The 144,179-nt window shown below is 44.5% G+C and overlaps 1 protein-coding gene across 4 annotated transcripts; it reads right to left on the reverse strand.

The window, feature by feature from the left end:
* Positions 1–23,218: 23,218 nt before the first annotated feature.
* On the reverse strand, positions 23,219–115,556 carry CACNA1I (calcium voltage-gated channel subunit alpha1 I). 4 transcript variants are annotated; one of them, XM_027680196.1, is made up of 35 exons: positions 115,450–115,556; positions 114,341–114,474; positions 97,490–97,587; positions 82,270–82,429; positions 79,748–80,063; positions 78,960–79,052; positions 72,771–73,077; positions 70,982–71,382; positions 62,809–62,960; positions 62,034–62,219; positions 61,235–61,352; positions 60,604–60,759; positions 60,067–60,157; positions 57,957–58,159; positions 56,279–56,695; positions 55,263–55,363; positions 54,148–54,271; positions 53,234–53,302; positions 52,125–52,309; positions 51,671–51,797; positions 50,450–50,575; positions 49,895–49,984; positions 49,261–49,453; positions 48,005–48,156; positions 46,223–46,332; positions 45,483–45,616; positions 44,670–44,740; positions 41,018–41,096; positions 40,348–40,469; positions 39,256–39,594; positions 38,484–38,630; positions 34,247–34,363; positions 33,697–33,865; positions 32,675–32,871; positions 23,219–30,886 (listed from the first exon to the last, which is right to left on the reverse strand). In XM_027680196.1, the coding sequence occupies exons 1-35, from the start codon at positions 115,540–115,542 to the stop codon at positions 30,185–30,187; spliced, it is 6,279 nt and encodes a 2,092-aa protein (XP_027535997.1). In that variant the 5' UTR covers positions 115,543–115,556; the 3' UTR covers positions 23,219–30,184. The 4 variants fall into 4 exon arrangements, with proteins under 4 accessions (XP_027535997.1, XP_027535996.1, XP_027535995.1 ...); XM_027680195.1 differs by having other exon boundaries at positions 33,697–33,862; positions 49,234–49,453; XM_027680194.1 differs by having other exon boundaries at positions 49,234–49,453.
* Between the last annotated feature and the right edge of the window lie 28,623 nt (positions 115,557–144,179).

The following is a 144,179-nucleotide window of genomic DNA, read 5'->3' on the forward strand; positions in this document are numbered from 1 at the left end:
ACCTCCAACTGCTGCCTACATTGTACCTCTGTACACTGAGAATGTGCCCAAGTTATAATCCTCAGCTGTATCAGTACCAATGCAAGCAGTAAGCATGGGACCACTCCAGGTGCTGCCTGGGATGGTGCCAAATTTACAGTATAATTAAGTTACACTTATGATAATTCCTGATTTGAAATGACTTTACTGCTCTCTCAAGGTATTTGATCCCTGAGGCCTGAAATCCTCAGTGTGGGTGCCGCTGCCTGCAAAATCAATTGTTCCTGTCACATATGATATTGATTCCTGCGGTGCAGTGCCCACAAGCAGCAGATGCAAAAATGCCAATTTCAGTTACTAAGCAAACCAGAAGATTTGTGATTAGATGACAAGAGGAAGATTACAACTAGCTACATTCTGGGGAAGGAAAAAAAAATCCAACGCCCTTGCTTTGCAAAAGATGCAGAAATCGACACAGATACTAGATATGTCCAGCTACATTGTTTCTTTTCCCACATTGTTGAAGTAATTGATAAATGTATGTATAAATATACAAAAATATATATGTATAAATACATTAAAAATATAATATATATACACACAGAGTTATGCCAAAACATAACCCTCTGAACGTAGTCCAGACTAAAGAGAAAAGTGTAACAAGGTAATTTTCCTGTACATTCTCTGGAACTCTCCTGTGCTACACAAATTTTGATGAATTTTAATCACATTCTTTTAATGCCCTTCATAATCTCTGTGCCATCACTGGTATCGTTGAATTTAGCCTGACAAAATACTTCCATGTGGGAAGTATACCTCATTGTAAACCTGGGGTGTTGAGTGGAGCTGAAAGAATAGGTTCAACAACAAGAGGGTTGGGTGTCCCTTTGGCAAAGAGAAGAACCACGTCTAAATTGTCAGGCCCCTGATGTCACCCTCTCTCAAAGAGCAACACACCCTAGAAGAACCACATCGTCTCCTGGCAAAGAACTGAAGAATGATTTCTCTTCTTTTCATGTTTTGGCCACTTCTCCCACTGATATTTTTTCAGTATTTTTCACTGATATTTTTAGCTGTGCCAAGGATGATGACCTTCCCTTCAGAGCCCTGTTTCCCAATATCTGGGCTCAAAGGTCTATGTTGCACCATGCGACACTCTGAGTGCTGCAATGAGAGAGCAGCAATCAGCCAACCCTCTGGTGACAATGTCATCCCCAGAGAAGGGGACAGCAGCAGCACAGGCTGGAATGAAACCTTTGGCCCAGCCAACTCTCTTTTCATGGATATCTGCAGATGTGGCACAGGGTTGTTTGCCTCCCTATTTTTCTATGTCTGCCTGGCCTGCAGCCGGAGGTGTGACTGCAGCCCATGGGCTGGTTCCCAGAGGTAACTGTCATGGGCAGGAAGGCACCCAGGCACCGTTAAGTGCAGCCAGCTGACGGTACGACACCTGCGGAGATGGCGGCGCCTCCGTGTTCTCATCGCAGACACTTCCTATCTGTGGTTTGATCTACCTAGTGTATGTCTGTACAGGGTGCAGCTTGGCTTCCTCCCACTGCACAGAGAAATCTCAGTTAAGTTACACTGAGCAAATTGACATGCTGTGAGTCACCAGCGACTTACTGACCACAGCACACCAACCACTTCCACCAGCAGCAATGTGTTGGGCAAGAAGCATTAAGCACAGGTACTGCCAGTGGGGATGTCCTCTTGGTTCTTGAAGTGGTGACATCTGCAGTCCCTGTCTTTGGCTCACATGTCATACCACAAGCTTTTTCGATCATCCCCTGTTTCCTGGGGGGAGGGGTGACTGTTCCTGCATCTACAGCACGATCCAAGGAAGGCTGCAGGGCATTATTCAGGGAAGCAGACCCACTCAATTTCATATTTTCTCTTCTGCTGGGAAGGGGGGAGGTAGGGAAAGCAAGAGAAAAGCAGGCTACATATGCTTCAGCTCTTATTAAGAGAAACAGTACTCCAGGCTGCTTTCATACAGCTTCTGATTCAGCTCAGAGCACAGCTGTAGGGGATGCAATGCAGTGCTGTGAAGGGCAACATCTGAGGCACAAGAGATAGAGAATACAATCTGTACACTCTCATACTTTGCCTTCCTCTATACTCATCCAACCATCTTTCTCCAATTTAGTCAATATATTCCTGGTTAGAAGCTGGTGCACGAAAGGAAAAGGAAATTTTTTTTCCCCCTGCAATATGGTTGTTTTTGAAAATAACATTGCTTTTGGTCTAGCAACATCAACAGGGTACACTGTCAATAACATAGCAAAAGACAATATTTTCATGCCATTGCAGACCCTTATGCTGCTCCTTGCACTGCAATGTGAGCTGAAGTTATTTCTAAGACTGTTAAAGCACAAGGATTATTTCCCTGAGTCCATTTTGCAGAAAAATTATGTGCAGGACATTAGTTTAGAGATCTAGAGAGATCAGCATTTAGACATTTAAACATTTTTCCTTTGAAAACATCATTGATATTAATTAAGACAATCTTTTGTGCAGAAGGGATGTCATTTGCAATTAGAATAGGCCAGGTGCTGTTCCCAGTGTCACCATCAAAAACAGTCCAGCTCCAGCTTTGGCACAATGGACAGAGCAAACCTTTGACATGTTTTGTGTCACTCCCACAGGTCCAGCTCTACAAGAGATAACTAATCTTGCTTTTAGAAGGGTAATTCCCACTTTTCCATAGCTTGAAGTGACTTCAGTGGGCAGAAAAAAAAGAAGAGCTAAATTGCATTTGCTTGTTTTGTTTTACTTCATAAGAGTGTCACATTCCCAGATTAGCTGACAACATTGCAAAGATGCACAGAGCAGGTTAAGAAGGGGTGCAATCTCTTCACAGAAGGTCCAGATCTGTGGTTCATGGAGTGTGACAAACAAGTCCTCATGGACTTCAAGCAGCTTTTACTCAGGCCCAAGGGTCAAGCCCTGGGTCAGATTTCAGCAAAGTAACATTCTGGTGGGACCCCATGTCATCATTAATGCTCTTCCTCTGCATCCCTGTGAAAACTGAAGCTTCTAACTCATTTTACTCAGAAGAAAGGGCAGGTTGAGTTTGCCCTTCTGGAATTACTTGTACCTCAGATCACAAAGAACACTTATTGCCATCAGATCAGAATATCGAAGCCAAGCAGTCTGACAGAGAAGAGAGTAGACTCCTTGATTTTGCAGAAATCAGCAAAAGAAGCCCCAGCTGTTGCCTGAGCGAGTTCTAGCCTCTGTAAGGCAATAAGTGAGTCCTATGAGGTGCCTAAAATATGCACCAGAAGTTTAAGAAATTCCATAGCAAAAGCTTCTTAAATAAACACCTCATTTTGCCAGGACTGTTTTGGCATGTTGTGATCAGCAAGAGCACAGGCTGAGTCTGAAATATAACTGTCGTTATGTATAATGAATGTAAAACTTGTCTAAGGTTGTTTACAAACTCCACTTGCTTCTTGGACGCAGAGCAGCAGTCCCCTATCAAGGGAGAAGGGTTCAGCCAGAGCTCACCAAATTTACAGGCAGTGCTATGAGAGCATATAACCAATTCGGACATGAGTGGTTCAGCTAGTGGAATTTAACATTAACTATCTGCAAAAGTGTAGTTCAAACAACTACCAGCTCTGTTAACCAAGAGGCAGGGCTTATGCAGTTTGGGAACCTCAGTCCCTCTTCCACAGCCCAGCACCACCAGCCTAGTGTACACTTTTGGATAGGGTTCAAGGAGGCATTGCTGTTTTCCAGCCTTTACTCTGTGGAGATCTGAGCAGGTGTGAATCAGAAAAGTTAGGTAAGTGCTGGATGTTCTGGAAAATTATATCTTTACAGTCTGCAGCCAGTGAGTACTGCATTTCCTAAGTTGATCTGAAGTCATGCTTTATGTCACCATCTTGTCAAGGATTCTTGCAAAACAGAGCTTCTAGGCCAAGTCACTTTTAGATACAGCCTGACAAAGAAGCGTTTGCAAAAAGCAAGCAGCACAGTTAATATTAGGGTTTCCTTTCATCAAAACAGCTTTTGATTGCCAGAAATATGGTTTATTGGCCACATATCACACAAATAAACAATCAAGAGAATGGACTTTGTTACTGAAGGGATTTAGAAGGCTTCAAAATTGGATGCAAAGCTAGTTAAAATCATTACCACATAGGCATTGCCAATTCTCCATGCTGTATGCACATGCACACCAGCTGTGTAGTCATAAGGGCTAACTGGCTGAAAGAAGGTATAAGACAGTATTCCACTTTGCAGAATTGTTTACTTCAGAGGCACAATATGTTCTCCTGACAAGGAGAGATTATACTACACATGATTAGGAGTCTCTCATTACACCAAAATTTGGATATTGCAGCTCTTATAAAAATTGGTCTCTGACAACACCCGAGTTGTTTAATAGCACTTGGCATATTAGTAGCACACACAGTATTAGCAGAAGTGTAACAGTCATTGCTAAATAATCTGAGTAGCTTTATCAATGAGCAAACACTGCAGATGCACGGCAGCAAAATCTTTGTACAATGTGCTTCACACATGTGAGTCAATAATATTTTCAAATCTTCTTTCTCTCAGCTGTGACAATTCCTCGGAAGATGGACGTGCCTAATATTGGTGGAAAATGCTTTTGCTAAGGAAAAAGGCTTCTTTTCTGATAAGTCTGACTTTTAACAGAGTGAGCAGTCCTCATTCAAAGCATAGTCTGCATTTGTCCCCATCTGTATGAGTTTAACAATTAGACATTAAGCAGTATGTTTTAAGGGGCTCCCACTTTCAAGGTCATATTGCTTCAAGCAAAGTCCATTAGGGAGCCGTTTGCAAGGCTGAGTCAATCAGGATTCTTGCCTAAAGAACTGCTCAATATCTGTTTGACATACATGCTTTGGTAGGTTCAAGACATACATGATATAAAGGCAAAGTAGTCCACTTTTTGCTTTCTGAATATCGCCAGGAAATGCTCTTCATTTAGCAAGACTTAAACCTACTTCCTTTAGCCTAAAGACAGCCTGAAGCCTGGGTCTACCCTAAAAGAGGAGGATTTATTTTGTGGGACCACATAGCAAGTATCTTCAGTTCACAGAGTCTTCCTTGTGATGACCAGACTTGCTGTAGACTGTAGCACTTCATATTGATAAAATTGATGTCTGCATTGGGAGCCTTGAAGAAATGCTAACAAGCAAATCTACTCACATGACCTACAGCCAGCCAAAAATTAAAATACACTGAAAGAGTGTAAACACAATACCATTCAGTGAAAGACGCAGCTTTTCAACACAAAGGCTCACTCAGTAATAATATTTTTGGGTGAATATCATGGATTGGAGTTCAGACTGGAGAAAGAAGATAAAATAAATAAAAAAAAAATCAAATGTATCTTTTTTAAACTTAAGACATTACAGAGATGACTGAGAGCATTCTGGAATGGGTTAAGAGGTGCCCTAATCTGAGCTTTGCAACCTGCCAATTGATTGAACTGCATCAAAATGGAGACATAGTATTTTCAAACTGAAGCTCTCAGTGACTGTTTCATAGCACCAGCCATGGATCATCACAGATGTATTGGCCCATCATTGGCCTGGACAATGGTACCTTAAGGTGCACCAAAGGTTTATACCTGATCTCCCTGGGCAAGTCAGCCAATGCCTTTACATAGAATATCATTAGCCCTCGGAAATATGACTTCGCACATTGGAAGACACACCGATATTGTTGTGTGCAGTCAGATGAGCTCATTCAGGGCTGGAGTATGAAAGGAAAATCTTTCACCATGACGGTTGGGTGTGTGCCTGAGCCCACTCCTACCAAGCCAAGCTGGGAGCCCCAGCTCTGTGCTCCCTGGTGCTACCAGTGAGCGGAAGCCTTTCTAGTTCAGATCCCAAAATTATAAGGAAAGACACTGTCTGTTCGAGTCCAGACAGGGGAACACTTCTGTACTTGTGGGAATCATCATCCCCACAAAGAACAACCTGCCTACCAGGTGACAGAGCACTGCCTGTGCAGTGTCACAGGAAGAAGGGCAACAATATATTCCTCTCCATGTCCACCAGCTGAGCAGCACTATGGCCCTTGCATTCAGCTACTCCAGTCCTAGGGGCATATTGAGTGCTATCCTACCAATGAGTCCTCCAAGTGAAATGAAAAATCCAGTGTCTCCTTTGCCTTGCCCTGCCAGCCTTCTCTCTCTCCCTCAGTAATGTGGCAGGACACTGTTTGAAGGCCAGGTGCTCCTTGACAGCCAGTGACATGATTTACATTTCCATGGCACATTTCACACTAATGGATACCAAAGGACACTTCAGTCTTTCATAGAGAAAGTCTTATACCTGAGTTATGATAAAGCACTGCAGCACATAAGTATCACAAAGTAGCCTTATGACAAACAGCAGAGATGAGTATTAAAAGTATCTCCAAAAGGAATTTTGTTAGGTGAATACAGTTTCTTACAATGGTTCTGGCCAGAACATCAGAACCAATATTATCCCCATTCTTACAAAGGGTGGCACAGAAGTCTCCATAGCTACAAAATTTTCTGTCTCAGAAGATAAAGTGTCCTGAGACAAAAATCATACAGAGAAACTGGAATTAGTAATAAATCAAAAATAAATGACTTCCATTTACTGGGTCAGTCTTCACCACAACCTATCATAACCCTATGTCTTCCCTTCAGCACTGTCTCATCAGGCTCATAATGACTTGTGATGAGATCCCAGCCCAGCTCAAGGCAGCATGTCTGGATGCAGAGGGCTAATCCTTTGCTGATGTACACTGACTAGATGTCACTGAAGTTGATGAAGTGGTAGCAATTTACAGCAGCTGAGAATATATCACATAAGGTAATCAGACTTAAAAGAAATGTGATGGCAAGGGTCCTAAACATTTTCAAAACACTACTGTCAGAACAAATCTCAGCATACAAAACCCTTCTTTGAGAAGTTGTTAGAGACTCAGATGGGTTACTAGCTTATTTTATCTTTCCTGGAAGGAAGCTGGTGCCTTGTGCTCCTTTTCAGTCATTATTATTCCTGTACCCTACACCCCAACTCCGAGGAGTCTTTGGTATCACATCAGCCCCAAAACTGAGCTTAAAATTAGCCAGATATTTTGCCAAGCTTTTTTTCCCCTCCCTGCCTTGGTAGCTAAAACTTTAGCTTAAAATATTTATTTTTCATTCAGTCTGTGAAACAAGGAGTTTCTAAACAGATCAAAAAGCAACCTGTAAAAGGCAATTAATAAAATGTGCCAGCGGTCCCCAAAATATTCAGAACACTTCATTCAATAATGCATTGAGACAGAACAGCAGCAAAGCTACTAAATAGCATATGACAAAGCAAAACCCAGGAAAAAGCAAAATAATAACTTGGATTTCTTACCATCTTTTATCCAAAGTGCTTTGCAGACATATCTGCATATTATATAGGACCATTCATCTAACTGAAATATAGCTGGCTTCACATCGGAACTAAGTTGTATAACAGCACATAATAAAACTATATAGCAGAGTCAGAGAGAGGAAAATGAAGAGTAACTGTTCTAGTCGAATTACAGAACAAATGCCAAGTCAGCAGAATACTACTTTCTCTGGGTGAAATTTAGAGGAACATTGAGGATTGCACTCAAACTTGTGTGGAAGACATTGCAGCATCACTAACAACTAAGCATTTGGGTTTACCTCTAAATGAAAATATACTACCTCTGGCAGCAAAATGTGTCTACTAGTGTTAGAGAGGGCTCAAGTGATACCCAATGAGTGATCAACATTCATTTCTGAATCACCTGCATTTAGTCAAAGGTCTCCCAACTGAGCATCAATCACTGAAGCCTGATGAAGACTAATATTTCTCAAGAGCCAGTAGAAGCATAAACCCAGCACAAAACTGTTTCTAACACTTCTGTTAGGCCAGGAGCACTCAGTGGGGTTTCTGAGAGAGACCAGTCAGGCTACAGGACATGGTTTGCTTTTACTCTAAATACTGTGGTTAACAGTATTTATGAGAATTAAGTCCCTCATATACCAGTGTGATTGCATGGGGAAGGTAGGACTATATTTCGAGCTGTAAACCACATTAGCTAGTTAAGGTGCATTATCCCCTCTAGCTACTGGAGCTTGGAGATCTGCACAAAGGTTGCTGACAGGTCACTGCATTTATGCAAAACTACAATGCTAATTGTTGTTATTCATATAGAAACTTGCTGTTGTATTCTTCATCACAAAATGCATGTCAGAGGCAGGAGCCTTGCTCTTAGGTGGCTCTTCGTTTTCCTCATGGACTGCAAATGCCCAGCTCTCACATATCTGCATCATAACAAATTTCACATATTCAAGTGATCAGAATTTTATTCCAAAATCTCTAATGATGGATATCTGGGGGAGTCAGCTCTGCTCAAAAGCCTTAATTCTGGTAATTTGTCATATCAAGCCTCAAAGTGCATTGAGTTGTAATTGGTTCCCACATAGAAGTTTTCCTTTGCAAATAAAGGCAGAACCTAATACTGCAGAACCTAATCTACTTCACAGACTAAGGGTAGTAGCCCTGCACTGGGGATTTCCTTTCTTTACTTTACAATACACAGCACTTCTCAGTGGCCTGTCACAGCACTGGAACCAAAACTCCTCTTACAGGTAGACCCATACCTCTTTACACTTTCAGCAGGCTCAAAAGATTGCAGAAACATAGGACAGTAGAAACACAAAGCATAATCCATCCCTCCTTCCAACCAGAGGCAAACTAGTCTGCATGTCTTTTTCCCAGAGAAAGTTGCATATTTGGTGGTGAGAAGCGAATGGGATACCTGGGCTGGTGTTTCATCACCACACTCCTGCCTCTGGAGTAACTTCTGCTGACTCGTAGTGAGGTGCATCCCCTGCTGAAGCAATATCACTTTTTGCCACCTTCATCCCTGTCCTTGCCTCCTCCATGCTCACAGCACAATTACAAGATGGTTGCAGGTATACTTGCCCTCTTTTCTTTACAGTCTGTTTCTCTTCCTTATTCACAGATATATCAATAAAGTGACTGTTTTCTGTGGTTAAAGTTATATCCCTAGACATTTTAGACCTGTAATCAAAGTAGATTTGACTAGTCTGAATTCACCTTTGAAGAATAAATAGGAACATGGAAAAGTGCTGGAATCAAAGCTATACCAATCAAAGATTGGAGATCTCCAGCTATGTCTTGAGAGATTTGCTCTGGATAGAAAATAGCCCTTCCAATTTAAGGAAGAGCAATTACTGTGTGACTCTTTTACCTCCAGGTCCTCATATAATTTCTCATCTCCATGTAGCTTTTTTTGTTCCTGAAAGCGATCCCTTTCCAAGCTATGGCATACCATCCTGAACACAGAAAATACTTCCCCAAACCAGGGAGCTTACTGGGACAGACAAGTCAGTCAGCATCAACTGATAAGGAATAATTCAATACAGTTTATTCTGCAGTCTCTGGCCCTGGGACACTAATCCAGAGGCTAATAAAGCAGTAATCCCTTGCTGATCCACAGGCTGTGTTTCCCATGCTCAGCCTGACATCGTTACTCCAGGTTATGTCTGTTCTCATCACCCTCCATCTCCTTCCCTCCCTTCTCCCCCACCTTGTACCGTCCTCACTGGTGTGAGATCGTTACAGATACTTTTCAGGACCCACCTGATGAGACATTGATATTTAGTTATTTCAGCCTTCCCTCCTGAATTTTTGCTATTCCAAAATACAGGCTATTTTGTTTACTTTTTGAGCTGGTGGGGTCAAGATTGCCTAAGAAATGTCTCTGGTGCCCTAGCATGGAAGCTGTTTTCTGGTTTCCAGGGAGCTGCTGAGAGTCAGTATGGGGAGCACCATCACCTCTGAAAAGGGTTCCCCACTTCCCCAGGCCCTTCGACCTGCCCCTGAGGGGGAGATGTACAAATTGGACAACCAGGGGTCCTGGATACAACTTTACAATCTCTGTTTACTCTGTCAGCTGCTCACTCATCTGTAACAGGAAGCTCTAAGTATGTAATGAATCAGCCAACCCTCCAGTTCACTTAATCTTCCTGTAAACATCACTAGCAGGCACAAGTAAGGAGGGAGCAAGGGAAAGACTTGTGCAACTCCCTGGCAAAGTGTGGGGCTACAGCGCCAGGTCAAGTTCTTTATACAGCTTGGTCTCCCTGTGGCCACTTGCAGATGGTACAGAAAAGGTAAGTGATGCAGAAGCATCGATCTTCTGTGTTAGTCTTATCATGCTCCTAATAAACAGAATTGCCCGAGGAACTGAAGCACAGGGTTTAGTGTAAGATCAGTAAATATTATTTATTTATTCTGAGACCTCCGGATTTTCTCAGTCAGCTCTCACATGTCCAGCACAAATGGATCTTGCAGAGATCTTGCTTTCAGAGGTGAGCTGTGACGGGGAGTTAGCTTTACAGCATGCTTTTACTTAGCAATGATCTGGAGCTTAGTTCCAAGCTCGCAATCTTTTAATTTAATCAGATGTCCTTTGAATAAGATGCTGTATTTTATGCATGCCAAAGAGGCTGATATAGGGAGACCTGAAGTGCTGTTCCTCTCTCACCTTCGGAAAAGCTCACCACTAGAGTTTATCCTGAGACAAAAGAGCCAAAGAGAAAAGAAAAAAGGACCTTTAAAAGGATACAGGAAAACAGATACCAAATGCTCCCAACACCCATTAATGTACAAGCACAAATTATTTGCTTTCAGCAAACAATTTCAGTCTCAGGATGTCAAATGCTTTTACTAGCAGTGAGTATAAGGGTTGGAGGGTACATTACTGGGTAGGCTGTTGTGAGCTCTCTCCCTTGATTTTGGAGATAAGAAGGGCTCCCCATCTTTCATGTGGATTTAACTTTACTCCAATGTTTAAAAACAAAGCAGCATTTAAAGTCATCTGTGTGCTTCAAATCACAAACAAATTCATGAAACACAATAGAGCCACAGCAGTTGCTGTGGTTGGTAAGGTACTATTGAAAGAGAACTGAAGCTGACTATATTTTTCATCTGTCTCTCCTGCATCCCTTTCTTCTTCTCCACTCTCCAAATGACAAGGAAAATGGATGCACTACAAAAATCAACAAATTGAGGTGTTGCAGCTGCTTGTTTCCTGCCAACTAAGAAGGAACAGAAATTCAAAAGCAAGTACACAAGTCATCAGCAACAGGACTGCCTTAAAGATGCGCAAGATGTTTCTTATGCCACAACCACAATAGCCATGTATAAAAATTACCTATGTAACAATAAAATCTCATGTCTGAAGGGCCTCCCTCCCTTGGTGAAGCTTTTCAGAGCTGCCCATTAGAGGTCACCATCACCCAGTCACAGCAGGAGCCCCCACAGATGAAATCCCTAGCAGCAGACCTCCAGCCGCAAAACTACCCCCAATCAAAAAGGACAACCACACAGAAAACACACTCTTCTTCACTCTATTGTATGTGAAAGGAAAAGCTTAGTGGGAAAAACTGAGGTTAGGAAAATAGGTGCATATGACTTTGCCACAGGTTTGAGGGAGAATGCCTCTGGACCCCATCAGCTGCAGAGATGAGCAAACTTTCCCTTGTAGTGTTCAGAGCAGCCTCATCCAGCACTCTCAGCAGCAAGTTCAGAGAAGTCATGACTTCTTGGACAAAGCCAAAGATTTAGGCAGGTAATCTATGCCCTAGGTATTAAAACTGCCAGGCCATTCTGGGTTTGATTTCAGCTGCCAAGAGTCAAACTGCAGAAGAGCAGCAGACTGACAGCCGGGACATGGGAACTGGACACTGCCTCTGTTCCCCGTGGAAAGCCATGTCCCTGCTGTGTCCCCCTGCCCTCCATCCCTCCCATGCACAAGGGAGCACAGCCTGTCAGGAGAGAATAACCATGCTGTGACTGTGAGACATAATGCAGCAGCATCTGTCTGTCCTGCCTGAGAACCTACTGCATCTCTCAACCAAAACCCATCCCCCACCATCCCATGGGGGTAAGGACACAACACATCCCTGACGGCCCAGAGCTGAGTCTAAGAGAAAGCTTGGTGACCTGGGACAGTGTGGGAGCACAGGCAAAGGGACATCACAGAATCTCATGGCTCTTGAGATAAACAGAATAAAAATGTCAAAATATCCCCAGACCCCAAGTTGTCACCTATTTGATAGGCTCTGTGTCTAATAACCTGCCTATAAACACTGCAGTTACATTGGATCCCAAAGCAGGTGGGCAATTCATCAGCCAGCTGCATCCCTCCCACATGCCACTGTTTTCTGTCCTGCAATGAGGAGAATTTTCCACTTCTCTCATTTCTCTGCCAAGCACACGGGACCCTCATGGCTCCATCCACAGAGCTGCTGGCTCTGTTGGCCCTCAATGTGACACATCTGTGTTTGATGGCGCTCATGGGACTGAACACAAGGACTGCGATGCTGCTGCATCGATGTCTGAAGATGTAAAAGTCAGGCTGAAACCTCTTCTTGACCCCATTGCCCACTCCTCCCTCTGACAGGCCAAGCCTGTGATGGCAATGCAATCCCTCCCCATGAACACCTTGCATCAGTCCAACTGCTCCTAACCTGGTAGTAGCTCGTCCTTAAGCACCTGACTAGCTCATTTGAGATTACAAGCATGTTTGCCACATCCCTGTCTATAAGCCCTTTATGAACTTCCAGCAGCATGGAGGTGGAAGGGGGCCTGAGAGAGGGGAAGGATATTTGAGTGCTGACTAGGCTGTCCTCCTGACCAAGGACAATGATAACTCAGGATTCATCCTCTGCAGCTGCTCCTTTCTAACTTCTTATGATGAATATTTATGGGGGAGGGGGGAAATAGGAAAGATCTGTTAGGATTTTTTTTTTCAGCAGTTTTTTTCTTTCAGAGAAGAGGCCAGTCTGACAGCACCTAGGCTGCCTCCAGCCAACTGGCAGAGGCACTGCAAGTTTGTGTGAACACACATCTAACCCACCTCAGCACTGACCTGTAGAAGGCTAAGGGAGGAGATCAGAAAAGTCAGGGGTTGATGAAGATACATCTTAATACTGTATTGATTTTTCTGACCTGACACCGGCAGATATAACCCGAAGCCCAAAGCTGTTAGACCACTCCCAAATCTCAGCCCAGTGTTTGTGACTTGTTATACTGCTGACCTGGACTGGACCCACAGCACAACTAAGCCTGAGAGGCTTAATAACTCCCCTCTAAGGATTGCTATCATCTGACACATCGCTACTAGAAGGCAACCTGATTCACTAACCAGAATCCCCAGGGGTCATAAAATAAACCTGCCTTTGTCGGGCATTCACCTTCACCTCAGGCATTGGCTGCCAGAGGACCATGGCTTGGCAAGCTTCATCTCATAGGTAAGATCATAGAATCGATTAGGTTGGAAAAGACTTCTAAGATCATCAAGTCCAACCATTAACCCAGCACTGCCAAGTCAATTACTAAGCCATATTCCCAAGTGCCACTACCTCCACCACTTCTTTGGGTACGCCTGTTCCAATGATTGACAACCCTTTCGGTGAAGAATTTTTTCCTAATATCCAATCTACACCTCCCCTGGCACAACTTGAGACCATTTCCTCTTGTCCTGTTTCTTGTTACATGGGAGAAGAGACCGACCCCCACTTCGCTACAACCTCCTTTCACACAGCTGTAGAGAGCTATCACTCTTCTCAGGTCTCCTCTGAGCCTCCTTTTCTCCAGTCTGTCCAGATCCCTCTGTAGAACCCTTCTTCCCTCAAGTAGATCAACAGTCCTGTCCAAATTGGAGTTGATGAGGGAACACTCAACCTCCTCAACCAGACCATTGAAGAAGATTTTAAACAGGACTAACCCCTGCTGAATGTAGCTCTATTCACCACCACTCTTTGGGATTGGCCATCCAGCAAGTTTTTTACCCAGCAAAGTGTACACTCATCCAAGCCATGAGCAGCCAGCTGCTCGACTTCTGGGCCTTCTACTTGATTCTACCCATAAACACCCAATCCTATTGTTAACATCATTAAGCTAGTTTAAATCTCTTTCAATAAGTCTAGTTAACTCTTGTGCAAAGATCTTTTTTCCCCCCCTTTAAGTCAGGTGTACTGCATCTGTCACCAGCAAGCCTGATGTCATGTAAACTGATCCATGATCAAAACCCCAAAATTCTGCCAGCAACAGTAGGCTTCAAGACAGGTATTAATCCGCTGGCTTTTCTTGTTTCTTCCCTCATCATTCCCTGCAACTGAAAGGCTAGACGAGAACACTACTTGTGCTCCTGATCCCTTAACCAGTCATCCCAAGGCCCCAAAGTCTCTCTTGATTGCCTGTGGACTTGTAACTTCATCACTGTCTACCTGAAAAATCAATAATGGATGATCATCTGAGGACCAGGGTAGGAAGCTTTCTCTTCACATCTTTAACCTGGGCCCCACAAAGGCAGCAGATTTCCCTAAGAAGAAGGGTCCAATCTTCATGTGGGGCCTTCTGTTCCCCTTAGAAGGGAGTCTTCCTTAACAATGACCAAGATTTTTTTCCTATGGAAACAGTTTTGACGGAGGGTGTAGGCTGACTAAATCTCACCAACATCTCCTAACTAGATGAACCATCCTTCCTCATTATTACTTGGTTCCACTAGCAGAGGCTTGTACCTATTATGCAAGGGCATCTCGAGATACATCCCAGCTGAAGCAGGACTTAACCAGGAGGGATTCCCAGGAGAAAGAGCTGTTTCTTTTCCTACCTTGCTGCTTTCCCCACCTCAGGAAGGGAAATCAAAAATGTGAGAGAGCTTGTTTTGCTCCTTCTTTCTCTGTCTTAGCTGCACATTCCCTTTTAGAGATCTTTATTCTTTCTTGCTGTTTCAGATTTTGCACACATAAGCATGTTCTTGATCTCCAGGCTACGTTTAACAACACTTTGAAACAGTCCTCAAGGGGAAAGCTGGGCAGCCTGCTCTACTGAGCCCTGTGGTTTGGAGAAGATGCAAGTTTATTTTGCTGAGTAGTCCCGTGGGAGCAGTGGGAAGCAGCCCACAGGTTTGTTCTGCCCTCAGAATCTGCCATGATATTTGGGGTTTGGAAAGCAGACAGTCCTGCTGGAGGAGCACATAAGCAGCTTCTCCCCAGCTTCTGAGCTACAAAAGCCTTAGCCCCATGAGAAGGTGGGAACAATTCTCCAACAGGCTGAAATACAGATCCTTCAAGCTCCCACTCTTACCTTGAGACTGCCAAGCAACTCCCCCTGCTCTCTAGGCATCACTGAACATTGACCAGCAGGTTTTTCCACCTTCTCTCCCAACTGTGGAGTCCTCTGTGAGCACAGGCATTTTGTGCAGCCACTGATGGATGCTGATGACTGTGGACGGGTGACTGAGCACAAAGAGAACCCCTTCTCAGAGGTTCAGTGGCTTGGAAGAGTTTTCCTCAAGGGGAGAGAACACTACAAGCACAGGATTGTCTCTGTCAGATGGCTCATTTTCCTTATCCCTGTCCAAGTGAGCAGGAGAGTGTTGTCTGCTTGCATTATAGCGATTGCATTGTCGATAAGTTGCAAACAGGCAAAGAGTTCACTTGAGGGAAAATGCAAAGCACAGCAGGAGAGGAGAGACTTTTTTAAAACATTTTTGTCTTTTTCTAATCACAGTTATAAGACCTCTGGTGGAAAATCTATACCTAATTAAAAGTTTAGCAAGCCCAAGGAGATATTCAGGGCTACTGAAACCAACTGGTGGGAGCCTGAGACTTACTCACCAGCCCTTAGTATGTTAATTCACAATGTGCTTGAGAGAACAACACGACCCAGAGCTTCACAGAGTAGCAAAAGCATTGCTGCTGGGAGGATCAGATGAAAAGTTTTTAAGTTGTTAGCGATAGCAACCATTGGAGGAAAGAGAGAAAAAAGCCATTTTAGATTAGAAAATTACAAAAAAAGTCTGCCTGAATCAGTCTTGCAATCACCAAGGCTGGTCAGTCTGAGTTTCTGTCGTAAGCATTTCCATCATGAGCTTAAAGCAAATGGTGAGGGCAGTTTTGATGGAGGGGTGTAGAGAAAGATGGGGCAGCAGGTTGGGAGAGGCAAGTAGGAAGCCACCACACACAGGGTTAGCTAAGGCAAAACTTTGGCTGCATAACGCAGGCTAGAAGAGATACTTGGAGCTTTGGGCAGCTGTGTTCAGGGGAACATGACTTTGTGTATGTTCCTTCTCAATAAAGAAAGCTGCACGAAAGGCAGACTATCCACTATCAATTTCTTATTAAAACAACCCTTGCACTCTTGAGTCTGTTGCTCAGGTCTGGAGGTGGCACTGGCTACTGAAAGGGTTTCAAGGGATGCCACCTCTTCTGCAGCAAGCACCATGAAGCAAACCCCAGCAGAAGGGCTGCTAGTGTAACTCAGGGTGCAGGGGAGACAGAGGTGCCACTCAGAGTCATTGAATCACTTGAGTTGGAAAAGACCTTTAAGATCACTGAGTCCAACTATTAACCCAGCACTGCCAAGTCCACCACAACTACGCATCTTTTAAATACACTTAGCATCTCCAGTTCCAAGCCCAGAGCACACAGGATCACAAATGCAGGTCAACAAATACAGAAGAGTAGTCAGAGGATTTAACTCTGGACCTCACTAGTCCAGACATTCCCACCTCTAAGTCTTTCTGAGGCCATTGGCAGAGGTGCACGCAGGTGATCGGCTCCTCTCACCCCCTAAAAAAACCAGTCCCAGCACAGCAATCCCATGGTCTAGTCATGCACATATATCGTTGGGGAAAAAAAACCCAAACTTGGTACCACTTAAGCACCCATCCCTGAGTTACTGAGGAAATACCATAGCCTGAGCAGCAGTGCTTTTCATTCCCAGCAATAGCAGGAGGCAGATAGAGCATGGGGGAAGGAGACTGCCAACCCCCTCCCCTGCCACCCCCACAGCACACAAACTTACCTTTCACTCCTTCCTTCACTAACTGTCTTATCACCATAGCAACTGTAATCCTAGGTCATACAGCTAGGAAAAAAGAATAAATATAGCACAAATGAAGATATACACTATCGCCAAACACAGCCTCAGTGGTAGAATCTAATTTTCATTACAGGCATAACAGTGGTTTTGCATAATTATACATATATTAATGCTAAACATGCCCATCTTCAGTTAAAATTCATTAATTCAGTTCTAAATAAAAAGGATTGCTCATTGCAGGTTAATTTCTTTTTTTAATTATTATTTTAAAGCAGAAAATATTTCTAAAAGCTCAAGTCATACTTCTACAGCTTTTTCTTAATCCTGAGATTAACAGGGAAAGGAAAACACAAAGATTAAGCCAGCTCTCAAGTAGAAACATGGCATAAAATGTAACAGGAAACTTTGCTGCTTTTGCATTGTGAGAAATGAGAACAAGCAATAAAAAATTTGGCCAGATGCTGCACTGTACCTGGAATTGAGTCCCAAAGGAAAAGCATCTCACAGCCTTTGGCGCTTGTGGTGAAAGCAATACAGCAGCATCATACGGAGAAGGAACATACCGCTGCAAGTGACTGAGTGCAGGTTTGGCTGGCACCAGAATTTGCTACACAGCTTGAGGTCAGCCTTTACAAGAGGAGGCTTATTTACTCTGACAGCACAGGTGCAAGATACCAGCACCAAAGGACAGCCCCAGCCAAGAATATCCTGTAGAGTGAAGAAGCCTTTCCTCTACATCCTTCCTTCTTTAAGTTGCTCCTACTACCTTCAGGTTCCTTCATTACCCACTAAATACAAACACCCGGAGGATGGTATTCCATACCCCTCCTTTATTACTGTTTTCAGGTGGGCCTCATCTGAGTGATGGGGAGCCCTTGGTGCTGGTCAGACCCTGCCTTCCTCGGTTCAGTGTGTGGGGCAGTGCCTGGAGGGTGCTTATTGTGGTTATTCAGGTGGCAGGTACCTGGGTGTGCAGGTGCTCTGAGACCTAACAGTGAGCTCTTGCATTGCAAGCATGCATGTGGCTCTAAGGAAGCTTCCAAACCCTGACCTGCTGCATGCTGGACTAGATATAAAAGTAAATGCGGCAGCCTTAGGAGGTGTCTCTTCTTTAACTGCATTGATATCCAAGGAAATCAAAGGAGAAGCTACTACCTGGGTTTGTCTCCACAGAGGCTTATTTAATTCCTCACTTACTGAAAAGGCAAGGAGAATGAGCACAAAAGGGAGAGGAGGACTTGGATTTGTAGGTGGAGGAAGGACAAAGAGAGAGATGGTAAAAAAAATGGAAAGACAAAAGAAGAGATGGGGAGAGGTCTGCCCTAAACAGCAACAGAAATCTCCAATGGCTGTCGATCTCTAGTTCCTCTCCCCTTGTGTTGTTTTTAGCGCACAGCGGGAGGAAGAGAGGCTGAGCTCCAAGCTCAGACAATCAGAAGGAGAAATCTCCCTTCTCACCCATGCCTCTGAAGGAGGGAGACGGATCTCACTGCTTATCTGTCCAAGCCTGTGTCTGCCCCAGCCAGGGTCTTGCTCCCCCTCTGCAGCAGGGACCCCTTGCTGACACAGACTTATTGGGATGTGCAGCGGATCCAAATGTGGCCCCTTCACCCTGCGAGCATCTCCTGCCCCTGCCCACGTATCTGAGCCCTGGAAGCCCATCTGTCCATAATAAAAAGCTTGCTTCAGATGCTGCTCGTCACAATTTTTTTTTTTTTTAAATAATGAACAGACACCTCTGGCCCAGTTATACTTGCTCTGTCTGTCCTCCTTTCTTGAGTGCTGGCCCAGACAGAAGAGGTGCTTTTTAGGGAGGTCAGATAGGGTCTGACAGAGAGTCCTGCTGGGCACGAGCTGTGAGTTCAGTGGAGGGAAGAACCCACCTCCCTTCTAACTATTTTATCCTCCATGTTGTCCTTCAGGCTGGCCCATGTCTGGGAAGCAGAAGGTCATAAGGATGTGTATGCACATCTTGTAGCCCATTGCTGGGCAAAGCCTGCTCTTCTGTAACTGTGATGTACAGTTGTCCTGAACACACAAGGCAACTCTGAGCTGCCCAGCTGCCACCCAGCTGCCATGCTGGAGGTGTGTGTGGGCTGTTTGCTCTGGATTGCCCATACTTACCAAGGCTACCCAGCCTCCTGCATGACCAGAGAGAAGTGGCACTGCTAAAACCTCCAGAAAAAACAGGGTGAGTGTTCAAATGCCTGAGACAAAATTCACTGGTAGGGACAGGACAGGCATTGAGGTCTTCTCTGACCTGGTGAAGAGAACCAAGCCAGCTGCTCCTCTGATATTTGTGTTGTCTGTAATTACTACCTCTGACTGCCGCAAAAACTGGGTGAGCCATGAAACAGGGAAACAAGACAGACAGGGACTTGCCCCATCCCCAGAAGGGGCCATGTTGGACACGGCTTTCAGCAACCTGATCTAAGTGGAAGGTGTCCCTGCCCGTGGCAAGGGGGCTGGAACTAGATGATCTTAAAGGCCCCTTCCAATCCAGGCCATTCTATGATTCTATTAAATGATCAGATAGAGAAATGGGGAGTCAAGGAGTAAGACAGATATGAGACGTACCTCTGTGGTCTCCAGTGTAGACCTGCAGCAAGTAAAGTCATCCCAGGCTAGTTTTTTTTCATGCTAGCCTGGGTACACAGAGCAGGGAAACTACACTGGCACAGATCGATGCGGTCCCACATGCAGGTGGCGAGCTCATGCTCAAGCCTTCTCCTTCCACTCTTTCACAATTAAGTGCCCAGACTACCTACGCTAAAGCAAGCTTAGGTTTGTCTTTGCAATCTCCTGTGGCCCACAGCCCTGTGGGCTGAGTGCATCCCTGTCTGACACCTGGCACTGCCTCCTCACCCTCTGTTCCTGACCTTGGACACTGGTGTGTCCTGAGTTTGGCATGCCCTGAGTCTGGTTCCTGGGTGCGTACCACACACCCAGAATAGGTTACCTAACTTCTCCTTTTCACTTCCCAGGTCTCAGAGACACCATGAACAGAAAGTTTCCTTCTCAGGACAGTTGCAAGAATGCTCAGAACTACTGGGAGTAGCTGTAGAAGGAGTATGTTTTTCCCACACCCGTTCCTGCCTTTTAGCACTTGCAATGTGAGATGGGCTGTGAGGAGACATGGGGTCCTTCCTATGGGTGGGACAGCATTGGGACCCTGAAAGTGACTGGGGCAGTTCCTGAAGGGGACATGCGTCAGTCCCTTTGACAGAGGATGTGGCAGAAGTGATGCTGAAAGATGGGGGTAGGACTGGGGGAATTGGCTCAGCATAGACGTTCATCTCAGGCATGGAGGATTAACACAGTGGTGACTCCTAAACTTGAAAGGGGCCTAAAAAACATGATTGCCCATACTGAGGAACACGATGGTCTTAAGGTGTGGAAGGAGACCAACCTGCACTAGCAGCCCCCACATCAGATGACTGATCTCCATGGAACCGAACACCTGAACTTAGGAGAGAAAGGCATTAAAAGAGGAGAAGGGAGCTTAGGAAGGAGTTGGGGTACATTTAAGGAGGAGCTGAAATGATGACCTAGGAAGCTTGTCTCTGCTCCCACTGGCTCCTGCAGTTTTGATGTGAGTTTGATCTCTCCCTAGATGTAGCTTTCCCGAAGATGATCCTGCACATAGAAATCCCCTGACATGAGACACAAAGTGAGGGGAGCCCCAGTCCCCCTCTCCACTCCACCTATCAGTGGGTTTTTGCCCATGTCAGCTGCTGTGACTCCTCCAGTGCTGTGGCAGCAGCAGGGAGAGGTACAATTCTGCTGGGGACCCCAGCAGGGTGATCCCCTCCCCACAAACATGGTCACTGAGCCACATGGAGGGAAAGCAAAGCAGTAAGGATTCAAGTGTCACAGCCTGTGTTCCCCTTAGGAGGGACATTTAAGCCACCTGGAGAGGCAGAGGGGATTTGTGAGCACATCCAGCAGCACAAGTTTTATGATTTAGGCAAACAGTGTAAATACTTAAGTACTTATATGGTGATATCTGAGCAACCTCAGATGCTGTCTCATAGCAGGGACCTATGTAATTTCCTCCTTCTGCCTATAGGCACACCTGGGAATCTTACCTGTGCAGTGTGGCCCTCTCCCTTTGCCCTGCCTCCCCATTGGAGGGGACAGGCAAATCTCAAAATCAGTTGGGGGCCTTGGTGCTGTGCATGGCACCTTTGAGGGTGGTATCACAGGGTATAAATATGAGGCAGGGGAGCAGGTGATTTGTTCCAATGTTTTGCTGAAGTCATACAACAATTCCCGACCACATGGAGACATGGAAGATGTGGCAAACCTGCACTCCTCCGTCCAGCGCTGGGCTGGAGCTGATGTACCAGGGAAGGGTCTCTCCTGCCCATCATGGGCTCTCACATGTTCCCACAGCAACAACAGCAAGGCAATCACATTCCTCCTCTCCCGTGCACACTGATTAAAATCACGCTCATCGCAAGTGCATCAGCTTGAGCACCCAGCCCTTTAATTGCTGCAATGAAGGATACGAACGTAGGTGATTCTGAGGCCATCAAAGCAGAAAATTAGCATTTAGAGTGAAAATGATACCACTGCATCATCACCAGTGCAAAGCAAACAACACAACCAGCCAGGTTTCCTCTTTTCCTCCCTATGTACATGTTTGGACTCATCCAGTCTTGCAACAGCCCTATAGCTTCCTGCACACGTGGGGCCTGTCCCTCTGAGGGCTGCCACCAGGAGATCCTGGACAGGCAGGGTCTGCAAGGTGGCATCTGCTTTTCAACTCTGGTCTTTTGATGAAGCAGATTTATACACTCACTTCTAAGATAATCCTCCCTCAAACGTCAAAAGTGCCACATTATCTACTGCACTGATTCCTAAGGTATTTACAGAGCATGAGCAAGCGAGGGTGAGGCTGGAGGGAAGAAATCTGCACCCTCAGGGTGTCCCTCAAGGTGAATCATCTGTCTCAAGTTTCAAGCCAGCAGTCAGATCTTCTCTTCCAGGTACCCTTAACTGTCTTTCTCCATCATTAGGGCAAGTTCCTCTCAGACCTTCTCACCTCTTTGTTACCTAGGCTGCTTGGACCCAAATAAACATTAAAATGCTGTGTCCACACAAGCCCAAAAGGAAAGGCTGTTGGTTTACCAGTCAGGTTAGGAAGGAGTCAGTGCCCCCAGCCCCACGGATTAGCCTGCCACTGGTCCCATCAGATTAGGGTGTTGGAGTTAGCTGGGTTGGAGGTGAATGGCTCAGCCTCTGTAGTGGTCACTGAGTAGAAGTATGGATGAGGCTCAGAGGGATCACTCTGGAGCAGGATTCAAAGCCCTGGGCTTGACTCCAGTCACAGAACCAGCAGTTGCACAGGTACCCTTCCTTTGTTAAGAGATTTTGGGCTATTCAGACATGCCCACATCAGAGGTGGCCAGAACTGAAAGCAAAATTCCAAGTCAGACTTTAAACAGGCTCCAGGATGTTGGGACTCCTGGTTCCTTCTGGCTGCCAGCACTGTCTCCATCTCATGTGCAAATCCCACGTATGAGCAATGTTCAGGTAGGTGATAACTAACCTTGCAAAAATGTGATCAGTGCAGGGGTGACTGCCATGCTTGCCCACCCCAGCCAGGACCGTGCATGCTGGTGGTTTCTACTGCAGAGAGAGCTGCTGTTTCCCTGGCATCCCTCGTGTAGGTGCCAGAACATCCTTTCCAAAAAGGGGAGTATTTCAACATGTTTTGATATGGACCTGTGACCTCTTTGGGTTCCTGAGCAAATCATTGATGTTGAAGTGCCACAGTTCAAATTCTGAATTGCAGATGCAGTAGCAATGTACATGGTGTGAGGAGGGTCCCGGTGGTCCCCAACAATGCAAGTACATGCACATATGCACACTTGTGATGGTTCCAACAGCCCTAGGTCCCTGCGTGCCCCACCGTGTGATCTGCTCCAGCTCCCCACCAGCCCCAACACCCCTATTTCCCCTGCCCACGGACAATGGCTCCCTGAGTGATGGCTAGCATGGGTTGCAGCTAAGTTGTGCCCCTCAGGCTGCAACACTTTGAGGTTGCTCCTTGCTCCGGGCCCATGGTGTACGGCTGGAGGGGGCTTACTGTCCTGGAGCAAGCAGAGACCTCTGCAACTTGTTACAGATAGTGTTGCCCAGACATTGACTGCATCAATGCTGTGGAGACTGCTGGTGAGCAGTGTCCCATGTCAGCAGTTTGGGCCGTTTACTGCTTTAATATATTCTTGAAAAAAGAGACCAGTGGGAGGTCTGGTTATAAGCCATAGGCACCCTGAAACAGGTATATGCCTACGCCCACACACACAAAGAAAGCATCAGTGACTATGGAAGCATAAGAATAAATATTGAGCATACACTGAAGGATTTTCAGAATAGTCTCTCTTTTTTTTAATTTAATGCCATGTTGTTTGTTGTAAGTTTCCTTTTTATTCTCCTCCTTCTTTTTTTCTTCCTGATTTATTTCCTATGCCTGGGTTTACAATAACAACAGAAACTAATCAGTGGCCAATGATTAACAGTCTCTCATGTGTTATTAACTCTACATTCAATGGAAGATAATCTCAAAAATTTGTGTCAAGAAATATAAACATACAGGGGGACGGGTCAGTTGTATGTATATAGAGGGACTATACACACAAAAGCAGATATTTTATCCACATCACCCCATTTACATTGCACACAGCTTTTTTCTTAGAAATATCTATTGTTATCTAGAATGTGTGTACTATTTCTGTGCGTAGAACAAATCTTGAAACAAACCCTAAATACGGTTCAGATAAGGAGGTGGGAGAAGTGTGTGAGAACATAAATTAACTGTGTTGGTGAAGTTGTAATTGAAAGAAGAAATGGGGTTATCTGCTTTCATTGTTATCAGCCCAACAATTATTAGATGCAGCTAAGGGTGACAGTGGTAGTTTTAGAGGAAAGCTTACCTGATACAGCCTGCCCCATTTGTCCCTTTTTTTGGAGATGAGGAGCATCTGGGGGATTCCTCTGATACTTCATCTCCAAAGCTGTGATAGTTTGATAGCAAGGCTTATGCCAAGAATTTGCAGGGTAATAGAAATACCTGCCAGTGCATGGACCACATACCTTGGGTTCTTGAATGACACTTCTGCTTGTGTGTGGGTGGCTCTCTCCCTAAGAAGGCACTTTTCAATGTAAGAACAAAAGCTCAGATTAAAGATGTTTCACTGAAAAATATTTTCTCTTCAGACTGTCATCCTCACATCCCATGGTATTGCTGACAATTTGTTCTGAAGCAGCGTCTTAGCTCATATGTGTGTTTCTGACTGAAGGAGGGATGGTTACCCTGCTTGCTTGTGCTGGGTGGTTGCTAGCCCTCTTTTTGGAGATACTCTGACAGTCTCTGACAGACTCCAGTGAAGGAACATTCAGTGCTATTCCCTTAGCAGCAGTCATAAGAAAGTGAAGAAGAGAAAGAAAGTGGTGGCAGCAGGGCAATGACAAATCCCACTACACTGTGGTCAGCACAAGCAGGTAGCCTGCAGTGCAAAAAATTCATCCAGGATGAGTAAGCTGGAGGAAAGAGTGGGGAAGAGCTGCAGAAGGAGCTTCTTTTTTTTTTGCATGGTGCACTGTGTGCACCAACACTGCTGCAGCAACCAGAAGCAAAAAAAACCTCTCAACAAACCAAAATAAAGCTACAGCACCTTTCACAGTTTTCCAAACTAATACAGATAATTAAAGCAGTATAAGACAGAGGGTTAAAGTGCTCTGGTCTCCAGGAAAATGTCTTGGAAAGACACTGCCTCTTACTCCTATCATTCTGCTCCGTGGACCATGAGACGAAGGGATAGCTGTATCTTCTGACTTTGGCAACTACAGACAACCCTGCTAAGGAAAAAGATTTGTATTCCTCTGTGCCCACAGCACTGCACAGCAAAGAGGCAGTGTGAGCTGGAGCCTGCTGTTCTTTACATGGCAACAGCCCAGCTGTTCACTGGAGCAACTTCATGAGGTGCTGAGTCCCCCCTGCTCTTACTCATGTCATGAGCATGAAAGATACTCAGCAGTTGTGCTGACATGCAAAGTGAGAATGAACCCAGTAATAAGGTTCATCTGTGCAATCCCATCGCTGGCATAAGGGGAAGGGCAGAGCCCTTATTGCCACAGCTGATGCTGGAGCAAAAGCAGAGGCATGCTGCAACACAGAGTCTGGTTGGCTGGTTTTGGTGGGGGTGAGTGCTCCTTACTTGCAAATTGAGCACATCTGCTCTAGAAGTGGCTGGGAGGCATAAATATTGAATAGAAGATTGCCAGTTCCTGCTCAAAGCGTGGCAGGATCTTAGTGGATGCAAACAGGGGGCTTAGAAATATGCAGAAGAAGGAAAAATTGCTAGAGAAGAAATATATATGTCTAAATGAGGTGAAAAAATGAGTGGTAACTCAAAGATACGGAGGTAGTGAGTTCCTACTGGAAACCAGTCCCTAGCAAGGAACAAAAATAACATGGGGAAAAAAAAAGACAGAAGCAAGGCCGATCTCATAAGATAAAGCATTCATGACGACCAGGGAAGGAGGTATTTGGAAAGTCAGGTTAAACTGGGTGGCACACATCCAGGTGCCTGACTTTGCAAAGTACCAAGCTCTTCCTACAAGTGTTTTGTATCTTGGCTAGTTAAGAAAATCAGTGGGGTTTAGTTTTTTTCTTCTCTGTGAAATTCTTGTGATAAAAACAAGTGAACCAAAGCTGCTTACCTCCTTATCTTCCATAAGAAATGTTAAGTTTTTAGTTATATTGGCTAAAATTAAGTCTCTGCTCCTGAACTGGTGTTACAAAGACTTTTGCCCTCATTGCACGGTGTGTGTGCAGGGCACATCTCCTGTGGACACCTCACTGCCTGGGGACCAATCTTCAGTGCCCTGTGGGTGAATGACTGGCCTGATGTCTCGAGGATTCAGTCACCACGGCCCAACCAGAACACAATACCTCTGTGATGCCCTGTGGAAGCATTTTGAACATGAGAACCATTTTGGTGGGAATCCTTTCATTTTCAGCTAAAAGGAAAAATAAAAAATTCAATTCCTTGAACACTTCAAGGATTTCTGCTTTATGTTTCTTCTGTCTGAAAACTTATTTTCCTGGTCAGTAATGTTTTCAACCTTTGCCCTCCCCTTCCCCCAGTCCTGCTCAACTCATTACTTTCACAGAGGGTTGGTGGTCCTTTACAGGACCTGGCCTCACAAAAATCCCCAAAATGAAACAAAAAAACCCAACCCCCCAAAAAACCCCCAGAAACCCAAATGCACCACACTGCCAACTTTCCATGAAAGAAAAGAGTGGTCGCACTGGCAATTGATTCCTATATACCTAATTTCATAAGGAACTTCTGGTAGTAGTAAGGAAGACAGATGAAGACTGAGAAGCCATGAGAAGCACATCTAGTGGTATACTTCACTCATTTGGCTGTGCTGAGTCAGAGTCTCTGGGTGCAGAAGGAAATACTAAATACTGGTGTGTTTTCCACGGGCAGATTGGAGCAGTTGTGGATTCCATGTGCAAGAGAAGGTGGGAAGCACTAGGGATGGGCTCTGCTCTGCAGCTGCAATAAAAAACACTAACAGGCCCAGAGGTCATGGTAGAGGAGGAAAATTTACAGGGAGGGTTTAGAAAAAAAGACTCAGAAAACCACCTGTTGAGCCAAGATGAAAAGAGCAGCAGCAGCGAGAGCAGGACATGGCAGCAATGTGCGAGCTCAAGGAGGAGCTCAGTATCGAGCAGGGAGAGGGACTTCTTTCAGTGGCAGACGTGGGGGAGAGCTGGGCACAAGGGTAGTGTGGCAGCTGGACAAAACTGAGTGATATCGGGCTGATGACAGCAAAGAGCGTCCTGGCAGGAACTGCCTGCGATAGTCCCCAGTAGGAAGTGGGGAGTACAGGAGGCTGAAAAGATGCCTGGGCAAATCCTGGGCTACCCTCAGGTGTTGCCTGGGAGGTGGGTGGGTGATGACAGAGGTTTTTGTGTGTGCCAACAGCCAAGCATTGCTGAGAAAGGCAGCTCTTGCCAGGAGAAATTGTACAACCTGCCCTGCCACAGAAATCCCCAGCAAAAAACCAAAGTGTTTGCTGGGGTTTAGTATTCTGCTTCCTTTTCAGGAAGGATAGATGTTTCCTCCTTCTTCTTCAAACTGTTAGTAAATAATTAAAAGAGAGAGACAAAATATTCTCTAAAGATAACCTAGTCTTCTGTTTCCATGGCAACCTCCTTCCTAAGCCAGAAGCCTTTTGCTCAAGTTATATGGCAGAGAGTGAATGCCCTTTTGCAGGGAGATGGGAGAGCTGGCATGACCCTGATGGGAGGCAACGGGGAGACAACTCTCAGAGCAAAACGACTGCCATGAACCCCAAACCACAGAAGAAACAAAGATGTTTTTCCTTGCAAGTCACTTCCACGGACAACCAAGAATAAGCTGAGAGAGCATCCATCCTAGGGGCTGTAGTCCCCCTGTGAGGTCATCACCACAATCTTCCCCACTATCTTTTGATAGTTCTTTCCTCTCAGCCATCTCAAGTGCAGGTCATGTTTCTCTCATGATCAAAGATTGGGGTATTTTCTAGCACTGCACTGATCTCTCACCTTTCTCCCATTCCTCCACTGAAACGTTTCATGGCCCACACAACTACCAGGACAGCTTGGAGTCCCACCTCCATTCTCCTTATGGCCATCTTCCAGGAAACACTCTGCCTTGAATTGTCCTGGGTTTGGATAGGTTTCAACTGTTTGGGGTTTTTTTGTAAGCCTTATCTCTGGCTTCAAAGCAGCTCTGAGTTTGGGTCTAAGCCTTGTGCAACACAAGTTTATTGTTCAGCCATTTGGGGAGTGACTTCCCTCCTTCCCTGAGGAACCATGTGTCTCCTCCCTCCTCAGGACAGCAAGCATGGGCAACTCACCCAAAGAACCATCAGTGCAAAACAAGCATTTAAAGACCCTTATTATTGCTTTAATAAAACTAGATTTGCATCCTTTCTGCAAGGACAAGGACCCAGGCTCTCCTGTTCTCTCCTTACAGGTCTGACCTCCCTGCAGTCAGCATGCACACTTGCAACACAGTAAACACTCCTTCCAGCAAATAAATTAAGTTCACACAGTAATAATTATCCTTTTCCTGGCTGTTGGTCCCATTTGTTGTGCTCACTGTTTACAGCCCCAGTTTGTAAGATGCAGCAGCTGCTTTAAAGTCAGATGGGTCACAATAATACCAGAACATCTGTTTTGTGCCACCCACTTCACAATGCTTCGTACGCCAGCTGGGAGACCTCTCTGAGGGCTGCAGGGGCCCTCTTGTTCTGATGGAAAAAATGGGACAGGAAGCTCTGAGGGAGCCTTGCTCTTTCTCAGTGCACCAGCCTTCAAACCTTCACATCTCCATTGGGTGGCTGTCTTCTCCCTGCTGCCCTTCCCACTCCACATTCTCTGACACACCTTAGTGGAACTTCGCTGGGGTGGCAGATGATGTCTGAAATTCCTTGTCACCCTCAAGTGGCTGGTTTTCCTACCCACCTGCAAATCTGAAAAGGGTACAAAACCTTGACATTGCTGCAGGAGGAGATCCAGGTTGCCCCCACCAGGAAGGAAATTCGTGCAGTTATACCTCTGGAAAAGCAAGGAGGGATGCAGCTTCTAGAGGCCTTGCTCCAACCACGTTGGGAGAAGATTGTGTTCACTGGATTGCATTCTGGATCCTGAGGCAGGTCATGGTTAGAGGCGTTGATCTGCCCTCGCCCTCCACAGTACAGCTCTCTCCACTCACACTGCCCTGCAAGGCGGAGACAAGGAGAGATGCAATTCTCCTTGTCCCTCTCACCCGTCTCTCCGGCTGGTGAGCCAGTCAGCCCAGACAGAACGTACATAAACCCCTTTACAATCGTATACACACACACCCCCACACCCACCAGTATTCCCTGCTCTCCATGTCCACAGTTGGCAGTGAATAGGACTCTGGTCCCAGCTACACTGATGCAAATCAGGAAAACACCAAAGGATGATGCTGGAGAGGAGGCAGAGTCACCACTGAGTTGAGACTGTCCTTGTTGGGTCTTCCCACTAGAACTTGGAACAGGGTTAGCCCTCGGCCAGGAAACTGATGGAGTTTTGTGTTGCTGAAGCCTCCTTTGCTTTTATGTATTTTTTAATATTCTAGTTTTTGTTTGCTTTTAATATATATAGCTATAGATACAAAAATAACAGATAAGTTTTTCTAGGGTTCATTTTTGCACCTTTGGGCTTCTAAAAAAAGAAATCACAATTACTGTAAATGAAAGGAGGAAAAGTTCAATTTTCTCTCCCCTTTTTACCTCCCACCTTCCTTCCATCCTGCCTCTCCCACTTCAAATTTTTCCATGAGTCTTGTAATTTTTTCCCTTAGCAGTTTTCTTTCTTTGGAAAATGAAAAAGACAAACCCAACAAAACAACCACAAAAATACACCATGTAGCCTCCATCCCCTCCTCCCATGATCATGCCTGCTGTGTTCACACATTCCTTTCAAAGTGAGGCTTTTCACCTCAAAATGTTTCCCGTGCTCCATGGCTGTTTGCTTTCCCTGCTGCTGGGGCCAGATTTTCACCTACTGTAAATCAGTGTGAATCCACCTCAAGCCAGAGCTCTGCTGCTTTACACCAAGAGCACACAATCATGTTTTGCCAATTTACGCTTGCATGAAGATGTGGCCCACGATTTTTAACATTTGAAATGGAAGCATGGACAATAAGGAAGTTCCCAGAAAAAAGTCAAGGCAAGCTCTTCCCTTGCTGCTCACCCTGCTTCCCTTTCCCTCCCTTTACCCCCACCCTGCCTGTTTGGTGTAGCAGCTCCTTCAGCCCCCCTTCACTTGTTCCTCCTTAGTACTTTCTGAAATTCTTAATCTCTTGGTAAAAAAAATAAATAAATCAATCTCTCTATATATGTATATGTATATGTATATAACTAAACAGCTGCCACGTGGCAGTCACCTGGCTGGAGGGGCTTGTCCCTACAAGCCCCATGGCCTTTTCTTGTCACTATAGTCTCTGTGATGATGGTCCAGGTCTTGCCCTTAGGCAGGACCATTCCCGTATTGCTTGCACTCTCCCACGCCTCTGAGGTACGGTACCAGAGTATTTATTTTATATATATATATATATATATAAAATATATATATATATTTACGTATATATATATTTATAAATTTTTGTTTGCCTGTTTTTTTTCTTGCAAATCCTTTGGAATTGCTGCTGGGGAGAAGCTAGTGAAACATGCTCCCCATGCCAGAGGCCAAATGCTCCCTCCCTGCACCTCAGGGACCCTCATCTGTTTCTCTTGCTGACACCGTCGCCCAGCTCCAGCTCAGAAGGGAGCGGGGAGCTGCGGTCCCCTGCTCCCAATCTGCCGGGGCCGTCTGACTCCTCTCCTTCCCTGGGCGAGGGGGTGTCCTTGCAGAAGTCCGTCACCCAGGAGGGCATCGAGAGGAAGCCCCGGGGGTCAACGGTGTAGAAGGGTTTGGCGTGGTGGGTGGCGAGGCGGCGGGGCGAGGGGCTGGCGTGGAGGCTGCTGGTGCTGCTGCACTTCTTCACCACGGTCAGCCCTGGTGGTGGGGGCGAGAAGAGGGAGGTCAGCGAGAGGCTGCTGAGGGTCTCCGAGGGCTCGCTGTTATTGCCACCCCCCCGCAGGCTGCTGCCCGCCCCCTCCTCGTCAGAGGGGTCCATGGAGTCATGGTGAGTGCAGCCGGGACTGGTGCTCCCACCGCTGCTGTGGCTGCGCTGATGACGACACATACTTCGCAGGTTGAAGAGCCCCCGGCCCCGCAGGCTCCGGCGGCGGGAGGCAGGGGAGAGGGGAGCTGCCAGGGGTCTTTGGCTGTCCGCAGCTGGCATGGGACACAGAGCCACCGGGAGATCCAGGGTGCACTGGGGAGAGTCGCTGAGATTGAGGCTGTCCTCCAGCGTGGTCTGCAGGCTGCCCGCTGAGCTGCTGCTCCGGCTGTCCAGCGAGGTATCACTGTCAGGCGGCTGGGGAGCAAGAACATGAAAACACAGTTCTCAGGAAGTAGATGGGCAGTAGGCAAGAGACTTTGCCTTGTCTGTTTTAGGAGTACTTTGGGGTGTGAAAATAAACCACAAGAAAGGGGGAAAACTCCAATTCCTCTCTCACTCTCCTCTGCTGGGAGGGGCAGCTATAAACCACAAAGCACTAGCCATGCAGCTTGCCATTGGGATTTCCTCCTGGGTAAGGAGGAGGAAAGGTTTCAATAGTTTGAACTGATTTCATTCTACTCCAGGATGGACCTAGCCCTCCCATGTGAAGTACTCCACCAAAGGGAAGGGAAGCTGGGGAGTTGTGAGCTCTGCAGCCCCTGCCACTACGCTCTCCCTGAGCACTGACGGTCCAGGGGGCAGTGGAGCAGAGGTTCCTCGTGGGTCCTGTCTCATGGCTTCCCTATAAACCTGCCATACAGGCTATGAACACATCAAAACTATCAGCCAGACAGGAATTAGGGGACTTCCGTACATTGAGCTCTGCTCATTAAAAAAATCAGTGATATTTGGGGAGAGAAAAGAGTCCTCATGGTTCTTCTGACCAGCACTAATGGGAATGATGGTATTTAGGACAGAAAGGTGGGCTCCCCTTCCAGCAGGAAGAGGAAACAGCCTTAATTTCCTTGTATCAGGTCTCAGCTAGTTAAGCTGCATTTCAGTTGTTTCTAGGAAATTGGTCCACGCTAAGAGATTATCACTGGGGCACTGCACTGGGAATGATAGATGTAGGATTGGAAGCAGTTTCCTGGGCCACAGTTATTCAACACAGTCTGCATTACATAATCAGAAGTTTACCAATTTCTCCTTTACAACAATTCAGTACTTTTGTCCCAGTGGTATGCCAACTCCAGAGCTCTTCCTCTTTGTGTCTTAACTTATACCAAAAGTTTCAACACTGCAGCAACTCAGTGGTCTCAGATGAAGGCTTAATTTATCCTGGTGAATTTATACACATTTGTATTGAACAAACAGTGTCTGTCACGCGAAGCTGGATAACATCTGATTTTATTTTTTAGTTTGTCTGGAATAGTGTCCCTGTTCATGGAGTACCTTCCAAGAACAGTAACAGGGATCTCTACTGGGCTTTCATCTCTGCCTCCTCTGCTCTTTAGAGACACTTGATCTTCCCCCAATGCTTTTATTTTTCTCTTTCATTAGTGAGAAATGGCTACTTTTTCAGAAAGAGATAGCACCTTCCTGGGATGTGAGAGGTATGTGGGCAGGGGAAAACAGTGAGCTTAGGGACACAGTGTGCGGATGTGGTGCTAAGGGCTGTGGAGGATGTAGGTGGGGTGAAGCCTGTTCCAACCAAGAAGGTGTGTGATCTGGAGTCATGGTGCTAAGAGGACCCAAGGAGGCTGTGCAGCTGTCATCTCCCTGGCTCACACCATGGCTGCTGTGCATGCAGGTCTCTGCAGCACACTCAGTGCCAGGGACCCAGGGGTGAGCTACAAAGTGATGTGATTTCATCTTCATGTGGGGCTCACTGCACCTGTCAAACTATTTTTTTGTCCAAAGCAGCAGAACGTATGACTTGATGAGGTAAGAGCTATACAACACCCCTTTGCTATACTACCCTCTCTTTTCCCCAACCCTCCTGCATTCTGCAGTCCACTGTGCCCCTCCAACACATCCAGGTTACTCAGCCCATAATCACAGCTGCCTCTGTCTTTCCTTTGCCCTCCTTCTCGTTCAGCCCTTTCTGTTTGGGTGTGATGTGAAAACTGAGTTCTCCTAGCAGAGGGAAGAAGGGTTCCTCACCTGATGAAGAAGTGAACAGTTCACACTCGGAGATCTCAGTGATGCCCATGAGCCTTGCAGAGAGATCTTAGGAAGGTCGCATGGACTCGAGGACTTCTCAGGCCCTGTCTGGGTGGCAGACGTGGCTGGGTGGAAAAATTCTGCTGGTACAGGTAACAGAGGGCAAGATGCACCTGGAGGGAAGGGGCTAGGAGGGACTGACAAAGCACCAAAGAAAGGGGAAGAGAACAGAAATAGAAGAAAAAAAAGTGTAAGAGCCCTCTGATTTGATTTGGTGCCTTTACTGCTGTTACACTGAGGGTCCTCAAGTCCAGTGTACAAAGGATATTCAGTGACACACACTCCTGGCCAAGAAGCCTTAGGCTGGTGTTCAGACAAGTCTGGTGTAACATGCCCATGACCATTTGCACAAAAACCTGCACCAGACCCACAAGACCTAACACAGCTCAGAGTCATAAAGTAACAGCCCAGCTTGCCCCTGCTGTTGCTCTTGCGAAGTATGTATCACTGCCATAGGATTTTCATCCCAGGTTCTGCAAGGGTTGAAGGGAGATAAATAAAGTGGTGGTTTGGGATCCTGGGGACCACAGGAGAGTAGAACTGGAGCACTTCCACCAAGGACGGACATGTGTCATGTTCTCTGAAACTGTGCCTGGGGGCAGGGGGTAGCAGTGTTTATTTACTGTGCTGAGTAAGCACAATTCATCCAGCTGACATGACAAGGGAATCTGTCCCTACTCTTCTCTGACCATGCATGGGCACACTACTGTGAATGGGGATCAGCTCTTTTACAATACTTCACACAGTTATGTCTGAGGGAAGATGCAAGATCTGGCAGCTAAAGAAGGAACTGCTCCTCACACCATTCCTGAAGACCAGCAAACTGAAAGCTAATTCCTGGTTAGTGTAACCCCATGTCACATTAACTCCATTTCTGGTAGAGGGGAGGCAGGGGAAAGACAGAAGAGCTGAACCAACCCACACTTTCAGTAGACCTGGAGAATGATGAGAACTGTGCTCACCTTTGGTACTTTCATGCTTTAGCCAAGACTGGACTGAGTTTAAGGGAGTATTCTCCATTTCACACAGGTAACTGTCAGGGTTTGTAGAGCCATCCTCACTGGATATTGGGAGCAGGCATTCCCCAAGATTGTCTGCCCCATTGGAGTCAGGGCTGTCCTGGCCATCCTGCTGGAAAAAATTAGTGAGGGCAAAGCCTTGCGAAATTTAATGGCAGATGGTAGAGCAGACATGTCAAAACCTCAGAAAGAGCTGATTCTGATAATACCTTCAAGCTAGTTAAGAGATGCTCAGTTTTCCCGCCCAAATCCCCTAAATTTAGACTCATTCAGAGGAAGTTATTAACAGTAACGAAGAGAACTTCCAAAAACATATATCCTTTTGTTCTCCTCAAATCCTTCTCCATGGTATGTCTCTATGGAGAAGCTCTTGAAAAATGACCAGAATTATATTCCTCAGCAGGGACACCTGGATGAATATAGAGCACTTGAAATGAGCAGGGGCATAAATACAGTGCATGGTGTAACATGCCCATGACCACCTGGGGCTGACCTTGATCTGCTTAGGACTCAGCTGAGAAGTGTTTCGATTGTCTGACTCATCTCCTAGAAGGATGGAAGAGGACTTGTCTGAGTTGAGGGATAATCCTTCCATTTCAGCCAGCTGGACCTGCAGGAAGGGAAAGGAGCTATCACAGGTCATGCCTGACATTCACATTTCAAGCAGTCACACTGTTTATGGTGGATAAGTGAGAGCCTGTAGACCCGAGATCAATTTTAGGTTATATTCCCTTGGATACATCAGGAACTGCCTAACCCAGACCTGGGCTGGGCAGGAGAATTCATTTTTTAAGGAAGGTCAAAAATATGATGATCTGCAAGCAGCCCACCACCAGTCCATGCTCCTCTAGTGCCAGAATTGGAAGAACGAGTCCTGAATCTGTCACAGCAATACAGTTGGCCCAAGGCCCTGCAAGTAAAGCCAGGCAGGCAGAGGGTTCCCTCAGGCCAGTGACAAGGCAGCCTGATCTGCTGAGGGATGAGGGGTGAACCCCTCTCTCTGAAGGCACCACAGACAGCCCTGCTTAAACATGAAGGAGCTTTCATTCCAGGGATAGTCATGCCTCTTGCAGTTCATGCCAGTATCATGCGTTTCATATTCTCTTACCTTCATTACTGAAACCCTGTTTCCCTCCAGCTGTCCTAGGTCTTCCCTATTCCCTCCCCTCTAACCTACCCAAGACTTCACTTAACACCATCTCCCATTCTGCTCTTCATCCCTAAACTCACCCCTCCCACCCCACTCATACTTGCGCTCTCTTGCTTTCTGAAAGCAAGTCTGACCGCTGCGTCTTTCTTATTCTTGTGCCTCTGCTCCAGACCCATGCCTGACCTTGCTTAATCTTTTGGCCTGCTTCATACCACATGTGCCCTCTCCCATCCTCTTTCCTCCAAGCTTTCAAATCCCCTCTGCCTGACAACTTTCTCACAATGCCTGAAAAGCAACTGCAGTTGCTTTGTCCCTCCTGTGCTTGGATTTCTGTCACTGGTCTCTAGAGTCCCACCAGTTCACACCAACAGCAGCTAACTCTTGAAAGCTATATTCTGGGTTGTCTCAGAGGACAATGAGGACAATGAGGACAGCTTGCTTCCTGGCTGTGTATCTTTCTGGCCATGTGTTTGTGTTTGCAAGAGACAGGTACAGCTTTTATGGCATGACAGCAGGTGAAACATCTGGAGAGAAGACTCTTTAGAGCTGGAAGTTTAGTGGCTTGTGCCAATGCCAGAGAGTGGAAGAGGTCTCCATCTGAGGGATAATGCCTTAGACAAAGGGCACAAATGACACCCTTACTTGAGATATTCTGACAAAGGAACACGGTGCCGTTCCACCATGAAGAGAGTGCAAAACCAACAACTGCTGCTCAGAGCACCAACACACAGAGAGCCCACAGTGAACTTATATCAAGCACGCTACACAACCACCAGTCAGCAACTACTTGTGTAGAGAAACACTTAATGTGTGCACTTATCTATTACTCGCCTAAGAGGTTGTTACACCGGGACAGCCTTACAGCTGTGCTTGTAGAGACATGAGCGTGAAACATGGTAACATCTGTGACTACCTTCTCCATCCATAAAAAACCGATTTCAACAAAAGCCAGAATAGTCTGTTTGTCACTGCTTGAAAATTCTGACCACCTGGGATCTACACAAAAAACATAATCAACAAAGTCTTGAATATATAAACTGCAGGTGTGGAAACACTAGTGCTCACTGACAAACTCCTACCAGTAGTTAAATGCACTTGAGCCACCAATACATAAATGTCTGTCAACCATCCCAAGAATGGAAGGATAGCAATGACAAGAGAAGAGGTTAGCACCATGAAAAAAGGAGATTTTGTTCTTATTGATTCCCTTACTGTAGAATATTTTAAAATCTGCTGACTAAAGATGAGGAACAAAAGAGTTTTAAAAATTGTAGTAGGGGGAGAAGGGGCTGTTCACTAGATCATAATCCATGAAAACTGCCAAGAACATCAACCTGAGACACTGAACCATGCACATAATATCCCTCAGAAAATAACTAGTTGCAGATAAAACTTTAAAAACAGACCTGTGATTACAAAAATTCTTAATTGTATAAATAATTGGTTTGAAAATAAAGTGTCAGGAGCATAACTGGGAAAGGTGCTGAGCTCAATGCCACAAAAAGCTTAGCACATATTAATAAGTTTGAGTATATATTTAAATGTTGTGTCCATCCACTGTGCTCAGCATCTTGGTTAATTAAATCACCAGTGAAATCAGAGTGAACATTTTTGGCTAATAAGTGATTTTTGTCACAAGGGCAGAGTTAAGGGTGATATGGTGGACTGGTTTTTTGAATACATGTGTATTGAAGAGGAGTAGATACAAACTATTTTTCCTACGTAACCTGCTGTCAATTGCTTTGAGACGGTACAGTTCTGTCTGTGTGTACAATACCTATTTGAATATGTTGATGTAGCAGGGTAAACGCTAATTTAATGACTATGTGTATTCCTGATGTTAGCTATATATCCATATAGTGATTTCCTGTTCAAATTTCCTCAATGTTTTTTTACTATGGAATATGAAGAGAAGGTCATGACTTAAAATCCCGAGCTGTAGTTTTGATTCATATAATCAGACATAAAATATCTACATTTTATTACTGAAGTTATTCTTGCATATATAGATAATTTCTTCTTGAATCCATATTTTAGATATATTGAAATGTCAGTTTTGAAAAATAATTTATGGCTCTATAACAACCATTAGAAAATATGATATAAGAATAATTTTTCAGTTGTGATTATTATATCAGATGCTGCTGTGGCTGTGGGTTACACTTGAAGATTTTGCTATCTAGTTCTCTTGATGGAAAGGTAAGAAAACGTGTGGTTGTCTTCATTCCTAAGTGGGATACAGAAGGCTGGAATGTTTTAAAATGTAGCAAAGTAGCTGCAAATGACTTAATTTTGGGGTAATCATTCTGGAATGCCTTAGAAGATCTCATTTGCTGAGAAAGCTGAGCACCAATTGCTGAACATAAGGACTTAAGTAAAGCAGTGGAAATTGCAGTTAATTGAAAACTAGTTATTTGGTTGCACTAATGAAGCATCCATTTGTGAAGTGTTGCAATAATAATAAACTACAGCAATGTTTGCATTTTGATACTTTCAAAGGGAAGCTATGGGGATGAGCAGATAGCTGAAAAACTGAGAAAAAATTAGAACATCAGAACTAGGCATCTGAAGCCAAACAAAATAATGCTTTCTTCAAACATGGATAGAGTAATTTGCCAATAAGAGCTCATTTCCCAAGTTTCCTCGTTTCTTTATAAGCGATAGCAACATATCAAGTTAGTTATGGGGAAGGAGAAAATGAAGATTGCCACTGATGCACCAATTTACTGTTAGATAAGCCACACTACTGCTACAAGTCTGACCACACAAAATTGGAGCACTTAAATCCAATAAAATTACTTCAGATATGAAATTAATTCTACTCCTCACCTAACTCCTCCCAGACTACTTTGTTCCTGAAGTTTCACAACCTGAAAAGACTAATAGCTTAGGAAATAGTTTTCCAAAGCATCTACCAACTTCAGAAGCTCAAGTCTAAGCCATTTGGTGTCCTGCTCTTAACAACAACCCATTTGTCAGCTAACAAACTTTATCAGTGGGCCCATTTTTATTTAGTTTTTGCTCAAACTAATTAACTGGTTTTCACCACAAACCAATCCTTGCTCACGGAGGGTGACTCTACTCAACAAGGCATTTAAACATGTGCTTAATTCGTCGACCTCAACAGGGAATAAGCAAGCATGTGCTTAAAACAAGGAAAAACACATACTTAAATCTCCCACTGAATTGCTTCTGAGTGCTGTCATTGGGGTGAGATCCTTTGAGTCCTCCATACAACATGAGCGTGAACCTAGCCTTTTCTTGCAGAGTTGAACACAACAAGAGCTGCCAGGATGCCTTCATAATCATTTCTCTACAGGTCATTCAGTCCCTCCTGACCTGTAACCGGTCACGTCTCACTTTTCCACCACCTCAAACATCCACCTGTGGCTGAACAGGGCAGGCCTGTACTAGAGGCAGTATCAGCACTTCACGACAAATAACAAACACAGGTCAACAAGGTCTATTGGCTACACAGTCTACAGTCAGGAGCACACATCAGACGACCTGTGGGCATGTGGGTGTGGGTGTGCAGGCCCTGGGGGGAGGGTCCCCTCACACATCCTCGTACGCAGGTTACCTCTTGCTTGTCATGGTTACACTTCTCGCACATGGCCGGCGAGGAGTAATGGTGGAAGACGGAGCCCGATAGGTTATCGATGATCATTAACTCCCCGTCGAAGGAGTCCTTAATAATTAAAGAGACACTGTCCAGCCATAAGTTCTCCTAGGGGACAAGAAAGGGGGGAGGACGGGAGAGATCATTTTAAAAATGTCGAGTTTTTTGCTTTAAAGTTTCATGTGAATTTGGGGCTTGGTTCTCCAGCCTGACTCATCTGGAGCAGCATCTTGTTCTGCAGGTACTTGCACAGGGTCACTGGGGGAACACTTGCTCCATAGGTTGTGTAAAGATGCCAGAGTTCAATGCAAAAAAAGAAAATAAAAAATGAGTGACAGTCTTCACTCACTTTCAGTGCATCACAGCACTGCTCACACCTCCCTTTCAGCTTTTCTGGAGTGCCTCACTCTTCAATCTGCCATTTCCCCTGCACTCATCTCCTGAGCTCCCATCTCACATTTGCTCCTGTCACACCTTTAGCTAATCTGCTCCATCCCTCCTCTGCTGGCCCTTAGGTTCCTACACCATGATGACAATAAACAGGACACACTCTGTCACAGCCTTGTCCCTACGTGATGCTACCAACTCAAAAGTCTACTGCTGAAGGCAAACCTCTCATCCTGAGGTGGAAGACTCTGTCTGCTACTGCTAAGCCCTCAGTCATCTACGCTGCCCAGCTTCTACCCACAGCTACTTGCTGCAGTTTGGTTAGTAAGCTCAAAGGTGTACTCACCTGGGCTGGAGAGTAACATCTCATGCACAGATGTCCTTCAGGATCTGTTCTACCACCATCTCCTCCTGTTCCTGCTCCTTTTCCCTGTCTTGAATTTGGAGAGCCTGACTTGCGGGAGCACAGCCCATGAGCAATTTCCAGCTCAAGCTCAGCATCCATCTCTGCATCCTCCTGGGCTTCTTTGTTGCTGTCGTCGAGATGCTTCATGAGCACGGCTACCACCACATTGATGAGGACAAACTGGGCTGTGAGCACAAAGCTGACAAAGTACAGTGGGGAGATGAACTGCAGGTTGCTGAGGCAGCTCCGATCATCGTGGCTGCAGTCACGCAAAGTATCCTTGAGGGGAAGTTGGGTTTGAGAGGGAACGATGGAAGGAAGGAAAAACTGAAGTAAGAATAAAGTATTGGTTACTCTTCCTGCCAAAAATCACTGATGCCAACGGAAAGAACAAGGAAAACACTTCTATCATGCCATACCCATTGGGATAATGAGGTCCCCAAAGAATCTGGGACACTATCTGTGCATATGCTATCTGCTTCAGAGGGAAAACATCCAAAAGCATATGGAGCAAACTACTTTCAGACCATCACATGCTGCTGCCAGTGTAGCCCCACACATGTGAGCAAGACCAAAAATGAGCAGTCTGGTACTGTCTTCTCCCCTCCAGACTCAAAAACACCAAATGCGATCAAAAAACTTGCCTTTCTCTGTGTCCTCTGAAGGAAGTAAGTATTTATTTTGGATTTTCCTGGTACCTCTGCAGATGGGTGCCATGTACAACACATATGTCCTATGCTCAACTTTGACAACAGACCTTAATACAGTGAATATTTCCTCTTAGCTTGGACAGTCTTCTTGTTCCTCCCAAGGAAAATTGGCACTTTCTCAATCAGATGTCTCTAGGACTAGATGAGCCCAAGGTTTGAAGTTACCATGTTGGGGAGAGAGACTCTAGACCAAGCAGGGATGTTATCTATCAACCCAGCTTCTGTATTCCTTCCCTTTGCTAGCCCAAACAGTGCTGAACAGAGCACGCATCAGAACTTCTCCTCCCCATAACTAGGAGATTATTGTCCTAAAGGCAATTACCTTCATGATCCCATTCCAGTTGTCACCTGTGGACACCTGGAAAAGTGTGAGGAAGGCCATCCCGAAGTTCTCAAAGGTGGCATGGCGGCTCATGCCCTCACAGGGGTTCTCATCATTGCATACTGAAAAAAAGGGGATTGCAGCACTCAGTGGAGGACACATTACCAGCCGTGAGATCAACAACACAAACTCACAGCCTGAAGACCTCAGGTAATGGCATCAGCACCCTGCCCAACAGCTGGCTGTTGGCCATCAATACAGAAAAATCCCTGATGGCCCAGCCCTGGGATATCATGCAGTATACTCTGTTGCTCAGGAGTATCCTCTGAATATGTCATTGTGCTGCCTTTCTTCTTGATCAATGTTCCATGGCAAGAGATGTAAATAAACTTTCCCTAACTTTTTCTTGTAATCTTAAAGGCAACATCAAGGCATACAGTGCAGGAAAAGCAAATGTTTAAGAATATAAGAGAAACTAGAGGCTGCTTTTATTTTGTTAGACTGTTAGGACAACAAAAATTTAGAGGAAATTCCTCTTATATCAATTATGCATAAGAGAGAATAAAGTCCATCAAATAATCCAGTCCCTTTATTGAAGAGTACTGATTTTGAGAAACCTCAACCAGCAGGTCTGTAGCTCACACTGGAGCATGGTCTGTTTTAGACTTACCCAGTTTTCCAAAGAGCTCCACTCCTAAAGCAGCGTAGATGAAAAAGAGGAGCATGAAAAGAAGTCCAAGGTTTCCCACCTGAAAGCAAAGGGCATGGTCAGCCTATCCCAAAACTCATTTCAGCTGTACAGGCAAGTGTTTCTGCCTTTCAAAGCCTGAAGAGAACAGCAGCGAATTCCCAGTGTACAAATGCAACCAAACAATTGTTCAACACTACGGAAATCATCGGTCATGGCTCCAGCTGCAGCTGGACTCTTTATCCAGTTGCCTTCATTCCAGCACAAGTTCTGGCCAGAGCTGACTGAAGTGTGCAGTTTCTGGGACAGGTGGAGACAAGCACATTGGAGCAGGGGCACAGAAGGTAAAGCCAGTTTGGCTGGGTGAAGGACAAGCTGTGAGTCAGAGCATGGAGCCATGTCCTGCAGTGCTACATGCCCCACCAAACTGCCTAAATCCCTTGAAGTTATGATCATGTGAATAGTGCAAGAACAGTGTTCCAAGGAGACAGGGACACAGGTACACCAGCACCAGCTACAAGCGGAGGTTACATCAAGGCTTGTGGGAGGAGTAGGCAGGTGGGAAGGAAGAAGGGTAAAGAAGTACTTTTAAGATGTCTGTAGAGAAGGAGGAGAAGAGAGGGGACTATGAAGGAGTGAAGAGAGTAAGCAGAGCTACCTTTGCATCTCATGAATACTAGGTCAAAGCCTGACTTCTGGACCTTCAGTGGCTGCTGTTGGGAAACATCCTCATGAGAGGATTGCTCCTTCATGGTGCAAAAATGCAGCAGCAATATGGGCACTGCCACTCAGTCCTCACTCTCCCAAATCACAGCTTGCCTCTGAATCTCCTCCCACCCTGGCACATGGGGCAGTCAGATTATATGTCAGGACCTGGAGTGGGTTTTGGAAGAAGCAGGTTGAAGAGTAGCAGAAAATACTAGTAATGGTTAGCATAGTGTTGGTGGAACAAGAGAAGTAATGGAAAAATTAGGTACCTAGCTGGCATATGGGTGTTTCTGAAGAATGGAACAGTTTCTGGTCTGAATGTATGTGGTCACTGGGCCTTTGTTAGAATCATCCACTTCAGGAGTCTAATTTAGTCATTGCAACTGCTGTGCCATCCAAATTCAGGAGAGAAATAAATGATTCAGCCCACCCACTCCCCTGAGCTGCCAAGATTCTGGCTCCCTACATACTCAGTGGAAGAAAATATTTCTGATTACTAAATTGGACACCATAGTTAATGCTGTGAACACACACCACTGGGTCTGTGTCTACAGGGCATTAAGAAAAAGAAGTTAATAAAACTTAACTAAGGACTACATTTCCAAAGGGCTCCTTAAAATTAAAGCTCTTTTCACTATTAAGAATTGCTGCAGTATAACAAAGACAGGAAGGGATTTGAAACAGGACAACTGGAGATGCCTTGTATGCCGTTAGCAAGCCGAAATCCCTGACGTGAGTCTGTGCTCTAGGAACAAAAAGAGAAAGGTCAAGAAGAGGAAAAAGCACAAGGGAAAGGACAGCTTATTTTAAACTGCTTCTTTTGGCAAAACCAATAAATCTTGGAGAATAATATTACAGATAACGCAATTGTCCCCCAAAGACCCAGTGTATAAAATATGGACACTAAATTTATTCTTTTAACAGTGAAACTGGTGGATTTTAGCCCTTTAAGTGTGGATTTTTACATAACTATGGAGTGATTTTTTATCCCTGTTACACAACTTTATTAAAGAAAGCCAAACTGTTACAGGAGGAAGTAAAAGCCAGTCAATAGGAAGTGCATTGATCGTAGGCTTTGATGCTGGAGGGATTAAGTACTGCTTGTTATTACCTCTCAGGAAATACCTAGAGGCCAAACCTTCTGACATCTGCTTGTTTTGGGGCAGATATTAATGACCTCCAAAAGACCTGATCTACCAACTTGGTTAGCAAAGGAGATGTAGGTAAATTGGAGAGAGAAAAGTCAGAATTTACAAAGTATGGAAGAATATGTTTGTGGCTAGGACCAGGAGCAGGGACTCATAGGTCCCAGCCGTGCTCTTTACAAAAGACTTTACTCTCTGATGACTCAGTTTCTCCATCTACATGACAGGGATATGAATATTTCCTAGTCTCTTATTTATTCTCTATATTTTGGGGATAGAAGTTGAGTCTCATCATTTAGGTGCAAATATATTGCAGAGTCCTCTTACCAAGAGTTTATGGATACTATTTCATCCAGCTCTGTGTGCATCTATCTGGGTTGCAGAATAAACATGCCACAGACATGCAGATGCTGGATCTGAAGACCTGCTCCATTCCAGACCCTTGCCTGAGAAAAATCATCTCTTGTGGCTCCTGGAATGGAAAAGAGCAAGGTGCAAAGAAGCTTCACTGAGTCAGCCTAAGGCAGCAGAGACAGAACTAACAAATGTTACTGGTCCAAATCTGCCTGCTATAGGAACATCCTTAATCTCCTGTTCCTTCCATTGTCCAGTGTATCTCAGCCCACAACTGTCCTGAATTATGATATTATATATCCTACATATGAATTATTATTATTGTTATTATTACTATTACTATTACCCAAAAATAATTATTGTTTAATAAAAAGCATGGGAGATCAGACAGAGCTCAAGATCCATAAAAGATCACAGAGTTCCCGTCTCACTTTTGTGCAATCAGATTCCTCTTTTTCAGATTGACATTTGTTGTCACCAACATCAGAAGTAAATTCCTTGGGTAACTACTCATGCTGTTTTCAAACTGAATCTCAGCTCATCATTACTCACCAGCACTGGCACATTAGCTGATAAATCAACTGAAAAATGCCTGTGCATTTTGATATCACGCAATATAGTTGCCTTCTCAGGGCCTGCCAGGGGAATGGCCTGATGTATGATCAGTAGAGCCACTTGGTGCCACCACTTCTTGCGTAACAATTCTCTCTTAACAATCCAAAGGGAAGGGGACCAGACTCCCTGGCTGCTCATCCATCATGGAGGATACTCACAGTGGGTTTGAAGCCTGTGTAAAGCACTGTGTCAGCATCTCATTTGGGAACAGCTGCCGCTCACAGCTCATGAAATCCTTCTGTCTAGCTGTCTTGCAGCAGACACTTAACTGCCGGCTGCGTGAGCCACAACAGAGCATATCACTGCTTCTCATATATGAGAAGCTCAGAAACACAAAGGGATCCAGGAGGAGAAAAGAAGAAAAAGAAGGAAGGGGGAGGCACTTGCTAAGAAAAGAAGTGATGAGAGTGTGAATGAAAGAGAAGGGGGGAAAAGAGGGCACATGCAGGGAAGGGTGAGAGGGGCAGTAATACGAAGACTTCCTTTCCTCCTGAAATGGCTGCCAGTCACTCTTTCCTGCTTATGGAGAGGAGAGAAAGGAGCTGAGGACTAACTGCAAGCAGTTAGACACTAGCTAGACATGATGTGAAGAAATCTCCCTTATCCAGGAGTCGAACCTTATTTCAATCACCCACTAGAGAACAGAGATGTGAGGTGAGCTGTACACCCCTGAATGACATGAAAACTTGGACATGACCTTCAGGCAGTTGCCTGCACAACATAGTAGGCTCTATCTTAGAGATTAAACAAGAATCAGCCCTTTGGAAGAAAGGGACAGCAGAGGAGTCTTTTGGGAAGCTGGTCTGTTTTACCTGTGGCAGGGCTTGAACAACGGTATCCAGCAGCGCTCGCATTCCTGTGGCCATCTTCAGTAGCTTCAGGACTGCCACAACAAGCACAAGAGAAGTGTGGTTCAGACTGAGCTCAGAAACTCTGTCCTTTGTGTGACTTACTAATGACAATAGCACAAGATAGATGTCCTGTCTCCCCTTGCCCTAGAAAAAATGGATTTTTCCCCTCATCCCCCTTTTCCCTTTTGACTGTACAACCACAGTTGTTCCTTCTACTCCAGTCCATATCCTTTTTACTAAATACTCTGCTTCTACCACCCATGCCTATTGGACTTCTGGTTCACCAAGGCACTATAACCAAGTGCTCCTTTTCTCAGTAATGTGTACCCCAATTGTTCCTCTGCTTGGATTTTTCCTTCCATCAGTTTCTCTTCCTCCAGATACCACTGTTAAGCCAGCTTAGCACACTTTGGCCACCATCAGGAAGATTCAGGCCCCTGCCTGTGCAAACTTCAACCTGCTTTGTGGCCTCTTCTTCACATACCATTGCCATGCTTGCCCCATAAATAAGAAACAGAGAAAGTTCAGTTCTCACATGATCTGCCCACCCTCTTAGTCCTTCACCCCCAAGGGAGCCAGAAAGTCTTATCCTCTAGGCCCTCTTTCATCACATCCCAGAAGAATCCCCGCTGGGTTGTGACAAAGGACACCCTAGAGGCTTCTCTAGGGCTGGGGACAGGGTGAGCCTATGACTGTACAGCCACTGCTCAATGAGTCATGGCACCAAGTCCCACTCCATGGCCACATGTACCCTGCCTTCGGCCAGTGTCTCACCCCGGGCGATACGCAGCACCCTCATGATCCGGATGATAGTGGGGTTAATTGGGAGAGCAGCATTGATTTCAATCTCTTCCAGTGTGATGCCCATGACAGACAGCAGCACAATGGCCAGATCTAGCTGGTTCCACCTTAAGAAGAAAAATTGAAGACAATAAAGAAGATAGAGTTTTTCCATTTCCCTGAAAAACAAAGTGAATTGTTTCCACTTCAACCTAAACATTTCTTTATGTATGAGTTCAAGGCCCCACTCTGAGTCAGCCTATATGGGCTTTTGCAGACAAACAGAGATTCACTTTGCACCTAGCCTGAGCAGCCAGAGGCAAGTCAGCCTGATTTGGAAGCATGGAGCTGTGTTACTGTGGCGCTATGCATTGACTAATGGGCTCAGCTTTCTACGGCCTTACTACCTCAAATCAACTTTGTTATGTATGTTCTGTTTCAGAATGCTCACAGTTTGCCTCGAGGGCAGGAAAAAAAGTGTCTCTCTCTAACCTCATCTCCTTTGCTTTCTAGCCTAACCAGCACATGCCAACCAAGAGGCAATTTTTGGACAACTCTCACTATTGCCTAGGCATTGTAGCTCAGGCAGACTGAGGTGAGGTCCATGCTGTGCAGAACTGGGAGGCAGTCAGGGCACTCTGCCACCACCTCACACTCTAGATAGGGAATCGTCCTCAAAATATCTACCCCAAACCCAACTGTTCCACAGCCATGGTTGACAACCCTCTGCTCACCTGTCTTTGAAGAATCGTCGCAGACCAAATGCCACCAGCTTGAGGACTGCCTCAAACACAAAGACAGTGGTGAACAGGTAGTTGCAGTACTTGAGGGCGGTCTCCAGGGACTTCCAGCAGAAAAAGAAGGCAAAGAATTTAGGCAAAAGCAACATCAAGCACAAACCTCCTCTGTGTGGGGACTCTCCTAAGTGCCAGGTATTCATTGTGAGGTGGGGAAGCTACTCCATGCTTCCGACCTACTTGAATGTGGAGGCTGTCTACTAAGGGCAAGCACCAGCTGGCTTCTCTGCCCCATGTTCTTATCAGGATCCTTTCTCCTGTACTGTTCAGCATGATGGGGAGGAGGAGGCTATTGCAAGAAGAATCCACAAAATACCATCAGCCTTCTCTTCTGCCAGTAGCCTGTGCCACCTGGATGACACCTTGTTAGTGGCACTGGCATAGCTATCAACCAGAAGTGAAGAATAAAGGTTACTCCAGTTGTGGACATAGGTCATCTCTGATGGGAGGAAACCCTGCTGTGCCTTGGTCTGGGGCCAGCATATGTCACACCTCTGAGCTGATTGGCTTTTGGTTCTTTTACATGCTGCCCCTTCTCCACCACCAAGGACCAGCATGAGCAATGGGCAGTATTTGATGGCGTTTTGTACTGGAAGGGTTTGAAGAGCTTTAAGAACATTGTTTAACAGAGCCTGACAACAGGCTGACATGGCCAGACCTGTGTTCTAGGGAAAGGAGCTGAGGAGTAAGGAAGAGGAGTGACTTATTCAGGAACAAAGGTCTGATGTGAGGATGTCAACAGGTAAAAGTTGAGAGTTCCTGCAGAGTAAAACTGGGCACTATCAAGGGCAAGATAAAAGCTGGGCAGTTGGGCAAGACAGGCAAGAAACAGAGGAGCCTGGTGGTAGATTTGAATGAGGAACAGACAGATTCATCTGCTGCTCAAAGCCTGAGCTACCTCGGACAACCTGTTCAGACACCAGAGCTGCCAGCCTAAACCAAACTGAAATGCCACTGGGTAGATGTCATGATGAATGTTTTTTCTACATATGGAAGCAGAAGGCTCCTTTGATATGTGCAGCATACATTGTTTCCATCAAAGGTATCTAGAGCTTTGCCAGAACACTGAGGTACGTGGTCTTCCCCAGCCAAAGTGTAAAACTTATTTGACCTCCAAGGTGCTGTATTGGGAATCATCCCCTGCAGCTGAGAGAGGCTCTACTCAGCACTTTGGCCCTGCAGCTTCTCTTACTAAAAAAAGGTGGCTCGGTAAAGACATCCCATCCCATGACGCACAACCAGCCACTCTAGTTTTCTGAGCTCAGGCCATATGGCAGGGGAATTGGACTGATATTTGGAAATCTGATGCAAAGCCTGAAGCTCCCAGGACACTGCTGCTTCCACCACTCCTATTAGGATCCAGGGGAACATAAAAAGCAGAGCAGGGAGCTAAATTTGGGTGACCCACAAATCCACTTACTAATATAAAGGACAGAGACTTAATTGCACCATGCTTTCTAGGGGCCTGACTCTTGCTTAGACGCCTTCTCTCTATTGATTTTAATGGCTAACAAGTGTCTGAGTAGGAACTACCTTTCTGGATACCTGTGAGACTCTTCACCCAACTTTGCCTACTACATTAAATCTTACAAAATTTTAACAGTAATTTTTAGAGACAGTCAAGTGTCCTATTTATGCTGGTGGGCAGTGGTCATCAGAGAGCTGTAGCAAAGTAATATAATGTCTAGAGGCAGTGCTTATCTCCATGATCTCACTCACCACAGGTTGGTTGTAGTGCTCCAAGGACATAGTGACCACGTTGAGGCAGATGATGAAAGTGATGAAGATGTCCAGATAGTGGCTGGTGCAGACCGAATGAATAAGGAGGCGTATGGGGCAGTAGGTAGCATAATACGGCAAACGCTGCGCCTCTTCAGTGGAAAGAGGGATATGGGCAGAGTTAGGAAGAAATTGAAAGAAAGAAAGAAATGGGTAAGAAACACTGAGAAGGGAGAAGGCATAAGACTGGTAACAGGTGTTGAAAGAAAAGGGAATGGAGGTGGGAGAGAGAAAAACCAGAAAAGGATATGTAAAAGATAAGGGACACAGGAAGGGGGGGGGATAAAAAAAAAAAAAAAGAAGAAAGAAGAAGTGGGGAAAAAATAAGTAGAAAAAAGATAAGGAAAGGAATGCTAGAAAGGAAATCTGTTAGTCTATGTTTATAGGAACAGTGCTAAATCAGCATTTCGTATCCTGACAAATTAAGATCACTTTTGATAAAAGGGAGCAGATGGTTCAAGGAGAGGCCCTGGGGTGTCACGGGAGAGAGGGGAAAAATTGGAGCGCAGGAAGGGAAAGCATGCCCACAGGCTGTGAATGTAAGAAAACCATCAGTCTGGGTAGTAGGGATGATTTCCAGGGGCAAGTACGCTTTTGCAATTTTTGTCTAAAGGTAACATAGAAGAGGACAGAAACACCAGGAAAAGAGAGTTTCTTTCACCACAGAGGATTTGGGATCCCAAGGAGTGACAGTGCAACACCGATGGAAAGAACCAGGAACAAAACACAGTGGTCTTCCTCTTTTTTTTTTCCCCTCCTTCTTCTTTAAATTTAGGGTTAAACACAAAGGATGGTCTGTCCAGGTCTTCCTTCAATCACCAGCTGAGTTGCAGAAAGCCCAGGTGGAACTATCCCAAGCCCAGGAGGTGTATTGATGTGTGGATGCTTTATGTCAACAGTGCTCACCAGCATGTGCACAGGGGTATTTTTGGTACATTATCTCCTGAGGAGCAGGGTGCTAAAGCCCCAGTGGCTTCCCTAGAGTGCCAGCAGACTTCATCAGCCACCCCTCTTCCCCAGACTGCCCTAGTGAGGTGTGTAGTGGCACGGTAGTGGTGCAGGGAGGAAGGCTGAGAGCACGGCCATGAGCAATGTATTTTGGAGACCAGTCCATCAGGAAAGAAGAAGAAGAGGAAAAGGTTTTTCTCAGAAAACCTTGGCCTACGAACCAACCAAACACTTAGGCTGTGCCTTACTCCTTCGCTTCTTCTCCAAGCGTCGCAAGCGCTTCTCCTCCCGCCGGCGCGCCTCCTCAGCCTCCTGGTGCTGCCGGCACTTGTGGAAGTTCTCCACCACCACCCCCACGAACATGTTGAGCACAAAGAAGCTGACAATGAGGAGGAAGGAGATGAAGTAGAGTAGCATCCAGGGGTTGTTGTTGGTCACTGGCTGGAGGAAGGGGGAAAACAGAGCTGGTCATGGTCTTAGCAGTAAAGGAATAGGGATGCAGTGGGCAGCAGCCCAACAGTTCCTGCTTTATAAGGCATTAAAATAACCATCTGTGGGCCAGGAGGGAGCCAGCACGCCCAGAAAAGCACAGGGCATGGTTGCTCCATCATTATAAATAAAGGCCCGCTGTAAGATCTAAACTGAGTAGAAGGTAAGAATTACTACAGACACCTACTAAACAGGCACAGCTGCACCTCCCTGCATGAACTAGGCAAGTCCATGGACCTGACCCCTTGCAAACAGGTGAGCAAAGGATTCAGAAGGGCCCTGGAAGGGAATCTTGTTTTGAGGGAGGTATCTGAAGCAGGATGTTAAAGTATACTTCTGCCTTACTAGCCCAAGGAAAGTGAAAAAGGTCCTTTCACAAGGAAATCTTTGTACCTGCTGGTCAACAGCTACAGCATCTAGTCCATTATACATAATATTGACCCAGCCATCCTTGGAAGCCAGAACAAAGAGGGACATCAGAGCCTGCAACATACAAAGCAAAGCAGATGTGGAGCAGGTGCATCTGGCAGGCAGGGAGAAAAAAATCATGTGTTTATGGTCTAACACACACAGCACTAAAATACTCTTCCTGCCTGTGTCTCTGCACACATCAAAACCTGCTCCCTCCCATGTGGAGGACAGGGAGGGGGTAACAGGAAGCCATGTGCAGTCAAACTCAGCAGAGGAGAGAGGTTGTGAAGACCATCTGCTTCATGGCAGGAGAAAAGAGAAAATCAAGCTCTCTGCTGCTACAACTTTTCTTTCCCCTACAACTTCTAAACATCATCCTGATACCAACCCACTAGTGACACAGCTTCTGCATGGATACCCATGCCAAATAATCACTCATTCTGGCCCAGGGATCAGGCTTTCCAGGCACTGTATCTGTGCCCTGGGGAGGAGTATACATATAGGAGGAGATAGAGGCAGGGGCTGTGACACACTCACCTGTCCCAGGTTGTCAAAGTTATACTTGTGGTGCACCCACTTGTAGTTGGCGGCCATGCAGTCGGACCGGTTGGTGATGTTCCTGATGTCGACTCCCAGGCAGTGGTAGAACTTGCCCTTGAAGAGCTGCAGGAGGGGAATGACCCCATCAGCCCCTTTCCCCACAGGGTTCCCCATGCTCCCTGGGACGTGCAAAAACTGTCGAGATGCTGGGTGGGCTGCAAGACCACAAGCCATGTGGAGCATAACAGGGACACCACCACCACAATGTAGAGCATAGGCTCAAACATTGCTAAGGAACCAGGACCACTCTTGTAAACTCACACCTGGCTTTTCAGCCTCCTCCACCCCCCTAGGTCAACAGTGACTGTAAGTCCTTACCATCTGACAGCCCTTAGGAAAGCCTTTTTGGGTACAAAGGGAAAAAGTATCTTCTAATCAGTCCCCTAGAGTAATCTTCTCTCCCTGCTTCCCAGTTACTGAGAGTGCTGATGGGAAAAGATCTCTTCTGAGGGTAAAGAACCAGAAAAAAACATCCTCTTCTTCTCATTTACCTCTTTTTTTTTTTTTTGACAAGACTGCACTGCACTGCTGTGGCTCTCCTGCCCAGGGCTCCTTTCCCCATATGGAAGGTACTGGATTGTGCATTTGTACAGATGCATCAGAGCAGACTAAGTATAGCATATTCCCTGAGATGGAAGTAACGCCCACACCCTTGCTCCTCTGCAATGCAACAGCCAAAAATAAAGAGGATTAAATAAAAAAATTAAAAAGAAGGTTGTGGGTGGATTTAGGGCTCAGAGTGAGGGGGAGAAACAGAGCTAACTGGAGGCAGGGTTCATGCAAGCAGGCACTGAACTGCTTGCCTTTGTGAGCTGACACGGATGTGCCCAGTGAGCCCTGTGCTGTGCCAGCCCTGGGCTCTCCCTATAATGCTGACCCAAACCCTGATCCAGCTCCTGCCAGGTGTGTCTACTTCTTTCTCTCACATCCAACAATCTCTGCCCTTGCTGAGCACCTGTCTGTCCTTCCCAAAGGTTATAGGTTCATTACGTGGGAGACAGCTCGTGAGGGAAAGCTGGTGCAGAAAATTTCCTGGCTTGCCCATCCCTCCTGTTCTGCTTGGTTCCCCACGTCTGTTGTAGGACCTGGGGGTACAGAGGTGCCCACGATAGTAGGCGTGGGGGTACAAGGGCTGTTTGATGGACAGTAACAACATACCTGCACACCCAGGATGCCAAAGATGATGAAGAAAGCACAGCAGATGAGGACAATGTTTCCTATGGGCTTCAGGGAAGAAATGAGTGTCTCTACCACCAGCTTCAGGCCAGGGGCTCGACTGATGACTCTGGAAGGGAAGGAAGGGGAAGAGTGATAGAAGGGCAGGGCAGAGATGTTCGGCCTAAGCTAAGCATTTTCAGCAGCAGCAGGCCCCTACTCTCCTTATGCAGTGACCCATCAGTAGAGATGACCCTCCTGTAACCAAAAAGCCTCTTCTCTCCCAGGGGTTTGTTGTCTGATGAGGTACCTCTAGCATCAGACCCACATGGCTAAGGGGGACTTCTCCATGTCAAAGACAACAGTTTGCCTGGCACAGCTGGATCTGACTCTGGCACCCTTCCTGGGGAGAATCAGTGGGAAGAGGGGGCTGAGCAAGGCTCGGTGGGATTCTGACCGGAGGGGACGTAAGGTGCGCAGCAGCCGGAGAACTCGTAGCACCCCCAGGATTTTGGCACCACCAGCGGAGGCCACTGAGACCACAATGTCAATGAGAGAAACGAAGACCAAGAAGCCATCCAAGATGTTCCAACTGCTGCGGAGATAAGCCTGGTCACCAAAATACAGGCCTAGAGAGACCACCTGCAAGAGAGGGGAGAGGGGAGGGGTTGAAACGGCTCCTCCATGTTACCCAGTAGAGGGCAACTATGGAGAAAGTTGGAAGGTGGGGAATAGTTATCAACTCCTCATGACACTGAAGTGTGATCTCATATATTTTCCTTTCACCTGGATGTCTGTGAAGGAGAATGTCTTTGGGGAAAGTGGTGGCACATAACTCCAGAAATAACAGGGCCATAGCATTTTCTCATCTTTTTTCTACTTCTCTGAGTAACAGGGAACATGCAGGAAACCTTTCCCTGCCATACCACAGACCTGGGGCAAGTGTCCCTGTTCAAAGATCACCTGGGAGGTAAAGTCAGGCACCCAAATCCATACTTTGGCTCTAAGGGAGTAGCTTTTTTTGTCAGCAGTTCTCAAAAACAGCAGGTGCTACAGAAATTGCTGGCAATGGAGAGAGCTTAACACCCTGGAAATAATGGCCAAAATTCAGGTATAAATTTTAGGGGTTTAACTTCAGGTACACACTTTTAGGACTCTTTCCCATTCACAAGAAGGGAATAACAAGGTTTCCTGATTGTTGCAAAGTACTTAGACATCTATTGAATAATTATCTCATTTAAGAACATGTTATTAATATTGTTGTTATTTCCCCATTCTTGCTCCAGAAGAAAGGGAATGGACATTTGACATCATTACAAAATCCATACCTAAAGGCCAGCTACCCCTCACGGATACTAAGATCCAGCTGGATCTAAAGCCTAGGATAAACATCCCCTCTGTGCCTGACAAGATGGGACTCAACCCCAGGCAGTATCTGCCTTTGCCAAGATAGAGGAAAGGCCTGGCACACTGAAAAGAGGGACAGATTTTAAAAGAGTGCTGAGCAAATATGAACCATGTTTGACAGGGAAAAAGGCCCTGAGCTGCCCATCTCCAGTAACTTACCTTCAGTGTCATCTCAGCTACAAAAATTGCTGTGAAAATGTAGTTGGACACAGTGAGAAAGATCCTCTCCTAGAAAAAAAACCAAAACAACAAAACAAAGAAACAGATAAAGACCTTAAATGTATCTTGACTTCTTGTTACTCTGTCAGGCTTCTCTGATAATATCTTTTGCAATCCTGTGAAGGACCTGAAAGTTGATGAAATAAGGGAGGTACTCTTGGCAGAGGTCAGTGCTCGGCAGCTTTCAGCTCATACACCTTGGCTCAGCCCTGTGCCACAGCTGGGACAGGATCCTGTGCATCTCTGCAAGAGCATAGTGGATGGGATTTGCAATGCATCCTGCAAATCTGGTTTCAAGGCACTCTCTGCCCTGTTCTACCAGTGCTGCTCAGTCCTGACCTGCTGCGCTGACCTGGGACTCCTCCCAAAGAGCTGCTGACCACTGACCACAGATTGTATCCAAGTGCAGTGGAGTCTGGGAGTTAGCTAAGGCAGACAAGCAGAAAAAGTAATTTCACTTGCCAGCTTGAGCCATCTCCAAAATAGCTCAAGAGTAGCATACATAAATGATGGCATGCCGTTTGTACAGGATGGAAGCTACTTCTATTTTTCAGTTCCCAGTCCTTGCCCCTTTTGCCATTCAACTCTTCTATGCAGATTCCTGAAGCACTCTCTTACTTTCCAACACAGAAGGAACTAAGATTTCTGTATTATAAAGCGGGTTGCCCCATTATAAGACCCTGCAGGGGAAGCACACGCTATGTTAATTACTAATACTTGGGTATTGAATAAATGAGTGGGAGCTGGTGTTTAATGATGTTCTTCCAGAGGTCATACCACTTAAGTGTTGGGAACACTTAAGAACTACTCTTAGAGGTTATGCTAAAAAGAAGGTGGCAGGTAATTGTGCTCACCGTGCTTCTGTGCTCAATCTGTGGTCTCTCCAGGGCAATCGTGATGCAGTTCAGGAAGATGAAGGCCAGCACGACATGGTCGAAGAGCTTGTGAGCAATGATGGTTTGGCAGAGGAGGCGAAACCTGTAAGAGAGTTCCAGTAGGCACCTGTGCCTCAGGCAGAGCAAGTTTAGGAGCTATGAGGACAGAGAATTAAGAGTTCTGTCCAAAACTGGACTCTGACATAGCAGCTTTCCTATCACTGATACTGATGTCTGTTGATATGGCAATATCCCAGGACGGTCCACAGTCATACAGGGAGTCTGGAACTGCGCAAGGGCATCCTAACCATCATGACTGTGCTCCTATCTTGCCTGTTTCAGTTGTTCTCCTAAACTTCCACTTTGTACCTCCCCATGGCAAAGAGGCCACATGCTGAAAGCTGAGGAGTGGCAGGTAGGTTGTCAGTCATGGGGACCACACTTCTGTCCACTCCAAAAGACACTGTGCACATTAACATAAGTGTCAGAGCAAAAAGCTCTCCCTTATGACCTACAATGAAAGCCCTTTCTTTTCAAGGGGCGATGCACACGGGTGAGAATACTGTTGGTTGGGGTACATGGACATTTTCTCCTGGTAGGAAGACCTCTTTAGTAGGAAGAATTTAACCGAAATTTCTTTTTTTTAGGCAAGAAGAATACTAACTTTACCCTAAAAGGTGTGATATGACTGCTGATAAATTGGTACTGGGCCTGTAAATGAAATGGAGAGACTGTTCTGGTACCAGAAGAGGAAATATCAGTATAATGGAGTCATTAATAATACATTCTTTATCCTTTTTGGGTTAACATTAGTATTCCCTGCCTTGCTTTGCTATAAATATTTATGATTACACAAAATAAAATTGGGATGCTCCAAAGGGAGGGAAGATCATAATAGCTATTTAGAATGCTCAACCTTTGTTTCATCTCCAGAATCTAGGAAAAGTTGTTTGGCTGTAGAAGGGACAGTGGAGGAAAAAATACTTCCCTGTTGGTAAGTTTAAAGTCACAACCTAACATCAGGGGATGTGGCCAGCACAGCAAGAGAATCTGCCCCATCTTTTCAACCTTCTCATGGCAAAAACTGCACAAACCTGTTTTGTGGAGAGAAGAGATATATGGACCAGTCTTCCCGTAACTCACACCAGTCTGGCTTATAGACTTCCATCATCTTCTGGATGCGAAAGCACAGGCTCTGTAGGGGTGCAGAAGAAGCAAGTGCCTCTGGTTACGTTCCCATTTACCTGAGAGACACTTCCTTTCTCATCTGATCCAGAAACATCACTATCTGCAGTCTGCCAGATGCACTACCTGCCTGTAAGCCCCTGAATGAAGAAATCAACTCAAAGGCAACAAGTCATGGAAAAGAAGGTAGAAGCTGCTTTGCCAGGGCCTGTTTACCTCTTGGCATCTGGTTTCTCCTCCAGATCACAACGAATAAAACAGCTGGTGTCCCTTTTAGATCAGGATGTTGTCCAAGACACCTTCTCAGAGCTGTTGGAAGGGCTTTGTTAAATTAGGACAACGTTACCTCCCTACCTCAGCTAAATGAGAAGCCAGGACAAAAAGGCCTTCTGTTGGCACTTGGGCTTGGAATTTCATACAGCATATACGTCTGTCCAAAATTTCTACTGACTTTGGCTCCACTTTTTCCACCCTTTGATTTGCTCACAGATTGGGCGTTGCTGTCTCCCACACTGGCACCACAAAACTCAGTTGCCTTGTCTCTGGCGCCTGTGTTTCCTGCTCTGGTCTGCTGACGTTCCCCATGCAAAGCTCCCACTGGTCACACAGCCCGACTTCTATCCTGTAGAAATCATTACTTGCACTACTCTGAAATAACACCCCCCAAATGACCATGTGCACGTCTCACATCTGCCTTCCTCCTACCATCCACCTGTACAGCTGCCTTGCAGGCAGCCTCACAATGTGCTTTGAGCTTGTCTGTGACAAAAAGGTCCCATCTGCACTCAGCGCTGTCCTCCAGCTTTCCTAAAGCATCTTGGCAAGCTCTCCTATCCACATACAAGGAGAGTGAAACTTGAGGATGGATTTGGAGTTTCCCACAACATTGCGGCATAACCCCAGGTTCCCTCCACCAAATACGCACATAATCTATCTCTTCATCATCCTCTCCCCGCTCCTTGCGATTGTTCATCTTTGGGAAGATCTCCTTGACAATACTGGGCATTTTGCCATTGCAGTCCTGATGCTCGCTGGCTCCAGGCAGTGCTCCCAGCTTATGGGTCACTCTGTGGCCGGATGGGACCGAGGCCAACTCCAGCAGGTCACAGGAGCCTTTATTATCCAGAGAGAGTGTCCGGCGGTGATGAAATACCCTTCCTGTCCCATCCGTCTCCCCATCTGCTGCCCTGTGAGTTTCCCCAGGCAGGAGGGACTCATGCTCGGCTGAGGGATGTTTGTGTTTCAGGCTGTGTCCCCGGGCCAGGCTGTTCCAGCTGGAGCGACGGCTCCCCCAGGCTCCACTGCGGCCCCAGGCACCATAGTGGGAGCTGCGGGAACTGGACTGTAAGAGAGCGGGATGGAGACACAGTGACTCCGGGCACAAGGAGAGAGCATGTGATGCCATTTCAGATCACAGACTTCTCCCTAGGCCCCTAAGCCAGAAGGCTACCATTTATCAGATGTTGAGCAAGTTGCATGGTGGGAATTTAGCAGCAATCTCTGTAAATCTGACAATAAATTGATAATGAATTAGCAATGGTTTTGGCCGTGATTGCTTTATAGCACCATCTGTGTGCAAAGCACTTTTGGGGAAGGTAAGTAATAAAGCCAAAGGCCAGGTGCCTGATGTTGTTACTTACACCATCACAGAGCAAGAATAAAGCTCTCAAAAAATCTGATTGGCAGCTTTTTACACTGCCCTGGGGTAAAGGATAACACAAAGTACAGGGTGATGGATAATGTGACACACTGTCTTTTGAGTACAGTCTTAGTAAAAGGAAGAAATGAGAGAAACAGGCTTGTTGGTTACAGTTTAGTCCAACCACATAAGTAACTTATCATGTAGTACGTGGCTGCTAGCTCTTCCTGTTTAGAAACAACAGGGGCATGAACCCTTTAAGTACTGATGCACCCCCCAGAGCTGTGTACATCAGTGGGTAGAAGCCCAGAAGCTAATGTGACAAGGTTGACAGGCCTGAGATACACTGGTTAGACAGCCTGCAGTGTTTGGGGAAGTGCCATGGGGCAGCAGGATCTGCTATGGGGAGCTCCAAATCAAGATTTTTCTCTTCATTGTTACAAAGTTCACAGAAAACCCACCTGTAATGGGACTAGGCATTACCTAGATGTTTCTGTGCTCTTAACTCACTCAAGGCATCACTTTGCATCCTGCACTCGAACAAAACAAAGAAAGGGGAAGGGGACAAAATGTGTTTCTCTCTGGGAGGGAGATTGTCTTCTTGGTGTTCTCCCTTTCTCACACTTAATGGAATATAGATATATATGTCTACAGATACATAGAGAGAGAGAGAGAATGAGAGAATGAGAGAGAGAGAGGAGAGAGAGAGAGACAGAGACAGAGACTGGAATCCCACACTCAATGGAATATAAGTAAGCAACCTGGAAATAGACTTCAAAAATCTGGAAATTTAGATAAGTAATGTGAACTGATCTGGATTCTAAAGACAGGAAATGCACTTGTGTCAGAAGCCTGCAGCAGCAGTGAAATCCTTCACAGCAATCTCCAGATGATGAAAGAAAGACAACATAGTGCTTGGCCTTCTAAAGAAGGGTATGACACACATTTATACTCAGTCACTCACCAAGGACCGCTGGTCATGGGTCATTCTCCCTAGGGACATCACACTACTCTTCCGGGATCCAACAGCAACAAAGATCTGGTCAAGTTGCAGGGAGTTGCGTGAAGAATTGGTGACCCCCCCAGCAGCCACTGGTGGGTTGGAAGAGGGCAAGGATGGGTCCAAGTGTCCATTAGGTGTTACAGGAATTGCACAGAGCTTGGGATCTGAGTGGAAAGATGCAGAAAGAAGAATGAGAAAAGAAGAAGGTGGGTTCCTCACTACGCAGTGACTGCTTTGATATTTTACCATGTTAACAGCAGCTAACAGAATATTAGCTCTTTAGCATCAATCAACATCAATTCCCCCGATTTAGGGTGTTGTGACAAAAGCAGTGCAAGTTGGGAAGACTTTAAAGTAATATCCTCAGTTTCCAAAACTGACCGCAGCTCTCCCTGGGAGCAGAGTGGTGGTGAGGCAGCCTCAGGTTAACAGACAGAGCAAGAAGTTGAACCCTGGCAACAAGAGGACAAGGGTGCGTTGCATGCCAAGATGAGGTAACAGCATCTTCAAGTCTGAACAAATACCACCAACTGTCACGCTGGCTACTTTAAGCAGTTAGGCTGAAACACTGAGCCCGAGACTAAGATGTAGGGATAACCACAGCCATCCATGTATAGGAGTCACATTAAAATTCCTGCAATCATACTGCACACAAAAACTGCATCCCGTCTATCCTACTACATTGTGCTTCTTCAAGTGACTGATCACTGACCTTGAAGATCCAAGACATTTTTGAGGGATATGTTAGGTGCTGTGGATGACCACTGGCATTTGTTGAGCAGCATGGAGAGGACAGGGTTTGAATTTTAATGCCTGAAAGGACTGGAACAATAATTTTTGCTTGACTACTGTATAATGAAGGTCACCTATGCATATCTGCATCACAGCCATGACTGCACCAACACCTCTGTAACCTCTTCCATTTCAGGAGTTTTTACTGCCTACATTCAACACAAGCTCTGATGTGGTGCAGCCTTGTAACTCAGGACTGGACTGTCTTGAAATGAGCTAAGTTGCAGGAAAAAGCTGGGACAAGTCAATACTGCAGCCACTGCTCCCTGTTGTGGGAGCTGCATTTAAGCTCAGACATGTGCCTGTGGTGCATGTCTGGGTTATGCTGTGAGTACGCTTGTGCCTCCTCTTGCACCTTTCTGATCCTGATCTTGCCTTGCTGACTGGACTTCTTGGCTTGACCTCAGACCTGCCTCACCACTGTGGACTTGCCTGGTAATCGCTGAACCATTAGCTGACCCTTGCTAGTGTCAGAGGACCTGCTCTGCTCACCTTGTGCAAGTATTGTCAGTGTGGTCCCTGCCCTCCTGCCTGGCTCTCTGTCCCCTTCAGCTCCTGGCTCACCATCCATTGCAGAGTAAGCTGCTCCCTGCCACTAAGTCCTGTGTGAAGTATAATACCTCTTGTAGAAAGACTTGCAGTCTGAGGAAAGACTTTGAGGGATGAAGATGTTACTAGGCAGTTTGTAGGCAGACTGTTCCAACTGTTAATTATCTTACCTTGAAAATATACAGCTTTTTTTCAGCCTGAATTTGTCTAGCTTAAGCTTTGAACCTTTACAATCTCATTATGCTTTTTTCTGCTCAATTAAAGAGCTATCTACCATCAGAAATCTCTCCTTATGGTCTACAATTACAGAGCGAGTGATCAAGTCACTTCTCTGGTTTCTCTAAGCTTCATTACTCTCTTGCTGAGGCAAGACTTCCAGACTCACCTGAGTTCTTTTTAATGTCTAGGTATCCCCTCTACAAATGTGGGTCCCATATTTGGACACACTGTTCCTGAAATAATGCCTCTGAAGCTAAGCAGAGACAGTCTCACTTCTGACTTCCAGTTGCCATTCTGGAGGTCATTCAAGAACTGCTCCACTTAGCTACCACATTCCTCAGGATGCCAAAATCTCTCTAGTTTTTCCACAGACAGCAACACAAATTACCATAAAATTCAAAATGAAAACTGGCAAGTTCTTGGAGGGGAGAGTGAATTTTCTGCAGAATCTGTTTTTAGATTTCTCACCAAAAAGCAACAAGACATAAGGAAATTGTTTGAGCTGTTGTACCTGGGCCTTCCTGGACCTCTTGAAACTGATCAAACTCCTCCATGTTCGATGAACTCTGGTCTTCATCTGAGTATGACCGGTTGGCATCACCCTGTAACACACAAATTTAGAATTTGGGAACTCAAACAGAAAAGACCATTTGTTCTTGTCTTTCATTGCTGGAACAACTGCAAAATTGTCCTTGGCAGTCAGGCATCCAGTGTGATCACTGGAAAGAATCTTGTGTGATTTGGGATGGCTGATATACTGCGTTCTTGCTTTTGGAGGGGTAAAGAACTCGTCCTAGGGCAGGGGCTGTTGTGGTACACAGGATAAAAATTGTGAATTCCTTTTCAGAGAGCTTGTCTCTTTCCTTACAAGGGTTAACACTGCCTTTTTTTTTTTTTTTCCAATTAAAGAGCACCCTGACTTCAGAAGTGAAATGACAGAGGTGTGATACTTTGGAAGTCATCCAGTCCAGTATCCTCAAAGTGTCCCAAAGTTTACCTTTTTAGCACCTCTATTCCTCCTCCTGAGGAGGCCTTGGTGGCAACTTACCTCAGCCTGGAACCCCTCCACGAGAATGGCCACCAGCAGATTGAAAAGTACATAATTGCCAAATGTCATGAGAGCCACAAAGTAGAGGGAAGCCCATGGTGAGGTGGAGGCCATGCCATTATAGAGTACGACATTCCAGTCCTCCTGGGTTAGGATCTGCAATCAGAAGCAGAAGTCAGATAAACGTGAAGGAAGAACACAGTGGGGGTTCCCAGAAAAGGACAGTGAATACACATCAGGAGCACATCAGGCCTCTTAACTTTCCCATAAGCACACACCCACTGTCATCATCCAGCTGTGGTTCTGTGCCAAAAACATTAGCTGAGCAAGAGGAAATGAGCAACAATTAGGGCAGTGGCGAGATGATAGTGTTAAACTTGGGAGTTGTCACAACAGGAGTGACCTTTGCAGACTGTCCCCGGGAAAGGAAGGAGCTCCCCTGTTAGACATAAATACCAGTTGTTTGGTTCCAATATGCAATTGTTCTTCCTCCAAATATCACATGACAGAGTGTTTTATGCAGCCTTTTGTGCTGTCAGGAGTGACTGCAGTGCTCTGCAATGAGGAAAAAGCATCTCTTGATCCTCTTCACTTTGCCCTGGCCCACCCATAGAAAGCAAAGTGGGCTCACCTGGAAGACAGTGACGATGGCCCAAAGCAGGGAGTCAAAATTCTTTCGGTCAGGAACTGTATCTCCTGTGTCTGTCCTGAGGCTGAACTTACAACCAAAGATGTGCATTCCCAGGATGCTTTGGGACAAGAAGTGGAGATGGTGTCAAATATAAATATCTCTGGTACCACAATGAGTTCATCAGAGTAATTCTCTTTTTTCTCATGAAAATCTAATGTTACAACACAGCAGCAAGGAGTATGACAACACAGTCAGACTACTAGGACCTACCTGTGAAGAAAGAACTGCATACTGCACCCCTGTAGCTCACAAAAAAATTTGGTTTCCATCTGTGCTCACTCAGAGCTCACATATTACCCCCAACCTGTCATTCACATCTGTTCTCTCTATTGTTCTTGTTTGCTGTCATATTTCTTCATCTTATTATCAGTGCATTGGACGCACAGACAAACTTTCATGGTTGCTTCCTGCTGCCCTTCTGGTAGTCAGCCTCCAGACTGAACTGTTCCCTGTAGCCAGTGTTGATTAGCAAGACACTTGACCTATCCCACAGTGGGACATTATGCTCAACATCCACATTTGGTGACACTATTTTGACACCCCATCCAGGCCAAAATCTTCAGCAACTGAACCCAGTTTAGTGCGGGAGTAAGTTCAGCCCTTACTGACAAATGGTTGTCAGTGCTGCCTTAGCCTATAGAGCAACGGGCAAGATGAGTTACACTGTCATGCTCTGAAGCTCTGTCCCCATGAGCAATGCCACTCCAAAACACTGTGAACCAACTACCTGCCTCCTCACCTGAATATAAAGATGAAGAGCATGAGGAGCATGCAGAATGTGGCTACATTGTCCATAGTCTTCATCAGCACCACAAGCTGGCGGCGCAGCGCAGGCATGAAACGCACCAGCTTCAGGACCCGAAGGAGTCGGAAAGTCCTCAGCACCGAGAGGCCTCCGTCTGACTGGCCGATGATCTCCCAAATGCTGTCCAGAGAGGCACAGGGAGCATGAGGGACAAAATGAAAGACAAGTGAACAAACAGAAAAGAGGGAGGAGTAACAGTGCTGTTTTCACATCTGCACTGGCAGTATAAGGAGGTGAGAGAGAAAATCTGTCTGAGCAAGATAGAAGTATATAGTATAGATTTATACTTATGTGTAGAAAGCTGCATTTATGCCTTAAGAACATGAACGTGGCACTGCATTTTGCAGGAATGAGGAAAGGATTTCAGCATTAAATTCCAGCAAGACAAGTTCTTCTATCATATATTAAACCTTTGTAGCTTCCTCAATTTGTCCATTTTAAAAATATTTCACAAAAATATTTGTGAACTTAAGGCAGCTGCAATTGCCTCCATTCTACAGAGGAGAGAACTGAGGGACAGAAACTCTCTGTAGCTTGTGTTGCACCAACATAGAGTGTTGGGAAAAGACAGCTTTGGTCTCCCAATCCTTGGTCTTGTGCTCAGCTCAGATCCTCCTAGAATAGCTCCTAAATTCTTTTTCAAAAGTGTCCAAGCTCTGTGGTATGCTTTTCTATACCTATTTCAGTTGATCCCCAAGGCCCTGGTCACCTGATGATGACGATGATACTGTCGAAGATGTTGTAGGGGTTGCGAAGGTAATCAAAGAGACCAAAAGCAGCAAGTTTCAGGATCATCTCCAGAGCAAACATGCTTGTAAAGACCACATTGCTGATCTCCAAGATGTTGGTCAGTTCCTCTGGCTGGAGAGAATGCAAATGCAGAGAGTCAGAATTGAAACAGCCCTAAAATTATAGGAAATAAAATGCCACCCTTCCCAGAGTTTAGGGTTTGTTGGGAGCTGCAAAGCTTCCATTGGCAAGATTAAAGTGGAGCTGAATAGAGCCGCTTGCACTCCAATTCCTTTGAACTTCTGCTACCTTCGTCATGGATTATGTCCCTAACAAATTTTTTTACTAGAGGTGGTCAGGAGCCCCACAGCCATTCACATAGACAAGGCTGACAGTGTCTCCCACATTCCCCTTCATATCCCATTACCCCAGCTAAAGCTGATTTATTTTGTGCAAAGGACTTGAGTATATTTTGAAACAGGGCAAAAGTAGCTGACTTGCCATCAACTTTTTTCTTTAAGAATTTTGTACTCTCAGGTTTCCATAGGGAGCTGACACTTTTTTTTTGCAGAAATTCTGAAAATATTTGAATTACAGGAGAACAGTTCCCCATCTTCCTCCAAATCTCACTGCACTTGTTTGGTCCTTTCCTCTCTATTTTTTCACTTCTCCATTTTTCTCTCCCCACCAAATCCTTGGTATGCATTAGTTTCCTGGTCTTGCTCCATCAGTCTTTTCTTATGCCTCTATCCTCAGAGTAGTCTCAATAATTACCTAAGTGAATATTGAACTAAATGAGAAAGAAAACAGTGAGGAGGGGCACAGTGATAAAAACATATCTGCAAGGGACAGGAAGAGGGGCAAAAGATGAAGAAAAGTGAAAAAATGGACAGCAAGAGGAGAAAGACAAGTGCACAAGGTGAAAAATTCCAAGGATGACACAAGATGACTGTTGAAAGAAAAAAAAAGGCAATCTGACCCTGTGGTGGGAATTTTTTTTCTGTTACATCTCTGATACAACTTTCACTCCCTGTCTTCCCCAGCAGAGAGGGGTGTGTTTGTGTGTATGAGAGAAAGTGTTTTAATGATTCCATCAGTGGAACAGGTCTGAACAAATTAAATTACTCTTCCTTTTGTTTTCTGAATTAATGACCTTTTCTTCAGTGTGTGTGCAGCCTTGGAAACTTCTCTGACAAGGTCAGGAAAGGGTCTAGACCATTTCCTCAGGAATGATGAAACGAGCGACACAGAGGCTGTGCTGATATCATTGACGAGGGATGCCAGCAACGTGCCATCCCCTGTGAAATGGAGGCATTTCCTGCACTGATTTTGGGATGGATTTATGGGCTCAAAGCACCTCTCACTCAGGGACTAGGACTGCACCAGACAAAACAGCAAGGGCTCAGATGCACGAGGGGTAAGACATGCAAGCCTGCCTATGTTTGCCCATGCTCAGGCACACACATACATAGCCCAGGAAGACTACCACAGCAATGGCAAGGTACAAAATATTGCCAGAGTGAGAAAAAAATTCCTCCCAGGGTAACGGGTTGCATCTTGGGGCCAGGCTAAACAACCCATAGCCTTCAGACTGCATGAGACTCCTAGGTCAGTCAGTTCCGGTTCTGACCCTCTGCCTGCAGCTGGGGGCTGCTTTAACCCCTGCTCTGAGGCCCCCAGGGGCCCAGATCCTCCCAGGTGTGCGAATGAACTGGAATCTGCTCCTCACATTTATGGCTTCCCGTGCCCTTTGCTAATTTCTTGTACTCCTCGTTGTAGCTTCTTAGTCCATCTCTTTAAAATGAAAAAAGGGGAGATGGCTCAATTTCCATCCATAATTACATCTAAATAACAAAACCATCCTAAAAATTACAGGGAAAGGAGAGGAGATAAAAGTGAAGAGAGAAAGAATGAGCAAGGGCACGTGGGAATGGAGAGATGAAGATTACTTCACAGAGACTCAGATAGTAAATGACACCTGCCGAGAACATGAGATCTATATGCTAAACAGAGATGCCAATTTCAGTCTGAAACAAATGATTATGTTAGTGAAAATGAGCAATGTAAAAAAGCAACAGGTAATGATGGTTGATTTACCCATCACACTTGGAGTGTCATTTGAACAAAACTGTGGGAACTGAATATTGGGGCGAGGAGGGTGGCTTGAAGGGGAGAGAGATCCCAGAGGCAAAGCATGCCCAGAGCCACGTTATGATGGTGGATTATCCTCCTCTTTGCTTTCCATACATTCTCTCTAGTGCTTTGTAGTGAGTAATTGATGTTTGAAAAGCCATGCGTTTTCCTGTGGAAAAGGTCACCTGTTCCTCAGTCTCTCCTTCTCTCCTTAAGGTCTGTTTCTATAGTCAAGCCTCACCTGCAATCTGTTTCTAATGGGCCTCAGAAAAGCATCTTTCCTAGAGAAAGGGGCAGGAAAAACTGGGCAGAGAAAGAAAGAAGAGATGGGCAGAGAGAAAATCAGCAAAAGAGAATGAGAAAACAAAGCTAAAAAAAAAATAAACTCACTGTCATCCACAATAAGTAGAGAAGAAAAGATATGTTTTAAATGGAGTAAGAAAGAAGTAAAGGCTGGGGAAGGAAGAGCAACACAAAACAAATTAACTCAGGAAAAAAAGAGGAGATAAAGAGAGAGGAGCCAGCTGGAGAAGCATGCTCACTGTCTAAGGGCAGATCCAGCATTGCAGTAGTTTCTGGAGATACCAGTAATTTGACAGAGTATAAAGAGCCATCAGCTGGGGGCCAGGGCTGCAGGGTGGGAGCCACCAGGGGTTGTGTCCTGTGTGGGGATGCCCTTGTTCCTGGGTCAGTGTGGCCGTGAAAGACAATGGATGAGGTGGGTGGCTGGAACACTGCTGGTCCAGGGGACTCTTCTCTGGCCAGGGAAGTGCAAACTTGATGAAGAGACAAATGAACAGAGAAAAAGTGGTTCTCTCCTTTTCTTCCTACTGACATACAGTATCTCCAACACAGTGGATGTGTCACCTCACAGTTGTGAGGGCTCCCCAAGCTCCTACACACAACACTCAGGCATTCGTCATCAACACCCTTGGCAAACCTTCCTCCTCCCAGGTTTACCTAGAAACTGTAAATTGAAGCATCCACAAGGAGAGGCCCGAACTCAAGGCTATTTTAGTCCAAGAAAAACCAAAGAACACTGCAATCTCCCCACAAGCATTCTGTTCGAATTGCCAAGACAGCATAGATTGATTTACCCATCACACTTAGAGTATTGGGAACAAAACAGTGGGAGTTGAGTATTGAGGTAAGGAGGGTGGCTTGAAGGGGAGAGAGACCTCAGAGGCAAAGCATACCCAGAGCCAGTGCTTGAACCGGAATGATTCACCAACTCTGTGTACAGATCTCTTTCCCAATCCATGAAACTATCTAATTCACATCTTCAGGGCATGAAGTCTTTCATCTCTAACAATGTAGATCAAATATTGAGAGTGAAATATATGATTCAGATTTACTTCAGAATACTTATCCAGTGATCAGAAACTAGAACTGGGGCAATAGAGGGCAGCAGCTCAGCTTTTTCCTCCTTTTCAGTTTCTTACTAACTTTGGAGTTCTTTTGTCATATTAGACTGAAAATGTAATTAGTTTATTATCTGACAATAGCCAGAAAGTCCCGCACCATAGGAAAGGTTAAGAAGATGCAGATCACCAGGAAGCCCCTGCAGGAAAAGTTTCTCCTAACCAGGAGTAAATTTGCATCTGTCTAGAAACTGAATAGTAATTGATGTGATCTATGCAGACCGACCCTACCAAACTGCACCTGCACATCACCGCCTCTGAGGACACAAGAAAGAAATATTCCATAAAGGTATCTCTCCTGTTCTCGAACAGGCAGCAATTACGAGCATTGAGGCCATGTTACTGAGAACGCAACTGCGATGGGCAGGGCACGTCTCTAGGATGAAGGACCACCGCCTCCCTAAGATCCTGCTCTATGGTGAATTTGCCACTGGCTGCCCCAAGAGAGGAGCTCCAAAGAAAAGATACAAGGACTCCCTGAAGCAACAACTCAGCCTCGGGCATATTGATCACCATAACTGGTCCACTCTGGCCTCTAATCGGGAGGCCTGGAGACAGACCATTTATAACGCTGCTGATGCTTTTGAGAAAGCACGCAGGATCACTCTTGAGGAGAAAAGACAACGCAGAAAGAATCGAACCTTGCAGAATATACCATCTAAGGAGTCTTTCTGCTGTGTCTTTTGCAACCGGACTTGCCTTTCTCGTATTGGCCTTTTTAGCCACCAACGCGCTTGCATGAAAAATGGGTAGAGCCCTTCCCAAATCTTTGTTCGCGAAGCCTAGCCATGAATCTCTCCAGCCTATTTTTACTCACAATTTCAAAGTCACTTGACAATAATTAGAAGAGCCATAGAAATCAGCCATGAAACACACCAACTAGCTTTTACATAGTTTAAACACCACCCCACAACCAATGCAGGATTTCATGATGTCTTGTTATACCCTAGTTTTACAAGACTGAAGTAATGTGGTTTCATCTACTACCCCAGGGAGACTGTTCTATCATTTACTAAATGTCAGTACGATGAGTTGGCTTGGACATTTGCTGAATGTTTCTGACAAGCAGCAAATAGTAAAAAGAGAAGCAATACCTGTAAAATATGAACTAGTGAATGCAATAAATGCTGGTATAAAGGGAAATCACACAAGCTAAAGGACATGAAGATACTGATCCACAGTGCGGGTCTAGTCAGGAAACAAGGGATCATCTTCTGATCCACACAGACAGACCTCATAAAGTATTGATCTGATGTATGAAGGAAAACTGTAAGTAGATACTGGAGAAGATAAACCAAGTCACTCAGCAATTGTCTAAAATGGCTGCTAATGGCAAAGAGGTTTGAGTCGAACAGACCATTCAAAAAATACATGATGTGAAAGGCAACCTGGGACATTCAGCTGGGACCAGCCTTTCATCCTCATGCTGAATAAGGGAGAAGAGTGGGCAGCACCAGATCTACTGTGAATATTTAAAAAAAGTAAGCCTCTTAAAAGTATCCTTCTGGACAGCGACAAGAATCTAATATTTTCTACACTGGATTTTAAAAATAGACACTTCCAAATAGAAGCAGATCTGAAGAACTGCAAAAACTATTTCAAGCAGGACAAAGCAGGGTTTTGGTTTAGGCAATGTCTCAGCAATATCTGAAGGCCTAATACTGAGAATATTACATGGTATATTGCACGCTGATGGATTTGAATAAATTTGTAGATATCTATTTACAAGTGATAACTTGTGATAAGATCATGGATTAAATATGACTCATAGCAATGCAGTTTCTCCCAAAATAAGTTGATTTCCCTCACAAGAAATATATAAGGAGGTGAGAAGCTGCCTTGGCCACACAATCAGGACAGGACAAAGGACTGAATGAATAAGACAAACGAAGCCAAATTCCAAGGTTATCTGAATCCAAGTAAAGTTGTTTGGGTTGTTAAATCTCCTTGAAGAAAAACATTGTGAGTATTAAATCCCTGGATTGTAATAAACAAATAGTTTAATGTTTTTCTGTCTGTTGGTGAAGATTTGGGAATTGAAGGTGAGACTCGCACGTGGGTTCTGTCCTTTGGATTCCTGTGTTTCTGAGCCTGAACCTTGTGCCTCACTCCTGCAGTCCTTCTCACCCCTTGACCTAACAGTTGTGCGTGCTTTGGTGAGCTTGCCTGTGAATAGTCTGTGAAAAAGTGGAGCATCAAGGAGCTGATGCACATGCCATGAGCTGCTCCCAGGTCTGCTCAAACCTGTGACACCTTCACACATCCTTCCCAGCCAGAAATGACCCCAGAGAGTGGCTGGGGTTGTGATCTCCCATGTACCAGAAAATAAAAGCTCAAGAGGTCTCTATATGCCTTAGCTCTGGGCCAGAAGACATATGATGAAGTAGCTGAAGCAATAGAAGCTTTTTCAGTAAAAGGGTGGTGTCACCCAGCAAATCACAGATCTTGGTGGGCAGAGGGGCTTTTCCAAATTTCCTTCCATGAAAGTCTGTGTTTCTGGGAGGAAAAACAACAGGAAAAAGAGAAAGGAAGGAGAGAAAAGGAGGCAATGAAGTACCAGCCTGAGATGTACTGATAGAATGGTTTGAGAAGAATTAAAAGAGAGCAAAGAGAAGGACAAATATCTGTGTGCTTCTGAGTTAACTGCTGACTGAAAAGGACCTGAGTATGGCCTGAATATTCTTGCGCCAAGGAAACAGAATTCAGTACACGTGTTTTAAATAAACAGGCTGCACCACATTTTTCAGTTATGATCAGTTTGACTGACATCTCTTCTAGTAGAAACAGCATGCAGGGTCACAAGCTTTTCCTAGCTACTTATAGATAAAAAGTGATAGCATAATTTTAAGGATGTGTCATTAAGAACCTGCTACTAGAAACCCCAGGGCTGTAGAGGCAGATCCCACTGCTGCAGGCTGTACAAACACAGCAGAGGCATCCTAAAAAGGCTTAAATCTGCACATACAATAGCCAAAACATGAGAGTGAATTCTCTACCTCCAGCTCAAATATTCTGTTAAACTGTTAATTCACGCTGTCTCCAATAAATCAGAATGAACAATGGCTCTCCCTGCTTGGTGCTCACATCTTTAAAACACCAAGGGGCAGTTTTCAAGTTGTCCCGGGCTCCAGCCCATACTCATCTCTCTGCTGTGTGATAAACACATCACTCTTTTTTATCTATTTCCATGAGTCAACCCCTCCAGCCTCTTCTTCATTCTCCTCTCTTCTGAGCTCCTGCCAGTATTTTTCTGGTACTGAAGCATCCAGTGCAATTTTGCATTCTGGGATCAAATTAAGGTTTCCCATCCTTGTATCAGAAACTAGCTGGGCTTTGAAAAATGGTCTAAAGCTTGGCACGTGGGTGGGATCCAGACATCTGAGGCTTCAAATACCAGCTCACACACCGTGTTGCCTCAAACAGGTAATCTAAGAGACAGTAAATTGCAAGATATCTCCATCCTGATACAGCACAGGACAAATCTGGGTCCCTTGCTTGAACCAGGCACACTGCCTGTCTCTGCTGCCTAAGACTGTGTTTGGGACTAGACTTCACCTTGGCTCCAAAGCTTCAATACAGTCAGCAACTCAGTGGTGCAGCAATCTCTTATTTTTGTGTTTTGGGCAGACACGTGGAGCAAACCATGCTCACATTCAGACTAGTAGCATAGATCTAAGACATGGATGTACAGCATGGACTCTTTTAATGAAAAGTGCAGCAGAGCTACCCAACAGCAATGCAGACCAAAGGTCATGGACACACTTAACACCCTCTGAAGTTGGCTCTGCATATCACAAAGTAGACATAGTTTCTGTTTCCCAGCTATAAAATAAGGGCACACAATTATTCTTCATCTCACAAGTCCATCATTAGGATAAAGTGCATGACTGATTCAGAGCTGCCTACAAAATATTGGTGTGAAAGTCAAACCTTTGCCCACACCTGCTGTTCGTGTCTGACCTACCTATTACTTCTTACTCACAGGGCGAAAGAAAGGCTTAAGCTGACTGCGCCCCCAGCATAACTGGAGATGGGAGGTGGTGCTTTCCTAGTTTTCTTGTATAGACAGAATGTGCTCAGGCACCTCTTAATTAAGTTGGGAAGGCTAGCAAGCTAATGGATTTGAACTGAGATGCTGGTGAAGTGTCTGTGACATCCCCAGAGGGCACATTAAATTAACCAAATAGACTAAGGATTCAGTAAGCTCATGAAGAGAGAAATGAGTGAGAGAAATGGGGAAGATGGAAGAGATGAGGGTGAAGGAGAGACAAGCAGATAGAAAGAGAATATAGGGCAAAAAAAAAGAAAAATAGAGGGATGAGTGAGCAGGGAGGAGGAAAACAGAGGGGTTGAAAAGCAGTGAGAGGAAAATACATGGAGACAGTGAAAGTGATTAAGTGCAGGAATAAGGAAATAAGAGACTCTACAAGATTCTGAGGCTTCCTCCAAAGGCATGCTGGGACCATCTGTGCTGCAGTCTGGGGTCCAAATTGCTCAATCTCTGCCTCCGCCGAGTTGCATCAGCTGCTTAGCAAGGCCATAACCCCCAGCAGGACTCACCAGTCCATGTTTCCCACTTTGTGCCCTGAGGTGCCTTACCTGTTCATGGTGCTCAATGCCCATGCTGATAGTGTTCACTAGGATTGCAATCATGATCCCACGGTTGAAATACTTGCTGTCCACAATCACTCGGAGCTTGACCCTCACTTCTCGCCACATGTCACTGCAGAGCTTCAGCCGCCCTCCTTCTTCCACCTCTTCCTCTTTCTCCAGTGCCGAAGCACCCTGGTCCTCTCTGCTGCCCTCTCCTTCCCCTTCACTGGCTCCTCCATCCTCCTGGTCTGAATAAGTACTATCCAGGACAGAGAGCCTTCTGGATGTTTCATGCTCCCCGCAATGGCATCGTGGGCAGTTGGTGGGATCTGAGGTTGCTGTCACAGCAACGGGCTGGACCAAGCCTGGAGGAGGGCAGCCAAGAGAGTTGTGCTGCTGGCAAAGCCCTGGAAAGAGAAATGGTTACACTTAAAGGAGAAGGCATTGAAAAAGACATTGAAATTTGACATGTGTTTGGATTTTGGGTACTTAAACAGGATAACTGGGCTTTTTAGCTGTAAGAATGATTAAACACTGACACATCATCTCAAGATCAGTAATAAAAGTCATTGCTGTTGGAGGCTCTACACTGATGGGCTGTGTCTCCAAAAGGCATGGTACTGTTCAGCTTGCCAGTGATTAGGCTCAACAGGGGTTCATGTCCATCAGAGAAAGAATTGTCTAATGCAGAAATTGCAGCTTGAGGCTCAGTAGTTTGTGTTAAGTGAAAACTGAGGGGAAAAATGATCACAAGAGCTGATTTTGTCCTGAACTGCTACAAGTGGGGTCCAAGAACACCCAGGCTGAGTTGAACTCTCTAAATTAGAGAAACTACATTAGCAAATCACCTCAAAAAGTCAGAAGAGGTAGCACAAGAACACTTCCTCCTGATAGTCTGCGTTCCAAATCAGAACAGAATTCCTGACTTCAGTAAGAAAACTAAATTTGTGTTCCTTGATCCTCCATTTGGACCTAGAAGGTCAAATGGACACTGGAGGAATGAAGCAATTAATTCATTAACACCATACATAAAGCCTGCAGAAACTTTTCTCCCAGCAAGGAAAGGAAATGAAAGTCTGTGTATGCAAGACCAGCCGAAGGAAAATCTGCTTTTTGCTTGTTAATGGGAGTCAGCAGCCAGTTAATACTAACTCTATAAAACCACTTTTACAGTGACTTTTCTGGCAAGGAATCCAATTTAAATGATATCTCATGTGATATTTTGCACAACAGCATGTGCTCCCGTCAAAAGAAATTATCTCTGCTGCCCTTGCATATCAAACAGACTTCTTCAGCATTGCCCCCTTAGGTTCAAGGGACACCCTACTGCAATTCTTCTCTGCCTCTCTCTTGAGGTCCCACAGCAACTCAGTTTGGGAGGATAGCTCTGGGGACCTGCTGTGTCACCAAGTCCAATCCTTTGTCTGATTTTGTCATATCCCTCTAAGTCTTCTCTCCCCCAAACTGCTATCATCACCCGGTTATACCAGACGTGGAGCCCTTTACAAGCCTCAGATGGTGCCTTTAACTTTATCTCTTTGTTGTCTCTGGATTTCAGATCGGGATAACCCACGTTCCCTGCTGGTTGCCCCTGTTTCATTCCCATTCTTGGCTGGTCATCTCCACCTTGCTGGTCTGGTGTGCTGGCGATGGTACCACACTCAATGGCCAATGTTAATTCTAATTCTGTGCTTTGTAGGCACAGGTCCTTTGGCAAGCTGGCACACAAAGACGCTCCCAGTTACTCTCACATTTACACTACTGGCATTTCCAGCTTTACCAGTGCAATCCTTACTGTAATGCCTCTGTTTTTTCCTGTTCACGCCTAGTTTGGCATCACTCGGCTCTACGTTGCCCTGGCGCCAGCTCTGGATGCTGTTGTACAGCCCAAGGGTGCGGCGCTTGGCTTTGCGCACGATGTGGCAGACGTATTGGAAGATCTCCTCGTAGCAGTCTCCCGGCTCCATGTAGCTGGCAACAGTGCTGGAGGAGAGGTACCGGGCCCTCTGCTCCTGCATCAGCTGGTGCTCCCGCTGCTTAGTCTCCGAGAACTGTGTGGCGATGACCACCAGGCACAGGTTAATCATGAAGAAAGAGCCCACCTAATAGCAAAGGAGAAGAAGGGATGGTCAATGTCAGCATGAAGAAGAACATGTGGGAGGGGGAATATAAGAGGAGAAATTCACTGGAGGCAGAGGAATGGGAACGAGTCTGCATGTGGAGAAGGGGTTCAGAGAAAGCCAGGAGTGTGTGAGCTTGGTTTTGAGACCTCACTAGATGCCATTTCCATGCAGAACTTAGAGCTATGAACTGAAATTCAAGAAATACAGGTCCAACCTCTGGCTCTTTTGGTAGGCTTTGGGACCTTTAGCAAGTAATTTTGAAGTTATATACAAAGGGTTTAATGAAAACTGGGCTTTTTCTTTCCCTCTCCTTTGTGTTAAACAGATGGTAGGAAATGGAGAATCAGTTTAGTAGTTTTTTGCTTTCTCCTCTGCTTATTCATTTACTACTGGAAAAATCATGCACTGCCATTTATGATCTTCAGCTCTTGGAGGACATGTCAGTATTCTCAGATCATTTTAAGGATGCATCAGTATACCTGGAGCATATTATTAATTTCTACATTTACATCTTAATTCACCATACAGGGAGATGGCACTTTTCTGAAATGAATGAGCTCATGAAATCCAAGAGGAATTTACAGAAACTAATGACTCTGAGAACACTGAATGGTCTGGAAAAACCATGCTTCCTAGCTCATTTCCTATTCTTCTGATACAAGACCTATTATACTAGCTCTTAGTTCACTTGTCCATCAGCCTAGGTAGGTTTTCCATTTCAAACACAAAAAACCTACACAACTAACTCTCCCAATTTCTTAGGAACAAAACCAAATAAAATGCCTGAGTTCTCCTTGTTCCATACAGAAGCCAAAACATCTACCAAGCTTATTTTACAACTTTGCATGTTCCCTGTAAGCCTCAGTTTTTCTACCTATAAAATGGAGCAAAGATTTCTTGATGCTGAGAAATCTGGGGGTAAAACTATCTCACTTTGTGTTACATATTATAAAATTAGAAATGAAACTCCACTAGCAGATCTATCCATAGGTAGAGAGATTTAGGAAAAAACCTGGACTTCAATACGATGAGAATTTCATACATAAAAGGGCTAGTAACACATTCAAAATCATTTTCAAGAGCTATAATGCCTTGATTGGTGCCTACTCCCCATAGAGCTGTAAGTGTCAATAGGGCATTGATAAAATGCAGAGTCTGAACTCTGAACAAGGACCACACATCTGCCCTGCTCTGAAACAGACTCTGTGGGACAACCTCTGGGAGGAGACAAGGCATGAGGTCAAGATTTCTGCTTCTCCTGGACCAGTGAGTATCCCTGCTAAGGAACGTCCTCGCACCTGTTTCTCCTGTATGAACCCACACAGGACCCAGTCTCACCTCACTATCTCTCCTTTACAAGCAAACAGCCCAGACAGAGCTGGATTCAGTCCTGCCCTTATCTTCACACGTGTCCTCCCCTCTATAACCTTTCCAGCAAATGGGAAAGAGCAAGCAAAGGTGGTGGTAATCTGATCCCAGCCCTCGTGCATGGAAAAGGTGTTTTTTTCAGCAAGTACTCCAGCTTGTTTTACCTATCCAAGCAGCCTTCCCCTCAGTTCATAGCCCTTGCCACCCCCTCACCAGCTTGCTCCCCTGGAAGTCCCTTTCTCTCACACACAGGTACCCAGCAGCTATGTCCAGAGGCTCAATACAGTGGCTGTCAGTATTTCAAAGGGAAGGAGTCCCTGGTAGCATCTCGGTAACCCTTTGAAACAGGAAGCTCTTTCTGACCAGATTCAACATAAGCACAATAAACTATCTCCAAATAAAGGGCTTTTTTTCCCCTCTCCTCCTCTCAGCGCCCTTCAAAGCTGTTCTAATTTGGTCTCCCTTCATCACTGAACCCTCCTCTTCTCTCTCCTTTTCCCCATATTTCAGCCTATTTTCCCTTCAGCTTCTAAATGTGGCCTTGAAAATGAAAAAAATGCCTCATTCAGATTCTTTCACTTTCACCCAAGATTGTCCCTAGTCCCTGATGTCTTGCGTGTTCTAACTGATGAGAATATGACTGCGAATCCAAATTCTCTGATGGACTCTCTTCAGCAACACATGACACTCACACAGGCTTTCCCTTTCAGTTATCTCCCTCTGCTTACACTGAGTGAGGCAGTGTTGGGAGCTGGACACCACCTGCATGAGCATTGCTGAAACACTACTTGTGACACTTTCCTGTACTTTGGAACTTCCTACAACTCCACAAACAACAAGTAATTAAGACTTGGAACACCTTCACTCTAGGCTAGAAGCAGAAGAGCTGAGGCAACATGAGGCAAGATGCCCTCATGAGGATCTCAGCCTGGAGTTGAATCTAGAGTGGGGTTCAGGTTCACATCAACGAGCCCTGTCCTCACAGGCACCATTTGCTCTGATCTCCCACCAGATGATCAAAAAGGGGAGAAGTGAGAGGACTGGATATGGCAACTAATCCTCAATCCTTATCCTTTTATCTAGGAACATAAAATGCAAAACAAATAAGCTTGGTTAATCCTTAAGACCACAGGCAAGTCTATAAGCTCTCAGTCTGCTGAGCTTGACAATGCCTCCCAGCTAGGAGAAGGACAGGAAGAGTCCCAAAAGGCTCCTAATTGAGTGATCCATCTCAGCTAGCTGAGCAGGGAGACAAAAAGTGTCTGACATGGAGTCAGACAAAGCATCTGACAGAAGATGGAGACCCGTAATTCAGAGCCCCAACACAGGAGTCCCAGTCAGTCCTGAGACTGAGCTCTGCTTTGGTTAAGTAGATCCTGGCCTAATTCAGCCCAAGGTTGAATCCCTATCTCTGTAATATCTAATAAAATCTGACTAGTGCTGCAGATGCTGACTTACTAGTCAATTATTTTTATTGTTTATGCCTGGATATCCAGCTTGTCTTCTGAAGCTCACCTGTGTAAGCACAGAGCACTTCAAGGAGGCCTCTGAGTGCTACACAGCAGATGCCACAGTGCTACACAGAGTGCTACACAGCAGTCTGAGAATTCAGAAGAGCTTGCTCTAGTCCAGGAGCCACAGCAGTAGCCAAGTAGCTGGAGAGGTGACAAAGAGACAGCTGGACCTCAAGCAGGAAGACCGAAATGAAACACTGACCCAAGAGCAGAAAGCAGTCCTTCATGTCACCTCCTTGATCTCTGGTCAAGTGGGGACCTATTTAAAATCTGCTGAATACATAAAATTCTTTTACCAGGTTGTTCTACAAGACCACTCTGAGCGCCAGGGTCAGCCAGCACTATTCCCCTCAGAGAAGCACCTCTGTGCAGGATTTCTAACTGTGCTGGGAATGTATCCAGGTGGTGGAGCCTTCTTCCTGCCATATGAGCAGTAGCAGGTAATGCCCTTATGTAGGTGTTTGAAAATATCATTGTGAGGGAAGAAGTCGTGGATGAAAGCACAGCTCTAAAGAGAAGCTGCAGAGATCCAGGCCCAGAAAAACAAGTCTGAGCCAAGGCTAAAATGTATGTGGAAAAGCAAAGAGTCAGGGCTTAAAGTATGACTGTCAGAGCTCTCCTGCTTAGAAACCCGAGCCTTTCAACCATGGAGGAGGAGGGAAGGATAAAGGCTGGAAGGACTGTCCTTCATGAGACTTAAAGAGGGAGTGTCATTTCTATAAGAAGACTTAGACAGAAAATGCAACCAAGTGATAGCAAGTTTGCACTGTTGTGTAGCTATGTGCTACAAAAGATGCATCACACATGCCAAGAAGGTAGCAGAAAGGCTAAATACTTTCTTGGTGTAACTCCACCAAAGGTAAAGGAAATATCCCACCTAACATATGGCTCCTCTGTTCTGAGCAGTCCCCAAAGTAACTTGAGATTCATATTCTCCTGTGTTTGATGGAAATAAACCTATACGGCTTCTGCAAATGAGGAGGGAGTGTCTAGAAATGTCAATGACACTCTGCAGTAAAATCTCAGGTGGAGTGTTTAATTGAGGGTTTTCAGTGCCTGGAAATTCAGAGAAAAAGTTTGAATCGCTGTGAGACCACATGAGGTGAGCCAGTACTAGAAGGATGCTTAGAAACCAAAAATATACTGACAGAATTTATGTAGTTTGAAATGGGGGGTGAGGGGCAGTTTTTGGAACTGACCTACAACAGACTGGGCATGCCTGCTCCAGTGGTTAAATGCTGACCCTGCACAGTCCTTCCTGGCTCTGAGAGAAACTGTGGCTCTGAGATAAGGAATAAATTCTGTGTTGAACTACATATTCTACAAATCTGGGTATCCTCACCATGCTGCTCAAGGTGAAAATGCAAGTGGGTACTAAGTATCTATTGCATTGTGAGATATATGAACAAACTTCATGGGAAATAATTATTTTCTGAACTCACAAAAAGCAGTGGGTGTTCAGTTTGCTTTTGAGAAGAGAGCACGTGGGAACTCCACCCCCCGCGACCCCATCCTGTGCAATCACATCTCAGCACTGTCTCTTTGGAACTCTTCAGGCTCAGAGTAAAAGCAACATTCCTTAAGGTGTATTTCACCGCTGCTGTCAGGGCTCAGAGACACAGAGACAGAGCCCACATAGAGTAGGTCATCCTTCTGTTTTTCTCTCCTTGTCTTTCCCTTGTGATGGTAGAAGGCCATAAGGCAGGCTGAAATCAAGGATATAATATGTTTTTCTTAAGTTCTCTGAACTGAATGGGATTGGTTTTTTGTGCCACTTTCCATATGCACATGCTGCAGAATTTCTCACAGAAACTGGATTAAAGTTTGCTTTCTCTTAAGTCACTACATGTCAACTTGAATTTAAACTAGATGCTGTACTAGGTGAGTCTTTTAATGTTACTGAGTGACTGCTTCTAGAGATCCTATTTCTAGGAGAGCACAGCCCCCCAGGACAAGTATTAGGTGAAGATCAGAGTCTTAGCCAGATCCATTTGTCAGCCCATCCAAATGCATATAGGCCTTGGAGATACACACTGAGGTCCTTACTGACCTAGGTCAGTGACCTAGAACTACACTGCATCTATCCTGTGCAGATTTTATACTTCCCATAATTCATCCTACGTCTTTCCCTTCTATTCTTCACTTTGGTCCCCCTATGAGAAAAGTGCAAGAGTCTTCATAAAAACAAAATCCTTCCTTGTCAGAAACAGTATATTCCCTCAAAGAAAATGCAATTATGTGAGGATTCTTGAGGAATGGAGAGGCAACAGCACCATGTTTCTCACCTTTCTTCCCTGGTACAGACAGCAAACATCCTTACAGAAAACCAACCTTCAAACTTCATTTGTGTAAATCCACAGGGGTTATAAACCGCTTATTAAGTTCTCATCATGGACACACTTCTCTTTTTCCATCCCCACCATCCACAAGGGATCTCACACAGCCAGTTTATTTTGGACTGCTGACACTTTTGGAGCAGCAGCTCCTTTTTGTTCATGGTGAGGAAGTAATTCAGCGTGACAGACCCTGAATCTAACAAAATGTGAATCTGAGACTCTGAACCTGAGAAATCCAGGTGCTGCCAAAAACTGCTGGCTCAACATGGCTCAAAAATTACTCAAGAGCTTAAAATGTATAAAGAGACTGAGTAGAAGGGCAGATAAAGAAATTGTTTTCTGTTCTTTTGAGCCAACTGGTTTGGGGAACTTACTTTGCAAGAAGATCTGCTAACGAGAACATTATCCTACACTGGGTATGTAGAACTTCAGAAATCAATCCTAAGTATATTTTTGGAGTAAAAGATAATAACTTGGCTGACAACTATGTTTGTGATTCTGCCACAGACTCTTGGTGAAAATCAACTAGCTGAATTTCCAAGATTCCTAGAAGTTTGCTTCTCCAGTATGTATTTTGATCTAAGACCTGTTATTTGTAGGCTCTTAGCTTGCATTGCTGACATTCACCAAGTCTTATACTTACGATTATCAACAAGATAAAGTAGATAAAATTGTAGAAGGAATGTGCATCCATCACATAGTACATGATCTCCACCCACCCTTCCAGTGTGATCACCTGCAAAGATAAACAACAACAAGAGAAACAGGAGGGAAGTGGGCTTCCAGAGCTCATTCCTCATTGTATACAGACAAATACTGGCAGAGCTGTTGCAACCCAAGAAAGGTGAGAAACAACAATTCATTTCAACGAAGCCAAATTTCCATTTCGGGAAATCAGCATGGTACTGCTTGGTGACACTGGCATACTGTCAAAGCCTGTGAGATCATTCTAGTCCACAGCAGGAATATTTCATTAAAATAGTTCATTTCCCTGGATCGCAGCGGGGCAGAACCTGCAGCAGGTTTCTGTGCCCCTTGGACTGGACACTGCGTACAGCCAGAGGAAAAGTAAAAAGGCATGGATTTTTAGCTCCCATCTGCAACGCATGCTGGGAATTAAAAAAAAAAAAAAAGGAAAAAAAAAGGACTCCTTTACTATAGCCATTTGCATTGAAGGGGAAACTTGTACAAGTCAGCCTGAAGAGTGTAGATTATTTCAGCAAGGGTCTGTAATTGCTCTATGTCCCTCCCCATCTTCAGGAACACCGTTCATGGTGTGCAGGCTGTCTCCCTTGCTAGGGTAGTTACGAGGCCCTTTAGTCTCTGCATCTATGTCACAGGCTGCAGAAACCACTGCTGGAGCCCAGAACGATTGAGTTTGAAAAAAAGAAAAATAGCTTGAGCGTTGTTAGAAGGCTAACTCGGACTTACTTGAAATATCACAATCCAGGCATACCCAATGTTGTCAAAGTTGATGGCACCCTTGTGCGGGTTGGCGTTGCCAGTACGGCACACATTGTAGTACTGGTTCCAGTTGACACACATGCCACTGATATTGAACTCCTGTCGCACTGAATTGTAGTAATAATAATCGTCCTTGTCCAAACAACACTCATGGCCTCGCTCCTTCAGTGGGGGTATTTCATGACAGCCCATAATTCCATTGTCTCCTGACAGTGAGCAGATAAAGGGCATCTCATCATCTTCCTCAGGTTGGTAATAAGGGGGCAAGACAATGTCACCTTGTCTGCAAGAGTGAAAAAACTCATGGTCATAAATTTCCTGTGACAGACAGTTTTCCATCAGTGACACTGGTGAAGCTGGGAGCTCCCATTCTGACACAGAGACTGCACTGGGTAAGGGATTTCCAGGTTTATTGCCTCAGGAGAAGGGAAAGGAAGACAAGGCTCCTGAAAAACAGGAAATTTCCAGGGTGAGTCCCCAGTTTTCAGCGTTTTGTCTTCTATCAGATCATCCCAAGTCAAATTATACAATCTGCTTGCATGGAGATGAAGAAAAGCTGGAATGCAGAAATTTGCAGTCTGATCACTCTCTCTATTAGCATCAAGCTAAATCAGAGGGAATGATATTAAGGTAGTTCATCAGGCTTTACGGTGATGTGCTCATATATGTAACTGTTGATAGACACGTTTTGTAACATTTGGCAGTGAACCTTCTGTACTTCTAAAAAAAGAAAAAAATCCAGTTCGTGCATAATTAAGGTTGCACAGATAAGCCCTAAAATCTGGAAATGCAAAGTTAAAATTGACTTAACCTTAACTTTGACTCCTCCTTGGCAGCTGGCATTATGAGTGCAATGTTTCATGACAAGTTCACGTGCTTTTTTCCAAATAATGCAAGCATCTTCCAAATGCACGAACAATTAAAATAATCTATGCTTGCCTAGCTGCAGATGAGCTAATGATCAGGAAAGTGAAAGGTGGAGATTAAACTTTTTTTGATTAAACTTTATCTGGTGTATTCCTTGCACTGTTACAATATACAACTTTCACACTTTGTGAACGCAGACTTTTGCACTAAATGTCACTGGAAGAGGACAGCTGTTGATTAAAAAGACAGAAAGTCTTTGATTCTAAACTAAGCAGGACTAAACCACAAAGATCTGTCTTAACTCATCCTCATAATTGGTGAACTAGGTACCTTCAGAATTGATTTCTCTAGTAATGGTCAGCTAAAGATTTTCTAATATCTGTCACTTTGAAGGCTGTGGCACCAATTCACTTCTCAGTTACATTAACTCTGCACAGATTTAATTACACTCATTAAAGTAGTATTACTCCTGATTTACATAAAGGACAATCATCCTAAACATTAGTTTTCCCCCAAGGAATAAATAATCACAGGAAACGCCTGCTTTAAGCAGCTCCTACTCTCCAACTCTACTCTGTTCTACAGATTGTATTTTCATACCTTTTTTTTTTTTCCCCAAGCTTCAGAACTGTTTAATCAGTCTAAACTGATCTACAACTTTAGCTTTTTTTTAAGCAGTCTAAACTGATAGCACATCTGGGATTAGCACAGGATTTTAAGAAAACATTTTAAAGCCCGAGATCTGCTAAAGTCAGAAAGTCAACAGGAGGAGCTGTACCCTGAAACTGGGTAATTGGAGAATTTACAGCAGGCAGGAGCTTTACTACCCCACTGTCTGTGGGGAGGAACAAAGCTGTGCTCTGCAGACTTACCCCTAAAACCCCAGATACCTGTAGTTGATCCTTGTGTGACTTCAGGCTCTGCCCGAACTGTGCCCACATTTCCCCTTGAGTTTTTTGTCCCATTCAAACAGCCATTCTTCGCATTCAGATGTTCTCACTTCTGCTAACCCAGCTGTGGGATACCTCTTCCCCCAGCCCTCCATCCCCTCCACATGGCACCACTCACATGCACTTCTACTCCTGAAGTTTTCCAATAATTTCCCAGTGTCCCTCCAAAGTCTCCAAAGGTAATGTACTACAGTTCAAACAGTGACCTCAGCTCCATCTTGGAGGTGCCAAAGATGATCCTGGAAGCATCAGGCAGTGCTATAGCTTTCTGTAAGATTCCTCTGCGTGTTGTTTTCTGAAGAGGGAGCAAGTTCAGAAGAAAGACAGCATGGCTGGTGTTTCAGAGTTTCAATTCTTTCTGGGTGTAGGAGCAGCATCTTGTATCATTGGACATGGCCGGAGGAGGCAGCCATGCTAACCTGTGCCCTGATTCAACCCAAATGAGCCCAGCCTCATTCTTCTGTGAACCGTGAAGACAGATGAAAACAAGCTGTCTTTGCCTGCCCTCCCTTACCACTGCAAGACATGACCAACACTCTGCACGCTATCACCCCACAGCTGTTTGGAGTAAGTGATACACAGAGAGCCAGGCAGTAGAAGACAAGAGCAGGGAAGGCGAAAGAGAAACATTCCTGGAAGAAAGGAAGGAGACGCTGTCTCCCAGTCACTCACATTGTGAAGTTCTCCTCCATGAAGCAGCGGTTGCGGAGCAGCCCAGCCCACAGCTGCACCCCGATGATGCCAAAGATGAAGAAGACAAAGAAGCAGAGAAGAAGGACGTTCCCCAGCATGGGCAAGGTGTCCAGGAGCAAGTTCACAAGGATGCGCATGCCTGCAAAGGGAGAAGAGAGGCAGAAGGAGCAAGTGTGGGATAGAGAAAGGGAGAGAGGAAGGGAAGGAGAAGAAAAGGAAAGAAGTTTACAAGACATGCAGAAAAAAAAAAAAGCCACATGAAGATAAAGGCAGAGTGTCAGAAATTAGCTATTGTCCAAACCAGGCTAGATTTATGGGTATTGCCCTTTCTTGTCCTAACCTTTACTGACAGGCAGCCAGCAGAGCTGCTGTGATGCCGTGATCTCTTAACCCTAGGCCTCCATCTGCAGCAAAGAGCAGAAAGGGGAATAAGACTTTTGGTGCCATCAGCTATCTGACTGATACTCCCTGCTTCTCCTTTCCCTGCAGAAAAGCAACAGAGTGATGACTGTCGCAAAGACACAGCTCAACGGCCCCATCCTCGGTCTCGGACTGAAAGCCATCCCAGTTCAACAACTGCATGCTGCAACCTGTGAGAATTGTACTGACAGACTAAGGTCAGCCTGCCAGTGGGAGGAACCTCTCCGTCACATATAAACCAGCATATATTTGTTTTCTTAGTGACAGTATTATCAAGAGACAGTTCCCTGGCTAGTCCTCCTGCCCCAACAGGACTGGAACACAAAAGTAGCAGGCACAGCCCGAAATGCTGCCAGGACAGAACCTCTGCCCAATGCAAATGTTTCCAAAAAGCCATTTTTTTTAAATTTCTAATTACCTAATGAATTATTTCTGTGGTTTTATTTTGCCCCTGGCTCTTCAGCTCACACAGCTGCAAGTAGGGGTAAAGATAGGCTCATTTCTCTGTGGAGCTAATGACTTTTCCTCTGCTCTCTGGGGATGGTGAAAGTCTGGAAATTCTTCTGAGCATCACCGTACTGCCTTTACCCCTGCACACACCTCATGAGATTGTCTCGCCTCCATGGAGGTCCCTCCCCCAAGTGCCCAGGGACTTTCTTCACTGAAGATGTTCCATATAGGCCAGAAAATAATTAGCTAATTAGGTATTTATAACCAGTTCATTACTTCAGACAGCAGAAGAAGGGGAAAGAGGAGGGAAAGATAAGATTAGGATTCTCTGACAGCCCTTTGAGGCACAGGATAATCCCCCTTGTGTGCCCAGCATCAAGTAATTACCCACGTGATGCTACACATTATGTTCCACGTCTATTCCCCGGACTGCTCATGCCACAGAGAAGGGAGGGAAGCGGTGCCTGCAGTGGGGTGCGCAGGTGTGGGATGCACACACACTGAAAGGAGGAGATGTGGGACAGATGTGGGATATCAGACTGGTTTATATTAGCAGGGAAAGTTTTGGGGACAAATAGGGATGGAATAGACAGGAGTTGTAGGCGATGTGTAGGAAGAAGATGTTTAATGATGGCTACACGGGATCATGAAGGACAAGGAACAATGGCAATAGTCCTAAGGTCAGGGAATGGAGCAGTAGTTAAGCCCTGCTGCATGACTGCCCAGGTGCATCACTGGTCACCATGAAAGGCAGCTTCCAGACAAGTACATCAGTAACTCAGCAGCTCCAGTCACTCGCTGGGGATCATGAACATGCCATGAGTCACTGACAGCTGTCTGATCTCTCACCACACAAAGTCCAACAGCAGAGTTGCAGCACTCTGCTGCCAGTCGCTGCGACCTGTCAGGCCCTGGAGAAACACTCTGGATAGCACTTTGACTTCAAGATCATGTACCCTCACTGCAGTGCAGCATGTTCCCAGCATTAACATTGCTTCACAGCATGAGCTTTGTAGTTCTCATAAACTGTCCTGGTCAGTACATTAGGGAGAGCCAAGTGACATGGGAAGCTGTGCCAGTAGCACTGCAAGAGGGGGTGGTGTTTTTCAGAACAATTGGTGCTAGCTCCATTTCAGAGCTGCGTAATGACAAGAAGGAGACTATCCTTATGCTGAAACACAGAATAGATAAAATAGACATTGTCACCAGAATTTTACAGACAACACACTTGTTGGGTCATAATTTGCAATATTGATTTTGTCCATGTTCCAAGAGAAGACAAATGACTCATGAAACTTGTCTGCCTTTCTCTTGGAAACATCCCTGCCTACCCATACATTCTCCATCCTGACTCTCAGAGGGATTACTGATGGTACAAGATTATGCTAACCACAGCACCAAGATCATAGCTATTGCCCTCGTGATAGGCCCTCTGGGTACCTGGGGCCATGACCCAAGAACTGGCAGGTGAACCCATCACTTGGCATCTTTTCTGCATCACAAAGACTTTCAGCATTGATGGGTTCCACTTCTAAGTCTAAATGAAACTAAATGTCTATTTTTTAAAAATCTCACTGTTAAACAGATTCATCTTTCTCTTCCCATTTATGCTGACTGTGGATATGAGATTGGCTCTTCCAAAAGCAGGAACGCGGAAGCTACACCCATCCAAACATCAACTGCAATTCTCCTATGGGCCAAGTATCTCTAAAACAAATCCATCACTTCACTTTATGCAAAGCCTCTTTTGCTTCCTGACCTAAACTACAAAGCAACTGCTCTGAGAACCTGTTTCTCACCACATGCATCAGTTTGGTCCATCAAATGTACCTCCTTGGCTGAGTTCACCCAGTTAGTGGCAGTACTTCAGCTATTACTTCCATATAGATGAAAGGCACAGTGTAAATACAAGTTCAGTACCTTTCTTTCCTTCCTTGTTATCCTCCCCTGCTGCCTGCAATACTCAGACCAGAGTCCCTGAGCCCTGGCATTTTGGTGCTGTGTCTGTATGTCACCATGGGAACTCTGAGTGGAAGGTTTCTCAGCCTCCCTATTCACTCCTGAGCCAGCAGCCCAGTCTGTCTGTGGCTGGTTCTTTGCAGTCCTCCATCCCCCAGGAAGGAATGGGCTGGTCTAGCAGCCAAGCTAGGGCATCTGCTGCAGGTTTCCAAGGAAAGGGCCTCACTGCCAGGTGTCTGAACACCTTCATGGGCAGGAGGGAATGCACTCCACTCAGACAGGACTCAGTGTTTCAGGGTCTATGCAGCCTGACTGGAAGCAAACAGTTGCAAACAGTCCCTGGTTCCTCAAACACTACAAGGCAAAAGAGAGAGAAAGGTTGAAAAGCCTAAGGATAATAGGGGAGGATATACTGTAGAGCCTGGAGGCCAAAATAATGAGGTCTCTAAAGCAAGTGCTGGGCAACGGAAATGGGCAGAAGGCATATTTGTCAGTGCAGCTGTGGGAGCATTCTGTTTTGGGAAACTGGGATGCCTCCCTTTTCCAAATGGCCTTCGCTGGACAAGCTGCCACCCACAGCAACACCAGTGCATCTTGCATGACAAATTCTGTAAGGTGCTGGAAAACCAGTTCTTCAGCAAAATCCTTCTGCTGCCTCTGCCACTTTACTTTTCTCTTGCTGTGCCTACAACTCCTCTCTGCCTCTCTGCTGCTCCTCAGCTTATGTGCACACATTTCCTAGCCTCCCTCCCCAGTGCTGCCTTTACCCACATCCCCATTTATCCTTTACCATTGGCAGAGCAGAAGCCATGCTGGCTCACAGCAAGGAGGGAATATGAAAGGGACAGTGACCTTTTCCAAAGCATCCTTTTAAAAAAAGAAGACACTGCTCAAGAAGAGAAAGGAAGAAGGGCTGGGCAGTCTGGAGGAAAAGCAGGGAGGGAGAGCATTGAGGAAGTAACATTCAGCAACCAAACAGCCTTCCAGGGCATCAAATATGAAAAGGTTTTGCTCTTCAAGGGAAAGAAAAGCAAGAAACATGAAATATTCATGAGTGCCAGGTGTGGGCTCTGAAAGGTCTTTTCTCTTCTCCACTCACCCTCACAAGGAGACCAAGGGAAAGGAAGAAACAAAATGGCCTCAGATGTGGGCATCCAAGGAAGAATCTCCATGAAATAATGCCCACATAATGCTTCCCTGCTGCTTACCCCTGCCCTCGGGCAAGGGGTAGAGAAGGGTGCTCGACTGTACCTTGCTGGCAGGGCTAATCTTGATAGGATATCCTGCAGGAGCAAAGCCACCACTCAAACACAGCAGTAGATGGGGCAAAGTATGTTACAGGGATAAAAAATAGTGGGAGGGTGAAAGGAGTGCCAGGAAGTGAGCTAGCAGCAGGAAGCACAGGGCTGAGGTGCTTTGAGCTCCCTCAAAAAAGTTTGTAAAAAAGGAAATCGTCTGTCTCACCCCGGTAGCATCCAGAGGCCCTTCCTGACAAACTCTTCAGTGACCCTCGCTCCCTCCAGACACTTGCCATCAACCCTGCTTAGCCCGGCCGTCACAGCCCAGCAGACTCGTCTGGCACGTGGCAGCCCCGGGGACAGCGCGGCCCGGCGGGGTCGAGCAGGGCTGGGCAGGGCTGGCGAGGAGGCTCCGGCTGTGCAATGCAGGTGTGCCCCGAGGCACGCCCCTCCTGCCCCCGCTCCTGCTCAGCATCGCTCTGTCACTTCGCCTTCTTTCCGCCTGCCTCTTTCCCGGAGTGAGGGCCGACAGCTGAGCTGATTCACTCCCTAGTGCTAATCACACTGTGATCTGAACGGGGGCCTGGCTCAGGAGGGGGTGAGAAATCCTGTTGTTTCTGGTTTCTTATATCTCACTCACCTCTGAGGCTTTCAAATCCTACCCAGCTGGAGAGGGAGAAAGCTAATGCATGTGAAGTCAAAAGGAGACAGCTGTTTGAAGCATCATTCCACTGCTTAGAGTAAACTAGATGGAAGAGAACATAATTCTCAGCACCCATCTCATCTGCATCGTGAACCAAGCCACCCATTGTCATTTTAACTGGAGCAAAAGCAAATCTCCTTCCCATCGGCACTTGTGACCATAGCTGGCAGGACATTTTGCAGAATGCAGAGAGTGAAGTGTCATTATGTTCCTCAGCCAGGCTGCTTGTCCAAGCGTGCCTTCTTTCCTTCCTCCCCTGCCCCAGGACACATGGCAGTCCATCCCGCTAGCATGTGGTTGGCAGGATTTTCCTGTGCATGCTCCGTTATGGAAATTTTCAGAACTGAGGAACCATTCCAGCAGATAGGTTATGCAGAAAGTACACTGAAAGAAACGCACCTTTTTTTTTTTTTTCAGCCAATGCCTGTAGTTAAAATAATTTCATTTTTTGTGCACAGTGCAAGCTGGTGCTCCAGCTTGTGGCCCTTCTCACTGATCTCCTGCTGATCTGAGGTTTAGCTATCATTTCACACATTGCATTCCTGAACATCAGCTAAAGTGTGGAGCCAAACTGCTGCAAAGAGACACCAATCAGCTGTTTGTCCAACAGCAGACACACTGCCAAGCTCACTGATACTACAACTCACAGCTTTCCCCACCACACAGACCTTTTCCCTTTGCTGCATTCCTCCTAACTGAGGTCTCTCCTGCAAGTAACAAGTGTAAGTGAAATGAGCTCAGCTGGAACAGCTGGTGCGCAGCTCTGGGTGCCTTGTCCTCAAGCTGCAAATCCATCCTCATTCACATTGCAGACCATCACCAATGCAAGAGAGAGCATGTCCAGATGGATGGCCAGACCCAAATTAAATGAACTCTATGGAAAGGCAGGTCCAGTTGATGGTATGAGGCAGTGAGAGACCTTAAGCCAGTTCTGCTGCTATGGAAAAACTGCCCCAGACACACTGGCCTCATTCAGAGATGAGCAAAGTCTTCCCATTGATCTCTTTGTCAAGTTCCTGGTGTTTGCTGTCTCCCTTGCCATGTACCCTTGTAGGATACATTTAGAGCTGGGGGTTTTGCACTTGCAGATTTTCAGCATGATCCATAGTTCAGGAGCACTGGTTAAGTTCCTCAGCAATTCCTCACTTTTGCCTTATGGACAAGCAAAGCCTTCTAGCACCTCTGACTGGCTCAGACACATCCTGTACAGCCTGTTCATGACATAACCTCAAATTATTTTAATCTTTGTCACTCCTCGGTGTGACCACAGAAAATATCAAAACATGACATTTCCAGCACTTATAAAGCTTTTTTTTTTCCTTGGGGCAGGGGCAAGATGAGCAAATAAACACATGGGTGCTGCATAGCCACAGTGCTCAGCAGACTGCCAAAGGGGCCTCAGGTGGAGCTGCCAGGTGCTTTGAAGAAGCAAGCTCAGAAGTGAAGCCTCCTAATTGCAGACCTGACCCCAGGGTTACAGTGGCCTCAAGAAAGAGGGCAAAATCCAGTGAATTTGTCTTGACACCTAAATGCTGACATCTCTGGAAAAAGAGTGGCCCCAGTCCAGGCTTTTCTGTCATCCACAAAGGAGACATCCAAGCTCTGCAGCAGGCTGCACCTTATTATGAGTGCTGTGAGCCCAGCTGAAGTTTCATGGATAATGACAGAAAGCTCCTCCACCACAAGCATTCACATTCAGTATGTGCCACCATAGCATGGTTGGTAGCCACATAATCCATGACATGAGCAGAAACAAATGCAAGCAAAGGTCTCAGTCAGCAGCCCTTTCTTCACTCTCTCTCCATTATCGCCTTGCAAGCTTTGGACTGTTAAGCAACCTTGTCTTGGAGAGTGATGACAGGTGTCAGATTAATTCTTAGAGAGGTATCTCTCTGGGGGATTGCTGTCGTTCTGTTCTTTTTTGTAATACCGAACATCTAATAAGCAACACCTACTACCACCTGCTACAGTAGTTCATTCACTGATAATCTCATTTTTTCCCTATTTATCACTGCAATGATGACTGCATTCACTTTCAGTGAAGAGTCTATTAAAAACATAGAGCACCAGCTTTTCTTTCAGAATTGCTGGGGTCACCCAACGCCAGGCGAGGTAACTCCAGTGCTGTGGCTGTGAGACACTTGCCTCCATTCTATAAATATCCTCAAGTTCTTTACACATCTCTAGTGCTGTGTAAGTGGGACAGAATAATGCAAAATATTATGTAAAACAGTGTTAATGCAACTTCTGGTTCAGATTTAAGGGAGCTAATTTCCTCTTGCTGTCACTGGCATGAATCATGTTTCTTTCTACTGCAGGCAGTGACATGATGTTAGGTGAAATGAGTGTGAACAGGAGAATCGGGCCCAAAATACACAAAGATAGAGAAATTTAAGGTTATGGTTGTAAATTGCCCTGCCCACACACACAAAGTGTAATTTCCATTAGTGTAATATGACATTATCTTTCACCCCATAATACACTGTCATTATTGCTCACATTTCCATGGTATCCATTTCTTGATAGGTCCCATGGGACAGATTTTGCAAAACAGCTCAGCTCCCATTTAGGCAGCAAAATACATGGCTGGGCTTTCATGAGTGCTGTGTACACTGGAGGCTGAGCTTGTTTGAACAGGCAGCAGAATTGTCACAATGGGAGCTGTGAGGCACTGAGCATTTTTTAAAATTCTGGCTGTGCAGGTTCTCCTACAGGAGAAGGAAGAAAGGAAGATTCCAACAAAGGTCTTTTTATGACGGCTTTTTGTTTTGTTTTTTTCCAGGTTTGCTTTACACAAACTCCAAGATGCTGTTACTGACTGTTGTGATTTTTATTGTGAGTCTTGGGACGCATGGGAGAAACCTTTAGGTGTGAAATATTGTTATGACTTGACAATGCCAGATTACAGCAAAAAAAGAAGTTTCTATTCCTCACTACTATGGGGGGAAAAAAGAGGACTAAAAGATCTGAATCACACGTTTAAGGGCCTGAAAGCCATGGGAAAAAGAAATATAATCTGTGATTGGTTTTCCTTTTGCTTTTTCAAATCTCACAGCTTTAAACCCATCTGATAACCTACAAGCACACAATTTGTGACTTTTGAATACTTGCTAATAATAGAGAAATTGAGTGGACTGCTTCAGAGAGGGAAGGATTACTTTCTCCCATGATTACCTGGCAATATATTACACACTTGGAATCCACATGAAAAATAGCGCTGAGATCAGACAACAAGTAAATAAAATTGCAACCTGTCTTTGGTGACCGAAGACTTAAATTAGATACAGGAAAAAAAAATCTTTATTGTGAGGGTTGTAAAGCACTGGAACATCCAGAGAAGTTGTGGATGCTCCATCCCTGGAAGTGTTCAAGGCCAGGCTGGATGGAGCTTTTAGCAACCTGGTCTACTTGAAGGTGTTCATGCCCATGGCAGGGGGGTTGGAACTAGATGATCTTTAAGGTCCCTTCCAGCCCAAACCATTCTATAATTCTATGAAGATTTCCTCCATCACTACAGTATGTGGGCCTCTGATAGACCAATTTTAAACAGCTCCAGAGAAGCATCGATTCGCAAACTCATCCAGCATATTTATCTGAGAGCCAGTAGATTTTCTTTATACTAGTCCTTGACTTTGTTTTGGTTTTGATTTCTTTCCCTCCCTTCCCCCACACTGTCTATGCATTGTCCTACACACAGAGGTGCATCACACCTTCACATGCTGTACCCAGCAAACCTCCCTGTTTGCTTCCTGTGCATTTCTCTTTCCAGTCCAGCTCCTTCTCTACTCCCATCTCTATTGATCCTCATTCTACTCTGCTCCCCTTTGCACTGCTCCCTGTATCTTGAGCATGCCTGAGCATTTAGGGCTTGACTGACTTGACAGAGAGCTGCATATACAGGATACCGCAGCTCTGAATATGTTTCCATCTCTGATCTGTACCCTTATTAGAGGAAAGACATCCTTTAATGGCCTGTTCCAGGCATAAATCACATTGCTCTATCCAGTGCTTTGCTCCATTTGGCTAGGAGATTGGATTGGGAACGGAAGACACAGACTGAACTTGACCCCATTGGTCAAGTCCATTCCCTGTCAGCTTTTCTCCATCCTTTCACTGCCCACCTGTCTGGGAAAGAGCCTACAGAAAGCTGGCAGCTTTGCCTTTCAATGCGTTTGTGTCACACAGCCTGACCAGGGAATGAAAAGTGCTTTGTGACCTTTTCTGCGTATGGGTGTGGTGAAAGAACATCACTCCTGTACCTGTACTAACCTGCACAGGACTTTGACTGCATGTGGATAAATCTGCGTGTATACACATTTGTGCATTGCGGTTTGTTTGTCACTGAGATGTGATAATAAAGATTTACAGAGCAGCTTCTACAAAGAACTGTGAATGGGGTAAGTCTAAATATTTGGAAAATATAACAGTATCTGATTTTCAGTTATTACTTCACAAATAAAGCTGGGAGGGGAAAAATGTACTTCCAAAAGAGTCAAATAGAAGAGGACAGTTTTGAAAGGGAATCAACGTTGGAAGAGAACAAGGGAGTGACAGTCCACTTGCAAAAAGATGGAAGCATCTGAAGCAAAGACCCGGGGGGGGAGGGATTTGGAAGAGGAATCTCATAATCCCTTTGCATTTCCAACTGCTAGGGCAGGACTGTGCCTGTCAAATGTGCTTGTTTTTTGTCTGATCTAGTTTTAAAAGAGATTGTTTTACAGCCTAATATGTCTCAGTCAGAAGCTAATTTCACACACACTCATCAGTGAAATTAGTTCTTCAAAAACACATTTAGAGAAGTAAATGTCATCACTTTTTCCCCATGCCAAGTGCAGGGTTCATAGCCAGATTGCTCTATCTTAGGCACTGTTACAGCACCAAGCACAGGTAGCTTGGTGTGGAATACAGATTTAAGGCAGGCATATAAATGCAAAACATCTGCTTTTCCAATTCCAGGGTTCATCTGCTTTAGACTATTTTTATATTAGTGCTTTGGTCTAGTGAGATGAATGCAGAGCTAAGAGTTAGGAGATGTCAGTTGTATTCCCGAGTCTGCTGATGACAATCACTGGGTCTCACTCACCTGGTCTGAAACATGAGAAAGACTGAAATAAAAAATCTTGGTTTATATCTTTGAGATCTTTATATCTTTGAGAAGAAAAGTAGAAAACTCCAGTCTATTTGGACCCATGGAGCTACTATAATTACGACCATTAATAAAGAAAAATGGAACTAGATCAAGATTTTCCTACGCAGCACATTTACCAGCAAAAAATATTATTTCATTGAAATAAAAATGATGCAATAGTTATTAAAACATTTAGCAAAAAAGAGGACAAGATGAGAGAAAATCATTTTTATACTACAATGGCATGATTGAGGATTTTTGATTTTTAAACTTCTTTGTCATGACCAAGTGTAGGAAAAAAATCAAAAAACCAAACACACCACCTAAAATTAGGCAGCATAAGGCCACGTTAAAATGGATGGGAAAAGATTATTTTTGTTGTGAATAAAAATAAATCACATTTAGAAAAAGCGGAACTTCCCACAAATCTGAAATTCTATTTCCTGCGCAGCTAGTAATAAGCATATAACATTATATTTCTAATGCTTATAACTCCACATACATATTACTGCACTTACACACTGAGTATTAGCACATGTATACCCTTTCTACTCCATAAAGTTGCTATGCAACACTGCAACAGACTCCTTCACTTCCGTACTGTGTGGTCAGCTGAAATAATCTGCTTTCAAATGATGAATCAGTTACTAAATTACAAGTGGAAACTGGAAGACATCAAACATAATGCAAGGGCTTTTCTTTGCATAAGGCCAATGAAACAAGAAAGAATAAACTGAACAAACATTTTCTGTCCAATGTCAAAAAACTTAATAACAGAAGTTATTATCAAAAATGACTCAAAAGTAGGCAGAAATAAAACCAAACCAGCCTTCCCCCTCTAGATCTTGTGCCTTGCCATGAGAAGAAGCAATGAAAGAGCTGCAAACAGCAACGTTTCACCTAGCAACCTGACACACAATCACAAAATGATAATAACAACAAATGGATGTGGAATTTCACCCCAAGACCAGGACATAGACATGCCTGGAGCAGAAAGCAACTACCCCTGACAAGACCTGGAGGGTATTTTTTCCCACTTTACAGTTCTTCAGTATCTTGCAGGGCTTGTCACACCAACTCACTACCATGGAATCAAATCACATGCTAATAGGACCAGAACTATCTCTAATTTTTTCCCTCATTTTCAAAAAAAGCCCCAAAAGACAGAGTTCCTGGGATTGTAACCTAGAATGCAAGAGATAAGAAGGACTGTTAAAGAAGGCGTGATACATATTACAAAACTAGGGCTCCTCATGTTTTCTCTAGTACACTTCAAAGATGACATGAGAATGGAAATGACATGATCAAGTGTGGCAGAACCCCAGGCTTCTTCATTCAGAAGGGAAATCTGTCAATGGTCAGTAGCACATCCTGCTGAGAATTGCAAAAAATGCAATCAGTTGCTTATAACCAGTAGCTAAAAATCAGCTCTAACCCTGACATAAGAAGGTTTGAAATCTAGAAGTGTCTCCATGTGAGCTCTCATAGAATCATAGAATGGTTTGGGTTGGAAGGGACCTTAAAGATCATCTAGTTTCAGCCCCCCTACTATGGACAAGAACAACTTCCACTAGTTCCTCAAAGCCCCATCCAACCTGGCCTTGAACACTAGCAGGGATGGGGCTTCCCCTGGAAAATCCCATTTTGCTTCCTTTACTTACACATTGCATCTTAGTTGATTTGAGACTGGAAGGACTACCAAAGGCAGAGAGTTTTACAGCCTAATTATGAACTGGGTGGAGAATGTCATTCTTAATGGACATTTACCACCTTTTGGTTACACTGGATGTCCTTTTCTTCTACTGTCATGATTCAGAGAGTCTATGAATCCTTTACACCGTAGATAATGAGCATGGCACACACAAATAGCATTTGTCAGCTCCTTGTGCGATATTGTTTCAAAGCCTCAGAAGTCTCACTGTTAAGGATGGGCTTTCAGTAACATGTTAAGAAATGAGCATGGGTAAGCAGTATTTAGACATATCCAATTTGGGCATTTAAACTTCAGCCTTGCCCACCTGCCAAGAGTATAAAATAGGTTTACTTAACTTATTTGATAGGTGACACTTTTTCCTCTACCATGTTTGCTACTGTTTCCTTAGAAATTCCTTGTGAATTTCCTTCTTCTAATTTTCTGGCATGTGGACTTTTCAAACACTGGCTGATAGGTAGAGTGCTACTCTTCTTTGGTCACTAAATAATCTACCCTGACAGACACTTGATCATTCTTCCACTCATACTGTAATCAGTCAGGTTCCTAATCACTTTGTCCATTCTCCTAATAATAATCTGCCTTTATTCAGTCCACACAGCCAGACTTCTTTATGAAAATCTGTCCCTACCCGGGTGCCCACGTGGAAGCCACTGGTGAACACTGGGCCACAATGTCCCATCACAGCCTTTTGGACATGGCTGAATATTTGCCTTTGGGATTAACCCTACCGCCTCTCTCCAGATATCTCACACTCAAACCATGACCTCAATCTCCCTCTACCTCCTATTGTCTGACTTCCCACTTTCTTTGTTAGCACCTGCAACATCTCCAGCTTGGTATCATCAGTACATCTCACTAACAGACTTTCCTCTTACTTCAGATCTGTAACGAAGAACTTTAAAAAGGCATTAAAAAAAGATTTTTGGCCAAAGGTCCCATTAACTATGTTTGCTGTAGCCCACTAGGCACCTTCTTCTAACGCAGCTCCATTTATCACCAGCCTTTGTTTACAGCCTCTTCGCCAGTTTTCAGCCCTCAAGTCAATGTTTCCTCTCCCAGGGAATCCAGTTTGGGTTTTTTTTGGTTTTGTTTTTTGTTTTTTTAATTAATGACATGATGTCTTTCTTCCAAAACATTCTCTGCATATAACCACAGATTTATGTAGCAAGAAAAATACATAAATGTTTAACCACAGAGTGGAAATTAAAACAGCATCAATTTGATACAGGTAAAGTTTTATACTGATAAAAGGAGCAGACAGGTAGTGTCATGACAGGGACAGCCAGGGGAAATTCAGTGGTCTGTGCTCTGCAAAGGTCAGGAGAGATGATGGAAAGCATCTCTGATGCCTCTGCATGCATGGAGCAGGTCCCTGATGGGTCAGTTCTGACATGGCTCACACCACTCTTCCCTGGAGCATCTCTGGGTGTTCCAGAAGATAAATAGAAATAAAAGAAGGCCTCGATTTTCTGTCAGTCAGTCTTTGCTCCTGACCACCAGTGTCCATCAATTAAAATGGCAGACACCTGTAGGAGATAATTGGATGTCATTCAGGATGTTTCCACTCTCCATCAAGGTTAAGTCTACCCTGTAACAGGGATCAGTCTCAAAGTAGTCTTTGAGCGCAAACTCATGGGACTCCTGATGAAGCCGGGAGAAAAGGAGGCTGCATAACATGAGGATGGTGTTGTTCTCGCATAGCTGGCAGTATGCTTTCTGCAAGGGGCTAGCTTGCCATGCACAACCTCCAGCCTACCCCTCACAGAAAGGGGGCCTCCTGACACTACAATGCATGCCCACTGCCAGGACCAGGACTGCCTCCCAGTCCTCTCCCCCCTCTGAAGAAGTGCCAGAGAGATGGAGGCAGGCTGGGGGAATTGTTCTGCTGACAGTCAATAGCCAAAAGCTTGTGTTGACACCCATCCTTATCACCCCACGATGGACTTGTTACAGTCCTGGGTGTGTTCTCAGTGCCCCAACCAGCTGCTCTTCTGCCTGGAATCCTCCTGCCCTGTTGGGCTCAGAGGACTGTGCCTCAGTTTCTCCATCACACCTTTCAGCACTCTCTGCTCAGGGCTGTTGCTCAAAGTCAAAAGTATACCTAGGACAAGACCCTGTTCTAGAAGGGCTTTGCATGGAACTAGAGACCCTCAAATACACCTCCACAACATGTTCAGGAAATAGGCTTCATCATGGAAGTGACTTTAGCACAAGGAAAAGCATATGATGCAGACTGGGTCAACTGTGCAAACTCCTTCAGAACTGGAAAAGAAAAAGGAGCATCTGAGCTTGAGAGAAGGAGCAGGAGAGCTCTGGCGAGGTCTTAGCCACTGCATAAAACCTGATCAGGGAGATTATGGGGAAGAGCAAAGAGACTTCCTGCCATTCTGTAAGACTGAAAAACTTGCAGAAGAAACGCCTGAAGTCTCATGGGGCTGCATGTGGGAGCTGCTGCCTTTGCACAGGGAACAGCCAGAAACATCAGAGTGACACAGCAGGCTGAGTTCAGTGCTCTTGCAATCCCCTGATCCCAATGGCATGCATCCTGTCTGCCAGTTCACTTCCATACACCTGGATACAACCACTGCAAAACCTGAGCCACCTGCATGTTTCCTGCAGTTCAATAACAACAGCAATGCTTGCTTACTTGCTTTAGGATTGCAAGGAGAGCACCATTGATGAGAAAAAGAAAAACAAAACAAGGAGAGGCAAAGGAAGGGAAGGTGAAGGAAGAAGTTCAGCACCACCGAAAATTTCAAAGCATGGTGAAGAGGGTGGTCTCTTCCCCATCCTCTGGGAAAGGAAGATGTAAGGGTTATAAAGGGACCACCTCCACTGTGGGTGCAGTGCACGTGCACGGATATGCCCTGGGGCTACAACACATCTCTGGTTTAGATGCAGACCTGAGCTGAGCGCTGTGTGTCAGACTAGAATGGCACTGGTGAGCAGCAATTTGGCTGCTGACACATCCAGGCTCAGGCACAGCCCTGGCATCTCCATTCCCAGTAGTGCTCAGCCTGGCTCATACACATGCCAGCTCACAGCGGGGATAGTTGGCACAAAAGAGGGAGTGCAAAGCACAAGGCGAGGAGGAAAGAAAAAACAGTCAGTATTACACGACCCTAAGCTGTAATGGCATGAAAATTTTTCAGAGGAGAGGATCTGGAAAACCATGTGAAAGCCTGAGCAAATCAATTCTTCCTGCTTCCCCAAGCTCATCCCTCTTCAGACCTTTTGCACAGCCCTTTTTGAGGCTGAAGACATTGTCAAACCTGCAATGCTCTTCAGTAAAGGGAAGAAAAAACCACTTTCCTTTACTGCACATTGTTCAACTTCAGTTCCTGTGCCATCAAAATGCCTGTGCACAGAATGCCCATGACCAGATATGCTGGGAAACTCTTGTTTTCCTGCCCATCCTATGACACCTCTTGGCCCTTTGATGGGTAAAAACCTGCACATACCCTGCAGAAGCCTCCACTCAGTTTGTACCCAAACCCTGCCTGGAGAACACCACCACATGCAGCCTTATTGGTCATGTACTCCCCAAAAACTGAACTGAGCAGGTGTGACAGGGAAGCATGACTTACTAGGCACACGGTTGATAGCTTTCAGGGGTCTCAGGACACGGACAGTACGGATTGCAGACAAGTTAATGTTTTGGAGATCCAGGGAGTACTCCACCATCCTGCAGAAGGGGAGAGATAGAGAAAGAGAGAGAGAGAAAGAGAGAAAAAGAAAGTTTAAAAGAATCCAGAATTTTGGCTTGAGCCACAGATTTATCATTTCTTCATTGAAGAGTTTCTGGAAGCCATGGGGATGAAGTCTGAGTTTTTGGAAGCAAAACTGAAGTCTCCATTAGCTCTCCGGGAACAAGACCAGAGCCCACAGCTCCTCTGGCAGAAAACACAGTGAGCAGTGAGAGGGTGCATGATGCAGGCCAGGAGATGTGTTAACACGTACCTGCTGTGACCATCAGGAGGGGAAGGAGCTGCATGAAGATGCACTGACAAGAAGCATGTGCTGCTGGTGAGGGCGCACACATGTAGTGGCCATTTCACACAAGGCCAGGAGAAGAGGGCTGTGTAGCCAGTTTTGTTGAGTGTTACCTGCAGCACAGTGTGGTGCTCCCCGTGTTCTCCTCATCTCACACTGCAGGATACAGTCCCTGGAGGCAGCTTCAGCTAACCTGTTTTATCTCACTTAGAAAATAACTCTCTTACTTAAAATGGTAATTGCTTTGACTAGGTGGAGAGGCTTCCCCTATACCTGTCAGTCACTCCTTTCTGACACCAACCAAAAGGGGAAAAGCCTAATTTTAGGGCATATGCTAGACTTTAGCTTCCCTAACACAACAACCCGCTGTCTAAATAACCTCAAAGTGCAAATAGGTGTGACTAATGCATTGGCTTTGCTGCGAGAGCTGCAGGTGCAGTGACAAAAAGTGACCTGGCCCAGCATCCCTTAGCCCAGTGCTTCCCTCCTTACCAGCATGGCAAATGTCCTGTCTCTTTGAAAGCATGGTGAGAAACCATTACACTAACCATTTACCCTGGCCAGCAGTTTCTACTTGAGGATCTCAAAACATTTTAAATGTTTTTGTGAACATAGGTGCATGAGGCCTCCAGGTGGACATGGGCTGTTGTCACCAGCTTCCCCTGGGCGACCCTGATGTGCAGATGGGATCAAGGGGGTAACAGAGTTGGTGGGTAAAATAGCAGCAAAGTCAGGACAAGGACTGCTTCTACTGAGTCTCTTCTCAGACATGAATAATGAAGCTACAAAACCTCCCATTTCCTTGGCCTTTTAACAAGGCTCAAGAGACAGAGAGGGACTAGGGACACAGCCTTTTGTTACTGCACCCCTTCTCAGAACAAATACATTATAATTTATGCAGAAAGACCCACAAGTCAACCTAACGTTGACCCAGATCCATCTGCCGAGGAACCACTGAAAAGTGAATGAGAGAACCAAAGTGAGACATTAAGAGGGAAATGGGTACATCCAGTCTGTAAAAAATATCAGGGAGAGGCATTTAGTGAAATGGACCAGTGCACTGGTCATTCTATTGATTACCCTCCACTGAAGAGAACCTCGAAGAGCTAATGCCTGGTTATCTGTCTACACCTTTCACAAAGGGGACTTGTCAGAGTGAAAGATTTTCAAACACGGGGTAAACCTGTCGAAGTGTTGTGATTACTCTCTCTCATGCTCTCTTTCTTTCTCTCCCTCATTCCTTTCACTCTGTTCTCTCATGCACTTTTAGGGTAATTGCATGCAATAATTTTTCCTCTGAAATGCAGTGGCATTCATTTACCTCCCTGGAGCTGTCAGTTCCACATATGCCAAGCGCAGAAGGAGAGACAAGGGATTTCATGCAGATAATCAAAATATTCACACCCCAAAAAAATGTAACCCAAAAAAAAACCCCACCTCAAATCAAGTAGCAATATTCAACTAGCCTACAGAAAACATTTGTAATAGACAGAGGCTTAGGATCTATCTAGTCAGATCAAAGTGGGAAGTGGGTATGAAAGGACAAATGCACACAAATATAAATGCATAGACATGACTACAGAACATCATACAAAGGACATACCTGTGTGGTTCAAAGAACCAAGGGCTTTGAGTAAGCACTGACCAACCTTGGTCCAAAAGCATAAAGCAAGATTGCCTCATCAGCATGTTGTTACTCCCGAATTAGACAGACCTGCTGAAACTTTAGAACTACAGTTATGGACAAAACACCCTATAGACATAGGTGTATTGCTCCTAGGACATGAGCTAACAGCTCTTCACAGCACAGAGACTTGACATGAAGAGGTAGCTTCATGGCTGAAGGAGTCCCTACACTGCAGTCTGTTATAGGGGGTAGGTATATGCACAGAAACATAAAGGTGTCCAAGCTTGGTGAAGTCCCACAGAACTTTCCTCTCCTAAAAAGATGCATCCACTAGAGCACTGGGTTGAGATCCAACCTCTGAAGGCAAAAAAAATTCTTTTTGAGCAATAGCAGAACAACCTGAAACAGAGTCAAATGCCAAGTAAGCAAATAGTCTAAAATACATTTAATTCCAAAAAATGGTCTTTTCTGAAGTGCAAGGAACCAAATGAGAAGTCCTGAAGAACATGGTGACCCTCACATAAACTGAACACAGGGGAAAAGCACAGGCTGACAAGAAATCAGTTTACAGAGGTGACATCTCTTCTTAGCCTTAACCATGCAAAATTATTTTTAAAATAGAACCGCTGTTTACAAACCAATTAAGTTTTGTCCTCTTGTGGCTACAGCCATGTTGCTAGCATTACAATGGGAGTAACCTTAACCAGGTGCACATCATTGCCCTCTCCTAGCTGGAATGAGTTTGCCACCTATGTAGTACAGTCCATGTGTCACTAGAAAATTATTAATCATCAGAGTAGTGACTGTGGGTCCTTTCAGTGCAAGACAAATGCTGTCCTAGCTGCAACTGCGCGGTTCAGACAGCAGCAAGCCAGCCTCCTGCAGCCCTCAGTGGCTGCAGATTTGCTATGATTACATTCCAGTGTAGCCAGACAAAAAAAGCTGAACAGACAATCACACTGCCAGTGAAAACACCAGGCTGTTCCCAAGGATGGGTTAGAAAAGGGCAACTGCTAAATTTTTCAGAGAGCATCTACTAACAAAAATGAACTCAACCCTAGGAGGCCCTAGGGCTTCAGCTTGATGAACAGACCCCTTCTGCCTACAGTTCTTCCTGAGACCTCCTGGTCTTGGCTGTAATAACAGAGAACATCCAGGATGCTTGAATCCCCATGGGTGAGTTATGTCTGTTGTAGTCACGCAAATTGTAACCAAAACAACTCCAATGCAATTCCAGTGTATTTTGTATTAGAGCCTCTTGTTCTTGCGTTTTCATTCTTAGTGATGGCTTTAGTATCAGCTACCTTCATGCTTCTCTTTATGCAAGGATAGCATGCCCATACTATGCAGATGACTAAGGTGAGATAAAACTCCATTAATTAAGAAAAAAACAAAACATCTTCTGTATAGGTAAAACTGATAAATTCAAATGTTGCCTCCTTCCTCTAATGAAATGGGATCTCTAAGTGACTCTGCTGGAGTCTCCAGGCATCTGCAGCATTTCAGGGATTGTTAGCCCAGCTCTTTTTGTTATTATCATTCTCCAGCCAGCCCTGCTCCCCACTGCCTGGACACCCTAGACACATAACCCCCTCTAGGTCTGGGCTGCACCCGATCTCCTACTGCCATATGTGGAGTTGGTGTTGGGTTGACAGAGAGTCAAAAGGGATTATCACAAAAAGTGATCAGTCAGCAACTGGCAGCACATTTAGGCCAGGAGGTTCACATTTGCTGTGTCTGTGTCTAAAGATCTTGCAATGGTGAATCAGGTGTACTGTGCTTATTTGGACTCTCAGGCAGGCACTCAACCCTCCATGCTTGGATCCTTATCACACCAGCAACCTGTAGAGCCCTGCATTTGCTCAGTGTTTGTAAACCAGGAGCAAGGAGCATTACAGCTAGTACAAAATGGTTGCCTCCTTATTGAACTCCAGGAGATTCCCAGGCTCCTTGTTCTTGCTTTGTAGCAGCTCAGTGCCACGGGCAAGGGTAACCCCCATGTCCTGACTACCCTTCATCTAGTTCTCCCACCTTTCTTGGCTGTTTAAAGCACGTCTTGTTTGTAAACACCTTAGCTTCTCTAACATCCAGGGGCAGTCAGGCAAAGTCTAGGATGTGGGAGAAATTAAAAAAAAAAAAGCCCATGCTGGTTGTGAGTCCTTTCCCTTTATCATAAGGGGGCAGGGGGGAAATGCATCTCTTCTGAGGGAAACAGCATCTCATTTCCGGCACCACTAAAGTATTTTGTGGCCTCTGGTGTGGGTGGACGAGTGGAGGGACAGGTTCAGAAGCTTAAACTATGCTAAATCAGACAGAAACTCCTGATCTGTGATGGAATTTGAGTGCTGAGTTGTCAAGATAATTGAATATATACAATAATTTACTTCTTCCCTCACTGGAGATTTTCTTCTTTGAAACTTTCCACATGAAACTCTTCTGGAAGGAGAGGGGATTGACACGTGCACTATGCCCACATCACACAGCTCAAGACTGATGCATGTTGGGAACGCTGTCAGGGTAGGGAATGGGATAGGGACACCAGCTGCATGTATGGGGTTCATCCTGCAGAAACGGGGAGATGCCTGGCAGGGAACACCTCTCCACTCGAGCTCTGCCTCCCTCCCTACTCTCAAGGTATCCCACCTGTTCCCTACCCTCTCTCTCTCTCTCTACATCACTCTGATTCATGCCTGCCTGCAACATTTCCACTTCGCAATTTAGTATTTCATCTTAATTTACAGTTTTGCCACTTGTCCCTTGACTTTCCTTCATATTTTTCCACTTTTCCTCATATCCTTCAATTCCCTTCCCAATCCATTCTTTTCTTTTCCATCTTCATCTTTATTCTTTTTGTCCCTTTCCGTACTGATCATCTTTCTGCTTTCTCCTCCAACTTAGTCTCTGCCTTGTTGATAAACATTAGCCTACGTCCAGGTATTTCTGCTCAGCTGAGCACACAATAGACCCTCAGGTTAAAGAGAGATGAGACCAAGCTAGTGCAAGGAGCAAGTGAGCAATTTGTTAGCACATTGACCCTGTCCAGAAAGTATCTGGTCTCCTGTACCTCCGCCCCATGCCAAGCCACTGGAGCAGACAGTGAGTACACAGGGATGAGGAGGCATGCAAACCACTGGCATACAAACCTTCAATGCTCATGAGGCCTCAGCAACAGCAGAATAGCTTCATCAGCTACAGCCTGGAACTTACTTTGCTCCTCTGTACCTGTGAGCTCGAGAGTGGGCTTGGATCTGTCTTGGCACTCAAGAAGAGCAGTGCTCACTGTCCAACAGCAGAAATGCATGGCCAGAGTGGCCCTGTGCCAGACACAGGAGAGCAGGCTGACCAGCAGGATGGAGAAATAAAAACTAAGGCTATTTAAAACAGAGATTACAAAAAACATGTAAGGAGTCCAGAAAATTCAGACTTTATCTTGCTGCACATGAAACCCAAGATAATTTAGTTATGCAATGCCTGGCTACCTGCTACTTCACAATTACATTCAATGAAATCCATTATTAAAACACTTCAAACATTACCATTTACCTTTTCATATTTACATCTCCTTATACCTTTATTAAACACTCATTAACTTTCCTAATCTTAGCTTCTGAACTTCTGTTTGCTAAAAATTAGAAGCCAAAAAACAGTATTTAAAATGTATTACGGAAGCATTCATGAAAAATACCAAGGCAGTATTTTTCTTATGACACAAAGCCAATATGTTTTTGTCAAATTCAAAAGCTGCCTAATTCCCCTTCTCTGATAGAAGTTTTCAATTGAAATCTAATTAACTGCAGTCTAATCAATTCATATTTCTTTGTCAAATAAATTTGAGGTTGGCACTGAAGCCAAAAACTTTAGGGCTGTGACTTCCTAGCTGTAATTTTGGACTTGCTATGAGTGTCTGTGGGAAGTGAAGCTTTTCCTGCCTGTGGACTTTTATTTGGTCCTTGCATCTATGAGTATCTCATATGAACAAGGCAGAAGACTTTAATTGCTCTCTGCTCTGAATTCCTTCAGCTTTTCAGCTATGTCAGCAGTCTAAGACTGACATGCACCTATGCCATGACTAGATGAGATTTAATTGATGTCTTCTGTGTACAAGAATATGCCTTTCCATCCTCAGCTCCTTGATTCAGCCATCAAATTTTACAAACTGTAATTTCTACCACTTCAAAAAACATAGGATGCATAGGAAAAACGTAAGACTAAGTCTGTCAGTTTTCCCTATCTAATTTTTTTATTCAGATATCTATGCCAAAAGTTGGAGCTGACGTCTTTCCATTTACCAAAATGTCCACTTTCTGGTGTCCACAACTGCCTGAATAGTGGGGACTATCTGCATTGGAGCAACAGCAAGGAGGCAGGAGGAAGAGCACAGAGCTGAAGAGGCAGAGCATGGGGCATGTGTGACGTTCAAGACACTTCCAGTCATCGCTTGCTAAGGTTGAATATGCCCGAGCTTGTACACAAGGAGAGCAGGGCACGAATCCAATCTCTTGTAAACCCATCTGGACATTTTAAAAGCAGAGCCAGGAGATTTTGACGAGGCCTGCCCAGATGCTGGGCAAGAGAGGAGGGCTACTGCTTCCACTCCAAGTCTGCAGCTACAGGATGCACATGTACTAGTGGATGCAAACTTGCCTACCCAGCAGGACCTATTTTTTTAAGATTGCTGCACCATGCCTGCCCTTTTCCTTTCCAGCCAGAGCCACATCCTCACTTTTCTTAAAGGTCCCGGGGGCTATGGCAAAAGTTAGACTCTTTCTAGGTGTCCCTTTTCCCCTGGTCAGTTTTGAGTCGTGGCCTGTGCTCCCATTGCCTTTACTTGCTCGCACCTGCAAGAAAGCTCAACATGTCCTGGTACATTGGGAATGGGCAGCAGCAAGACTGCATGGACTGTGCTAAGCACATGAAGCCCTCAAGTCACATCAGGGCTGCAGTCATTCATGGATGGCTCCTTAAAAGTGTTGTCTTCATGGATGCTCTGACTCCCAACTAATGGGTTATTTGGACCTGATTTTTTGCTATATGGACATTGATTGCTCCATGGTGTAGGAGACATAGGGCTGCCAGGCAGTCCCCAGTACTGACTCTGCTATCAGATCACTTGACATATACTTGAAGATCAAACTGTGCATTTGCACCCATTTTGCACAGTTTGGTGCCTCTGGGGCCAGGCTTCAAAATCCACCCTGAAGAGCTGATTTGAACTCCTTTCAACACCTACCACAGAAAGAACAGAAAAACATCATATGGGGTGTGGCCAGACATTACACAGTAGGCCTCCAAATTGCTCTGCAAAGCACAGTATACTAAGCTAAGTAGTCCTGCTTATCTCTTTTAAATTTAGAGCTCATTACGCTGCAAAATGACAACTCTCTGCTGACATAAAAGCTGAAAGATAAGTGAAGAAAAAGAAAATCCCTTGCTAGTAAAACAAGGACTGCAAAAATTATATCCTTTTCCCCCCTTTATAAAAAATAATAATAAAGAGAGTATAATTCTGTTAGTAAAAAGACATTTCCTCAGAGAATGTTAGATCAATTGCTAATTACACAGTCAGTTCCAGAGCTGTGATGCTTTTTATTCTTAAAAAAAATAACCTGCAACTGTCCCCCCCTCCAGTGCAAAACATATTTTTTTTTTTACTTTTTTTTTTTTTTATTGCTGTGCAAGCAAAAGCTGCTGAAAGCTTCCAGAGCCTGTGAGCCTGGTCCCTTGCTGCCTGGAATGTGATTATTTCACACCCTGGAACACTCAGATTTCTCTCCAAACTGTGTACTAAGAGAAAATGTCAGAGTTTCTTAATAGTTTCAGAGACATGATACAAAAAGACATAAGCAGGTTTTCACACTGTGATAAGAAAGCCAGAAGGAGTTGCTGAGCTCAGATGACTGAATACGAGTGATGGGGCCTCACTTTTAAAAACCAAGAGTCAGAACACAGGCTCTGAGCTCTGTATTTCATTGCTTAGAGAAGGGAAAAAAAAAAGAAAAAAGAAAAAGAAAAAAGAGTGTCTGCATTTGGTCCTGTGAGCCTGCTGGTTTTGCTTTGTTTTTCTGGTTTTAGGCTTTTTGGTTTTTCTTGTGTGTGTTTTGTTTTTTTAAATAAACTTAGCATTCACAGAGTAGGGAATTAGCTTTTAGGAAGGCAAAAAATTCAGAGGCAATAATTGAGAACTACACGTTACACAGAGAGGGTACCACTGCCTCCTTCTTTTCTGGTGTGATTCATTTCATTTTGATGACTGCTTTCACTTCAATATGTTGCACATCTAGCAATAGTTTTACTAGGAGAAAGCAAATGAAATAATTAGTATCATTAAGGATGGAAAAAGGAGTGCATGTTGGAGGGGAGGGCTGTTCTACTGATATTTCTACCCTTGGTTAAGATGCTATTTAGCCTGCTGCTTGCTGATTTCCATCTTTATCTGATCACTACTTGAAACACCTAATTGCTATATTTATTACAGTTTTCTTTAACTTGCCATAGTTTTATAGAAACTTTTATTTGGTGAAGAGTGTTAGCTAACTAGGATTTTCTGTGCATTCTGCTGTTTACACTGCTGCTAATAAGTATTTAATGATCTGAGATTTTGAAGTCATAACTATGCAAATTCTGGCCAGGTCCCTGAAGAACCATAGTTAATTAAAAGCAAAGAAAAAGCAGAATATTGGCAACACACTTCCCCATCTTGTGAGATTAAGGCCAATCAGTGTGTTTCAGGTTAAGTGGCATCTTCCCAGCATGGAAGGGCACCACACAGAGACAATTTTGTTTCCTGGGAACAGGTGGGCATTGAAGGCTTGGAGGCTGGTACCTCACATCCTTCAGAGAGCTCCCTTTCCTGAACTGAAATGTGGAGGATGAACTTGGACCCATAAGTGCTTTCCATGTAAGGACACAGTTGGTGTTCAGAGGTACACAAAGTGATGCTGCACAGACTTGAAAAGAGCTTGGATGGGTGAATTTGGGGAGCATCATCACTGCAAGTTTATGGAAAGGATGCATTACCTAAGGAATTATGGGAAGCAGAAATCAAGGACAGTAGATAACTATCAGAAAAAGAAAGTAAAAACAATACCTCAGTTAATATCAATACTTTTCAGGCTCCCACTGTGGAAGATGCATAAAGCACTACTGAAGAAGCAACTAGCCAAAAGGTAGAGGCAGTGAGAAGAAATATTCTGCGCAATCTATCAGGTTTGCCTGAGATCTTCAGCTGTATAAAGATGCCAGAAAATCCTCTCCAAAGGCTCTGTAACTACTCAGAAAGGATGCTTTGGAAAAGAAATGAAGATATCAGGAGAGCTGTGCTGCCATACTATAAGAGATATGAAATTTAAAAAGCAAATTTAGGAAGGTTTTCCAGACCAGAAGGACAGTATTTAACCGTGATGATGTGTTTTGAAACTAATTGTTTTTCTTATCATGACAGATATACTACACATTATAGACTTAGATTTATGTCCATTTCTGAAGAAGATGGACAAGAAATATTCAGCTGAGCTCCTTAGTGGCGCATTCTGGACAATAAGCAAAAAAGGTGATGGAGGAATCTGGTGATAAACTGCTGGCTTGGCCAGCCACATAGGGTATGAGACTTGCAAAGCACTGGGATAATCCCGTGCAGAAATATTAACCAGCATTTCATTAGAAGAATAATTAGGTTTTGGAGAACTGAGAGAGAGACACCACTCAGGAGATTGTTAAATGAAAGAACAAAGGGGAAAGTGATGAAATTACGAAAAAAGTTAGTTCTACAGAACCTCCATATCAAGAACAAAACTAATCAAGGCACTAAAAAATGTAAAGAGGAGAAAAATAGTATTGTCTGTACACCAGTGCCAGGGGCCTGAGTAATAAAGAGAGTAAGAATTGTCCATTTTATGAACATAAACAGCCTAAATGACATTAGGGTAGTCTGCTGGGAAAATCTACATGAAAGGAATATTAAAATCAAGGATTTTAACCTAGCTAGGGAGGCTCAAGTGGACAGAAAGGGAGGGGGAGTAACATACTCTGTCAAAAATGGCATTTTCTAGTACAGAATCAGTGACAATTTGGAAATGAGTACTTATGGATTAATTTTCTGCCATATAAAGTACAGAATTCCTCCTGGCTAGAGAAATGGAGCCTCATAAAATTCAACAGATGAATGCAAGGTCCTGCATCTGTGCTGGACTGACCCGCTGGCCAAGGACGGATGGATAGTGGTGCTGCTGAAAAGGACCTGTTAGTCCTTGGGGACAGCAGGTGACACACAGTCTGTGCAAGGGAGGCTGATGACATACCAAGCTGCACCAACCTACTGCAGTTGGTAGATGAGGGAGGGATTATCCCCTTTGCTTTACGCTTGGTAGACCACATCTAAAATAGCACCCTCGCTTTTGGCCCTCCAACAAAAGAAAGGTGTTGATAAACTGGAGCAAGTTCAATGGAGAGTCACCGAGGTGCTCAAGGGTTGGAGCATTTGGCTGGTGAGGAGATGCTGAAGGATGGTGGTTTGTTCAACTTGGAGAGGAGATGATTTTGGTGGGACTTAACAGCAGTTCCTTGATACCTGTTAGGCAGTCACTAAGGAGATTAAGCCAGAATCTTCACAGTGTTACATGGCAGGAGAACAAGACACGATAGACATAAATCCAAAGAGGGAAAGGACGTTCAGACTACTTACAAGATACATCAACAGAGGGGCTGGGGTGAGGAAAGATGGGGCAATCTCCATCTGTGGTGGTTTTCAAGACTTGACTGGACAACTCTGAGCAACAACTTGATTTTGCTGTTGACCCTCCTTTAAACAGGATTGGACTTGAGACTCCACAAGGTCCTTTCCAACCCTGATTACCTATGATCCTCTGAACGTGACTAGGTATGTCCAAATCACACTGAAAAAGAGACTGAATAGCTTCTTTTGATATTGGTCTGTAAATCATAGAAGAAAAGCATGCTCTTCATCCATCTCTAAGAGTTGAATTTGGGCAATGCACTGGTAGTATCTAAATCTCGTTGCAAGTTCCCAGCCTTACAACACATGGACAACTGCATTCAAGGATGGAAGTTATAGAGATTGTCTTTAAAGTGCTTTCGTTTTAACAAAACAATTATTAAAGAACTTAAACACTTGATTACATATGTTATGTACAAATCGAGTAAGATCATGAAAATACTAGATATATTCTGTGGATTAGAGATCATATTCATGAAACTGAAACAACATAGAGACAGCCCTAGAAACACAGAATCATTTAGGTTGGTTAAAAACTTTAAGATCATTGAGTCCAACCGTTAATCCAACACTGCCAAGTCCACCACTACATCACGAGCCAGTCACATCTACACATCTTTTAAATACCTCCAGGTATCAAAACGGACAGACTTCAATTCATGACATGTGCATGACAGTCAAGCAGTGTTTAGGAATATTTATCAGGTATCCAAGAAGCTTCAAGAGAGACAAGAAAGGTGAACAGGCTAAAAAGACAGTACAACATAAGGGAAAGCAAAAGCAGCAACGTAATAGCAGGAGAAGGGAAGTTAATAACAATGAATATAAATTAGGAGATAGAAATTGTAGAAAAATTGTAGTAGAACTGAATGAGCACATAAAACTGTACAAGTTAATCCCTGGAACAAGAAAACAGAATTGTCATGAACAGTGTAAAAAGCAGAAAATGTCAACTAAAAAAAATTTCTGTGGGGAAGGTCAGATGAAATATGTACACCATAGATCACAGTGAGCTAATTTCAGCTCCAGCTGTGATTAAATATTTTAGACTGTACCTAAATAGAGACATTGTAAGATAAGTAAGCCTGGAGAATTTGTTTGCGAAAGTTTTTTTAAAAAAGGCCAGAAAAGATCTGGACCAGTACTGATGATTTTTGATTAGACTCAGAAAACTGGAAAAGCATCCAAGGGTTGAAGGAATTCTAATGTTGCACCAGTACACAGTGATCTCAATAGGCTGACTGGACTGATGCTCATCACAATACAGTAATAAAATCGCCAATATGCTGCTTTGATAGATTATGGATTAAAGGTGGATAATAAAATTAACCATAATCAACATAAGTTTAAGGAAAAATAGACATCAAACTAATATGCTATAATTTTTTACGAGATTACAAGTCTAGTTCACACAAGTAATTATGTTGATATGGCCGGAATGGTATGAAATCATCATGACATACATTAGCTGGAGACAAAAACCTGGCTAAGTAATGAACCTCACGTGCAACGCTAAATGGGAACTCATTTGTGCGCAGATGTACTTCTGTAATGCACAGTTCTTGCCACTCTGTTCTTTATTTATTTATCACAACCTGACAGAAAACTAAAAAAAGTCACTGATGGATTTTGCAGTTGAAGCATATTTTTGGGAGAAGAGAAAAAAAATGAGGAGGACAAGTCAGTGATAGAAAAGCATGAACTGCTTTGGAAATGCAAATAATACGCATTCCAGTATTCCAGTGTGAAAAAATGAAACCAACATATATCTGGGGACAAAGTTTCCTGTTCCTGCTAACTGGAAGGTTTTTTTCTCTCTTCAGAAGAGGAGACAGGAAAAAAACCCCAACGAATAAAGCTTGAGCCAATGAAGAAAGGAGCTGAATTAATTGATAGGGAGATGCTATAAATGACTGGATGGGATACTGCAATACTTGGCTGTAGGAACCAGGAAATTTCAGGTTGGAATAGAGAGACGATATTACCGCCAAAGGCACTGGAGCAGTTACACGGAGTACTGTGTCTTGTTCTGATGTCCACTACTTTCAAAAGCTGTTTAAGAACACTGAAAAAATATCTCAAAATGCCAGGATATCCAACATACCATTCCTCTCATCAGAGGCAAGGTCAGGTTGGGATTTGACTGCAGCATGAAATATACATGGCAAACTCCACAGCTATAATGGAGAGAGGTAAAGACAGGGCATTCTCTGAAAGGTAGGCCAGCCTCTCCTCAGCCATTGGACTCTAAGCAACAAGTAGTTAAGGAAAGATTTTGGGCATATTTTGGGGACACACTCGTAATCACAGTCATGCCCTCTAGCAGTGTAGTGAAGTCCTCTCCCCCTTAACCTACCTATGTACCTACCTACCTATACACACAAGTAAATTGTGTAGCAGGATATGTTCCAGGAATGCCACAGAAGAGGGCAAAGACAGACAAAATTCCCACCACGGACGGTTAATTACAGCACTTGGCTCATGAGAGGCAGAACAACCACTCCCTCTGTGGAACTTGTGCCCTCAAGGCCAGGAGGACACTTGGGCTAGTGACATAAAAGGATGATGTCTCCCTTCCTAGAGAAACAGTGGCATCATCTCCAATCGCACTTGAACACAACTGTCTCACAGAAGGGTGAGTAGGAGAAATTGCTCCCTCTTTTATTGCTGGAGAACTGCCTGGTTTAAAAAGTTGATGAGTATGGGCCCAAAAATAAGTGACTCTTCCCCTAAATTCACACATATACAGACTCTGGCTGACATTTCCAATGTGATTAGTGTTCGCATTATCTCAACTTTCAACACGTAGCAGGCTCTCAACTTTAGGAAGCTGCCCTCTGAAGTTGCCTCAGATCAAGCTCTTCAAATGCACCCATTACTGTGGGAAACAAATGATGACAGACAAGACCTAATCACAAACGCAGGGGAAGAGGGACTCCCACCAGGACAGCTGGTGATGAGCACAGTCTTCTTGAAATGCCTGGGAACTTGCAACCTCCTGTCACCAACAAGCAGTTGGAACTGGAGTATTGAAAAGCTGAATCTGCAGCTCTGGTTGTTTGTGCACACAAGGGCATTGGCATTCTTCAAAACAAATTGCTTTGCATGGTTTTAGGAGCTCTGAGGGGAACAGTGAGGTAGAGCGTTGACTTACAACTGTTGTTTTGGTTTTTTTCTAATCTTTTAATTAAAAAACATGTTGAAGGTTGTTGGGGGAAGGAGTGTTTGAGAGTGGAGAAAGTTCTGGTGATGTCATCTCCTATTGCCATGGAAACTGAACAGTTTTAGTGACAATGGAGTCTTCCTCTTTGAGCTGCTGGGTTGCATGGGGAGTAGGGTCAAGCAGGGCAGGGGCAAGCAGGACAGGGGCACATGAGGGAATTCAGCTAACTAAAACTATAGCTTTTGGCTTTACAAGGAAGTGAGGAAAAAACTACAAATGATTCCCTGAATACATTGCTTATGTAACCAAAACACTACCTTGGGCAATAGCAGCAAATTGTTGTTATGGTCCTTGATAAAACCTGCTGTCATGCAGCGAGCCAGAGGGAGATATCTCAGCTGCCTGGGAATGGCCGGCAGAATGGTCCCTTGCCTGCACTTCACTTTTCCGTGCTGCAGTTTATTCTTCCAGCCTTTGCTGCCTTGGTGTTTATTTGGAAAGGGAGAAGGGAGAAGAATGGGCTGGGAAGTACAGTCCTTGTTCTTGAAACTGAGAGAAGCTGCGTGTACTCTAGGCCGGGCATTACTTCCCAACACCATGGACATTTTCTTAAGAGTGAAGTTTATCACCTCCCTTGCATAAAATGAGAATCTAGGACCATGAAAAGGATAAAACTCTTAGAGAAAACTGATTAGCCTCTGATCAAGATCTAACTCACTGGCATGGACAAAACATATAAGACCTCATGCAGGCTGTCCTCTCTGAGTTGGAATGCTAAGGCGGCATCTGGACCAGAGTAAGCTGAAGCCATTATCCAGGTGTGGAATCAATAAGGATAAAGCTTGGGACTTACATTTCAAGTTAAATAAAAGCCTACAGTACATAAGGGCAAGTTTAAGCCCTGGATTTGATTTAAACAGTGCAGACAATTTTAATGAATTTCAAAGAATAATGAATTAAGCTTTTTTAACTCGAAATACATTATATAGTCATTAGTTCTATATAACTAAATGGAAAAATCTTTCTTTAGCAGAAGTCTTTTGATATCAGATATTCTAATGAGATTACTATCATTTCAGCCTGACACCTCATGAGGACAATTGCATAGATATCAGGAAACAAATTTCTTTCTGTTTCGGACCTGAAATGAGAAGTCCTCCACACTGATTATTTTATATCTAAGGAGTTGATACTAAGTCTCTTTGGCATTGAAAGGAGTTCAGATATGAGCTTTTTTTTTCTAGTACTGCTATCAGATGCACAAAAGAGTCTCTCTGTCCTCAGAATTCTGCCAACAGTGGTGACTGAAGGAAATACGTAAATCAAGTATTCTCCCTTCTTGTCTAGGTAGCGTGGATTTCACTTATTTTCTGCATGAAGTACTTGAGCTCACCCTCTTTCATTTAACATTGCCCCACTGATTTCATCATCTCTTCAGATAGCATCACTCACATACCATGCTTGCAGAGACACCAGGCAGAGCAAGACCTTGAGTTCCCAAGCCTTTTACTTCATATGCTGGTTCTCCTCTGCCCACGTAGAGCAGAGTCTTTCTCCCAACACACCGCAGCATATCACCCACAAAGAGGAGCACCATGGGCTCCAATGTCCCCTTTTCAAGCATACTAGTTCTTCCCTTTCTTCCTCAAAGGCTGCTCTGCTAGGGTCTTGCTTTCACTGCCTCCAGTTTCCAGTAATTTTGCCACCAGGAGTTCAGACTAGAACATACGATGATCTGGCTTCTCTCATCACCGTGAGCTTTAACTTTAGCTCACAGTCCTCATGTCAGGCCATTTAAAATCAGATGTTAATCACAGCAGGCTCAGCCACAAGAAAGGTCTTCCTATCTCACACATATTGTGTTAATTCAGAAAAACCTACAGCTTCCATCTACCTGTCCTCCTTTCATGCACTACCTGGCCAAGAATCAGCCTTCAAACTTTTACAACTGCACTGAGTTTGAAACTCTCTGCTCCTCCCAGAAGCAAACAATTATAAGCCCCTCTCGAGGGAATGAATTTCAAGCCTTGCTGTAGAAGAACTGTGTCAAAAGCAAATATAAAGACAGTGCTGCTCCACACCACAGGGGAAAACTGCAAAGTGAGCTCGAAATCACTGCTGGCTCAGTCAGTAAAACATGCACTTCCAGACAACGGTGGATGCTAGTAATTCCTTGCTGGGAGGAAGAGACAAGTGAGGGTTTCTCTCTGAAAGATATTCACTTTTTTACAGTGAGAACAGCAATATTACATATTTATTTCTGACCTTTTTTTTTATTGTTATTATACCACAAGGCATTCTAATTGAAAATTATTATTCCAAAAAAGCACATCTCACTGGTATCAGAAATGGACATTTTGCTGTGATTCAAAAGGCAAATCCTAATAGACTTTCCACTTCATATTTGCAGAGGGACGAATCAGAGCTTCACCATAGCAACTTTTTTGTAAAAAACACTCTTATGTCAGCTTGTCCTGATAGTAGTGTGGATAACTCTGGTGCAGTACAATGGCAAAAAGCCCAGAGTAACAAAAAATACATTCCTACCTTTGAAACACTGCTGCTGGAAACAGAAACATTAGCTTCAGTTTGGTTCTGGTAGAGGTTACACCTCTTCTACTCAGACATTTTAAAAACAAAACAAAAAAAAACCAGAAAAGTTTCTGGGTTAGCTCTTCAGCTGGTACAAATTAACACCCTCTGCTGAAGTTGTGCTAGACAGATGGCTTCACATAAGCTGGGGAGCTAAGCTGCCTTGTCTACTCTTTCTTCCATAGACTGCTAACCCCAGCATGCCTGATTCCAGTTCAGCAGATATACTGGAGTAGCACCAGAGTTGAAACTTCCCCTCAGTTACATCATGTCTGTTCTATGCAAGACTCTAGTAAACACAGAACAAATAAACCCAGAAACTATCAACCTACCCAGCCATGACAATGAAGAAATCCAGGCGGTTCCAGGTATCTCCAAGGTAACACTTCTTGCCGAAGATCCCCAGGGCAACCATCTTTAAGACCATTTCCATGGCAAAGAAGATGAAGATGAAATCATCAAATACCTGCCAAACAGAAACCCAAGAGCACATCTGATAAGCGTTCCCAGCCTTTGACTTTAAAACCCAGAATGCCACATAAATACAAATTTAAGTACTTCTGAAAATGAATTAGAAGGGCTGGAAAAGCTTCTCCCATGCAGCCCTGGCATCATAGCTTCCTGTTGCTCAAGTTTGTAGAAGGTTTCTGTAGCTTCTTTTTCCCCTATAGGTGAAATAATTGATGCAGACTCAGAGACTCCTTAAACAGACTTGAAAGGAGGTGTTGGGTCAGCACCAGCAGGTCCAAATCCAGTCAGGAAAACACTGTTCTTCTGAGGTCCCCCAGGATGGGCTCCTCATCACCCTGCTGCAAATAGCTAAGCTGAGGACATAGTGCAGCTTCATGCAGAGTTTGAACAGCACATACCAATCACAGATAAAAGCTTCAGATATCTGAAGGTCTTAGCCACAACAATACTATGGATGACACCCTTTGCTGTCACCTTCTCTTTGGGGAAGCAGCAAGCACAGCTAGCTGGAGGTACTCATGGCTCTTCTAAGCATTCCTCTTATTTCCTCTTCCTTTGAGCACCCTAAATGCCACAGTACTTGTTGAATCAGTAATACTCTTGGCTCCTCAGCAGAGCAGTGAATACAATGGGGGCTGCTGTTCTCTCCTGCCTGCCTCTTGCTGGCTGAAGTCTGAGCTATATATCTTGTAATTGTCTACATCAGGAAACTCCTGCTTATGTGCAGGATCCGGAGGATTAGCAGCTCTTCTGTGTTGCACGGTCACAGGTAGACTTCATTCATTCTCTTTCTCGCCCCATTCTCCTCCTCAAAGCAAGCTTTTGTCACTTTACAATAGGATAGCTTACTGCCCGGGACAATCTTGCCAACCTCTCTGGGAAGGTATTGCCCACACGCTGAAGGAAAGCATGCGTGAAAATTTGTGACTTGGACTGAAGCACCATCACAACAAGAAGGAAGACCACTTACCTGCAAGATTTTACACCTGTCAGAAAGGCAGTCCATATCCTCACATGGCTGGTACATTCCCAGGGTAACGCAGTTTAGCAAAATCACCATCATGCTGACACACTCGAACCAGGTGGAAAAGAGTCAAGGAAAACTTCTGCAAAAGCATCATGACTGAGATAAGCTTGCTCTAGGCTTGAGGTAACAAAATAGGAAGATTAAGGGAAAGAAGTGCTGGAAGGCTGATTTATTACATTCTTACATTTTCCCCCCCTCAGTTCATCCCTGATCCACTCCTTGATTAAGCCAAAACTCTTTTAAAAAAGGGAAAGTAGAGGTAGCACAGAAGGCCTAAGGCATTTAAACAAGTCAAATTATTGCTATGGTTAAACAGATGCTTGCTCCTCTCTAGTTGGTTTGCTGAGCCTCTCCCCTCATTGGTTTACTGAATTTTCCAAATACATGGAAGAGACTTTCCATGGTGACCTGTACCAAAATGCATCAAAGACCTTTAAGATCTAGGGATCTAAATCAAAATGAATAGACTGATATCTATTTAATCCTGGGAAGCAGGTACAACACAAAGCTAGAAGTCTCCCTCTTCCCTTCTAAGAAGAACCTGGGGGTAAAGAGTTTCCAGTGCTCCATCTGGTTATTCTGCTTCCAGCAGTTACCCACCATGGATAAAACTCCACGATGTTATTTAGTAACTATGGGGAGAAATTGTGTTTCTGACCCCAACTGGTGATTTGTTTATGGCCTAAAGCATGAGGATTGATAGTCCTTATAATTGTTTTCTATGCTACACTTGTGTCCCTGCAGATGCTTTGCTTATTCATTTGAATCCTTTGTTGATAATCTTGCTAAAATATCTTCTTCGATAATAGTTGGCAGCCCTGAGCTACATTGGCTAATTATACTTTACATTAAAAATTGGTCCCTCCTATTTATTTTTAATTTGTTGCCTTTTAATTTCATCAAGTGCCACTTCATTTATATATTAGAGAAGAGGATAAAAATTGTGCATTTGCCTGACCTTTTCTGTGCTTTCCACACCCTCTATCTGCCCTCTCTTGACCATCCCTCCTCCTTAAGACTGAAGGAGTCTTAAGGTCTGATAGACACTTATCCAAGAACTCATTTACAGAATTTTAGCTCTGAAAGTGGGTGCGTTTCTGTGATGCTTTTCCAGTGTTCCCCTTGCAAAGTGGTGATGTAGAGCTAGTGAGAGTAGACCTCCAACCTCTGGCAGAACCATCATTCTTGAGTATTTTATATACCTCACAGCAACATATCTGTCCAGTTTCCACTGTCAGACAACTTTATCTTTTTTCAAAAATGAAATCCATTAAATTATCCACCTAAAAAATGCACTCTGAGTGCATCCTTTTTCAGTCCTTGCAGTACTGCATCTAAAAACAGTGGCCTGTATCTTTGATCACTTCTGAAAGACATTCAACAACTATGGTTTGTTCTGAGCAAGTCTTCCATGCTCGTTCTCTGACAGTGATTTATGACTAACCTGCACAATCTGATCAAGAAGATTATTAATTCTTTTTCTTCTCCTCCAGCTGTTTTTCAGTGAGCTACATTCAGTTGCAAAATCAGACAAGAGCAGGGCACTAGTTCTACCGTGCCAATTATGCTATAAGGTGATTTCAAGAATGTGTTATCACTATACCTCCCAAAGTTTATCCCAAGTGCTGTACAAAGTAATGCACACGGAGGCCACCCTTGATGCAGGCTGGCTTCAAAACCAGAGACCTTTTCTGAGAGGACTGTGCCAAAAGGGGGGGGAAAATAAAGTATTTGCCCTCAGGGGTCTATACAACACAACTTCAGCTTTTCACCTTCTCTCTCTTCCAAATTTCTTTAATCCAAAGTCCAGGAAAGCAATTTAAGAGGTTCCCATTAGCTCACACAGGCTTTTCAGATAAGACTGCAACTCTCCTCTGGACTCTTCAAAATCTATTTGGCATCATCATTCACAGAATTACAGAACCACAGAATGGTTGAGGTTGGAAGGGCCTCTGGAGGTTATTTTGTCCAACTCCCCTGCTCAAAGTAACATCAACTACAGCAGATGGGTCAAGGTCACATATAGTTGGGGTTTGAATATCTTCAATTATGGAAGCACTGGAACCTCTCTGGGCAACCTGCTCCAGCATTTGAGTATTTACTCATAGAAAAAGTGTTTTCTTATGTTTAAATAGGACATCCCACTATTCAGGCTGTGCCCATTGCTTCTTGCCCTGTTACTGGGCAAAACTGAGCAGTCTCTGTCCTTTACTCCTCCCATCAGATATTGATACACATGGATAAGATCTCCCTAAGCCTTCTCTCCTCCAGGCTGAGGAGGAGCTCAGCTCTATCAGTCTCTCCCTTTTTCAGGAGGTGCTTTGACAGTTACTGGAAAGGCAGCACCAGTGAAGTCCTGGTGAAAGGAGCAGCGCTGAAGGACATTCTGCAAGGGGCCAAGAGTGTCAGAGTGCGCTGAGCCAATGGTTGCAAAAGTCCCTCTCCCTAGTCATAAGGAAGTCAAAAGATGTATGGACAAAACCAGGGCTTTAGAACAGCCCTGGATGAAATTAATACATAAAAAAATTAAAAGCAGGAATTGTTTTAACAGCCAAAGTGGTTTTTTTTATTCTTCAGAAAACATGACGCAAGAGAACCGAAGGCAAAGAGTATTACTCTTTGACTGCAGCAAAACTCAGGAAATTCAGGCAAAGGGGCTGAAAGTCAGGAGTTTTTATTTAATACAGATCTACACATCTATGCACATGCTTTGGCAGCAGCACTGTATGGATGGTGAAGATGGTCCCATGCTCCTCTCACTCCTCTTGCAGTGTCCCCCCCAAGAACATGCAGACCAGGGCAAGGTGCCTTTGGGCAGCTAGCAAAACCCCAAAGCACAACATCTGACCAGTCATAACAAGCGCTCCCAAAGAGGCTGAAACTTGGGACAGATGTGCAAGGCCCTCATCTTCTTGTTAAAAAAACTGTGGCCATCTACACAATTTCTTCTTCCCTGCCTTTTGGATATCGGCTCTCAAAGTTTGCCAGCATTGTCTATGCTTCCCAAGGACGGTGCTGGATTGCTGGCCATTCCCAGGCTATCAAAGTGATATTAAGAAAAGCCACTGTCTCACTGCTTTCCTTTTGGAGCAGCTGGGAACCTTGAAAAAGCACATCCAATCTGCAGCAGAAAGGAAGAAAGTACAAGGAGAAAACCTGAGCATCTCCTGCCCCAAGTCAAGAGGGGTTGCTGCTTGCTTGGGTTGGTTGAGGGGGTAATTAGAAGTACCTGCTGCCTTCAATCCATCACTGCTCTCAACCATAGCTACTGCCTCCTGTCACCACAGCAACAGCCTGCAGCCAGGTTTATCATCTTTCTCTTGGTGATGCCTCCCCTTTCCCACATCCCTCACTCTCCTCCTTTTCCCCGTGCCTGAGCCTGTAATTAATTGCAGCTGCTGACAAAGCCAGTCTTCATAATCTGCATCATTCAGTCAGAAGTTTCATTATTAATTAACTTCTTTCAAAGTTTAAATCTACTAATTACAAGCGAACCCATGCACATGTTCTCCCCACCCCAGCCCTTCCTCACTGCTGTTCTCCCTTCCCACAGCGTCACTCCCAGCATCTTTCCCTGTGAAATTTGAGGCCTCCAGCAGGTTTTAAAAACTAAAAGAAGACATACTCAATATCTGCCCATTCTGGTCAGCTCCTCTCCTTGGCCACCAGAAGGTGCCTCAGAGGAAGGTACCAGAAAACCTGCAGCAATCTGCTATGTTATAACTTGCCCTTAAAGGGAGTGTTTTCCCCTAACAGTGACAGTTCACAGTTGATTCAAGCCCTTTCAGATAAAAGCGTCATGGCCCTCATTTGAAAAACAGAAAAACAATAAGAAGTATTTCCTAACTCCTTTAACCATGGACTATTTTCATTGTGCACATAAATATCTCCGCCTTGTAAAAGTCCTGTTAAGCTCTTGGTTTCAGTAGTCTTGTGACATTAAGATCCATATCTAGGTTAACTATATTTTGACTAAAACACTTGTACTGGTTCTGTAGTTGGTGCCTGCCTGTGGCAACAACACTTTGCTGCTGGGTGCCATCTCTGTCCTGTACCCTGAGCAGGACCTCACCTGAGCAGCTGCTGACCAGACCACCATGTCTCCCAATGGAGAGGGCAAGTCTGAGATAGAGAGAGACTCAAGAGGAATATGCATCACCAGCACACACCAGGAGAGACCCTTAATCCACTCCAAACCATCTGGCACATGTCAAAAACCACAAGTTGCAAGACAGTTAAGGTGTTTCTGGGAGCCGGATGTATTGTGGTAGTGCTTGGTAACATGACTATACATAATGGAAGATGATGTTAGAAACAGGTGATGGGAGACAGGCAAAGCTTTTGGGCTTGATTCCTGAATAACAAATAGCAGAAGCAACGTCTGCTATGTTGGAGCTGTAAATAGCTTGCACTTAAAAAACTGAGTACAACAACGTTCTTGAGATTGGCCTTAATCTCTATTTTCTATCACTGACAAAAATACAACAGAGCAAAATAAAACAGTACTTTTGGGTCCCCTCTGCTTTTCCTCTATCATCAGCTGAACAGTAAGAGTACAACCAGGCACAAAGAGCTCCCTACTGGCTGGCAATCCTGAAACCACAGAAAATATGTAAGCTTTACAAGCATGAGAATCGCTCAGTCTTTCCTGTTGCTGTCCACAAACCACTCCTAGGGTCCTTGTGCCAGTTAAGGTCCTGAGTATCTCAGACCTGGTTCATCTGCAATAGAAATGCCTGAGAAGAAAGCACTTACAGCAAGGCAAGAAAAGCCAGCCCTGTGGTATGGCTAATCATGGTAGAACCCGTTCCTGCCCCAAAATGGAGAGAAGAGCTCCACTGCAGTGACTGCAGTGGAAACATGAAGCCCCGTGCAATGCATCCCAAACACCAGCCAGCCTTGTGATCAACAACCCAGCCAGTTGTGATACAACTCCTTGTGAGTCTCCTGCCTCTGAGCTGGTGCCAGGCAGGCTCAGCTGAGGGCAATGTGCAGGTGAAACGTCACATCTCCATCACTCCTCTCTGCCTCCCCTTTGAGCCCTACCACTCATCCTACCATCCTTCCCAGCAGCTAAATGGCTTCACCCTGACATTCCAGTCTGCAGTGATTACATTTTCTTTCCCTCCTTTTTGAAATGAGCTAAGGACAGAGCTGTGTTCCTCCTCTACTTTCCTCACCTGCTTTGTGACTGTCCTGCAAGGAGCCAGGAGGATGCTGTACCTGCAGCAGGATAGTTGATGTTTCATTTAGAGTGGAAGGAGTGATTTGTTATGAAGATCAGAGAAACAAGTAGCTCCAAGGAAAGGGGTGCTCATTTTCTCTACCTCGTTGCTGTTGCCTTTTGCAAATGCTCTCGCAGGCAAGTTTCATTTTTTGCCCCCTCCTACTTTTTCTTATCGCCACTTAGCTTTTGTGGGTTTTTTTCTTTCTATGCTGATACATAGGAGTTTCATTGTCTTTTTCTACAAAACAAGCTGACAGAATCAACAGGGTTCTTTCTCTTCAGCCTCAATCTGCTAAGCTAACTCACTAGAAAAAGTTGAACGTAACACTTAATGTTCACTCAAAGAAAAATACCTCTCAAAATGTGTTTGTGTTCAAATAGATCAAAACAATCAAAACATTTCTCAGAACAAAAAGCTTTAAAAATCCTATTTTGGAAAGACTGAAGCATTTCGTCTTTGTCTTTTTTAGAGCAAAGCATTACAGAAAAAAGGTTGGAGTTTTTTGACCTACATAGAAGACTGGTTTTGAGTTCTGAGTCCATTGGAAATTAAATGCCAATATCCAGCATTGCAATGCTGGGGGGTTTCATGGTGGCCAAGCCACAAGGGGCAATTTATAAAGCCTTTTTGCAAGCACTCAAGGTAGACATGCTCTAGGTGTTCCCATGTCACATAATCTTGTACACATTTGCTTTCATCACATCATCATTTACACACTCCTCTCATGAAAGAGGAGCACCTGAACTTTAGACACCTGCCATATGCATCACTAAGGTCTTCAAGCCTTCAATAATATTGATGCCAAAGAAAGGACTTTGCTGCCAACCACAGCAAGACTTATATGTTGATTTGAGAGGCACTAGGGAAGGCTTAAATAACTTGTGATGATGTTACTGGGAGGCAGTGTGGAAATTTTAAACGTTTGGCAACGCTTCTATGTTTCTGCCATTTGGAAGGGACTTTCTATCAAGAACAGATTCATTAGAAAAGAGAAAGACTGGTGTATCCATGTTAAATCAGATAAATCCCAAGAAAACAAAGCACCATAGGTCAGCTTCTCTGATCTAACTTCCAAGGACTGCTCAGAAAGTGGGTCCTGTATGAGGCTATAGCAGGTTTTGGCTGCATAGTTCAGTTTTCATTAGGTTTTAAGTTTTATTTGAATTACAGTCAGTTGTTCCTTATGCACCACATCATATTCCCCTGCAGAGTTAGGCAAGGATGAAGATGGCTTTTGAAAAGTTTTGTTAGGTTTTTTTTATTATTATTATTAGGGAAACAAAATGAAGCAAATCTCTCCTCTCTTAAAACTCTTTAGATAATGATTTACTCAGATATTCTAACTGCATCCATTAAACTCTCAAGTCCAGTAAAATCAAAAATAGAAAAAAAATTTCTGTCAGGAAAAACATATGATTAAGAAGCTCAGAAGGAATCTGAAGAACAAATAAACAGATGTATTAACACAATGAGACAAGTCTTCAGATATTTCAGAAACAGGAAGACAATGGGAGATCTCTGACCTAGTGTAGGGCCACAACAGGCCCCTAATCAAATGGGAGTTTGCAGGGAGAAAGGAAGGCTTCAAGATGCTCTTCACCACAGCGACCCCAGGACTCATTGTACTAAAACCAGCACAAGTTGCACCAAGAATTCTGGCTGGCTGTCACGATACCTGGATGGATATACCTTGGTCTTCTAAAGCAACCTGGTGTTTTCCTCAGAAGAATTATGCAGATCCACTGCTAGTTATTCAAATATCTCACAAATACCATGCATCTTCATCAATGCTGCTACACAGTCCTGCTATTAATGATTACCTCCTGCCTGTAGCAGCTGAGCCCCAGAGCTTCTTGACTGATAATGACCCACCTCCAAATTGCATTTAGCTTTCAGGGTACAACAGAGCATCTGTTTAACAGTGTGTATCATTCCTACAGAGCTGTTTACTGTAGAAAGCATGGAAAAAATATAGTACCTAGAAAAAAACCCACCCAAGAATCTTTTTTTAGGTCAGAAGAAAGTAATTACCCAAATTTAAACTTAAGCAGGGTATTAGAGGTAATGACTGTTCCTGGAGAAAGAGCTTTTTAATATCCTCAGATGGCTGGGATTGCGGCTGCCTGTCTTTCTTGCCAGGAAAGCAATACTCCACCATGCTGTGGAACCAGTTCAAGACTGACTTGAGGAATCACACCTCCTGCTGATTCCCAAATGGTGCCTCCTGCAGCATTCTGGCTCTGCCTTGGAGATTGCCATCCAAAACCTGACCCAGCTTCACATTAGGAGCTTCAACAAGGTCACAGTATGAGGCAATAGGGCTGCAGCTTGGAACATTATTGTGCTATATGACAAGTGAAAGAATTTTGCTCCAAAATCTCCTAGTCAAAGCGGCAGTTTTAGCAGTTGCTTCCTGCTGCAGATGAAGCTATAGGGGTAACAGATATCAGAGGACGACCTGAGGAAACCCCCTGAACCACAAAACCGGGGTCCAAACTTTAAAATCCTTATTGTTTGCTGATATTTCACTTAGCAGAGGCAATTCTCTACTGGCATCAGTGGCAAAATACAGACCTTAGAAGAGTTAGTCTTTAATTTTGGACTCAGTTGGACCTCTGCTCTAGAGAAGAGCTGAAGTTGGCAGCCAAAACAGGAAGGAATTTGCAGTCCAGGAGTGATTTGAATTAGTGATGTGCTCCAGAGTGACAAAATCTGAATTTGAACAGTGCAGCTGAATGCTCTGATATATATATATGCCCCATCATATATGACCCCAGGAAGTGACATGATCAGAGAGACTGGTGGAGTTACCATTCTTAAACCAGAGCCTGAGCCATGGAGGTTGGGATGAGTATTGACTTTTTATCAGATTTAATCTGGATGTGGTCAAGCTTACTTGGTGGAAATTTCCTTCCAAAATGTAAAAACAGTATTTTGAAAGGGAAAAAAAAAAAAAAAAAAGGTCAAAATATCTCCCAGTCCTCCCTCCACTTCATTGCCCTGCCTCCCAGCGACCCCATCCAAAGTTGTGTAAGTCTTCCTTAGCATTTGTCAGACTAAAGAAACAGTCCTGATATGTTTGGTAGTACTAGAGTTCCTTCTTTTGCCTTCATGTCATGACAGGTTTGAATGGGGTCCTTACCTTGACTGGACCCACTAGACATAGCCACTAAATAAATACAGCCCCATAATAGCAGTGTTTGTGCGACCCAACTTCAAGAAAGGGAGAGGAAAGAACTAGTGATGATGGATTTGGGAGGGCAGGGAAGAGAGAAAAAAAGGAAAGCCTTGCTTTTATACCTCCCTACTGCTCCTAATGTTTTCTGGTTTGTCTGGGGTTTTTTCTTCCGCCTTGGCATCTCTCTTCTGCTTTCCAGATCTCTCTTTCCCCACTCTACCAAAAAGAAATGCTTAAACATTTGGAATGAAACAGCATAAAGAGGGAAATAAGTGTTTCTTCAGGAACAAAGAACAAAGGCCCAGATTTTGGAAGACGTGCAGGTCCTTAAGAATGCACAGGAACATTTTGGGACCTTTTACAGCATACAGATCCCTGCCTCCACATTGACATTGGTGAGACCACATTGTCCCCCTCAAACCTAGAAGATGATCTCTGGTAGCTCACAAGCTCAAACAGGTGCAAAGAGGACACACATGAAATAAGGACAGTTGGCTGTAAAGTGCCCTGCAGCATCTAAAGCAAGGTCAATTCCTTCCATTTCCAGCACAACTTTCACTTTCCCAGTAAAAGGTTATCTTCTCATCTTACTTTTTGATGCTTTATAGGTGTGGAGTTTGTTCTCTTGTTGTGGGTTTACGGCTTAGTGGGCCTTGGGAAACGGTCTGTGGGGCATGAAGATATTCCAAAGAACCTCCTGAAACAGGTGCTGCTGTGCAGTTGCCTGTCACCTGCCCAGGTTTGGAGGACTGGGAGTCACCTCACCAAGACTAGAGGGACAGACAGGTGGAGGGCAGACAGATGTGGATCCTGGATGCTGAACTTTACTGCAAATACAAAGGAACGATGGAAACATTTGTCTTTGAATAAGAAGCTGTTTCTATGGAAAGCAAAAAGAGCAGCAGAAGCCTCACCAGCACTTAAGGTCTAAAGCCTACCTAACACTCATTGTGTTCCTGTTCCTTTTTCTTGCACTCATCTCTCTGTTCATAATTGCTGTCTTTCTAGTCCCTACTAGTTTTCAGATGTTAAATGTTACTTTTCTACTCTATGCAACTTCCCACCTATCCTTGTCAAATGTCACACGAGTTCAAGCTGAGTTTACAGGGACATACAACTCAAATATCTCTGAAGGGAGTACAGAGCACCTTTAATAAAAGGCCATCTTGCCTTACAGGAATGTGAAGATGAAAATGAAAGCACAAAGGACAGGTTATGGATCTTCTCACAGTTTTAAGAGGTGTGTGTACCCTTCTGCACAGGGGTTCTGGTCTCTGCAAGTGTCATGGCAGTACCCTGTACCCCAGCACATCACTTGGTGAAGGATGTGGAAGTGAGCACGTTTCTCCCCCAGACGGCCCATTTCCAAGGCTAAATTATCCTATAAGGTACTCTGACTCCCTTAGCAGTACTGCATTAGAGTGACAGAAAGACAGGATAAAGCCACTTTGCCTTTTTCCCTTCTCCCAGCTAGGTGACGCTTTCAGTGGATACAGCCTCACTAAATCCTATGCTTGCTGCTTGGCTTAGCAGGCTTTTCTGATGAGTGCTTCAGTACAGAAAAGAAAGTCATGTGGTGACAAAGCTTTGCAGCAAAGTAAATAAAGATTAATTCAGAAGTGTAGGGAGTGCTCAGTAAGGTCACTCAGAAGAAATTGCATACAGTCTTAGCAAAACATAGGGCAATAACAGAAAGAGCTGGGTATGAGTTCCTGTTGGTTTTTTCATTATTGGCTGTAATTTAAACAATTTTCAGAATTTAAGTTGCCACCACCCCATATTCTGAATGCACATTTTTCCCCTAGCAGTTTATATTTTTTGAAGGCTTGTAGCTGGCCCCTCTACCCTGGTTCCCAGAATATGCTGCAAGAATTGGCACTGATGGCCTGCAGGACACGTGCCTGGAGAAAAGACTGATTGCAAATGACTGAGCCAATCTGTCTCAGCAGATAACTGGAAGCTAGGAGCTTCAGCCAGCACGCAGGATCACAGCAGCTGCTGGAACCTCCTCGAGGACACAAATGGGCTATGGATGGACTCCTGAAAAGGAAGGTCCTGTTGTATCTGCGTGACAGAGATACCTGCGAAGGGTAGGAATGATTTTCATTATTTAAGCTTCTCATCTGAGGAGGAAAAGGGACCCTGTGGTGGATGAGCAGATGTGTCAGCACTCCTTGTACATCTGGTCTCTTTCTCTTCCATCCCTCCTCTTATATCCTGCAACAAAGAGCAGTCAGTGAAAGTGAGATTATCTAAATTGTATAGTGCTTTCCTTCCAAACACTGTGTAAACTTTCATTAAATTCACTAAATTAGCACATCTACCCCTTAAGGTGCATAAATACTTCACCTTTGTTACTGATAAGAAGGCAAGCAGGAGATGAGCAGGTTTTTTTAAAAGTGTCCCCTGGTTTGGGTTTTCCAATGCATGAGCTTCATAGAGACTGGTTTTCAGGAGTGTGTAATACTTGTAATTTCTATTACAGCCAACAGGATTCATGAAGCTCCAAGTCTCTGGCTCCCAAAATCTCAAGTCAGATGGCAAAAATCAGAGTTCACTTTAAAAAAAAAACAAACCAAAAACATTACCCAGCAATGACACAGTAAGTCACTGCCTGGGACTGCATTAAGATTCAGGTGTACCTGACACCCAGTCCATGTTCACTGAAGACCTCAGCTTTCTGGCTAGTTGACAGATTGCACCATGCCAGGGAAAGGAGCCAACATGACTCATGCTCAATCACTGTGATGTCGATAGTATTGAGTGCTGTTTTAGGGGGAGGTTAAATGCTGTGAATGTGCTAAGCATTATCAATATTAAAATGTTATTAGTATTATTTATGAGGTATCTCCACGTGTCCTAGATGATGGTAGCCAAGATCAAATTATGCAAAATGTTACATAAACATGCGGTAAAACATGCCGCTTGCTCCAAAGAGTTTTTAATCTAACTGAACAGGACAGACTAACGATGCATTATGATCCCTGCTTTGCACACAAGAAGCAAGAGCACAGCGAAATGAGCGCATTTACCCAAGGGCAGACAGGAGACATGGGGCACAGCTGGAAACTGAGCAAGAGTCTCCCAAATTCTTTTCCAGCATCTTTGACCTAAGATCATTCTCTATCTCAATTACAACTTCATTTGATGAGGACAGTGGTCACAGGGACAATGGCTCTCCCATAGATCTTTCCTGAGAACAATAGGAAGTGTCCAAGTTCCACTTTGTAGAGGCAAGTAATGTACTGCATATAGATTACCATAAGTGTAGGACTCCCTAGCACCCAGAGAGGTCTCTGGCTGTTCAGATGTGCAGTGGATGAACAAGCAAGAGCCAGAATACCTAAATTCTCTACCTCCATCTTCCATTGATACCTTCACTGGGACCTCAAGATAAAATTCAGCCCATAGATAGTTATGATAATGTAACACTAAAGCCAGTCTAAAACCCACACATCTTTCTCTTTTCCCATCTGCTACCTCCCAAGGGCACTCCAGGTTTCTTTAATAAAAGCATGCTGTATCATCCTGTGTAAGCACAAGTTATCAACATGTTGACTGCAGAACGACCATCTCTGAAAAATGCAGCTCCTAAACAGTGTGTTGCTAATAGCACAGGCTAGCTAGTCTCCATCATCAGTATAGCAGAGTTCTGCTGCCTCTTTGATGTCTTTCTGCCTGTTGTATTCATCACCTCTCTTCAGATTTAGGACTGGTACCACATTTGTATTCCTCTGACCTATTTGTTTTCATATAGATTCAACTTCACACTCTATTTATTCTAGAGTTTTTGACAGCCTCTGGAAATACATGCTTCTTCCTCTTATTTACAGTGTAAATTATTTTTCCCTGCTGTTTCCAGTCACAAACTATGGATGTGTGTTAAACCATTTCATTTTGGACATACCATTGCAGCTTAGCCCATTACCCCATCCTTTCCAGCCATGCCAAGTATTTCCCTTTCTCTCTTCAGAGTCTCTTATGAGCCTATTGGTTTTGTTTTAACAACCATCTCCAATTCTGTGTGATTCTGCAGGAGCTGCTCCCTTATTGGATTGCTCTTCACTGTCTCACTGTCTCACAGACATCCATCTTCTGTCATGTTAATTACTGAGCACCAAAGGATCATATGCATTTCCATTGTGCCCCACAGGTTCCATTACCTTCCCTAGTCAGCAATCCTCAGATTCCTGCCTCCTCTCCATAGTACATACTGATCCAATACTGTCCACTGCAAAGGTATCCCTTCCCACAGCAGGCAGGTTGAAACTAGATGATCTTTAAGGTCCCTTCCAACCTGAACCATTCTATGATTTTATTGAGGGTGGTGAGGCACTGGAACTGGTTGCCCAGAGAAGGACTCCCATCCCTGGAAGTCTTCAAGGACAAGTTGGATGAGGCTCTGAGCAACCTCATCTAGTGAAAGGTGTCCCTGCCTATGGCAGAGGCGTTGGAACAAGATGAGGTGTGAGGTCCCTTTCAACTCAAACTATTCTATGATACTTAACTATGTAATTTCCAGTAGAATGCTTCCCTTTCACTTATAGCAATAAAGAGACTTTGCCATGAAGATGGAATAAAGATGATTGTTTTGCTAGGACAAAATGCTGGTGAGCAGAGTACAAAACCCAGTCATCATCCCCTACCCCAGAGGAGGGCTCAAATAGGGTCTCAGCAGCCTGAAAAGGTCTACTGCAGGGAAGGCTGCATCATGATGCAGACATTTCAGCCCCTGGATTGGTAGATCACCAAGGCAAAGAGACACCAAATTATTGATAACCTGTCCAGCTGAGCAAGATGAGACATTGTCACCAGCGACCAGATATACATGATAAATTCATTCTTTGTAGATTAGAATGGCTGATTCATGCCCAGTGCAGCTCTGTCAAAGGGCCCATCAGGAGTAGTAGCTCCGTGTGCTGTTCTCCAAGACAACACACCAGCTACTACTAGAATCAGGGTACCTGCAGCTGGTAGACCCATCAATTTCTGCAAATTTATTCTCCAAACCCTTACGTGCAGTATCCTTTTTCAAACAGATTTAGCAGTGACTTAACAAAGCTCATCTTCTCTACATAATCTTTTTTTTCAGCTGACGATTCTTCCTGTCCAGATACAATCAGACTTGGAGCCAGAGGTGTACTAGAAAAGACTATCATAGAAGCTTTAGCTTTAGGCTTTTTTGCTAATAATCTACCCTTATATTTCAAGACTTACTTCCTACATTCTTATATGCCTGACACTAAGCTATACCATAACCACAGCATCCTTCATAGCTGTCTCTAATGTACTCATATACCTTGTGTGATTTGACACCCTTGTATCCAGAAGGCAAATCACTTTACACATCTTACAGCCATCACACAATCCAGCTGCCTGCGTGGCAGACAACAGAATTATCTCCTCCCCTCATAACCTGTTTGCACATCACACCTGCTCAGCTTACACAGCCAATATAGTGACTGTCAAAGGCAAACCAGAAGCTGTCTGCACTACTGCAAAGCCAACATCTCTTAAACTCAGAATGACACCTGTCTGGGAAAGCAGCACAGATGCAAACTGACAGTAGCAAATTCATCCTCCTCATCACAATCAGCAAGGATGGGAGTTCTGAAGAGGAAAGTTGGGAGTTGGAGGGAAGAAGTCCCTTTGTCTAGTTGCATGTCCAATAACTCTGCTGACCACATCTGCTTCTCCAAGCAGAAGTAGAGCACAGCCCTTGGCCTGTCCCACTTCAGCTTATCTGGAAATGATAACTCAGCAATGACAGTACTTGACAAGGAACATGATAAAAAAAGCAGAAAAGAAGAGGTTTTTTGGAGAGTCAGGATGAAGATAGAGGCCTGAGGGGTGAGAAGTCATTGCTGGGACCTGTGCCCCAAGCACCCACCAATTTTGCTGCCAGAACACACACTGCTTCATGTCCCATTCCCATGGTATGCCGTGCTGTGTAGGAAGGATGTCTGTTTTGGTCTGAGTCAGGTAAGGGTCAAAAACATTTTCCCTCAAATAGCTGCAGTGACCATTTATCAGTAAGGAGAAAAAAGGATGGTCCCACCATAGCACCTTTTGAAAAAGGAGAAAACTCCTCTGCATCACCAAATTTTTCTGGAAGAGGAGTTGCCATACCTGTTCCTATGGCAGGAAGCTGAAGCAGGAGGCATCTGTGCCTCCACAACATGTAAAGCACAGCCTCCTCTTAGGCACGCTTTGAGCGCCCACTTAGCTTCATCACATTTAAAAAGCTTTCATATTTATGACAGTGAGTGGAAGGAAAAGAAAAACCAGAGCGTAGGTCAGGATAGTAAAAACAGTCTTGGCACGCCTGGAGGAGACAGTCACTGTAAACCCACAGTAAATCTCAAAAAGCAACCACAAAAGAGCTCCCATCACTTTCCCAGAAAGAACAGCCTGTCCCTAAAGCCAGTTCTATTCCCAAACTCTCTGCCATCAAGGAGGATGACAAATCATCAGCCAACAGCAAGATAGCTGAGGTCCTGTGGTCCCATGGGGTAAGGGACTCTTGCCAGGGAGTGATAGGGGCCAGGGCAGCCACAGCGTGCCGGGTCAGGAGCGAGCCATGCACTCAAACCCCTGCATGCTGCACCAGGCTGATAAAGCAATTTCCCCCACACCACTCTCCCTCACTCTGCGCCCTTCCCACCCACCTGCCACTAAAATTGGGGAGGAGGGTACAAAGGAAAATCAAATTTGCGCTAATATTTTGTGCATGGTAACCTCATTATTATTTTTTTTTGTTTAAATCTAGCTTCATTTCTCCAGGATAATTAGTGCTAGCAACCCTTCAAAAAAAAAAAAAAACTTTTCAGCCTCACAGAGCCATAAATTTCCAAGTGACAATTGTCATGACAGGCTGCACTGTCATGTACAAAGCTTTTACTGGTCCTATCTGTCTCACTGTGCTTTAAGACCATTTCCATGAAGACTCCACACACACAGCTGATCCTTTCCTCTCCTGTTAGCAGTCACACTTCTCTCTCACACTCCTCCTTTCAGATTCCCATATGCTGCCTGACAGGGTTTTGTTTGAAAGTGCATTAAAAAAAGTCACAGACTAATGGCCCGTTACAGGCTGCTGCATTACAGCTTTTCAAAGGAAGTATGCCCAGGCATGTGTAACATACGCAAGGATAGAGACCACATACAAAGGACAATCATCAGCTGATAGAGCTCTTTCACTGGGGAGTCATGTACATTCAGGTGATTCAATGGTCTATCAAGTGTTTTGTTTCTTCACATAGAAAGCCCAGGCGTTTTGATGATACATTCGATTTGTCAAAATCCTCAATTTTAAACCACTCATACCTATTTGGAAAAAATCTCTTGAGAAGGCCTTTTCTTCCCGTGTTTGAGAATTCCCCTACGTTTTCCAATTAACCGTAGTTTAAAAGAAACAGAGAAATAAGAAATTATTATTCTCTCTCCTCATTACACTGAAATCCTGTGCTCTGCATAAGGAGCTGCTGTGATCCTTTAGCACCTTTTCCTGTAACTACCACCATCCAGGTCCAAAACAAAGCCACTGAAGCCAGCAAAATCCTCCACACTGCACAGACAGGGTCCATCTGTCAGCCCACAGCCTAGAGAATTTCTCCAAACACAGATTAGGCCTTAACAGCTTGAGTTAAGGTTAGACAACCATTTCCAGGTCCCCTTCTCAGACTCCATCAAATCTTAGCTACTGCACCTCTAATCTCAATAGCACATAAATTTGGAGATTCATACTTATTTTGGTACATAGTACATAAAGCAAGACCAGCATGGACATGCATGTTCAGGTTTGTCTTCTTGTTTGGGGCAAGAGTAGAACTAACACATTCCCTTTCCCTCCCGACACTGTGACCACTCTGGGTCAGGTTTTTGCTTCTCGTTTCTCCCCCCAGAGCACTGTCCTCATTGACATTTCTACCAGCAGGCTGGTGAGACACAGCACAAAACTGGGATAAAGTGATCAGGGCAGAGGAGAGCAGGAACCCATGAAACACATCATTCCTATTGAAATGCAACCAGTTTTGTTCCTGATCCAGGGGAAATCACCCTTGCATAGGAAGGAGCCTCCCACATTCTAGCAGTTCTCCTGCTTCCCTTCTAGTTTTGAAATGGCTCAAAAAAAGTAAAAAAAGCAAAAAAAGCAGTTTAGTATTGGAGAAAGTTATCATGGGCTATCTTTCAGGAACAGAGATGGTTCTTTCCGGCCCCGGCAGATGGAAGCTGACAGCACATTACACACCTGACCCTGGCAGGGACAGAAAAACAGCTGCAGGAGAACAGATCTGAATTCCCCAAGCCCTTCATAATGCAGCTGCTTTTTAATGCACTTTAGAGCATGTGGTGGTATGATGGAAAGGTTTTATTAACACAGAATCTGCATAATTCAATTGTAAGTTTTAATCCATTCCAAATCACGTCAATAAAGCCTGTCTGCCTAATCCCCATTCTACAGCTGGAATATCAGAGAATGGTGGTTCAGCTGAAGGAAATAGAAACTAGGGCAACTCCAGTGCTTACCACTCAGTGGCTTTCCAGCCAGGTCCTATTATTTGTACAGGGGCAGGAATTGTCTGTGACTCCATTAGTCAGTGGAGCTCTACACCCATTTACCCATCAACATAGCATCATACCTTGGTTGACTGTTTGGATTGGAAGGGACCTTAAAGATCTTGTAAGTTCCAACCCCCTTGCCATGGGCAGGGATACCACCCACTTGATTGGGTTGCTCAGGGCCTCATCCAATCCAGCCTTAAACCAGGGGAACAGAAGATGGCAACTGCTTCAGTCTTTCAAGTGTAATCCAATGCTACATGTGGGACAGGACCACACAATTATAGTCAAAAGCAGAGCTCAAATTTGTTACAGTTGATTTATTAGACCACTTGCACATAAACGATCACATTTTCTGCAATGCAGAGATAACGTTGGACAATCAACCTGGTTTTGAGACACACTAAAAAACTGCAGAAAAAGCGACCTCATAGCAAGGCTGGGATAAAGATATCTCACCCATGGGAGCTGGGCTCCACAAGAATGTTTAAATGGAAGTAGACAAACACCCAGCACATATTGCCTAGTTAGGAAAGCCAGTTGGTAAGCCTGAAAAGACCTGTCTCAAGTCTAACATGGAAGATAGTGAGACACGGGTTTTTCGGTTACTACAGTAAAAGATGGATGGATTTGGTGCTTGTGACAGAATGATGAAGAGAGAAGCCAAAATCCAGGGCAGGGCTTGCATGACCAAATTCCATCGCTCGGCTCTGTCACTTCTGATTTCAGATTAAAACTTCCACCTCTTGCTATAGCAGCACCTCCAGCTCGCCTAGACCTATGCACAGGCTGGTGAAACATTTGGATGTGGTGGTATGAGCAAGCCTTGGAAAGAGCTCTCCATGCTGCCAGGCTCGTTTTGCTGGTGTCCTGTGGACAGGATCTCTGTTCAAGCATTTCTGCTCTTTTTCTTTGCCATGAGGTTACTCTGTTTCTAGACTACACAATTATATCATCATTTGCAGCAGCAGTACTATTTATTATTAGATGATCAAATCTAGAGAAAAAAAAGAAATGCAGATCCCTGTAATGTTCCTGGATGTGTAGGAAGGGAAGAACTGTTTATTTTTCACTGACCCTTTAAAACAAATGTTTTCCTGTCTGGATTAGAAAACATACCATGTCTGAGTAAAATTTAGCTCGAGTCTCCTTTCTGTTTTTTTGTTGATCTTCAAACAGGGAAATTCAGACTGCTTCACTGATGAGAAAAAAATGGATTTGGTTTATTTCAGGAGTGGAGGTTGTGCCTTAATTCTCTCAGATATATGAAACATCCTTTGATTGTGCAAATGCATCCTGATGGTGTCTTTGTGTTCTTGTCACTCTTGATTTATGGGGGCCTTTTCTCCACTCAGAAAAGGAATTTGCATTTCGATTTCCATTACTTGTACATCTCCCCGCAGCACTCCAGCTCTGGAAGGGAGCTTGTATTCTGTTTCCCCCTGCTGCCCCACATTGCTGTGGGATGGGGGAGGATATGAGAGTAGGGGTGGTACAGGCTCTGTTCCATAGGAACAAGCTCATGCTGCCATGATATCTGGTGAGATATAGCTTTGCTTATGCCCAGCAAGGACAACTGACATGTTTGGTCCTGTATCTCACCCCTTCCTCCATGCCGTGATGAAGGGGGAAGGCAGTAGCCCTGTCTCCTGCCTGGTGTCCAACACCTGTCCTGAGAAACAGTCAACAAAAGAGCAAGGAGGACTAGGAATGCTTCTCCCTTCTTGCAGGGATGGCAGGAGGACAAGCAGGAAGCTCTCCCTTTGGGACTCATCCCTTCCTGGTTTCCTGCAGGGTTGTCCCAGTTCTAACATGAGCTTGCAAGCAGATTACTATCCAAAACCAACTGAAAGCAGAGCAAATGTCTTGGAGAGGTGGGTTGAACAGGAATCCGAAAGCCGCTATCCCTCTTGGGCTTCATCCTTAACCCCCCTGCAAAGCCCAGTGCCCACAGTAAGTTTCTGTGCCAGCCCAAGCGCTGCATTCTCAGCCCTGCACTGCCTCTTTTTATTTGTGCAGTCTGGATGGGCTGTCACAGGCATCCTGAGCACAGTACAAACCCTCCAAGCCTGCACAGGGGGTGGGCTTAGAGCCAGCAACATGTGGGAAACCACATGGGCTGCATTGCAGACCCCACTGTCCACATCACAGCTAAACTTGTGCTTTGACATATGTAGTGAAACATTACAAGCTTTGAAAGAAAAATTATAAAAGATAGCTTCAGAAACAGAGGAGTTGCCAGGACACATCAAGCTTTAAGGAAATGCTTTGCAGAAATGCATTAAGGCTCGTTCTTCAGAGCTGTCGGCCCCACAGCCACTATCAAAACTAAACTATTAAAAATAAGAGAAACAAACTGAACATTAAGTTTGTTCAGACATTAAGGCCACAGATTCCTAATAGGCTGTTGGAAGCCAAATGTCATGCCATGTGCTGTAAGTCTGTGTCGTCTTAATTTGCAATGACCAAAACAATATATTCAAAAATACATTTTACTTTGACTTGTTTGAAGTACATTGTTTTGACCTAAGGGTTTTGACTATCACCATGTTGACTTTTACATTAGCATATAAAGCCAAAGGAAACACACTGAGTTGATTAAAACATGCACATAGTTTCCAGGGGGTAGAAGGGTGACAGTAAATTAATGCTGATTTCATTGAATCAACAATTTCCAACTGAAACCAGTTCCAGGGCAAAGTTCTCCAGAGCATCAGCGGGAACTCATATGCTGTCCCCCGTGTTCATCTGAGACACTACGTACATCTGGACAGATTCAAACATTCAACTTTGGCCCCTTTTTCTCCACTGAGCTTATTTTTTGGGGCTTTCAGATGTTTGCACAGAGTGCTGAAAGTCATTATGTTCAGCAGTATCTGCTCTATTTATCCAGCTCCCAGCTGGCTGCAGAGTAACTTTCGTCAGTGGGTCTGAACTCACAAATGCTGACACAGATTATCTGCCCTGTGAAGAATGGTTTAACCAGATTAATCTGCAGGAGATCCCCTCAACCCCTTCCCTGCAGAGACCTACAGTGAAGAATCAGCATAATCTCACAGCCTATGCTGTGTGCCCCCCACCCAGGAGGAAGCCACCACATTCCCCAGGATGCCCAATGCTGTTCTCCAAACTGGGCTTGGCCCCTTTGCAGTGCCTGCCTTCACCTTCAGGGAAGGGCCAAGCCAGAAGGACATGGGAGGCCTGCAGTGGTATGGGGCAGGAGATCGCACTCGTTTTTCATACCCTGGAGCTAGTAGCCTTGCTCCCAGCACCTTGTATCATGCTAGTAGGGGCAGAGAACCAAGCCCCATAGCCCTCAGCCCCTTAGACCTATCAGGTTTATGCAGCAGAGTGAAGTAAGGAAATTACTGACAGTCCTTTCTCACCTGCTGACTCCAATTTGCTTGCTTTCATTACAGCAGATAAAAAAACATAAACCAGTTAGTCGGCAAATCGAAGGCCAGAAATCACATTCCCTCAGCAACTCACACAGTTTCAGAGGAGACAAGCAGGAAAGACAGATCAAGTAACATCTTACACAGACTTAAATAAGGGAAGAAGGTTCAACATTAGCATTTCTACTACTGCCTCATTTTTGTTCCTTTACTCCCCTCTCTCCCCTTCAAGCCTAGCTTTAAACATCTCAAAATGGGTTGATTTTAAGGCGAACAAGAAATCCTGGCAATGGATGATGACTAATACACTATGAATGACAGAAACTTGGTGGAACACTAAAAAGCAAATGTGATATTATAACACCTGGCTGCAAGTTATATAGCAAAGTGCGTTGAAGCCAAAGGGTTGGAGGAAAAATGCAGTCTTTTCAATACCTCCGTGGAGTTAACTCAGAAACCTTAAAAGGGTTCCCCTTTCTTAAGGGGGAAGACTACGTGCAGGAGATCATACCATCAACTCTGCGTGAATTCACAACCCCAGGAACTGCAATACATTTATAATTTCATGCTGCACATCTATCATCAGGGCTCTAGCTAAAGACAACTGGGTGTACAGTTTTAAAAGAAACACACAATTTAAATAAAATGAAGATGAGGAAATTCACCTGTAAGCTGGCACAAAGGACACAACAGCTCCTCAGTGCTTTAAACAATTGCTGCTTGGAACAGCTAATTCGAGCACCCACAAGCAAAAGCAGATATTCCTGACTTAATTTTCAGTAGCATGCAGGAGCTAATTCAAGAAGTGACAATATCTGAGCCCTTAAGTAATAGGGTTCACAATGTAATTAAGTACAATATCCTAGGAAGAGGTAGTGAATGAAGAGATGCGCGAATGACACTAGGTTTTAGAAGAGTGTTTGGAGCACAGCAGGAGTCATTCAGAAGGACATTAGTTCAGAGTAAAAGAAGGAAGTGCCGTACAGATGGTTTGAATAATATATAAGTGATGTGGGAAGAGGGCTCTTGGTCACGTCACAGTCTGCAGAGGATACAAGTTGTTTTGGATAGTTCAAAATAGCCTCTCAAGACCAAAGAGGAGTCTTGGATGTTGGACTGAGACTTAACTAAAGTAAGTCGGATGGCTAATACAATGGTAAGTGACTGTCAATAAAAACAAACTGATTTTCTTGGAAAACCCACATTTAGGCTGCTACAAGTCATCTCAAGGGATTTTGAGCAGCAACAGCCTATGCACAGGAGTGGGGTCCCTGTAACCAACTCAGCACTCCTCAGCCAAGCACAGTGCCATCAGGCAAGGTCTCCAGCTACAGAAGGACTGAAAAGAGTAAAGCCACAGATAGCAGTAGGTAGGACTGGTCATCTCAGGTTGCAAGCTTTTGCAGAACCTAGGGAGGGGTGGTGGTGTTCAGAGAAAGGTGACAGAAGCAATGGACAGCCTAGGAATACTGTTGTCTCCAAGTAGGGGAAACTGGGTTGGTTTCTGGTCCCTTTTACCAAGTAATCCTCTTTCCCACTACAAGCACCAACTACATTAGCAACACCCTGGATTCCTGCCAGGCAGAGCTACCACCACAATATATTACTGTTTGAGATTTTTGATCTGCTAGTGGATTGGTCCTACATCTGCTGTAAAACACACAAAAATATTTCACAGCCTCTGACATATGACATTATGTTTTTGGCAGCTCATTCTGGACTTAACAGCACAGTGGCTCATGATTGCAGGGTGCTTGGTAAGATGACTCCAGCCATCCTTTTTGGTCCTGAGCTCATTCTGTGCCCCCAGAGCAGGGCCAAGAGGATACTCAGTGTCACTAGAAGATAGCAAATCCAAAGTTGGTAGATATGAAATTTTGTTTTGCTCCTCCCCCTACCCTTCCCTGCCCCCAATTTCTATATATGATTAAACAGCAGAACTCGCTGCCACAGAAGGTAGCAAGACCTTCATTCAATATAAACCAAGTAATCCATAGGAAGATAAAACCAAATGCAGAATTATCATTAGAGAGACTCAAAGCCCCAGCACTTACACCAATTTCTAACCCATACACATGGGATAAATCCACACTTGTCTACAGCAAGTTCTGGACACTTTCTTGTGAGGTGCTCCCTGCTGTGCTTAATCACCAGCAGTTATGTACTGGACCAACCCCAGCTCAGCCATTCCTCTTTCATCTGAGCTGGATGACATTTATAATCAAGGCAATCAAATTTACTGCTTGATTTTTTGAAGTACCTAAGCATATTGGAGTCACAGGCAGACAAGCAGCAGGTTTCATCTCCAAGCTGGAGCATGGAGCAAGTGAGGGGCAGCTGTGAGTGGCAGCAGATAAGTGGGCATCAGCATTAACTTCTGTGATGATCAACTGGGGTTTTTTCTCCTTCCAGGATCAGTTTGCTCCCATCATTTTGAGTCAGACCTTCACAGATCAGACCAAGCAAACCCTCCTTAGCACCCCATTTTCAACTTATAAAAACAACTGTTTGCATTAGTACAAGCTGCTGTGATTCATGCTAGTTAACAGCCCAGAATGTAGAGACACCTTTCAGGCAGCTGTTACCTTCCCCACCATTGATTGTCAGAGAAAAACCAGACCAATATATCAGACTTCACCCACACTAGAGATGCTCAACATCCTTATCCTCTTCACAGCTTCTAAGGTAAACAGGCAGAGGAATGTCTGCTTAACTCAGTGTCCAGAGAAATACAGCTACAAGATGGTATTGCACTGAGAAATGCTGAAGAGACAGAAGCCAGTTTCAGAATAAGTAGTTTGGTTTGCCAGCCAAATTTTTTTTGCAATGCTTTATCTAGCTCAGTTAGCCTGACTGCCAAGTGCCCAAGCCTTCTCTGTGCTCCAAGCTCTTTTTCAGGCATCGCACTTGACAATCTTTTCTTTATGTATTGCCAGCCAATCTGGACTGTGATAGTCAATAAAGACAAAAAGAGATAATTTGCTTATCAAATTATACTTGTAATACTGTAATTGTGAACTGTGATATTATGTTATCATGAAAAATTATATTCTACTATATAACCTCTAGATGTTAGCTATCTGTGTAGGAAAAAATATTCTTCCCAGCAACTGCAGCAGATCTGTCAAGGAAGTCATAAAGCAAAGGGGCTCTAACAATCCAAACACCCTTAGCCGACACAATCTGATAAGAGGAAGGAGGCGGCCAGACTTGTCAAGAAAGAAGACGCCAGGAGAGACTGATAAGGAAGACAAGAAACAGGGAAGAGATTCCCTGGTAACCAAGACAGAACATGCGCAGAATGAACTAGTAACTAGAAATCTGGGAGGGGATTTGGGGCTATAAAAAGAAAAACTGAAACTTATTGAATTTTGCGGAATATATGGGGAAGCAAAACCCCATCCGCCCAGCGCTGTTTGCCCATCTGCCTTAAATAAACTTTTGTAAAACTTTAAAAGAGTTTTGCTCTTGTTACTGATAACATGGACAGTGCTCCCAATTCCTAATTAATTTGCTACTCATTTCCTTATCGCTGAAAAAGTGTATATATGCAGGATTGCAGCTTACACACATGTATTAGGAGCAGCTAGAGCATGTAATTTCCTTTCAATGTAAGGAATGGTCCAAGTCTCAATAATGTTGCTCCCTGCTGCTGCTGCTTTTCGCTGCTCCTGGATATTATTTATTCCTTCTCACATCACTCAGGGTATTCCTAATCTCTTGTTCCTTTTGCACCACTTCCTACTCCTTTCACCCCCTCCCACTTCCGTGACCCAGTGTAACAATTCCAAATTTCTTCTCCTCCATGACTCTCCTACCACCTTGCTAGATGTCACTACATATATTCCCTGCACAATTCCACCTTTGCCCTGACATATTCTCACTTTGCAGCCCTCTCTCTTCTCAGGGAAGTGGGGGGGGGGGCAAGGGGGGGAAACGCCACTTTCATTTTTATACACAGCATAAATCCAGCCTGTTTTTAGATCAGGCTCTGACAGTCAGAGCACTGGAACTGCCTGGGATAGCTAATGATCTCATCTTTTGCAAACCATGAGATTTTCTCTTGGGTCATTCTCTTTGATCTTAGCACAGCCTTAAATGTTGACCTGCTCCATCCTTCTGGAATTCAGCACTGACATCTCTTGTTCCTCCCCAGCTTCTCCTCATTTCTCCTCATGCAGCTACTCTTCCTCTTTTTGTAGGTAACTCCTTTTCTGTAGAGCTATCTTCATACACACTCTTGGCTGCTGTGGCCTTCTGATCCCCTTTTTAAAAGGAAACCATAAATGGTCCCTCCTGGACTGCAGCAATACTAGGGAATGCTGCCATTGTGGATAAGGATGCTTCAAGCCTTTATCACTCCTGATAAACCGGTAAAATCTAGGACGCTCTTGAGGCCTGTAGGGTTTGGCTAGAACCAGGGAAACAGTGATAGGGCTTCCAGTCTGATTGATTAGTAATTGCCATGTTCCTTCTTAATTTTGTGCTTGAGCTGATGCTTCTCTCCCTAGAAATACGTGAGTCAGCAGTGACAGTCACATGCAGCAGCCAGGCTTTTTCTCTGGGCTCTGACTTGAAGGATCCTAGCAACACAGTTTGTAGTGCATTTGAGCTGGGTTGCAAGTGTCACAAGCCATGGGGCATTCATCAGCTTAACACCTTCACAGGCATGAAGCTCTTTTGAATATTCAAAATATTTTGTCCCTTTCCTCCACCATAAGCCTTCAGCATTTCTACAGCCTTCTCTCCATCCCTGGGACAGAAACTTTTTCCATTGTTCTAAATTCCTCCCAGGTTTCCCTTTGACTCATTGCTAAGTCAAACAACCCACAAGTGGAACTTTCAATCTCTCCTGATGGGAAAAAAAACCAAACCACCAACAAAAACCACCAGCAATCCTTCCAGATTCTTTGGTATTTTCCTTGTTTTCTCTTTCACTGCTCTTCCCATTTTGCTTTTTTCAAAATCCCCCCAGAGTCCAGAGTACTTAACATGTAATTACCCCAATCACACAGGAAAAAGAACTACATGCCAGGTCTACAGTATGATGTCTTACTGTACACCTAAACAAACTCTTTAAAGCAGTTTCTCTTCCTATGATTATACAAGGTTTACCACAGCCAGTTCCTGATCCTACTAGGATCCTAGTGAGAGCAAGGTGCTCTGAGCTGCAGAATTTAAGCTTCTTTTATGATTTATGTCTTGTGCCTCCAAAAGTCCCCTTTTCAGGAACAGGTCTCTTTCCCAGTGCTTCAGGGGGTGACCCTTCTTACTTCAGGGAGAGTGGGTTTCAAGGGATGGGATACAAACATGAGGCATCACTAGTTATCCTGCTCACAAAACTATTTCCTTCATCCTCTTTGGGTTTGCCCACCTTCCAGCACATCTCAGGTCAACTTCTCATACAACTCTGTGCACTCTACATCACACCACAGTGTTTTACTTTCTCCCAGTGTTCCCAAAATCTCCTCAACAGTTTACCACCATGCCTAGGTCCATTCCTTGTTCCCACCAGCGCAACCTACTCAGCACAGCGTGCCCTACCAGCAGAGCAAGTGGCAGCAGCCACCATGGCTGCACCTGCACTGCACAAGTGCTGGTTGGCCATCAGGCATGGCAGGCTGACTGCCTATGTGCTCATTGCCTTTCAGCAGTTGGTGTACCAAGCAGAATATATGAGATCCCTGCTCTGCCCTGCCCATCCTTCCTTTGGTGAGAGCATTAGCAGGATTGCTCTCCTCCACCCACCCACCTGAGACTCAAATCAGCCAAAAGGTTCTTACAGGGGTACATCGATCACCTCCACTTCATTTCCTTAGGGAACAGAGCTAAAAATAACAGTCGTAATAACATTAACAGTGCAGTTCAAGACTGTATTGAACTTTTCCTCTGATACTTTGATTTGCAACTTCATAGCTAATTTACTTACCTTTATTTTATCTGTAGGACTCTCTTAAGGTGTGCTGCACATCTGAATGGCTTTTAGATGTACAGGTGAAAACAGTTATTTAGAGAGCAGTCTAATTAATCATCATTACAGTTTTCAAGTCTCCTTTCACTGCAACACTGATCCACACTTTTATTTCTTCTTATCCTGACCCATTTCCCTATTTTGCCTCAAGTCCCACTTCACTTGACCATGCCCCCAATATCACTCTCTTACTGTTCACGTTGTACAAGGAAAAACTATCATCTTTCTTGCACTTGAATAGCTTCATTAATCTCCAATTCATTTAGAAGAAACTAGTTTAACATTATGCCTTTTAAAAAATTGTGGCCTCTTTTCCATCCTTTTCTGCACTAAAAGTGAAACAATACCTGTGAAGATTGAGGGGCCAGGAGGAGAAGCAGCTCAGGAAGAAACCAATATGGTAAAATGCAAAAAACTTCTACTCCCAAATATTACACCAATGATCTCTAAATGACTTGCAGCATGCAGGAACTCCACCACTTAACAATTCAGTAACATAAACCAAATTATTTGGTTTATGGGGAATTAGCAAGGTGACACTTCGCAGTTGGAAAGCATCTCAGAAGCCAGTCCAGAAGTTTCTATACAAAGAATTATTCAATTAAGGTCCAGCAATTGGAATAAAATAACCTCCAAAAGTATAATATCTAAACATCTGGAAGAATATGCCATGACAAACTCTGTTCTTTTTTTTTTTACACACGCTCTAAAGAAAATTGTGTCTTGCCACCCCGTGAATATTTCAAAGCTGGTGAATGAAGAAAATCAGTCAATGTATATATCCCAGTGTTTAAATCCTTACTATGGCAGTGAATTTTGTGATGGATAAAGATTCATTTCTAGGCTGTGTCACATTATACTTAAACACAGTTAGCTGGAAATGAGGGCACCCAGTGAGTGACAAAATTGCAGACAACACCAAGTTATGTGAGGTAGCCAAGACCAGAAGGAAGAACCTGAGTGAAACCTAAGCAAAGAGACAATGTGATAATAAGTTATATTCAATGTTGCTAAATGCAAATAATACCTCTAAAAAGGAGAAAACTGTACATTATTCACACATCTTTCAAATTTATGAAATAACTGTCTTCCCAAAGAAAGGAATCGAGATGGCAATAGGAACAGCTGAATGCTGAGCTCAGCTTACTGTGCAGCTGTGGGGAAAATAACAAAAACAAACCAAACCCAACAACACAAATCAACAAAACTAACGTCAGAACACAGGAGGAACAGGATGAAGCCATACAAAGACTGTGCTGAGACCTCTATAGTTCAGGGCTGGGATCACACTGGGATTATTACATGCACCATCTCAAAGGGAAAAAAAAGGCAAAAAAACCTAAAATGGGGAGGGTGGGTAAAACAAAGCTGTGACCCTGATCACGCTACAAATTTAGGAAGAGATACACTGACAGCTCTTGTAGAGAGAGTACTCATCTAGCCTAAGGCCATTCCACATGTCCCTACCTTCTGCACTGCATTTCAGGCAAAACAGTCACCTGGATTTCCCCCCATGTCACTCTCTACTAAACTGTTTCCCTTGTTTCAGGACTGGTGCACAAAAATCTGTCTTGCATTGAATTTAACTCCTGTGAATATTAAAGCTCGTAGCTAGAAACATCTCTCTCATTTTTTCAGTGGTTGATTTCTCCCTTCCCTCTGCTGTTGCTATTATTGAATTCCCTACTTCTGTTATGTAAAGTAATTTGTGCTATTGTGTTTGGAGAATACAGCTAGCACGGTAGATAGCTCACAAAATATGATGATATTGTATCACTTATCTGAAAATCTGTGCTTACAGCAGAGGAGAAAGGAGGAGAGAGGGCACCTACAGAAACAGCAGGTGGGGGGGTCTGTGAAATACTTGGACTAGAGCAACAAGGTGGGCACTGTCTAGTGGCACTGCATGTGCCACTCAACAGCAAGCAGCCCAGGGGAGATGGCACATATATATCACAGGCTCTCAGTTCCCACCATCCCAGGCGATGCTTACCATGGAACGGAGCAGATACGTGCAGCAAAAGGGATCATCCACCCCTCCCTTCCTATGCCAAGGAAACAGCCTGCAGCATCACAGGCTCCTGGCAGCTTCAGGGGTTGCCCAGCTACTGGGTCCTATTTTGTGTGTCTGAAAGAGGAGCTGTGGCAGAAATGATAATACTCTCCTCCTTTTGGATGAAGGAAAGGATTTTGTGGCATATGGGTTTGCTTTGGCCAATTAAAAGCACGAGGCCATGCAAAGAAAGCAGCACTTTAATAGCTGAAAATAGCTGGAATTAAAACTAATCACAAGCGTTTAGCGTGCCACAGATAAAGATGTTCAAACGTGTTTCAGCCAG

The sequence above is a fragment of the Neopelma chrysocephalum genome, unplaced genomic scaffold (assembly GCF_003984885.1).
Source record: "Neopelma chrysocephalum unplaced genomic scaffold, ASM398488v2 Primary Assembly neopelma1_59, whole genome shotgun sequence".
NCBI classification, from domain to species: domain Eukaryota; kingdom Metazoa; phylum Chordata; class Aves; order Passeriformes; family Pipridae; genus Neopelma; species Neopelma chrysocephalum.

Excerpts from the sequence above, each read along its gene's own strand:
- CACNA1I (XM_027680194.1), bottom strand. The coding sequence starts at position 115,542 with ATGATGGTGATTTTGCTAAACTGCGTTACCCTGGGAATGTACCAGCCA. Across the intron at positions 71,383-72,770 it reads GAAAAAACAGAGGCATTACA|GGCTTTGCCAGCAGCACAAC; the intron begins GTAAGGATTGCA and ends TTCTCTTTCCAG. Across the intron at positions 54,272-55,262 it reads CTCTTCTCTCCACAAAACAG|GTTTCGCCTCCTCTGCCAAA; the intron begins GTTTGTGCAGTT and ends ACTCTCTTACAG.